The following is a 137,190-nucleotide window of genomic DNA, read 5'->3' on the forward strand; positions in this document are numbered from 1 at the left end:
GCCCCAAATGCCCCCCCCCCCCCCTGGATCCGCCAGTGGTGTCAGGGGCCTACCATTTAAAAAAATATATATTTTAAAAAATACGTATCAGGCTGTGACGAAAATAAGTCCTAAATCCGATGAGAAAACAGATTTGCGGGTACCCTAGGTTTGTCTCCGTAGCCCCCTCCCGCGCCCAAGCCCTGGATCCGCCAGCGGTGCCCCCCCATCCCAATTACCTTCCGCCGCCACTGGAGCGCTAGGCAAACAGCACGATATAGGTATTGTTTCGGACATAGGCGAATAATTTTACTTCGTGATTTATATGATGCATATTTTCTGAGACACATTCATTAGGAATAGGATGACAAGCGTAAATTATACATACCGTAACCTTTAACCATAGCACTTGTGGGGAGGGGAGGGGGAAGGGGTCGGATAAAACCCCATGGTTTTCCGCAAATTACTCGCGCAAAAAGCGGCCGATCGCGCCGAAACTTTCGGTACCCTCGAGATCATCAATTTTACATCTAACCTAAAAATTTCATGACTCTGACCCAACTGACCTTTGACCTGTGGCATATTTCTCGAGACCATGTTTGGCCGGAATCGCGATTCGGCGTATGCCAGCTCACATTATCCGCGGTTTCCAGTCTTTTTGTGGTTTTAAACGTTCAAATATGTGAAATGATGTTGGTGCCATGCATAATGGTGGGTGTCAAGGTCACGTGAAGGTCAAGTCAAGGTCATTGACCTTTTGATGACCTTGGTTCACTTTTTCGAGTTTTACTTGTTTCTAGGGTAGTCTTTGGTGCTGATTTCGATTTTAGCAGCCATTTGAATATTTACGAAGTAGTTCTAGTGCCTTCGTTCCATGTACGAAGCTATCAGTAGTAGGTGACACTTCTATGGATGGCCGGCAGGACGCCTACTAATTGATCTAACCTGACCTGACCCGACCTGGCCTAAATGCATAACGACATCGTCTGTGATCAAAACTAACATGACATTCGTGATCAGCACCCCAAAATACCCCGTAACACCCTAACTTTGCGAAGTTTCAAGAGGTCTCGATTTCCCAACTTTAGTTAGGTCATTAAACTGACTTGGAAAGTCAGCTTATGACCTTGGACTTTGAAATTAGATATATTCGGCCTAATGTCGTCATAGGCAGCACGCTTGACTTTTCCGCGAAGCTCTAGCTTGATCAGGGGCCAAACGGCTGAGCGGGGGGTCCAATTGAACCCCCTATATTGTTGATTATGCACATTTACAGGTAAAATTCTCACCAGGACACACCAGCCACATCTGTGCACAATCTGGCTACAATTCTACCTATGGTTTGCCCCCTACGAATAATACGTGCTAGATCGGAAAAATCCCCACTGTGCGATGCGGGGCGTTGAGAAGGGCACTCGTGTGAAGTGGCACGCATTATGCTGCCCTGTACTATGCATTATGCCGCCTATGCGAAATTAATAATATGTGGGTAGGTAGGTATATGAAAGAGAAATGCGGTTTAAAAATTTTACACTTATGTCCCATATGGAAGCAGGAATCCTTCATAATGATCATGAATGAAGGAAATCGTAGTTGACGTTCAAGGCCTTCACTTACACGTACGACCTAAACATAGCGGTGATTATGCGAATACGTGATACAATTTTAATTTCTATTCACAGCAGTGGGTCATGATTAGCATCAAACTCAAGGCAGCTTGTACAAAACATTTTAGCATCTCCATAGTGGCGGACCGGCGGCCGACCACTGCGCATTCTCCCCCACTATTGATTTTTCACGCGCTGGCCCGACTGCGACGATCAGCGACAAATACGATCCGAAAGCTCTGAAGTGCTGCTGTGTTCTGTTTCAAGCATTGTTTGATTGTATCTTGTATCTGTTTATATCAGTATATTAAGTAATTAAGTTGTTTTGCTGATTATTCTTGGTTTGTTGTCAGTATCGTTTGGGAATCTGCAGTCCTCTGCCGTTTTCTTCGTTCATACCGATCGTCTAGCTTCAACCGGGCCACGTACTCACGTAAGCTACCTATCTATCGCCTGAGTTTCTGCTTCTTTTTGCTTTTATTATTATTTCCTATGTTTATCAGTGCCTCAATATGACACAGCCTGCAAATGATGCTTCAAAACCAGCACGCTCGACCAATAACGGGTAAAGAAAATGTGCCATCTTCCTAGCATGATCATTGATCCTACCCACCTTTCTCGTTTTTAGAACGGCGACAACAATTTTATGAAAAAGGCCATACAAGTTCGAGTGGGCTAATCGGGCTAGCTACCAGCGGGCTAATCATATGTAGTAGCTTCAGGCTCATGATTTTCAACGAGTTACTTATGAGCGAAGTATGAGTAGTTAATGATAAATAACAGCGTGTATACCTAATGTTTCGGGACAGCGAAAAATGGGGTCGCTGCGTGAAGCTGAAAATAATGCAATTAAAAAAATCAGTGGCATGGCTGGGGCCCTTGCAGCGAAATAATAAAATCCTTTATTTCGGGGTGGCGCTTGATATTGTTTAGGTAGGTAATTCGCGAGATAAGTAAGCATTTAGTGCCATTTTGACGATGTATCGGTTTTGTGACCTTGTGACCTGAACTGGGTTCACTTGAACTCAAACATCATAGGATAGGTGTTAAATAAATGCCCCAAGTTATGTTTGAAATTGGTGGCTCTATTGCCTCTATGTGCCATGGATCACACGCTGTTAACGAAAAACTCTGTGATTGCGATGCCGCTAAATTAGTCAAATTTTACCCTAACCTTGTACCGTTTTTTTTTTTTTACCTGGTGACCTGACCTGGAGAGACTGAGACCGGAAATTTTCAGGGACGGCGTGAAAAGGATGCTTGGCAGCGCTACGCCCACGCCGTTTTTAAGCTATTTGCAAAAAAAAAAAACTTAGGGGGTGCTGCATCAACCCCCCTGGCCTGGCGAGGGTTAATCCTCGCTCGCCGGCACAGGCCATTTTACGTCCTTCGACGGCACAGGGGAGGGGGTGGTACGACGCCCCCTCGCGTTTGGCCCCTGATCGAGCTAGAGCTTCGCGGAAAAAACGAGCGTGTTGCTGCCCGTCACGAGAGGAAGTCGATGATACCCAATTTGAAGGTCCTAGGTCATCGGTTGACCTTGCAGGTCAGGTCAATCACCCAAAAGTCGGGAAAATCGGGACCTATTAGAAAGTTGCAAAGCGTGGTTGCTATGTTTTTTTTTTTCGGGGTGCTGATCACGAATATTGTGTTAATTTTGATCACATTCACAGATGATGTCTTTAAGGATTTAGACCAGGTCGGGTCAGGTCGGGTCAGAGCAGTTCAGGTCAACCAGTAGGGGTCTTGACGGGTATTCGTAGTAGGTACGTACGTGTCAACCGCCTCTGACAGCTTCGCAACATATTACGAAGGCACCAAAACTATTTCGTAAATGTTCAAATGGTTGCTAAATTCCAATTCGGCTACAAAACCTGGCCAAGATATTTTAAAACTCGAAAAAGTGATCCGAGGTCATCAGAGGTCAATGACCTTGAGGCTTGAACTGACCTTCAATGGCCTCCTGTAAGGATTTTTATTGGGGGGGGGGGACAGAGGCTCAAGGTGCCAAACTAGGGCACCCCTAAATCCTATTTTCTTATCGGATCTATAAGGTCACTTATTTTTCATCACAGCCCTGATACGGTGAATATTTTCTTTTTTAATGGAAAAAAGGAGAAGTGATAGGGCTTCCAACCCAACTGGCGGATCAAGGGGGAGGGGGTATTTGGCCAATTATTCCCCGCAGCGCCCGCAATGGATGAAAATTTGCGGTATTTCAAGGTAAACGAAAAGCTCTACTAGGAAAAGTTGTTAGTATTACATTTTTGCTGACACCGAGTGTCTTCCCAAAACCTTTTAAAGTCACTTTGACTGAGTTTCGGACAGAGAAGCTACTGATTCCGCCGCACATATTAGCCGTTTTCAGACGGCCATCTGGTACACATTTGGCGCACATCTGGTGCAGATTAGGTGCAGATTTGGTCAAATTAGGTTCAGTGTGTCTCTTAGTAGCTATCAGCTAGGGTTGCACTATTTGCTTATATGCCTGCTTTGTCATATCATCAGAGAGTATCATCGATTAAAACACTGAAATAAATTCATAAAATACAGATACCTATTTGCTGTAAAAGAGATTAGGTGCAGACTTGGTCAAATTAGCCGTTTTCACGACGGCCATCTGGTACACATTTGACACATTTAAAAGAAATTAGGTGCAGATTTGGTCAAATCAGGTGCATTCGCCGGATAGACCGTCGTGAAAACGACTATAGGTGCACTCACCGGATAGCCCGTCGTGAAAACGGCTATTATATATAAGCCTCGTCTGTCGTCATACTGAATAGGTACAGATATGAGATACCCCAGAATTTGACCTTTGACCTAATATTGACCCGACAGCTGACCCCAATGCTAAAACCCTATGAATGATTTGGGAAGGTCTTGTCATCAGAATTTCATTTGCAGGTGGTAAGGATCCATGCCTACGGTTTATGACCTGCAAGTTTCAGACAAATATATTTAACCGCTTGGCCTACAGCACGTCGCAGACGTGTAAGAAGTAAGAACTCCTTGTATGTCTATTGCACGTGCAGCGTGCACCCCATATTTATACATGCCCTCTCAGTCTCACTGACTCTCAACATTCCTTACTGAGCACACCTCCGCTACCTAGAGATATAGTGGGCGCAATCTAGTGATCTACTTAAAAAGTCGCTAAATTGCATCTGGCATCATGGGGAGCAGAGGCCTTCGTCCATGCCAACACAGATAAAATTATTTGAAAAGTTAAAAAGCATTAGGATACATGATTGTCATGACAACTACCTGACAGGCTTTCCTTGCCTTGTTATACTTGTGCAACGTTCCAGTAACGGTAACGCTGGCTTGCACTTTTTCTTGCCGCCGGTGGGATTAGAACCCGCGATCTCAGTCTTCTCACAGAGCTCAAGACTAATTGTCACGCACGATCTTCCCGCTCCGCAAATCATTGTTCTTACATCGATAGAAACCTCTGCATCGACAGTGTGTGTGTGACGTGATACTACTGCCTGCCGTAAGCACCACTACCAGAATAAACATAACCTTGAAACTTGGTGCCAATGAGAAGATGTAAGACAGCGCCACCATAGGCGGCGGAACGGGGAGGACACCGGGGCACCATGCCCCCCTTTGACTTTGTCATTTTTACATAAGCCCTATGGGCGTTGCATGGGACCAAAAGGCAGTGACCCCCCCCCCCTTACTTGAAGGTGTTGCGCCGCTACTGAGCGCTACCGGACACCGGTACGGGCGGTACCGGATACCCAACGTTCCGCCGGTTCGGCATTATCTTGCTAAAATTTGCCACACAATGCAATTTATGTCGTGCAACTGCAGACCACTATAGGGCATTGCACCCATTCGGCACCAAGCTCGGCACTCACCGGAACGGAACTGATTTTGCAGTTGCAGGACATGCTTGAAAATGCAAGCGAAATTATTCAGCATTATTTGAGAAATAAAATGACATTCCTACTTTGCTAAATAATTGTAACAAATTTTTTAAAACTTTTCTAATATGTAATGACATTTTACAACATCGTAAAAGAAAATGCTCTTGATATTGTTATATTCTGCTCTTCGAGTACATAATTGCTTGGGTATCAAAAAAATCTGTTTGCATGGGCAGTACGGCCACGGGAACCGTCGTCAGATTGGTCGTCACGCAAGTCGTCACGTTGACGTTAGTAACGAGATTGTAGGTAAATATTTGTTGCTTGATTTGTGTTGTGGGCATTGCAGGTGGGTATTTGTGTTTTGCAGTGAATTTATACTGACTATGATGGAAAGTACAAATAAGAAACGAAGTGTGAGTGTATTGTATAGTTTTGCACTGTTCCATGCTCGGTGTTTTTGTTTTAGCATTTTGAATTCTAATGGAATGGGGAATTCGAATAAGAATTAGGAACGAAGAATGTTCACCTATGAGCATGTATGTGCTTTAAAGGGTAACATTAGATTTGAGTTGAGATAGCCAAAATGGGGTCCCTGGCTCACAATTACCGGTTTCGGCACTTACAACATCGAGAAATGCCTTAAATCGGAAATATTGAATTTCAAAATTGCAGCGTTTTGATTCAGAGGGGCTGATGCTTTTGAATACCCCTCTGAATGTGTGACGTCAGCGGAGATCTAACGATTTTTAAATATTTTACTATAACGTTTGGTAGCACGCGGTGGTATAGGCTGCTTTGCGCGCAACAAATGCCGCACTTTCAAATAAAGTCGCAAGGAACAGCGGATATCCCAAAAAGTACATAAACAAAAGTAAAAGTCTAATATCTTGAAACCGGTGAATATTTTTCGATAAAATTTGGTAGATCTTCGTTTTCGCTCTTTCTAAACCTAGCGGCACCACTTTCATGCCAATTCATTAACTTTTTTGAAGGTGGGAGGGTCCCTTTAATGGAAGTAACTCACGTGCGGTTGGAAATGTAGGTACGTACCTATTTCATTTTCCATCGCGGAAAGACGATGTCTTGTGTAGCCGTGTCCGGCGACCCCATTACGGGGATTCCCCGGGTTGAGTCGATCCCATGTTTTATTCGGGTATCGTCCGCGGGTGCATTCACGCCTGCTAGCACCTCGTACGAACAGCTACCACCAGCCCGGCGCGATGGAGAGGGGACCAGCGATATGAAACTGGCGATTGCCAAGCGCCGCCGCTTCCATCGCCTCAGTTCAGTTCCTGACAGCCACCCGCCATGGCTGTGCTTTCTACCCATAGCCTTGTGTGCACCGTTCCACCGATCGAGCGGGGTCTGACCGTCGTGAGTCGTGAGTGTTGACCCCGCCCTGTCTGTCCTGCACCCGTCCTGTGTCAGTGTGGCGTCACGGCTGCCCTGAGCATGTCACTGAGCTGTTGCACCGCTACCCCGCAGATCCAGCCGCCTCTCTCCTGTCCTTCTCGCACCTCCGTCCGCCGGTCGTGAAGATGTCTGGCAGATTCGGCAGGCCGTCGCCGTGTAAGACCCCGTTCACCCTGGTCTCGGCGAGAACTCCTTACGCGCCTTGTCCGCACTTCGGCTCCAGAGGTAGGTGGATCCTGCCTGCATCATTGCTAACTGGGGGTGCATCCAAGGGTGAATCCCCGGCGGCTCTACATTTAGCGCCGCAATAAGTGGGTGAGCGGCCTGTCAGCGCATCCGTCACATTCGGTATTCACGGGCGACGTGACGTCAGAGGCGGACGCGCCTCACATTAAAGGGACCCTCCCACCTTAACATTAGTTTTGAGTTGAGATAGCCAAATTGGTGGCCATGGCCTGAAAATACCGGTTTGGGCATTCACAACATCGAAAAATGCTTTAATTCGGAGATATGGAATTTCAAACTTGCAGTTTTCGGATTCTAAGGGGCTAATGCATTGGTATGCCCCCTTAGAATTTGTGACGTCAGCGGAGATCTAACGATTTTTAAATCTTTTACTAAAACGTTTGGCAGCACGCGGTGGTATATGCTGCTTTGCGCGCAAAAAATGCCGCACTTTCAAATAAAGTCGCTAGGAACAGCGGAGATCCCAAAAGTAAACACAAGTAAAAGTCTAATATCTTGAAAACCGGTGAATATTTTTCGATGAAATTTGGTAGATATTCATTTTTGCTCTTTCTGAACCGAGTGACATCACTTTCATGCCAATTCATTAACTTTTTTGAAGGTGGGAGGGTCCCTTTAACCCGCTCCCCTGTCCCGGAGAGGCTGTCGGAAGCACGCGACTGCAGCCGACTGCCGCGACTTCGCTCCAACCCAATTGCGGCAAAACTTCTTACAACTTGGTGCTTTCCATAACCGCGCAACACTGGAAAAAGAACGTCAGAAAAAAAGCGTGGATAGCGTACCGAGCAGTCGGTTCGGGCGGTGGTTGTCATGGTGACGGCCGCTGATTGGCCGGGCCCGCCGGCTGCGCGCGCCGCCGGCGGGTCAGCTGCGCGCCGCCGCCAGGCAGGAGCCCGTCCCGCCCGCTCCGCCGGCCGTCCGCCGCCCCTCAGTCCTGTTGAAACGCCGCCAGTCGCCGGGCGTGCTCTCGCGCACGGGTGTTCAGTTCCAGTTTTATTCGGTTTTACTGGTCGCTTTTACCTGAGTTTTCGTCTCAGTTGCGAGGTAAGCATCTTGATGCTCCTGCCGACCAACGCCGTGCGGGTCTGAGTGTTTATTTCTGGTTGGTTCTGTATCATACCATTCCATGGATCGAGTTCAACAAGAGGAGGCGGAGCATGCCAGCCTCTCGTATGCCAGCCTGACAGGCAGGTGCCCTCTGGTATTTCTCGGCGGCGCGGTTCGACCGCTGGGTGACGGGACGGGCGGGCCGCGGGTCGCGGGCGGGGTGGATAGTGGGATGAGTGGCCCATATGGCGGGGCGGGTGCATAGTGGGACAAATGTGACGTTTTTGGCTAGGGGTAGGTTATAATTAATTAATGGTATTATAATGAATCGTTCATGTTTTCCGGGACAGATGACGCAGGATTTGGGTCACCAGTTGTTTTGAGAACATATTGCCCAAAATATGTTTAGATTAAAGATTTGTCTGAACTGCTAGGGTACCGTTGAGTATTAGCACATTGAAGGGACTGTTTGCCTACAACGATGTCCATTGTGCTTGTCCGTCTCGCACATGTATTGTATTGACATTGATGTTGATGCCCCGGCACTCCTGGCCCTCCCAGCCCGCATTTTCCGAACGCACAATCGCCGAGCCTGTGTCTCTATGTGTGCGCTTGTGGTTTCATTTCCAATTAGTGTGAAGTGAACAGAGTTTGAGAGTGCCCGTGTGGGCTGGTGTGTGTCAAATGTGTCCATTAGGGCGGGTCGATGAAAAAAGTTTTCAAGTGAAGAGCGATTTTCCTACGGGCTGATCCATAAAACGGTTAAAACATATTTTTTGCGAATTTTTGAAAAGGAACTGGGCGCGCCGTCCACGGTTTTTCGAGACCACTTTTGCTAATTTTTCTCGTTGTTTGCAAAATTTAGTAGGAAAAAATCGAGAAAGATACTATATTTACCACTTTCCTAGTTCTACATGCTTACCCCCACCTCTTCACAAAGTTTGGAAACCCCAGTGGCAGAATCGTGCTCAGAATAGCGATTAGCATCGGCGATCTGAGCGCAACGAAACCAGCGCCATCTATTGAGCGAGTTTGGCATAACATTGGTTTTGACGGCTTTCCGACCGTTAAAAGCTGACGCAGCCGCTGCCAGGGTATATTGCCGCTGCCGCGTCGGGTATATGGTGTTCTTTGGTGTTCCTAAGTGTCTGGTGTTCCTTATTTGACACTAGGTGAGTTGTACCCATTCGATCCATATACTAAGTTGCTCCGGAAGCTATGTGATTTCGCCAAGAAAACAGCGAGATGCTTAACTTTGATATATGTTTATCAGTTAAATTAAGTTTTGCAGACAGATAAAATCAGTCCAAACCGTATGATCATTTTTGAATGCAATGTAGCCAGCCACCTTACCGTCCTAGGACAGAAAATCACACTTCGATAATTGATTCAAACGCCGGCATGAGAGCGCTGCATTGCGTCCTGATGGCACACATGATGTAACTGAGACGTGCTCTCTTAATAACAACAGCGTATGCTGCCTAAGTTAGGAGCCGGACGGCTCGCTCCACTGCCTGAGTAGTGAGTATGGGTATGCACCGGATCGAAATTAATTTGCTAAGCAGCGGGTCGAAGGTCACCCTCGTCCCTCTTCCAGCGAGATTGCTATTGGTGACTCTGTAACGCGTTTTTTGGACCGATCTATGAGCTGCATGTAGTGCATGACTTGTTTATTGCAAAATGCTGATAGAATCGCATATCTTTGTCTCCTGCCTCATTCACTTCTTATACTTTTTTGCCGTAAGTGTCTCGAGTCTTTTTATCACCATTCCTTAGTTCAGCAAGCATCGCAGCGTATGCACTGTTTGCTGGCTGTCTGTATCGGCTAGTGGCAGTCCAAAAAAGTTTCCTATAGTGAGCCCGGTACTTATTCCTGTCGATCACTGGGCAAATGACACAGACCGATGAGCTGAGAGGTCTCGCAATAGCGGGATGCTTTGGAGTAATCCGTCTCTGCAATGTTTACTCCGTAATTTCGGACCACATTGGGACATAGTGAACTACATTGAACTCGGTGATAGTTCGAAGCTGGTCAATATATGTTGTATGATGGGCGATCGCGACGGAATACGTAACTTGCAAGCTGCCAACGTAAGCCATTTTACCAAATTCAAGGGCTCAAGCTTACTTACTGACAGCTACCTCAGGATTTGTCAAGAGGTGAAGTCTGCTTCCGGGCTGTTCAGAAGTGTTCTCTGATCTGGACTGCATGGCGTTGCCCGAAACGGCACGAACGGTTCCTGCTCGATGCACAGGCACTCTTAGTAAATGGTCCACTGATCGGCGCGGCTTTAGTCCAGTGGCTTTTCCACAAGTCTTGTAAACTTGTTTAATAATTTGGCCCTTGTCTGATTTTGGTGTAAAATAGAATAAGCACTGACTACCGGCTCATTTACTGAAGCAATATGCTCGTCCAGCAGGCTCGTCCTAGCCGATGATCCAGCACGGCTATCCTATTTATCATGATAAACGACGCATCCTTATGCACGTAAAATGCAGAAGGGCATTTCCTTTGTAATCACTTGCCTATCCGAGAACAGAATGTGAAGTGTCACCGAGGACCACCACGCGGCATTAGTTCCGTTTCGACATGGAGGCTCCTTTCCACTAACTGCAACAATGTCACATGATTGGGATCACAAATTGCGCCGGCGACCGCTTAGCAGCTACTACTGCGGTTATTATGAGGTCAGTTTCCCTCAAAGCTCGATGCTCCACTGCTTGTTGCGGTGGCCCAGCCCCAATAGGTCATCAAAATGGGATCTGATGGTCCGATGAGAACGCGCGACTCGGGCAGTGATATGATACGCGGATCGCCGATCAGCAGGATACCTCGCAACTCATCCTCAGTCTGCTGTCAGATGAAGCCGGGCTAACTTAGTACTTATTCTGCAATTGAGCTGCTACTGTTCAATTCTAACACTAGGTTTGCATTAAAAAAGGTTAAATTTACATGCAAGAAATCGAAGCCAAAACTGAAAATAATGCTGCTGAAGTCTCAGCGCAGAATTAAATGACTAATAGGTCCAGCGGACACTATCGCACTTGGCGATTAATGGCTGTGCTAAAGTCAGGTGAACCCCTAATATGTAAATTTCATGGCTAATTTAATTGCAATTGACAGCTTTCACGCTATATACGCTCCTGTGCCTCACGTTTTTTCATCAGCGTCCTAAGATCGCATCAGCAGAATGCATACTGTCTCGACCGACGCAAGGTTAACAGTCCTCTCAAGAGATGGCGCTGCGATCGAGTTGCGGAAAACCGATACAGAGAGCATGGCACCATGGCCACAGTTAGAGAGATACAGCCAACAGACTTACAGAATAGGTTGAGGAATAGCTGAAGTTTCAAGGTATATATTTGAAAATAATTAATTACATGATATTTGTGCTCAAAACTCGCGTGCAGTGAAAATGTAGCGAAAAACCCGGTCGATTAATTGGCTGCGGCGACCCGCAACCTCAACCAAAAAAATTGAAAAAATTCACACAGTCTTCTTGTGACATGCTCCGTAGGAATTTCGGTCTTCATTTTGTGTCCTCGAAAAAAAAGTTATCGGATGACCCGCCCTAGTGTCCATGTTTGGTTTTGAAGGTGTGAATGTCAAATTGTCATTGGTGTTTTTTCATGCCACAGTCAGCCTTCTAAAGGCCTGGGAGTGGGCACACTATGCTTTTTCTGTGTGCGTTTTTTTGCGAGTTTGCGTGATTTGCGTAATATCGTTCTAGAAAGAAACGACATAACGTTTTTGTTATGTTTTTTCATATAAACTTTTAATTAATATAAAAGTTTTATTAACTTTTAAGTAAGTGTTAAAGAAGTTATATAAGTTATAACTTTTTTCTAGAACGATATTACACAAATCACGCAAACTCGCAAAACACGCACGCAGAAAACGCATAGTGTAGCCAGGCCTTAAAAGTTCCCAGTGAAGAGGGGCGGTGTGGCCGTTCTGAGCTGTCTGCAGGCTGCGCTGCCGTCTGGCGGTGTCTTTGTAGTGTGTTCCGTCTGACCCACTGTATGTGTTTCCGTTGTCGTTATCCACACGTGTTTTCTGGCTCGTTACCTCGGTGAGCTGTACCGTACTGACACCCCATGCTGTCCAGTATCCATGTTGATGGTTTTTGTCCACCCAAAGCACTTGTGTTGATGAGGGCTACATTTGAATCAGGAATGTTTAAATGAGACTGAATTTGAGCTGGTAACAATGCAGAATCGTTTCAGTTTCTTTGAGCAGTGTAAAACTTGCTGATGGCGAAATGCTTTTGGTTTGATGCTGAAAATTGATCTGAAGTGCTGAGTGGCAATACCGCCGCTTGAAAAGAGTTTTCGCTTGGAAAGGTTTTTGGTTACCTCACTTGGCTGATTACACATTGGCCCAGTTGCTTACATGGATAGCTCGCCATTCTAGTTTAGCTCACTGGAACCATCTATCCGGGTGTATTTTTACAGAAAATGGCACGATTGATCTCTGGCGAGCTAGTCTGAATGTGCACGCCTCTGACTAATGAAATCCATCCTTGCGGCGATGTGCGCTGCAGCGGTATAGAGCCGCGATTGACTATCTGTAAAAGCGTGCCGCCGAAGGAACTCTTTCACGTGCGCTACTCGATGTGCGGAGGTCGGGTTCATGCGGCCAGAATCCGGACCAAAATAGACTGCTCATCAGAGACGTGTTGCGGTTCAGTTACGATGGTTTCCTGGACGTACTCCGGTTTGTTGTCAATGGTTGCCATGGCAGCGAGCCAGCTAGAGTAAATATAGGATAGCAAAGCACCTATGATGTCACAGAGACTGTTGTCATTGAGCCTGCCTCAAAGCCGAGCTAGCATCTGAAAAATCTTCATGGTTCTGGCACGAACAGAAGCACTCCTATTCGAGATCACCCTTCGTTTTGCATGGATGCACCCTTGCTTGCATGGCGCGTTCTCACTGTTATGCGCCCATTCAAAGAACTGCGGTCGGTGGTGGCGTTAATTACCAGTACCTGGGTCATTTACTTTCAGCAATATTCCAGTCACCAGACGGCGACATACAGCAGCTGGCGCCGCCTGGCTCCCATTGGCCAGTTGTATGGGTCGCGTGCCCGCGCGCCGTTGGGTAATGACGTTTTGTGTCGGTGTCCGGTAATGGCGAGTGGTCGATGACGATTATGTTTGTTCGGCCGGACGCAATTACCGCGCGCTGCCCCAGAGTCTGCGTCGGGCATTATTCGATGGCGCACGGTGCGTGCCCTGTGCCTTATTGTCGGTCCTGTTTGGATGGATGATTGCTAGGGAGTTCTCAGAAGAAGAAAAACACCGAGGACAGAAGGCAATTGTTTGGTAGAGGAGATGCAATTAGCCTGAGGCAGTTGTCCTAGTTCTCAGGACTTTATTGTGATAGGTCTTGCGTGCAGTAAGTAGATTCTGATGCTGCTGTATCGCATACATGATATTCTCATGTAATAGGCATATGCTATGAAACTTTGTGCATTAGCATAAGCAATAAGCGTACCTAGCTAGTAGGTACTATCTTTAACTACATACCTACATGCGCGGCTTTTGCGAAATTTCTCCAAGTTTGGGTCGCTCCATTCATCCTTGAGTTTTCTTTGCACCTATCCCTTGAACTTTTCTAATTGGAGAAGTGATGTTAATCCCCGATTGGCTTGTGTTCTAGTCTGACTATGCTAGCCTGACTATGCTATATGCTGCACTATGCTGTCTGCTCCTCTGACCGAGCCCAGCCGCCGTCCTGGCTCCGGTCCCCTCCCTGGTCTCGTCTGTACAGGTGCCGGAGCGTCGGCGACGGCAGGCGGAAACAAAAGATACAAAGGCGGCTCACTGGCGGCGGCGGCGGCGGCTGGCGCGTCGCCAGAGGAGCCAGCCGCGCGGCGAACACTTGAGCCGCCGACGGTCCCCGCCGGCTGCCAGCGCGGCCGCCGCCGACACCGACTCACGGCGCGGCGGCGCTCTGCGGAGCTCACCGCCGCCGCGGCGGGCCGAGCTCCGGTCCCGGCCGACCGGGCGGCGCCGCGGGCCGACTCCGGGTCACGCCAAGAGCAGCGGATCAGTCAGCTGCGTTCGGCGCAGCTGATTGATGCGTGACGTGCTGCGGTTAACTGCCGACGGGTCGGCGCCCGCGGCGGGAGACGACCGGCTTCCGGTGACCTTTGGAGAGCCGAGCGGCGGTAACCACTCTGCGGCCGGTGTCGGCGCTCTCGGCCGGGTATTTCTGTCGACGCTGAGTAGCGCTGACTGAGCGCCTCCGCCAGCCTTCCGGCGACGGGAGCCGGCGGGAACGACACACGGTACCCCCAGCTGGCTCTGTCCGAACCCCACAGATGGCGGCGACACGGCGGCGCTGCACTTTACCCCCATCATGTGCGGCCGCCATGAGTGCGATTCCCCGGGGCCGGGCGGGACAATGCCGCCGGCGCCGGGTCGATGTGCCCGCGGCGCAGCTGGTGCGCTCTCGAACACACAAAGACGGCGGCGGCGGCCGGCCCGAGCGCACCGAGCGCCGGGCGGCGGCGGAGGCTCTGTCACGCGCCGGCCTGTTAGCTAATTGCATCGGACAATCACGGCGGTGCTGGCGATGGCCGGCGGCCGGTTCGGGCGCCGACCGGTCGATCGGACGGCGCCCCATCGATCGACTTCGACGCCGGTGGGTGGGGGCTCGGTCGGGTTGGGTTGGAGGGGGCTAGCAGCGGCGAGGGTGGTGGAAAGTGACAGCGCGGAACCCCGCCCGACCCACAGCCACCGTACGCCGCGAGCGCTCCGATTCGGCGCGGACGTATCGGGTGTCTGCCCTGTTCCGGTCGGCGCTGGCGTAGGAATATCCGCCTGTCGCGGCCGCCGGTCGGTCGGTGGCGGGGGCTTCTCTGTTCGTCCGGTGTCTGGTTCGCCGGCCCGGGTCGGTCGGTCACGGCAGCATCACGGTCGGAGCCGGCCGCTGTGTTCGTGTTGACGTTGGCCACCGCCGTCCGACGCGGCGGAGATGGGAGCGCCGGGGATCGAGGGCTGCTGGTTCACCGGACCGGGTGGAATCACGGCAGAGCTGACGGGCGTGTCGTTAAATCCACCGCCGGCGTCCCAGCGGCAGTGGCGTCCCACCTGCCTCTGCCGGCTGGTGGAGGGGAGGGGACGGCGCGTGCCACCCCTCCCCTCCCTCCCCTCCAAATTGGCACGCGCCCGGCGTCGGACCGGTCGGTGGACCCCTCTGATGAATGATCGCTCCATGTGCGGTGTTCGTGAGTGGCGGCGGGGCTGACTGTGCCGTCACCGAGGGGAGCTGACAGACGCCGGCCGATCGTCTGACAGGCAGCCGGCTGTCAATGACAGCTGTCGGCGCCACTTGCTGCCGGCTGACAGATCTGGGCACCTGCGCCAGCGGCGGGTCGTCGGTGTTTTGTCAGCGGCGCAGCAGCGTTTTTGTGACGGCGGCTGCTGCCGAACGGCCTGTGCCGTTTCGTTCTAGCTAGATAAGTAGGCACTCAGCGTTGCATGCTAGCCAGTAATTGGAATCGTTGAGGACGATTTCCGGCTGAAGATGGTTTCATCTGTTCTTGTAATGGTGCAGAAGGGATTCTGTCTTTGTTCCCGTATATTGGATTACGGCCCCGCTGGGATCAGACCACCGCTGTTGGAACTGGTCGCGGACCAGTGTAGGCACCTGCCCGGTCTCTGGCCGCCGTCTCGCCTCTGCCATTCACAGCGCCGCTCTGTACGGCGTGCTCGTGCAGGGCCCCGCCCCGTCCGCGGCAGACCACGCCTGGATAATGGGAGCTCGGCCGCCGCCGATGACGTCACGCTCGGCCATCAGCCCGTCCACCGCCTGCGTCATGGACCCACTCCGGGAGACCGGATCGGCGGGGAGAATCGATTGCCGGGGCGCCGCCGGCGGCAGAGCCACGTGGCGCCCACCGGCGACCGTTCGGGAGGACTAACCAGATGACCGGCCCGGGTCAGGTCCGGGAGGAAGAGGACGGCGAGGGCGGGCCGCCGCCGACCACTACCTGTCGCTGCAGAAGTGCTGCCTTTACGGCCGGCCGTGCGCCGCGCCGCGCCGGGCCGGCTCCGCCCCTCCGTGCCGGCCGGCCGGTCGTCAGGCGGCCGGTCACCATCGCCGGAGCGGGGGCGGAGCACTGTGTGCCGACCTGAATGGGTTACGGCCCGGACCTCCACCTAACGACGCCGTCCACATTGGACCACAGCGGTCCGCCGCTGAATAGGCTCTCTTTGGCCGCCGCCCACGGCAGCAGAGCCTCCTCTCGGCCATTGTGGCCGCACGCGAACGGCGGCTGACGGCCCAGGACGGGCTCCGAGACGCAGATGTGGTGCGGCCATTTTCTGCGGCGTGTCGGCGCGGAACTGCGTCGCTCTTACCGGGGATTTGTGGGGATTCCTTGTGAGGCAATCTCATAAGACTGGAATGGCCGGCCGGCCGGTGTCGGGTGCGCGGCGACGGCGCTGAAATGAAGGCACGACATGGCGTGCGCGGCGGAGATGTTCGTCTGGGGATTAATCTAGCCTTGTCTGAACGTGTTCGAACTAGGGCGGACGTGTAGGAGCTTGACTGTGGCTGTGCCCCTCTGTGGGCTGTGTCGTCCTCTGTGATCTGTAAGGTCGTCTGCGAGCTGTGTGATCCTGTGTGTCTCTGAATATCCTGTGTTCGGTGGCTCCCTCCGCTGGCTCGGCGGCAGTGTGAGTTGACTCAGAGTGACAGCTGTGGGTGGCGCCGTGTCGAGCGCGGCGGCCGTGTGGGCGTCGACCGACGTGTCCTTCCATCCGTCCGTCTGTCTGTCTGTCTGTCTGTCTGTCTGTCTGTCTGTCTGTCTGTCTGTCGGCGTGTCGCAGGTGTTGGATGATGTCTCACACACCTGTCCTGTCGGCCTCTGCCGCCCCCTGTCCCCTCCCCCGTCCCCATCCCTCTCCCGGCCGACCGCTCCCCGCTACTGACGAGTCGCCGGCCACCGTCCCCCGCTCCACCCTCAGACTCAGTCACATCCATGATGAACGGCGTCGAACTAGACGGTCTGACGAGCAACGGCGGCGTGCACGCCGCCTCTGGGGCCGACTCGAAGCCGGTCTCTGGCGGCTCGCCGGGTCAGCAGCAGTGCCACACAGAGGAGTCCAAGACGAACCTCATCGTCAACTACCTGCCGCAGACCATGTCACAGGAGGAGATCCGCAGTCTCTTCAGCAGCGTCGGCGACGTCGAGAGCTGCAAACTCATCCGCGATAAGGTCACAGGTGAGATCTCGGGGAGGGAGTGGGGGTGGCTGGAGTCGACCGGGGCCCGGCCCGGCGCCGAATGCGATTTGTTAGTGGGTGTAATCGGATAGATGAGGGGATATCGGACGGACATTCGGTTGTTTCTCTCCGCTAGCTCGCCCGTCGTCGCCTGTCGGTCGGCTGATTTGTTTGGTTGTTTGGTTGTTAGTTGAGATGGAGTTTGTTTGTAGTAACAAAGTTTGCAGGGAGATATCATTATGTGATACATCATGACTGATTGCTTTCTGAATGAATATCAGTTACGTTGCGAAATGGATATTGATAGCGTTGGGAAACGAGTTGAACTCTGTGAAATTCCGACGGGTGATTCACGAACAATGACGGGTGTATTTCCCAGCGGATTATAGATCACCAACTGCATTTCACAATAAGTCGGTATGTTGTCTAAAATAAGACCAATGGACCTGGCATTCCTTGCACTGTTCGATCGGCCCACTGACAGTGGGTTCTGAACGCCCCGTTATCAAACCGTCGGCCGCGGGGGCCACTGGAGGAACCCTGATGGCCGGACTCACCCACTCATCTTTGATGTGAGACCGGGCGCACCATTGGCAGGAGGCGTAGGGCGGGCTGGCCAACCGTGACGTCCGATCGATGCTGTTTTCCCTCGTCCGGAGTCTGTTTTCACCGGTCAGAACCAAAACAGACCCGGCCAACCTATAATCACAGCTCCTGTTTTGGTTCGTTGATCCTTAAAAACGCACTCTGAATTCGCACTGGCCGTTACAAGATATTCTCATTTGCGAACTACTGTTTAAGGCCGTCCTGTGCTGTTTACGTTTGAATATGAAAATCAAATGAAACCTGCGCGGCTAAATATATGGAAAGTAACTGCAGCTGCAATATTATGAAAAGCAGTCGAACTGTGATGCAAGTTCTCCGGAAAGTCCTCGAGTGGTAGGGCGGGCGCAGCCGAGATTGTCTGCCGAAATAGTTTGACTGTCTGCCCAGCTCTGTCTGCATCGGTGAGACCGCGTCAATTTTGCTCATTTCTGAAGATTACCTCACTGCAAGACGGCTGGCAACTATAGTTCGTTTTTTTCTAAGTTCGACCCTCACTGTAAACATCTTTTTTAACAAAGCACGAGAATTGCTAGCTGAATTACTTAAAAAAACTGGTTAGCGCACATTGTACTAGAGATACGAATAATATTTTCCAAATAAGTTTTAACACCGATAATTATATACCCTTCTGTTAAACGCCGTACGATTTATTGACTAGTTCAATTATAATTTCTGATAAGTCGTCTTTCCCTGTGGGGTTGTATATATAGGCAAATACGAGCTAGGAGTCTGGGAAATAAGAGCCAGGGCCCGTATTCACGTCGACATCTTACGATCAGTTTTCATCGTACGATCGATTTGGTATTCATGTTGACCATCTTAACTTTTTATCGTACGATCAGTCTGGATATTTAGGATACTTCTAATTCACGTTGACAATCTTAAGATAATTTGGTATTCATGTCAAAAGTCCTAGGATTTATCCTACGACCCAACTTAAGATGTCGTAGCAGTTCCGAAGATTTGATTTTTAGCAGCATATTCCGGGACGACATAGAAAATGGATCCTCCGTCAAATGATACAGCAAACGAAATAGATTTAAACAGTGAGCTATTCTTAACATTATAAAAGTACCACAGATTTAGTATGCTTCAAAGTTATTATGGATATTATTTTACCATTAGGTATTATGGAAACTATATTATTATATTACAAATCATCATATGGAGAATAAATCGATAAAACATGCATTTTAACCCTCGCCGGCACAGGGGGGAGGTTGATGCAACCCCCCTAAGGTTTTTCGCGGTTAACTCGCGTAAAAAGCGGCGGATCGCGACGAAACTTTCAGTACCCCCGCATTGATCAATTTTACACCTACCCTGAAAATTTCATGACCCTGACCCAAATGACCTTTGACCTGTGACTTCTTTTCCGAGACCATGTTTGGCCAGAACCGCGATTCGGCGTATGTCGGCTCGCATTAGCCGCGCGTTTGCAAGCTTTTCGTGGTTTCAAACGTTCAAACATGTGATTTGATGTTGCTCCCATGCATTAGGGTGGGTGTTAAGGTCACCTGAAGGTCAGGTCAGGTCATTGACCTTTGGTGACCTCGGCTCACTTGTTCGAGTTTTGCATATCTCTAGGCTAGTTTTTGGAGCTGAATTCGAATTTAGCAGCCATGTGAAGTGTGAACATATACGAAGTAGTTTTGGTGCCTTCGTAATATGTTACGAAGCTGTCAGAGGCGGATGACAGGTACTACTAATACCCGTCACGACCCCTACCGGTTGACCTGACCTGACCCGACCTGGTCTAAATGCTTAAAGACATCATCTGTGATCAAAACTAACAAGACATTCGTGATCAGCACCCTGAAAACCCTCATAGCAGCCACACTTTACGACGTTCTAACAGGTCCCGATTTTCCCGACTTTTGGGTCATTGACATGACCTGCAAGGTCAACCAATGACCTAGGACCTTAAAATTGGGTATCATCGGCTTCCTCTCGTCACGGGCAACACGCTCGTTTTTTCCGCGAAGCTCTAGCTCGATCAGGGGCGAAACGGCAAAGGGGGTGGTCCAACGGACCCCTCTTATACGTTCGCGGCTGGCAAAACTTAATACGGGCGAGAATTAACATTAGTTTTGAGTTGAGATAGCCAAAATGGGGTCCCTGGCCTGCACTTACCGGTCGGGGCACTCACAACATCGAGAAAAGTTTTAACTCAGAGATATTTAATTTCAAAGTTGCAGCACTTTGGATTCAAGGGCGGATCCAGGGGGGCCATATGGCCCCCCTTTGGCTCTGAAAGGGGGCCAACATATCTTTTGGCCCCCCTTTCATCTGTGCTGTTTCTCACAGCCGGCTATTTTTCAGAATTATTTTCACCATTTTCACTCGGCACCCTCCTAAGCGATTCCTAAAGGTGTACCAAATTTAAGCGCAATCGGCCCAGCCGTTCTCGAGATCCGGAAGCGGCCTCTTGCGCGTTCGCACGTGCGAAGTGCGAACAGGGTCACAATGGACTTTTGCTCGACAACCCCCTGAGCGATTCCTAAAGGCGTACCAAATTTAAGCGCAATCGGCCTAGCCGTCCTCGAGATCCGGAAGCGGCCTGCTGCGCGCGCGCACGTGCAACCGGAGTCGCAAATGACATTTGCTCGGCACCCTCTTAAGCGGTTCCTAAAGGTGTACCAAATTTGGGCGCAATCGGCCTCGCCGTTCTCTATATATGGAAGCGGCCTCCTGCACGTGTGCACGTGCAAAGGGGTCCCAAACGACTTTTGCCCGGCACGCTACTAAGCGGTCCCTACCGATGTGCCAATTTTGAGCGCAATTGGTCCAGCCGTTCCCGAGATCTAGGAGCGACCACTGCACGTGCGCACGTGCAGTAGTACCCCTAACGTGACACATAGAAATGCATTGCCCGATGAGTGCCTACCCACATGCTAAGTTTCAGCGCAATGGGCACGATAATTACATAGTTATTGTAATTGCTACAAACATGACATCTCCTTATTATGCACGTGGCACGTGCAGCCATGGTCACCCACATGCATCGAGAAAAGTCGTGTCCTTGGCAGAATGGATGAATATACCCTACAAACATATTTCCTAGTAAATCGATCCTGTGCTTACTCAGACATAATCCTCTCAAAAACGTAAATTCAGCAGAACGACTTTGGGTTCTGAGTTGACACCCTTGGCTTTGCAAGAGCCACATGACACGGCGATCACCCAGGTGCATCAAGAGTAGTCAATTACGAGGTAGGAGGGATGGGGCTACCAAACAAAAAAGACCGCGGTTCAGTCGGCCCAGCGGTGGCCGAGATAAAAGCTTCTCAAAAGCGTTATAGGCTGTACGCTTATAGGCTTATAAGCCTATAGTTTGTATATATAGTTTGTCTATAGTTTGCCTATAGTAATGTACGCTATATAAGCGTTGTAGGCTGTTCCGAGCTGTACCGCTCATACTGATATTTTCCCATTACATTGAAAACTCTTTTTCGCGCTCGCTCGCAAGAACAAAAAAATCATAAACAACAATTTCAATACCTAAATATACAATTCATAAGCATAGGTGACGTCTTACGACAGCTCAGTGAGTAGTCGTATCTTCCCAATACCTTCATCATTAAGATCTTACGATCATCTTAAGATTCGACGTAAGATGTCCCGACGTGAATCGCACTTACGATCGATCGTACGACAAATGTCTACGAACAAAATTTTGATCGTAAGATAAATCTTAACTGTTTGCGATGCCAACGTGAATACCAAATTATCGTACGACAAAGAGCGATCGTAAGATAAATCTTACGAAAAATTCCGACGTGAATACGGGCCCAGGAAGAAATACTTTTGAATAAATTAATCGTCTGTGAAATCAATGTGCGTCAGTCAGTTTTCTCAGTAATTCAGCTAGCAATTCTCGTGCTGTGTTCAAAGAGACGATTTGAGTGAGGGTCGAACTTAAGAAAAACGAACTATAGTGTGAAGTGGTGGGCTCCTCTAAGTTTGAATGACAGCCCACTCACATGCTGATATCCCGCGCTGATTCATCGCCGGGAAAGTAGTTTCATTTGATTCGGCGATCTTTGGACGACGTTCCTGGCAGGCTGGCCGGGTTTCTCACTTTCGAGCTCGTCTCTTATCAGCGGCCGCTGCAGGGGATCATACGAACCCGATCGATTCAGTTACCCGGGCATCAGCTAGGGTCGGTCGGAACTGTGAACCTTCCGGGCCCGCTATCTGCTGGTGTGATGAGCTGTATGCTAATTACCGGCCAACTTTGGGCTGGTAACCGGATTACCTCGTCAGGTGTCGGCCGGCCGGGCGAAGTTGGCCCGCGCCGCCGACCCGCTCGGCGCCGGGCGTGGGCCGCTGCTTTGGCTAGCAGCTTGCACCGCCACAGGACGAGCTGTGGCAGCTCTGAGTATCGCGCCTCCGCCGGCACCACCGCGCGATGACGGTCGGGCGTTCGATGACGGTCTACCGGTGCTTCGATGACGCTCCGGTGACTGGGCCGATGACGCGCTGGCTCGGTCGCGGGGCGTGCCGCCGCGGCTGCCGACCGAGCGGCGCGCGGCGCTGATGGCATTCTCCCCGTGCCGCGAGAGGCACCCGCTATACCGTCACGTGCAATTGAGTTTGGCATGCGGAGACGGCGGGGTATGGCCGTCAGTTATCGTCCGATGCATGCGCTTCAGATGCCGGCTGGCGGGGAGGACGGGCGCTCTGTGTGGTCGTGCCCGGCGCCCTCTGCGCCCCCAGCGCGCTCGGCGCCCGCTCGAGGAGCTGGCGCGCGCCGTAGCGCCCCGTCGTTTGGCGGCCACAGCTTCTTGCACGGACGCTCCGCCGCCGCGGTCGACATAGCCCGTGTGCAGGCGACGTGGCGCCGCCATATTTTTAGCTGGGCGGGCGCGGTCTCTGTGTCTGTGTGCCGAGTTTGGAGACGATACCGGGCAGGCGGTGCTGGTCCGGGCGCCAGGCTGACGGTGACCGGGTGCCGTCTGAGCCCGCCCGCCGGACATGGGACAAATGGAGCTGTCGGACAGCGGCCGACAGAGGCGACGGACCGAGACCGAGCGACATGTTTCACTCTGTACCGACCCTGGCAGGGACAGACAGGCAGACGGGCGGCTGTGGTCGCTGGTGCCGCCCCCGCCGCCTCCGCCGCCCCCGTCTCTCTGTCTGTCTGTCTGTCTGGGATGAGATGAGACGAGAGCGTCCCATCACTCCCCTGAGATGGAACGTCGCTCCCGACGGAATGGCTCCGCGCCGTCCGACGGCCGACAGTCGCCGACGGCGGCGGCGGACGATGGGCCTGTTGCCTTTCGGCGAAGTCGGCCTGTGTCGGGAACGTTCGCCGTGTGTGTGCGGAATGGCTATCATGAAGCGGATTTGCACCGGTCGAAGAACGGCGCGGTGTCCGACGCTGCGCAGTGACTGACCGGTGACGTTTCGGGACCTGCCGTGACGTGACACGACTCCGTGTGACGGTGTGGGCGGCGTCACGTAGCCGTCCGCGCCCCGTTGGCCGGGTGAAGTTGAGCCACGCGCGCCACCGGCTACCGGCGGCTGGCTGTCGAGCCGTATTGCATGAACCCAATTTACTGCCTCCGCTAGCCGGCGTTATTGGACCATGCAGCCAATGGCTTGATAGATGGCCATGGAGAGTGGTTTGGTTATCGCAGAAAACAGCAGCGCAGCGGCGCCGCGGACCCATGCAGCTACAAGATCCCGGACTTTCCTGGCTGGAGAGTCGATTTATCGCCCGATTGCGAAGCACATTGATGGTGCATTGCTGAGGAGCTGGTCGGGAGCCGAGCTGCGAGGGCGTGGTATGGTGTATCGCCTAGTTGTGCCGTCTACAAGATGGCGACATTTCTACTGGGTTGGTTTCTATAGCTGTCGGGCTCTGCTGTCAGCTTTTGAAAGTCTCCGGCACGGCACGAGTCTGAACCATAGCAGACCGGGAATTCAATTGAAGACGCGGCATAGGTGCGTCATCGGTGACCTTTGATATGGGGAGGGTGGAAGGGTTCTAACAGGACAAGCCAGCTGCGAATTTGACTTCCCAACCGACTCGATACTGTTGAAATGTTTTAAAGGTCGGTCAGCAAGAACTGTTGTTGAATGGACTCTGAGACGTGGCGTGCTGGTTTTACTTGACATTTAAAAACACAGACGTTAATCAGATTAAGCTCACATGTCTAGACGCATTCAGCCATGCCATTAACATGTGCTGTATTGCAAAATTATCACCGCAGTTTTAGGCGCTGGCGACTCCGCTGCTCCTGGCTAGCTAATGCCGTGAAGTTGCCGGTAAGAGACACAACACTGGCTGGAGACAGGCGCCGTCTCCAGGGGCCCTGGGTGTATGCCCATCCCCCGACCGCCTCCCGTACCGCCGCCGCCTCCGCCGCCGCCCTGTTTACGGCCGGTGGCCCTGCCAAAATAGCTACAGCTAGCTGTGTGTTTAGCGGCTGCCCCGGCCCGGGTCGGCTCAGCCGGTAGAGGCCCGCCGGCTGTCACCGCCGCTCTCAGCCCGCATCGTCCCGTGGTGTCTTCCGTGCGGCACTGGCGCGCAGGGAGAGATGGGGGCGGCTCGGGCAGAGACCGAACTCAGAGGGAGACTCTGGGCCTAGTTGGTGAGGGTTGTAAACGTGTGAAATAGCGGCATTAGACCCGCAGGGAGGAAGGGAGGCGGTGCTGGCCCTCGGGCGGCAGGCTGACCAAAGAACCCCTCCATTGACTGCCCTGGCGTATTGACTGGTGTATTGACTGGTGTGAGAGTGAGAGAGGTTGACTGGTGTGAGTGAATTGACTGTTACCGCACGGAGTCATTATGCCGGCCGGCCAGTGCGGGGTTCCTCGGCTAATGGTGTGGCCGCGTGGCGCTGGTCGGACGTCATCCACCCTGAGATGGTATCGCTGTCGGCTGGCCGGCCTCGGGCGGCGATGACGGTCAGCTAAACGGCGGCAGGTGACGCGATGACGGATGGCCTACGGACGTGGCCTGGTGTCGGTGACGGTTCGAGCTGTCACACACGCCGTGCGTCACCTCACGCAGCTGGGTCGGCATGAGGTGTGAGAGACACGACAGACCGAGGCGTGGTGCCGTGGCCGTCCGTCCGTGCTCCTGGCACCGACCGCCGAGCCGCCAGCCGCCGACAATTACTGCCTCTGAAAGCCGTCCGCGCGGCTGCGGTAACGACCGCCGGCTGTGCGGCGCTCTGGGACGCTCTGTGTCCGAGCGGCTATTTCGGGTGGCCGGTGGGTCACTCTGAGTGACGGCGGCGGCGCGTCGTCCCTTCACAGTCCGGTGACGGCAGCGTCGACAGGACGCCGCCGCTGGTGGCGGAGCGCGCCAGCCGGCGAGGATGTGTGCCAAGCTCTCTGCCCCAGACTCCGGCGCCGCGGCCGCCCGTGTGTTTGGAACTGGCGGACGCTCAGACGCAGCGGAACGATACACACGGGGAGCTGAAACCAGCCGACTGCGCCGCGGGTCGCTCCTGGAATGTTTCAGCGCCGTCTGGGAGGAAATTCCACCGAACTGGTGCCAACTTCTGCGTCGGAAGACGAAGTAATGTTGTTTTGTTTTGGACACCATCTCTGCAGACAACAAACAGGTCTCGGCGGCGGCCCTGGCGCCGGCGCTACACAGTTTGTCTGATGAAGTTTCCGTGTCGGTCGGACGTTGAGCGATGTGGTCGTGGAGGGTTGGTCGGTGGGCCTGCCGCCTCTGGGCCGGCCGAGATGACGTGTGCCCCGGTCACGGCCGGTGGTGGTAGACAGTGGACGCTGACCAGACGCTCCGGGCACAGCGCTGGGCACCCGCCGTCACATCAGATTAACCACCGACCGCAGCCGTCTGGGACGTCGCCGCTGCCTGCGCCGTCGGCCCACTCCCAACATGGACCATATGCCGGTATATGGCACACTGGCCCAGCCGGCGGCCTGGTCCGAGACACCCCGCTCCAGCTCCAGTCAGTAGTCAGTGGCCGGACCCCCGGCTGCGTGACCCGCCCCGTCCTCCGTGTTTCTTTTGGAGCCGCCCGCCGGCCGATGATGAATGCCCAGTTAACACGTGGTGGAGTTACGGCTGCATTCATCAGCGCTGATGGTGGACGGCCCGTGGTTTAATCATTCCGGCGAGCACCCCTGTCACATGAGTCATTATGAGACTCGACCGGGCTGATTATATAGCCACTGTCAAAATTGGCGTGGGAGATAAACGACATATTTAAACACGTGTCGTAAATAGCGTATCAACGACAAATTTAGCGGTTATGTCCGTTCAAAAGGCGTAGAAGAGTTATAGGCACACTAATGAGAAGTAGGTTGTTATTTAGTTGTGTTAAAAATACAATGTTTAAATATCTACTCTAGGTTGCGGGCGCTGATGTAAGGGCCCATTACTGAAAGTCAGCCTTCGGTTGAACTGATGCTTATGTAACCGGAGTATGGGTGATTGTTATGCTTCAGGATTTCCCTGGGAGACATGATAAATAGCATTGCTGCCAAGCCGACATTCTAATGCTCATCCTGCCAGATATTCTGCCATCGCTCACTTGTTCCTTTAGCCTGGTTCGTCTGCTCTTCCTTGAGTGCATTCACTTGGCTCATTGAACACAGTGCATCATTTGTTCTTAAGTGTGTTTGCAAACTTATGAGCCCCGTGTATTAGCGCCTTGCACCCTCGGTCCGAGTCTGACCCCACCCTCCTCTCCGTGTGCCGCAGGTCAGAGTCTCGGCTACGGCTTTGTCAACTACCACAAGATCGAGGACGCCGAGAAGGCCATCAACACACTGAACGGACTGCGGCTACAGAACAAAACAATCAAGGTAAACAGATGGCGGAGGCCTGAATAGAGCGGGAGGGAAACGACCGCCCTGAATCGGGCCCGGAGTGGGATACATTGTGAGGTGGAAATGAATGCAACAGTTTGTGCCGCCTTTCCAGTTTCATTTCTCCGAGCGGCAGCTTTTAAATCTCCCCGGATTTTCCCGCCGCTGCTTTTTGGGATAACTCCGCGGGGAATTTTGCCTCTAGCGCTGCAGAAATTAATGGCTGAAAGCTGTTTTTAAGATGTGTCGCAGAAAGTTGGCGCTCTTGACGCTGAAAGGCGCCGGGAGACGGATGGAGCGGGCTTTTTACCGCGGAGCGCTGCGCAGCTCGGCTGATGGTGCGTCTGCCGCTCTGAGTCGGTCGGCCGCAGAGTGGTGGCGGGGTGGCGAGGCTGTTGTTTTATTCATGGCGGCGTCCTCAGCGCGGTGCGGTGGCGGCGGGTCCGTTGTGTCGCGTCGGCAGCGGCGGCGGCGGCAGCTCGATCGGGCGTGGCCGCCGCGGTCGATAGGCCGGCGGGGGCCTCTGGTGACGCCACGAGGCGCGCGCCGGGTGGCAGGCCAGCGCTGGGCGCCGCCGGCCTCCGCGAACAGCCCGGAGCGGCACTCTGTCGCCCAAGGAACCGTCGTTCTGTATCGTAAACAGTCTGAGGCGCCGCTCTGGGCACCTCCCTCTATATTCCAAATAGACGGCCGCCCTCCGTTAGCACTGGGCAGCCCGTATTTATCTGTGTGCCTCAAATGTCTTCGTTCAAACGCTCTGGACTTGGCAACTCGGGGGACATTGCACCATATGGGGCCCAACCGCTGTTGCGATGGCGTGGCCGTTCCTCCAGGTTTCGTGATAAGACCGGACAGAGGGCAGGAGAATGGTGTCGGCGTGTGCTGGGTGTCAGGAAGATGAGGTGTACGACCACTGGACCCGTTGAACCACCCATGATGCCCCTCAGCTCTGCCGCAGCTGTTAACCATGCACCGGAAAGAATGGACCGTACAGCCACGAGTCTGATCAGTCTATGAGCTGCCGTCGGGTGGTCTTTGCGTCCCACGATTCGTCCCGGGCGCGCAGATGGTCGCACCGGTACTCTGCGAAGTCTGCATACACAAACTGCGCCCCATTGGAGGGCAGATAGGCGCTGATGTGCAGTGAGGTGTTTGTGCTGGATTATTCACGCTGCGTTTGCTCGGTGCGGCGGTGAACCGCCAGCTGCTGCTCAGCTGATGTGGCCTCACCCGGCCGGCCGGCCCACCTGTCCGTGCCAGCTGCCGCCGCCGCCGCCGCCCCCGCCGCCGCCCCCGGCCGGCGGCGGTCTCGGTGCACCTGGCCGGCCGCCCGCCCGCCGCTCCGGTGACCCTTGTATCCGTTAGTGGAGCGCCCCCGCTCGGGAGAGGCTAATGACCCGACCGGATGGAGATATAAGGGGAGGGGGGCGGGACTCGGTCAGTCCACAACCCAGCTTCGAGGGCTCGGAAACGATTATCCTGGCTAATGACTGCTATTTTCCGAACCCGCTGTCGGTGTACATTTATTACCTATGTTTGCTAGAATTTTATTTTGTTTTGTTTATAACTACCTGATCGATAAGCTCGGTAAATGTGAGTGGCTGGCTGGAATTGAGCTAAAGCTAACGTATGATGTAGCGGACATAAAATGATTGCTCTGAGACTATCCTGAGATATGATTATTTTGACGATAGCCGATGGGAGAGAGCCGTTCGTGATGCTTTCTTTTAAACATCAACTGCGCACTACTTTTCATGCCGTCATCGGTCAGCAGGAGCGAACACTCCCTCGCTGCAAAGTTTGTCGAAAAGGCCAACTTCAGATCAGGATTACCCAGCCCAAGCTTAAGTCCCTCTGTAGTTATGAATATAAAAGCTCAAGTTTCCGGGCAATGGCTGTACTTTCCAACTTCGACGCTCGCACTGGCTATCAGTAGCGTAGTTTTATTGGCGCCCATGACTGGACGATGCTCTACCGGGACTTACTCTGACGACGCAATGGCCTGGCTTGGCAGTGTCTGCGCGGGCTTCGGCCTGCTGCGGTCCGCGACGAACAAGACTACCGTAGCCGCGGCAGCAGCGCCTTCGGTTAATGTGTGACAGAGGACGGAGCTGGAGTGAGCGGTAGAGGGACGACTTGACCTGTCCGTAGAATTCCTCTCTCAGTCCGTCTCAGTCGGAATATCGTGCGACTGTTGACGATCGGTGCCGATCACCTAACCTTGCCTTCCAGCCGGGGTTCTCGTGTGTTGAGCCAGTCGGCAGTGAGCTGCCGTGTTTCGGGGTACTTGGGACTATAACGGCGCCATCGTGTGGCCCATTGTCGGCCGGGGTGACCCACCCGTTCGACCGAGCGACCCGTCAGCACCGTATGGCCCTAACCCGGCTGGTATTGACCTGTCGGCCGGCGCCTCCGCGTGTTATTTCAGTCCTGGCTGCCCGGCCCTGTCCTGTCGCTGCCGCTGCAATGCCCCGCCACTGCAATGGTCTGCCTCAATCCGAATTATAAACAGATTCCTTGTCATAATCCCTGTCCTGTTTTGCCAAAACGTTCTATTCTTTCTTTTCCTGCTCTGCTCTGCTCTGTCCTGCCCTAACTTCCCCCGTCCTGCCCCGTTCTGTTCTGCCGCATTCTGCTCTGCTCTCCTCTGTTCTGCGGCGCTCTGTCCGATCAGACTCCGGCCCCGGGGACCCGGCAGTATCCCGTCTGGTGCGCCGGACAGCGCGCCGCCGATACGGGCCCAAATTGGCCTCCGACTCTGATCACACCGACAGCCGCGGCACAGTTGGTTTATTTATTTCACGACCGGTGGCTTGTTTTGATAGATAATTTATATCGCCAACGGATCGGCAACGGAATTCATGCCGCTGCCATGTTGATCCCAAGAACTACTTTAGTTGCCTATGAAAATATTGTTTCCAGCTTGCTGATAACATCTTACGGTTTCCAGTGCTATATTGGGGAATGACTTTGCTTTGCGATTGATATTTTCGGTCAGGGCTAAATTTGGCCAACTTTTATGGAAATGTCTTTATCGAGCGCAGCGCACAAGAACTGCCGGTTCGCGTGATAACGCTTCGATTAGACTATCGCTGGGGGACTATGAACTTCACCGAAATCGGTCATGGTCCCAGGCTGTGGCGGGGAAGGGAAGGGGAGAGCGCCGCCAGCCTCCCCGGGGGGCGGCGGGCGCCAGGGGTGGCTCCCCTGCCGCCGGTCCAGCTGTCCCGCCGCCATTGTCCCTCGCTCAGCTGATCAGCGCGTCGCCGGCGGCTTTGTCGTGCACGCGTGTCCGGGCCTTTGTTAATTGCCGTGCGGCGCGGCCGGCGCGTGCGGCGCGACTCCGCTCGGCCGCTCCGGATCGATACGCGGCGCGCCGGCCGCCGACCGCCGGTTATCATAGCGCGGTCCAAACAAGCGCCAACGGCCGGCCCACTGCAGCTGCCCCCGGTGAGCGCGATTAAATAGTCTGCGCCGGCCGGCCGGCCGTTCGAATCAACACTGGCCGGGGCGCAGTCACGCGCGGCCGGCCAACAGCTGCTCTGTGCCGTGCGCCGCCCTTGTGCGTGATGAGGACCGGCGGCGCAGTGAAAGCTGATTGCGTGGGGAGCAGGAGGGCGGTGGATGGCGAGAGCTTGGGGAAACTGGAGACCCGAGTGGTTGGGAATGCGGGATGGGCAGCGGGCGTCAATGTGGCAAATGACAAGGATGATTGCTGAGGCAGCTGTCGTTACAATATTTACCTTTCGCGGCTTGAGTTGATGGCCCGTCTCGTATTGATCTCGTGTGAACGGACCTTTATTGCAATGTTGATCGCTAGCCGGCTGGTCTCGTCCCATCCTTTCGCGCCTCTTGAATAGGTCGTTCAACACGTCAGTACTCCCATTTACGACATTAGAAGGCTGTTTGGTTCCCATCGATGTGGCTCTTGTGAATGATCCAGGCATCGACCGGCAGTCGTTCGTCCCGACATCGCCTCTTTATCGCACGTCTACCGAGTTGTCTGGGCTGTGGCACCTGATCGCTCTGTTACATTATCGATATCCTCACCTCAGGTCGCCGGTTGTTCCCCTTCTGTCGTCGGCAACTCGGCAGCGCTCACCAGCCGTCAGTGTCATGAGCCACACTCGGCAGTGTGTTTGTCTATCTGTGGGTGACACACACCGTCGGCCGCTTTGGCGGTGTCAGCCGGCCATTTGACACGTCCGTCAGGCCGTCCCGTCTGTCAGCCGGCCGTCAGTCCGTCAGCCGGCGGCAGCTGTCAGCACAGCGGGGTGGTGCTGATCGGAGGTCATTAGCCGTCAGCGGCAGCTGGCGCGTGCCGGGCGGCGACCGCTCCCGGCCCGGCTCTCACCTGCCTCCCCCTGCCACGGGCCGAGCCGGGCCGGGGGCGCATCAAACATCCTGTTCCGGCCGCCGCTCCGCCGCCGGTTCCGGCGCGTCTGATCTCTCACTCGCCCTGCCCTGCGGTCCGCCCGTCCGGCTCGGGAGAGAGCAGGGAGGGAGGCGGCGGGGAGCGGGCCGCATCCCGGCTTCATCGCCGCGCTGTCCGGCGAGTGATGGCCGGCGGCGCGGCACGGACTCGGGAGACGGCCGTCGGCAGATGAGATGGGCGCCGGCCAAACAGCGCTGGTGACGAGTGGCGCCGGCGGCGCGCCTATCTGCCCCGGCCGGCGCAGTAAATTGCCGCCGCCGCCGCTGCCAGACTTTCCAGAGAGACGACGGCCGGCAGCGCTCGTAATTACCGACATTATTCTTGGCGTGTTAGCGGTACCGGGACCGGCGGCGGCCGCTGGCAGCGCGTCCCGGCCGACCGCGCGTGTAATGCTCTGAAGGCACATGGCGCTGCCGTCTCGGCCAACCGGTCCGGGCAGCGCACAAAGAAAACAACCCGGCCCCAGTCGGCGGCAAGGAACGCCAGTAATCCGCCGCCAAAGTAACCTGTCCGCGCGCTGTAAAATCTCTGTTATCTTAGGCTCTGTTTAGTTTGGTTGAAAGTTGGTAACTACTCATGTTTCGAGATCGATTTGATAGCTAAAATATGGTTTGCAAGTCCGGCTCATTTATATTTATAAACAAGCTTCATGTAGATTCACTGAGCAACATCGCGTGATGTATGAATTCGTTTAGGCATGCCTGATGCACATTCAATGACAGGAGACAAATAAAGTCAATATTTCGCCGGCAGCAGCATCCCGACAGCCTGATAAATCGGACGTTACAGTCTGCTTTGTTTCTCGTCAGCCTCCGGACGTTATTTAGCGCCGCGGAGGAGCGCTGTCTGACGGTCCCTGGGCCGGGCGGGGCCGCCTCACATGCCGGGGATGGCGCGGACACCGGACAGCCTTCACCGGGTGTTTGACAGCGGCTCGGGCCCGCCAGCGGCCTGCGTGCCGCCGCTGATCGACAGCCGATGTTTCGTCGAGTGTCGGCGGCGCGGGCCGGCTGGCCGGCGGCCATCTGTGCGAACCGCCGCGCCGCTGACCCCTCTGGCCTTGACCCGCCGCCAGGGGCGGGCCCAGGGAGGCCGGCCGGGGCGGTATGGCGGCGCGCCCGGCCCGCAGGCGCCCGTCGCCGCGCCGTCTCGCATCATTTGTCAGCGGTCGGGCCGGGCCGACGACCGACGCAGCTTGTTGGAGCGCGGCGCGGGGCGTTCCTTTTTACCGGGCGGTGTGGCGCCGGACGGCGGCGGCGGGCGGTGGTCGGTGGATGTCATCGATCGACGCGCTGACGTCAGCCACTCTCGCCCCGACCAGGCGTGGCCCGATGCGCCCGCAGGGAGCCAGAAGCCTTTGAAGGGCCGCCCCGAGCCGCCGGCGCGGCGAACAAAGCCGTGCTGTAGGTACGCGTCAGCACGGATTGACGGCAGATGACCGGCCCGCGGGGCAGACGGACGGACGGTGGGGACAGAGAGGCAGAGACACTGCTGCAACAGATGAGCGGACCGGCCGGCGCCACTGCCGGGCGGGGCACCGGCGATAGAGAGGCACAATGCACTCTCCGCTCGCTAGAAATAATGAGACTGTTCCCATGGCTCTCTGCTGGATTAGGCGATGCATGATTTTCCTCCTCCGACTCTCTTTGAAATGAACAGTCTTGAAATATCCACTGACTGGCGTCAGGGAGCCCAGACGCCTTCTGAAACCTTCTGAGGGAACTTAATGCTGTAAGCGGTTTCGTTCCGGTGTTCATTCGTGCCGCAACTTGTTCTTGCAGCGTGCCTTTGCAACTCTTGTAATATTCTTACAAGACCAGTATAACGCCTTTTGGGGCGACTAACGGAGCGAGCGAGAGGGTGGGCCTTGCACGTGCGAAATTGCGAGGGGGTACCTCCAACTGACTTGTGCACGGCACCCTACTAACTGGTCTCTAGCGATGTGCCAAATTTGGGCACAATCGGCCCAGCCGTTCTCGAGATCTGGAAGCGGCACCCTGCACGTGCGCACGTGCAAAATGGGTCCCAACTGACTTTTGCACGGCACCCTACTAACCGGTCCCTAGCCATGTACCAAATTTGAGCGCCATCAGTCCAGCCGTTCTCGAGATCTGGAATCGACCCCTGCACGTGCGCACGTGCAGCAGCACCCCAACTCCGACACATGGATATGTATTGCCTAGTGGGTGCCTACCTGCATGCCAACTTTCAGCGCAATCGGCCAAGTAGTTACCGAGATATTGCAACAATTACAAAAGTGACACCTCTTTGTTTTGCACGTGGCACGTGCATAAGGGGTCACCCACATGCATCGGGAATAGTCCAATACTTGGTAGAAGGAATGAAGCTACCCTACAAAAATTACCGCATGTAAATCGGTCAAGTGGTTGCTGAGATATAAGCGTCGCAGAAGCGTGACCACGGCCGGCCGGCCGGCCGGCCGCTCATACTCAGAAATTTCCGTTATTCTACGTAAGACTCCGCTCGCTTCGCTCGCTCCGTAATTACCTCATCAAGGGCATTGTCTACCGTATGCAGCAGTTGCACTCTTCAACTGATTCAACTGATTCTCTTCGTGTGGAGGGTTTGAGGACAGCCTCCTTTACGGCGGCACGAGTAAAGACAGCGAGGTCCAGACAGGCGGTGTGGCGTAGTGGCCGACTCGTTCATTAGTGTGTGGGTGCGCTGTGCTGTCGCTATGATACCTCTGAGGTCTGATCGGTCTGCTGGCGCAGCTCTCGGGCGCGGCTCGCTCGACGAGAGCCGCCGGCCGGCGGGAAGGGCGCGCCGTCGTCGGCGGCCCTTGGGTCGGGGTCGATGCGGCGGGGGCGGCCTGGCTCGGCTCGGCTCGGCCGCCGGATCAATAGCGGGCCGCCTATTGATCGCCGGCCGCCGGCGCCGGCGGGGTTGGAAGGGGACGCCGGCTCTCCAGGGCGGCTGATCAATACGGGCGGCAGGGCGCCCGTCGGCCGGCGGCCGGCCGGTGCCCTCAGAGAGCCCCGGCCGGTGACTCTCCTCTGGTACCGGCCCGACAGACGTCTCTGGAGCAGCGCAGGTCACCGGCCCTGTGTGAACGGCACCCGCGCCGCGCCCCCGTGCCGCCGCCGCCCAACTGACCAGACCAGACTGCTATTCTCGGCCGCGGCGCCATTCAAAGACATATGCTCGGCGGCGCCGGTGCTCGCTCAGAAATGTAGATCCTGATGGCCGCGCCGCCGCCGGGATTACGATAAGGCCGGTGTGGTTTGAGTTTCCCGGCGCGGTCGGTCCGCCCGCTCAGAGCCGTTATCGGCTAACCGGCATTGACTGGTCGGCCGGCCGTCCATCTATCGGCCGGTCGGCCGGCCGTGACGTCGGCTGTGACGCGCCGATATTGCCGCCGGCGCGCCATAATTGGCACCACGCGGTGGCGCGCGGCAATATGGCGTCCCAGATAGAGTGGCCCGCCGCCCCCGCCCCCGCCCCCGCCCGAACGATATTCGTTCGGGTGAACGGATCGTGTCCCTCGGCGGCGGACGGCTGGCTGGGGTGATACGGCTCCGCCCCGCCTTCGTACGAGATGGAAAGGAGCTCGGCGGAGGCAGTGTGCGTGCTGGGGTGTAGTGTGTGGCCGTGTGTGCCTACGGCTGCACGTCTTGAGAGCCTGCTGTAGTCTGGCAGACGACGTTATGTGATGAGGCTCGGCAGAGTAGCTGGCCAGAGGGAGTGGAGCGGGAGACAGAGCGAGAGTCAATACACCCGACTGCAGTGTACACGACACACGCCGGATAGGTGACGTGGAGCACGACGGCAAACAGACGGCTCAGAGCGGGGAGCGTCGTGGGTGGGTCATCAGAGAAGACCCTTCCCTCCCCGGACACGGCTGTTCATTATCCAGGAACGCTGAGACTGGAATGATATTGCGATCCAGCGGATTTCCGATTCTATGCAGGAGCCCGCAGAAATGCCGACTACCGCGGAAAATTTAATTTGGGGATCAAAGAAGTGCTTCGCGTTCTGAATGAGAGATTGGGATGCTTAACTAGCATAGTAACGGGGCTGTACACACAGGATTCGAAATTAACTTTGATGGAGTCATAATGACGACTTCTAAGTTGTGGGCTGTTTGCATTGGGCGGTGTAAGGCTCGTTTGGACCCATGGTGCGGAATGTTTGTCATTTTAACTACGCTCCGTACCTGTGCGACTTAGTAGTGTTTATTTTAGATTATGTTACTCTGGCATTGTTGCTTCCCTTGCGTTAGCTCTCTCAAACGCTCGCCCGCACTGTAGGGGAGAGTGGGGTAAGGTGCCCAGGGTGGGAAAGACGCCCCACCCCCTCTAGCGGCGAAACAAAGAATCGAACCTGGAAATTAATGTTCTTAGCGTAAGGCGGAAGTCTGCCTTGTTAACTGCACAAAAATTTGCGAAGCTCAGTTGGGCAACGGCTGGCTGGTGATTGCATGTTTTTTATTTGCTGCTTTCAAAAAATATTTTGGTGTCAAAACATTGTAAATATCAAAGAAGGTAGATAATTTTTGAGTCCCTTGCTATAGTCGTGATATATTAACATGCGGTACTGTGTCCCGAATAGTTTGTTTCAGGGTGAAGTTTTATGGCTAACAAATTGTACTGATTTAATGTTGCTTCGGTACCTTGGGGTAAGATGCCCCCTGTCCTGATGGGGAAAGACGCCCCCCTAAATCCTTAGGCTGTCCTTCAAGCAGCCCGTCAATTCATTTATTACATACTTGTGATAGATACAAAAGCCGATCTGGGACTATTGAGAGTCCAGTACGGTCGGGTGCTCCCCATGCCAGTCTCTCGGCACACACAGCGACTTTTTGGGCGGCATCTGACTCTGAGAGCCCTCACGACGGCCTCTGTGGGCCCCATTATTGGCTCACAGGCCCCTCACGACATCCTTTGAGGGCTCCCACGTTGGCTCCACGGGCCGTGCTGGCATCTGAGGTCCCCACGATGGGCTCGAGGGCCCTCAAGCATCATGAAGACCTATAAGGGCCCCACAGTGGTCTCCGAACGCCACCACGGAGGCTTGTTTGGCCGCGCTGGACTATGATGGCCCTAACGATGACCTCTGAAGCCCCTTACGACTACTTTTGAGGGCCCTTACGATGACGTTTGGTGTCTACTGCAGTCTCGAAGGGACTACTGATTCGTTCAGGCGATTCACGTGCCCATTTATGCCACTTAAAGTGCAGGGGGCATCTTCCCCAACGCCAGGGGGCGTCTTTCCCACCCTGTGGGGTAAGATGCCCCCTTTCACTTCTTCAGGAAAATGCTTAATAGCAAAAAAAGTCATCATATTTCAGGCACAAAAGTGTGATATTTTTGGAGAAAAATGATGTCGGCTTCCGTTGTAACTCCAAGTTTTTGCTTTCCGATCATCATTTTCGAATAATATATGACATAGTAAAACCCTGGGCATCTTTCCCCACTCTCCCCTATCTCTGTTCATCTCCCTCTTCTCCGTTTCCTCCGTTGCCTACCTGTGCCTATGCTCTGTTGATGTGCCTGCGTTGCCACTTCCTCCGTCTACCGACAGGTATCGTACGCACGGCCCAGCTCGGAGGCTATCAAGGGCGCCAACCTGTACGTCAGCGGCCTGCCCAAGTCGATGACCCAGCAGGACCTGGAGTGCATGTTCGCCCCCTACGGCAGCATCATCACCTCGCGCATTCTCTGTGACAACATGACTGGTGAGTGGGGACCGGCAGGATGCTCTGGGGTGGTGAGGGGTTACCTCAGATGGCCACGGTGCGACTAACTGCTGCGGTCAATGGGGGTTATGTGTGCGGCAGTGTACTGCCGGCTCCGCCCGCTCGGCTGTGAGTAGTTTAGACTTTGTTTGAGGCAACCGCTCCACTGCACAGCGTTTGTGTTCAACTATTCATTGAGCGGCTCGTTGTCCGGCCGGCGGTCTGCCCTGTTTGTCTGGTCCGGCGCGCGTCTGCCGGGGCTCGGAGACGCGGCGGGTCGGGCCGGCGATGGAACGCCGCAGTGGTCATCTCTCTGTTAGACCCGGTGGGAAATCAACACGGTATCGCCGGCTATCGTGGCGCGATGGCGCCGACTATTGGTGCATTTAGCGGCCGGCCCCTGGTAACTGAGGCGCCGGCGATCCCGTCTCTCTGTCCGTCTGTCTCTCTGTATCTCTGTCCCTCTGTCCGTCTGTCTACTCTGTCTGTCTGTCTGTCTGTACGACTGTTGCTGCTACCGCCCGAGGGCGGTTTGGGTCGATGGGCCCGGAGAGATAGAGACGGGCTGCGGCTGAGTGTACTGTCAGGGACGGCACTGATAACTCGGCGGACTGTCTTACTGGGTAGGCTAACCACTTATTTTGCCGGCCTTGTGACTACTCCAACCCCTAAAAATGAGCCGGAAGCGAGACCCCACAAGGTACTGGTGGTACAAGCTGATAGGTGACTCCTGGTCGAGCCATTCAGACTGCGGGCTCTAGACTCTGGGTTTCTAATGAGACAGACCATACCCAGTGCCTGCTGTGCCCTTAGTCGGCGGCGCTTGTGTCCGTCTGCCGGGCCTGCTGATGAGTGTTTGATGCTATGCTCCACGTCGGAGATAGCCGGCACTCTTGAGAAACCAGCGGGGGCGGTCGTTTGCTCCCTCCCCTCTCGTCCCCCTCACACACACACACACACACGGACTGAGGCGTCCTGACGGGAGTCTCATGGCGCGTGATGACGCGTGATGACGCCCGGTGGCGTCTGATTGTGTTGTGATGACCGCAGAGGGTAATGACCCGTGGGTGTTTTGTAGGTCCGGGGGCAGGTCCGCAGTTGTCATAGTCTGTCGCCAGGGAAACCATGTTGTTTGACCGAGCTGGGATTTTGTCAAATCGATAAACAGGTCCCGAGGGCTGTTTTAGAGAACCGCTTAGGCTCCGTGTGATCTGCCGTCAAAAGCGGTTTAGGAGTGAGGCGCGCTTTGATGTAGTGGAGGCTAAATGTTTCGCGGTGGATTCTCCAGGCGGATCAAACGGCGCGTCGCTCGGCTCGGCCGCGGCTCTGGGGACGGTACTGACTGCGCCGCGGTGTCTATAGGGTTGATGTTGCCGACACCAGGACGGCGGTAGCTGCTGCTGTGCTCCTGTTGTGTTGATGCCGTGTGACAGAGTGCTGTGACGTGTCCCTGCTGACGGTGACCCACCGACACGGCAGGCCTCTCCAAGGGCGTCGGCTTTATCCGGTTTGACCAGCGCGTCGAGGCCGAGCGGGCCATCAACAAGCTGAACGGCACAGTGCCCGAGGGCAGCACCGAGCCAATCACCGTCAAGTTCGCCAACAACCCGAGCAACAACGCCAAGGGTCTGCCGCCGCTGGCGGCGTACCTGCCGCTGGCGCGCCGGATGGCCGGGCCGATCCACCATCCGGCCGGCCGATTCAGGTACAACATCCCCGTGACGGGCTCCAGGTACTAACCGCGGCGCCGCCCGGCCCGCACCGCCGCCGCAACTCTGGCTGTCTGGCTGTCGCACACTCGAGCTTTGTAGTGCGTCATAGATCCGAGCTTGTTTACCCGCCCCGCCCTGCCGGCTGCATGTTCGGCGCTTCTCCCATTTGCATGCTGATTGCTGACGTGTCCACTGTCCATCTACCCCTCCGACTTTCCGCTTTTGTAGCCTACTCTCCTTTTTCATTCAGCTTTGCGTTAGCGTGCTTTGGCCAGTGCTACTCGTGAACACGTCAGCCTCTATGCCCATTTTGCTTGCTTTCACTGCCTACGATCCTCGCTGCTTGCCTAGGCTGTCCTTCAGATGCGATCTCTGACAGTCTGGCTGGATGGGTTATCTGCGCTCTGTGCCGCTACTCGGTGTGTTTGGCCGTATTTCGGCGGCCGCTCCCCGTTTGCCGTGTCTCTGGCCAGTTTATGGCCGAGCGCGGGCCGCCTGCCAGCCGCCCTCTGCTCTGTGACCTGTCGGCGCCCCCCCCCCCCCTTCCATCTCCCCCTGCACGGCGCACGGCACACACTTCCGCAGCAGACGAGTGCAGGGCTATTTTGGTGGCGGTTTGGCGTGCGTGCGGGAGCTGCTATGAGCCCTGTGAACTAGTGCGAGCTGTAGAACCGCTTGTCGAGCTTGCTCAAATTGCAAAAGCTTGCATTCCAGCTTCAGAGTGTGCTGCATGTTTATTTAAACCATCTAGCTTTGCAATGTTGTGTAATGTTGTTTTTTGGTCGTTGACTCGAGATTGATTTGCAATTTTTCACGTGAGTTGTTGAGTCGTTGACGTGTACTCTAATGCAGCTTAAACTGACAGTTTAGCTGGGGAGCCGGGGGAGTGTACCGCCGCTGAGACTAACCCGCGGCCGAGGTGCCAGCGGCGCCGGCCCGCCGCCCGGCCGGCCCTGTCTGACCGGCGCGTCGCCTTCTCTCTGTTTTGTGTAGCGCACCACCCGCCGCAATCATAGATCCCGTCGTGGCCCCACTGTCCTGCTGGAAGCTGGGTCCCAAAGCCGACATGTAAGCATGCTGTCACCGGGCGGCGGCGGCGACCGGACAGACGGATGGTCCGCCACCTCCGCCGCCGCCGCCGCCGCCCACCACACACTCTCTCAGTCTGTCTCTTTCTCGCGCGCGCATCACCGTTATTGCTCGACGCTGGCGGCGCGCCCGGCGGCGGCGACGGCGCCGGGCGCGACGCCGCCATTGTCTAGCCGTTCATTTGCCATGAGTAGTCATTTTTATTCTATCCGTTTTGATGATTATATTGAAGAGCTCTGACGTGTCGCTTGTACTTCATATCGTTATATTGTCAGTTGACGGCTTGTTCGTTTTTGTTTCACGCATCATTAGTCAGGCTTTTTGTTCTCGTTTATCGTTTTCTGCACGCTTTACTTAGAGAACTCATTTCTGGACATCACCTGATGTATTTTTCTCTTACTTGTTTTAGTCCTGGCAAAGTTCTGCCCATGGCTGTATCGAAGGGCGTTTTTAGGTCAGTATACATCTCATCTATTTTTTGTCTCTCACACATCTCTGTTTTGACATGCTTTCTGTACGTAGTTTGATGTGTTGCTTTCGCTCTAACCGATCTGTTTGCTTCTAACTGGCTTTTCGCCCTGCTCGGTGGTTGGCGTGCTGTCCGCGCTACCTGCCCCGTTCTGTTGCCAGTCTGTGTATGTTTGTGTGCGTGTGTGTGGCCGGCTTTTGAATGCGGCGTGCTTGCCCTGTAATATTTTCTCGCCGCCGCATGTCGTAGTAGTCCGCTGCACCGGGACCCGGCCCACCCCGTCCCGCCCTCCCCGGTCCTCTCTAACCCGTCTAACCGCCCGGTGCCCCGGTACTCACCCCCATCCCCGGACCTCCGCGGCGCGTCTCTAACCGGGGGCCGGCCGGCGCGGGCCGCCCCGCCCCGGCCTGTCCCTCCGTGTGGCCTGTGTGCGTGTGTGCGTGCTGGTGCGTGTGTGCGTGACAGTGTGGCCGCGGCTCGTCTGTAGGTGTGAGTGCGCGCGCAGTCGGGTGGTGCGGGCCGCTGACGGCCGGCCGGCGCGCGCGCCTGTTGCAGGTACTCGCCGATGGCCGGCGACCTGCTGGCCAACTCGCTGCTGCCCGGCACGGCCATGACCGGCTCCGGCTGGTGTCTGTTCGTCTACAACCTGGCGCCCGAGACCGAGGAGAGCATCCTCTGGCAGCTGTTCGGGCCGTTCGGCGCCGTCCAGAACGTCAAGGTCATCCGCGACCTGCAGACCAACAAGTGCAAGGGCTTCGGGTTCGTCACCATGTCCAGCTACGAGGACGCCCTGGTGGCCATCCAGAGCCTGAATGGCTATGCGCTCGGCAACCGCGTGCTGCAGGTGTCGTTCAAGAGCAACAACAAGCACAAGTCGTAAGAGGCGAGCTTCAGCACGGGCTGGGCACGGCGACACGCGCGTCCCGGCAGCTAGACAGCGAGGGAACACGGGAGGGTGCTGAAAGACAGAGACTGGAGAGATAGAGAGCGATAGGGGGACGAGGCGGGAGCGCCAGACGAAACGGCGATGCTAGTCATGACCGAACCACACCCACACACACACATACATGCAGGCGCGCATGGTGGCAACGTATCGGCGCCGGGCGCGCCCAGAGTTTGATATATTTCTAATAGTCATGAAAATGATCTCACAGTGTCGCGGGGTTGTGGTGCCGACTGGGCGGCGCCGGGACGGCCGGCGACGACGGCACGATAGGCAGCGAGAGAGAGATAGGGAACCCTAGGCGCGCGGCGCGAGAGGCGGAGGCGGCGCAATACCACGTCTAGTCATGTCTCACTCAGTGTGGCGGCGGGGGCCGACCGGCCGCCCGCCGCCGCCCCCGCCCCCGCCCGACTGTTGCCTATTTATTTATGGTATTTATTGCGGGAGAAATCGCGCCCCGGCGCGTACATATTTACAGAGTCTAGACCAGTGTTTCCAGCAGCTTGGTTTCGTTGCGTTTCACAGTTTCAGTTGGTGTGCGCGGAGGCCCGCCGTCTGCATTGGTTCTTCATTTTGTCTTTAGTTCGTCACTTCTAGAGGTTAGTTTGAGTTTATTAGGTATAGGCTAACTGTGCTTTTTGGATTTCTAGGCCGTGTAGCCTTCTAACACTAATTTTCTTGGTTTTGAAAGCCAACATGAATATTATTTTTGTTCATTCGTTCATTTGTTTGAAGTAGTGTTTCTCTGTTAGTAATGCTGATGAAATAAAAGTTACTTTGGCTTTTTATGATTTCTTTTCTCTTTGCTTTTTAGCTGAGTTGACGTGTGTGTCGAGCGAGCATGCCGCGCCACTACCACTGCTCCCCGTGTGTACGCGTCCCGTGAGCCGGCCGGACCGGCCGCAGGGGGAGGGGGAGGGAGGGAGGCGCCCCCGGCACTCTCACACCCCCACCCCATCCCCCCCTCACCGGTCTCCGGCAGAGCGAGGGAGAGCGACACGCGCGCGCCAGCCAACTTCCATGGAGGCAGAAGCACACACTATTTTTATACTGACCGGTAGACATATGAAGAAATGGCATTCCGGAGCGGTCGCGGCCTCGGCCCGCCGCTCGTCCCCTCCCGTCTTAAACTGCAGCCGTGAGCGGCCGACGCCGCGCCCCGCGCCCGTTCCGCCCCACTGGCACACAGACACCCACCGGCAGAGAGCGCCCCCGCCGCCGGCACACATCCCACCCACTCCAGATGCAATACAGAGAGAGAAGGGCCCGCGCGACCCGGCCGGACCGGATCGGCGAGCCCGGCCGGCCGGCCGGCGGCGGCCTGTTAGGGCGGCGCTACGACGCGCAGCCAACCCGTGATCACCGCAAATGTTGTATCTTTTTATATAACACCTGTTAAAATTCAGAGTCTATCAGTCCCAGGGCGTGTTGTGCAGACAGGGGACAAATCGCTCGCGCGCGGGCACGTGGGGTACCGACCCGGGCTAAACGGCCAATCTTGATCAACGAACAGTCATTGTTACATTTGAGCATTCCTTTTTGTGAGATGTCCGTAGTTTCTATAAGCGTTTTCTAAGGTGTGTGTGCGTGTGAACGTCCCATTTCTGTTCGGTGTAGTAGCGTTAAGCCGAGGCACAAATCCATCTACTTATTTTGCTTGATAGAGCCTCTCCCCGTAATTACATATATGCAAGGTGGAGCCGCGCAGTGCGCACTGCGATTTGCCGCGGCGATTTTCTACATGGGCACTGCGCGTGCCGCGTTGTGGTCAGCTGTTCTGCGAATGCAATCAATCCTCCTAGCTTTAGCGGTCGCCTTTTGTGTACAGACTTCTCTCTAGCTTCACTGTCAGCGTTTCTGTGTCGTTTATGTGTTGTACCCGCGGCCAGCGGGGTCGGCGGCGCTAGCCAATCAGCGGCCGTCGTCAGCGCGCGGTCAGCCAATCAGCGGCCGCGCCGCCGCCGCCGCCGCTCTAGTCGTGTTCGGTTCCGGGGCGGTGCGCAGCCGCGTTAACATCGTCTCCTTTTCTTGTCTCCACCTATCTCGTATCTCTATCTATATCGATATAAGTGTATCGGTGGTTTAGTGGCGCGTTCCGACGCCGGTGTTGGTCGGCGTGCCATTTTGACATTCCAATTATTAGAGTATCTCGGGGCAGAGGCCGGCGCCGGCGACGCCACAACGCGGGCAATAATGCGATATTGAGATCTGCCACTCGGAAACCTGCGAATACTCGGGGCTGCTGGCCGGCCGGGGCTGGCTGGCGCTGAGCGCCGCCGTCCCGGCCGGTCGGCCGGCCCACGGCCCGCCGCAGCGTCGGCTCGCCGCGCGAACACGTCTGGGTTGGAGCTGCCGGCCGGCGCGGTGCGGCCGACCCTCCTCTGGGAGCGGGCCGGCCGGGCCGCGCCGACGGACCGCCATCGTTGTCCTGTTTTAGCATATACACTAGAGATTGTCATTGGTTTAGCTGTAGGTAGACGACGCCCGGGCCCTAAGCCCCCGGTCTCAGACAGGTACAGACGGCTCCGTACTTAAGTTATCTGCTTAAGTATTAGCTGTGAGGTCGCGCGTCACGTTGCTTGAGGTAGGTTACTTTACGGTAGGTGGGCCCGCCCCGCGCGCGGCGCCCCGGTAGTTAATTTATATCCACTAATTTATTGTCTCCTCCCGGGTGGCGCGGGCCGGGGGTCGGCGACGGCGCGGCGCGCCCCCGGCCCCCGCCAGCCGTCGATATCGTCTGTGTTCCAGAATATCTACCTGTGTTGCCGTGCGGTGGTTTATTGTAGCTCCTTAATCAGGACTCAGTACATATTCGCACTACGAGATTCAGCACTCTGGCTGCCTCCCACCTCCCATGTTGCCGAAATTTACAGTCCGCAAGCAGATGCTGCAGTCCGGTCAAACAAAAACGACTAGCAATGGAGGTTTCCTAACAGTAGTTTGGTTGTAACTACGGCATTTGTACTTTTCCAATGTTGAGGACTTATACAATAAACTATTATGATATGCCGCTGTTTGAAGAGGCCCGTTACACCGCCTCGCTGCCAGAGAGATCGTCGCTGCCCGAGAGGGGAGGGAGGGGGTCTGGGAACACCTGTACCGTCAGGGTGACGGGCCACAGGTGTTACGACAGGCGTGTCATTCCGTCATCTGTGCTCGGCGAGCCGACTGCCGGGGCGTCTGACTGCCGACGGAGGACGGTGCGAACTGCGACTGGGAGAACACTGTACAGAGCGGGGTGGGCAGACCGGCCTCAGGAAGACACGAAATAGAGCGGCTGTTGGCGGTAGATGGCTCCTATCATAGGAGCCATCTACCGCCAAGTCCTATCAGAGGATGGGGTTCAGTGAAACAATGAACATTGGGGTTAAGTTTAAAGATGAATATCAAGGGGCCAGGATAGTGATAATTTTATACGCTTCTTTCATAATTACAATTTACAAACACATTGCACAAATGCATGCAGAAAACGTTCGGATAGTGAAGTGTGAAATAACAACACTACCGTTTCATTTATATCACCCTAGATGGCATTAGGGGTTAGCGCCTGAATACACGCTGTGCCGCAATGCTTCGAGGCTCGTAAATGGGAATCGTAAACGCGGTTAACTCAATAACACAATTTACACAATTAAGTCGGAAACAAAGAAACCCAATTTATGTCGGTAAGTGCGTAAAATAGTTAATATAAAAGAAGCCAACGATATATTTACGAATGGTCAATTTTATTCATATTATAACGTAATCCAATTGGTAACCAAAATTCAATGAGAGGAAACTGTTGCGAGAAGAATGGTCATTAAACGACTTTTAGATGTTCATCGAGGGTAAGTTATCTACATTATGTTATATATTTTGTCATCTACTTTAGGAACTCCCTAGCTTTATGAGCACCTCGATTTGTGAAAAAATAAAACTGAAATATAGGTACCTACCTAACCATATGTATTTTATCCATATCCGAAACGTTTGAAATATTCACTTAAAAAAACGTTACATTTCTTTAAGGCTATACATCCATTTCAGACGACAGACCAACCTACTCAAAATGTAAACCAGTGCTGCGACTCGAGCCTGGCTCTGCACCATTGGTGCCCCATCAATAATGGAAGAGCTCGCCCTCTGTTGTTCTCTCGCGAAATCCCATCGGTGCAATATCACAGGGATAGTACATGCCATCGTTCTTTTGAATAGGTACCTACGTATTTACAATACAACAGCAATAGGCAAAATAAATTGTGCTTTATACAATTACGACCGATGTTACATTCGTGTTTATTTTATTTTATTTTTGTTTTTTACGAAAATTAACGTCCTGGGATAGACGTTTGATTGACTGACTGGCCTCCTCTCGCATAGTTTCGCAGTTCGGTTTTATTTATGACGGAAAGTTCCGGCTATAAGTTACATATCCCGTCGAACTGACTAGGCCATTGGGTACGACAGATGTAGACGGATGGTGCTCTGAAACAGACGACGCTCGGCTCCATCCATTGGAGATTGCCTAACGCGGATGTTCAGCAAAACACCTACACGTTAGTTGCTCAATAGACGGCTGGATGAAAGGCATGAAATCAAATGGGAGTTGCCGTACTATCCATTACATTTAGGATAGTAGTACAAAGTGGAAGATTGTGGGGGGGTATCCCCCAGATCTCCCCGGGGTCGGGCGGTGAATGCCGGGGGTTAATCACCGCCCGGCCGGGCCAGGTGGGCTGCATAATTTTAATAATGTTTTTAGTCATGTTGATGTTATGTTTTTTTTTAAATTAAGGGTATACTATGTATGATGTGTACGTGTGTACATGTGTGTAGTGTGTGGTGTGGTGCAACGTGTGCACAATTCCGCTACGGACACACAGCTATGTAATGTTGAAATAAAAATATAAAAAAAGTGGAAGATTGTGAAATCCAAATGAGCTATGAAGTGTAAATGCTGTCGAGAAATAAGTTGATTCATCGAAGATCAAACGCATGTCCTCAAAGGAATTCCAATTCAGTGATATTTCGAAAGGAGCAAAGCCGAATGTTAGTCCGTCAACTGCCCTAATGCATTCGTGGAATCTGAATGGCTATTTATCCGTCTTACATTTTATTGATTTCCCTAGATGTCCCGAAAGGTGGGTGGTCCAGCTCCGACATATAGCTAGTTCCAGTGGATGACTCGGATATAACGCAAAGTCCCAGTCTGTGAATCAGATCTAACCCGGAGTCTCAGTGGGTAGTGACTCAAGTCATAACGCGTGAACATGACGTGAGCGGTGCAAAACGGACTCTGATGAAGATTCGTATGAGCCGCAGATAGATAAGGGACGGGTGGACAGTTTAGCTCATGAGGGGTCCTTGGATGCATGTTATTAGAAAGAGCTAAAAAGCCACATTATTACATGGCTCCCGTGTTAATTTGGCATGAGATATTCTTTACTATTGCCCGGCATCAGGTTACTGACCTTTCAGTGTCAGGTTACTGACCTTTCTGAAGGTGAGAAGCGGTTGCCATGTCAACGGTCAATAGTAAGTTGCTCGCGCAGTGGTGTTTGAACAAAAATTCAAATGTCGTAATTTTATCGTCGTGTTCTCAGACTGTTCAGTTTGATTTCGTGATTGGCTAGTCAAGTCATCTAGAACTGGGCCGTCATTTGAACATGTCCGTTCAAATGCCCCGATTTAATTTGTTGGAGCCGCATGAATTGGATGAGCTATTTTCATCGCGCAGGGCTCAGGGCACTAAAAAGGTGATTAAATCAGCAGAAAACGTCTTCATTGAGTTCTTACAAGTAAAAGGCATATCTGTTGAAAGCTGCATGCACAGCAACGATGTCCTGGACAACGCTGTGAAGGAGTTCTTCATTAGGGGAAGGTGGGGTAAGACGGCCCAGCGGGGCAAGACCAGGGGCGGATCCAGGAAAACTCCAAGGGGAGGGTCATGAATCGAAGTGGTGCCCCTACCTATACCCAAAATTAAAAACTCAACGGATTTCGTCCACTTTATTTTGGTGGTGCCCCCATTTTCAGTTTTTTTTCTTTTTATTTTTTATTTTTAGTCAGTATCTTAACTCTAAGCCACAACCACATTTACCAATTGTAAGCAAGTATATATGAATGTGCTATGTGTATATATGTTGTGGACGCTGAGTAGTGAGTACTTACCAGGAACGTTATCAGGTAAGCAAATCGTCAGTCCGACGAACTTGACCCTGGCGTCTAAAGGGTCTGTCCTTGACACTTCAGGCTTGTCAGAGGCACCAAAGTCCTTCCAGGGACACCACAAACCTGTCAGGGGCACCTACGGCCTTGTAGGGGCGCCACAGGCCCGCCAGGGGCACCACAGGCCTGCCAGGAAGCAGGGGCACCACAGGTCTAGTAAGTATACACGACAGGCCTGTCAGGGGCACAACGGGCCTGTTGGCCCCATGAGCACCCCTAGGGGCAGGGGCACCACAGTCCTTCCAGGGGCACCGCAGGCCTGTGAGGGGCACCAGCGGCTTAGCAGGGGCACCAGTCAACACAGGCCTGCCAGGAGCACCACAGACCTGCCAGGGGCACCAGAGGCCTGCCAGGAGCACCACCGACCTCGAAGGGGTAACTTGGGCCTGTCAGGGTCCAGGGGCACCACGGGCCTGTCGAGAGGCACTTCAGGGTTTTCAGGGGCACCATAGTCCTCTCCGGGCGCAGGGGTGCAGGGGCACCAGAGGCCTGCCAGGGGCACTGCAGGCCTAGCAAGGGCACCACTGGTCTATCAGGGGCACCACGAGCCTGTCATAGCCAGGCATCTCAGGCTTGTCAAGGCCCAGGGGCACCACAGGTCTGTGAGGGGCACCAGCGACCTAGCAGGGGCACCAGTCAACACAGGTCTGCCAGGGACACCACCGGCCTCGCAGAGGCACCTTGGGCCTGTCAGGGACACCACGGGCCTGCCGAGGGGCACTTCAGACTTTTCAGGGGCACCAGTCCTCTCCGGGCGCTGGGGTACCAGCGGCCTAGCAAGGGCACCAGAGGCCTGCCAGGGGCACCACAGGCCTAACAAGGGCACCACGGGCCTGTCAGGGGCACCTCAGGCTTGTCAGGGCCCAGGGACACCACAGTCCTTCCAGGGGCATTACAAGCCTGTCAGGGGCACCAGAGGCCTAGCAAGGGCACCACAGGCCTGCCATGGACACCACAGGCCTGCCAGGGGCACCACCGGCCTTGCAGGGGCGCCTCAGGCCTGTCAGGGGCACCACGTGCCTGCCGGGAACACTTCAGGCTTGTCAGGGGCGTTACAGTCCTGTCAGGGCCCAGGGGCACCAGGCCCGTGGTGTCCCTTCTAGGCCGGTGGTGCCCCTGGCGGTCCTGTGGTGCCCCTGTCAGGACTGTGATACCCCTGATAGGCCGGTGGTGCCCCTGGCAGGTCTTTGGGCCCCCGGGCCTCAAGGGGGGGGCCATGACCCATGTGACCCCCCCCCCCTTGGATCCGCCCCTGGGCAAGACGGACCACCAGCCCTCCCGGCTGAACCGCTGCTGGTAGGGGAGAGTGGGGCAAAGCGGCCACCCGGGGCAAAGCGGCCACCCATCGTTTTAGCCCTTCATAGCTGGCGTCAGTTCCAATTTATGATTTCCAATTATACTTCTCTTCACGGTCGTTCGAATGAGCCAGACCGGGGTTTCAGGCCCATCACCATTGTTCTGTGAAACACGAAAAAGCATTTCTTGCCAGGTTACCAACTATGTTTACAGTTTTTAAATGTTATGTTATTCCATAACTGTTTGGAATTTTTATAAGCGTTCTTGTCCATGCATTGCATGGTTATCGTACATGTATTCTACCAATTTTAATGTTTTTTACCCCACTAATAGCTAAGCTGGAATATTTTTGTCTCGGACGGTATGCGTGGGGCAAAGTGGCCGGGGCAAAGTGGCCACCCCCCAATTGGCCATAAGCTGCTTCCATCTGGATAAAAAACATTATTTGTATTCAAATGTGTCGTCATGTATTCATCTGGGCCACTTTTCAGTTGCATGAGTTACCAAATAATGCAATTAAATGTATATTTTCATGAAAATCCTTTCTTTGTTTACCTACAGGTGGAAGATGATAAAGTAAACATCCATCCTCGCTTAACCTTGTCACCATCAAATACCCTAGTCGTACACAAGGCGACTATTCTGTTTCTCATATCGTGACTTGAGAAGACACCGGTGGCCGCTTTGCCCCAGGGTATGGGGCAAAGTGGCCAATATGCATAGGTTTAAAGTTATGTCAATATCTTTCATATGTGAACGCCTTTGGAAATAAAACGCAGTTGAAATAAAAGGCAACTTAATAGGGATCACATTGGTATAGAAAGAATCTTTCCAAGTTTAAAAATCAAGCGTTGGCATCGTGAGAAGCGTTAGGGTGGCCGCTTTGCCCCACTCTCCCCTATCTACTGCTTTATGCACTCACTATGTTTGTTTCCCTTCGTAACAATGGCCACCTTGAGCTCATGCTGCTAGGATGCATAGCTTTTGAGTTATTGAGAAAAATGTTGTTTTTCGTCAAACCGATGTAATATAAGAGGTCTACGGGTGATTCAATTACGGCACCTTTCTTGCATGATTAGTTTCTATTTTGCACTTTACTGTGAAGAACAAAGTTATAAACTTAGTTATAGTCACACTTTAGGAAAGGCAAGGTTTTGCAATGTTGGGCTATTTGACATATACGTCATGATAATGGCAGAATTTAGATTTGGGGCAAGACGGACCACTGTGGTCCATCTTACCCTGGTGGTCCATTGTACACTGCATATGGAAAGTTCTTTTCCAAAACATTGGCACAAGTTTAAGTAAGCTAATTTTTCAGGAAGGAGTCTTTGTTGCATGTGAGCCATGCATGCAAGTGCTCAGTTAGCATGCATTCATGCCAAACGATAATCAACACACATGTTCCCAGCTTTTAGCTGCACTTCCATCATGCATGAGTAAAGAATAAAGGCTCATTTTGTTATTTTACCATTCTGGTTACTTTTTCTTACAAGAGTACAGAGCAGAAGTGTAACACACATGAACGGATAGCAGGCACTGCTGCAGGTGGTCCGTCTTACCCCACGTTTTTTCTTGTCTGAGTTTTTGACATGTCCCTCTTTAAGAGCATCCACCACCTAGATGTCTTTAATTTGAAATTTAGTCTTTACACATATCAACAGAGGAAGGATTGAGCATTCCGAAGACTACAAATAATATGAATTACGAGAGCAGTGTAGCAAGATATGCGGCCTCAAACCTTAGCTGGTCCGTCTTACCCCACCTTCCCCTACTGTAAAACGCAAGGACGGCGAACGCTACAAATCGAAGAGTCTCCACACTCTCAAGTACGGCGTGAAACAGAAAACAGAAACAGAAAACAGAAAACAACTAAGTGTGTGCCGTAGACATGTGACGTGGCTATGATTGTATATCCAATACATTCAATTGTACCATGATATTTGTGTTTGGATATTTTTTATTACGGGATGAATGAGTAGGTACTAAGTAAAGATTCCGAGAGTTGGCCATGTAATAAAACGAATACTGCATGGGGGAGCGGGCAATAGCAAAAATATTGCCCTCTGTAACGTCACTGTCGCCCGAGGGTGAAGACCGAAACAAGTGCTATTGCCCGAGGCGAAGCCGAGGGCAATAGCACTTGTGGAGGTCTTCACCCTCGGGCGACAGTGACGTCACATCGGGCAATATTTTTTGCTATTGCCCGCTCCTCCATGCAGTATTCGTATGTTGTGTACCTCAACGGAAACAGTACACAGTGAGGTGAGTGATACTGACTAGTGGTGTCAATCGGAACTTGAATCTTCGGAATTCCGATTTTGTCCAATGTCCAATTCGGAATTCGGTTGGACAATGGCAGCAGGCTTTGGACAACTTTGGACAATCGCTTGCTACACCTCAACATTTTTAAAAAGTAGTCATGTTTAACATTGATTGGCTATTAGAAAGCTCAGCTTTCGATATGATTAACACTTTTGAGCTTGTAACGGTACATGAAAAGCAAATTAAATAACAGTGTTGAGTGTAAACTATTGCGTAGGTGTCGGACATCTTTGGACAAATGGCTGGCTTGGACATTTTTGGACGGACAATCGACGCAAGCATTGGACATTGGACGGACTTTGGACATACGTTTTCTGAGATTGACACCACTAATACTGACCCCTCAATAGTGACTTACAATCAATCGAGTTCCGTTTAATTACAGACCCGACACGTTTAAAGTGTTAAACATCCGACAAACAAAAGCTGGCAGCACCGCCTTCAATTGACGTCTGACGTTTCAAACTCGAGAAAATTGTCTCCAGGGACGCTTTCCTTCCGGGACGTTCGCTCGGTTACCGGCCGGCACCAAGCCGGTCGAGCTGTCTAACCGTCGGGAAAACGTGACGGGCGACGCTGTTTTGGCGATTGCCTGCCGTCCCGAGCAGCGTCCAGGGACCGGCCGCCGCCGTGAGCCGAAGGTTCTGTGTCATCCACCCCTCCCCCTCTCCCCATGGTCCGCCGGTGGGCCCGTGAACACAGCGCCTCCATGGAAACGAGTTCACAGCGGCGGCCAGCTGCGACGTTAGGAGCAAATACATCACGGAAAGCTTATTAACTTCCGCCCATATATTCGCCGCTAACGACTCGCCGACTATAGCTGGCGCCCCGTTAGGGCAGATCCCAGGGAGCTTGCCGTCTTAGCTGAGGCCTCTTGCACCAAACTACCTACCTAGGTAATTTCAGCTTTTACCTAGATTCTCTTGCACCAAACTACCTACCAAAAAACGCTACCGTGAAAATTTACCTAGAAATTCTACCGAGTGGCAAAGAACTTACCAATTGTTAAAATCCGACCGGCTGTTTTCCTCTTGCACCGAAAGCCGGAAAGAAGTACTCGCGGAGGAATTTTTGACGATTTGACGGTAAACGCGGGCTTCCAAAATAACTAGCAAAACCTTAGGTAAAATGATTCAATTAGTAACAATAGGCACAATACATATTAATCCACGGGTACTTTTATGTAAATTAGGCATTACAAAATGTTTAGACAATGAGAAATCAATATTTTTATGAGTGAATAATAATATAATTGACTAAATGCTCCATGGGTTCACAGAGGTGCTTCTCCGTACCAAGGCGATAAACCTCCGTAGCAGAACAGCCAGGTTGAAGACTCACTCGTTGCCATGGAAACTAAGCTTATTTGTTCAAGTAATTTAATATCAAAATAACTTCTATCGGTATTTACGTAAATAAAAAATGATTTCATAATACCAAAATGTATATTAATAAAAACAATATCCATTTAATTGTTTTCTTAAGTTACTATTTGTTTGCGCCCACAAATAATTCGTCGCCAAACAGCCAATCAAAACAAATCCTAAAAACCCGAGCTGTCAAATTTACCTAGGTAGGTAGGTAGGATGGTGCAAGAGAAGCTACCGCCGTAGGTAGTTTTACTAGGTAGGTATTTTGCCGATTCTACCTAGCTAGGTATTTTGGTGCAAGAGGCCTCTGCTCGGAATGGCGCCGGCCCGTCCGACCGAACATATTAATGTGGGATTTCAGGCGACTGTGATGGGATTATGCAAACTAATGACGTTTTACTGAGTTGGCCGACTGTTTTCGGTTTCCACTCAGCGTTATCGGCGGCCGCCGCCGCCCGTTCGCCGAATAGCCGTAAAGACCAGCGAGTCCCCAGCTACGCGGTGCGGCGTAGAGGTCTCCCTGGCCGGGTAGACTGTGCCGCAGTGCCGTTGTGTAATGCGGCACAGCATCAGCGGCTCTCGCCAGGCGGCGCCAGGCGCTAGTCGAGGGGCAGTGTCGGACCAAACTATTTTGATACCAGTAGTGCTGAGAAGATATCCTCTTTCTGGACAGGCTGATCAAGAGGATCATGCGTATATGGTGAGGTCAGGAAAAGCAATCCATAATGGGATCCATTAGTACGTAAATCGAAGGCAATCCCAATAACGTATCAAATAAATGAAACTTTCACCAGAGAACATCTCTTGGATTAGCTGCACGAGCCGATCAGAGTGGCACAAAAACAGATGGACGACAACATTGAGCCTAGAGATAAGTCCAAAATAACCAAATATACAAGGCAAATATATACATTTATTGATTAGCCCAATATATTCAGGTCCTCTCTTCGTCTCAAATGACGAGCATAAACTTCCAAACGAACGAGCATCGGTACTTTTAAAATCTTAGTTTTAGTTTATTTTTTTGTAATTTTATCTTAATACTTCCCTAAAAATCATTTACCTATTTTTCACGAGAAGTCTGTGGCACAAAGCATCGGCATGAACGACCAGAATCGCTCAACCATCGGAACAAAGGTAAGGGATCTATGCTTGTTGCAGTTGGACAGCGAAGCGCTATACCACACAAGCTTACGTAACAATATAGGGTCTCATCGATTTGCCTGACGACAAACCAGTCCACACTGTAAAGGCAGCTAAAGCTAGCAGCGTATTTATGGACATTTGATCGACAGATAACATATGCGGTAGCTTGCTTCTGAGCGTATGTGAGCATGAAGCCCAAAGTTTGGAGCGAGTGAGTTGGGAAGTTGGAAAGTGCTGCGTGCTTCTCCTTCATAACAAGATAATAGCATAATCATGCTATTTTCGTCACCTCTGAGATTAAACTCTTACTTTACCACTGGCTGCAGGCGGATGACCCCACCGCGGTGTAGGTTAGTGTGGTCAGTGACCATACGTGGAGGGTTGCGCCGAGCTAAGAGTGCCCGAGCTCTCCCAATTCCTCGCCGGCTTGACTTTAGAGCCGCGACAGACGGCGGAAGCCAAGGTCACCGCAAGGGTGGCGGCGGATTTGCTACGCCCGGGCACCCCCAGCTCGGCACAAAGTTCCACCTATGTCTTTGACTCTCCCCGGTGCATTATATGCTCTGTGACCCTCCTCGGTGTCTGCTCCCAGCTGCCGACGGCTGTGGAGGGACGACCCTCCGTGACCGCGGCCCGGCCGGCGGTCAGCGGCGCCGCCCTCCGTCAGCAGCTCCATGAGCGACTACAGACACCGTTCACCGTCACCGTGCTCCCGACCCGCACCCGGCGCCGGGGAGGGACCACCCCCTCCGTCAGCGTCCCACCGCCGTCCCACCGACCCGACCGGCTGGCCCAGCGACCCCCGGCCGGACTCAAACCGGGCAGACGACCGCGCACACGAGGCCGGTGTCGGAGACGGAGGGTAAACCAGACCAGCAGCAGGACTGGATCACCAGCCAGAGCGGCTGCAGGCACCAACCGCAGCAGAAAGGGATTTGATGGAGCCGATCGTCGGAAACCGCGATCGCTGATGTATTCCAGGCACATACAGGGCGTGAATACCCGAGCGAGAGCGACCGTCAGAAATGATGTGCGATTCATACGTGATCGGGTTATTTCCCCGAGCCGGGGTACTTCTGGCGGCGATATATCCGTGGAATCCAGCACCATCGATACGGCGGCTGCCGCCGCTCGTGATGTCGCCCATTCAGCCGACGGCACGGGCAGAGCCGCCGCCATTTCGGCCAACAATGGCCGTATCGGGACGCGGGCGGCGGCCAACAATGCGGGCGCCGACTCGCGTCGGCAGCCGTCGCTCGTCGCCGCCGTCGCAGCGCCCAGTTGCCAGCCGCCAGTCGACTCGGCGAAAGGTCAGGATGGCCAGTGGAGTAGGGCGCTGCCGGAGTCGGTGGCTGTCGGAGGTGTTCAGATGGTGTGTGTCGGAACTCAGACAGAGGTGGAGGATGCCTCCGGGAGGGACGGTCAGATGTGCGCCGTCTGTCGGCAGAACCAGGAGCGGGAGGCGGTCTAATGTCGTAGACGGGACGCGCTCCCTCCGGCGCCACCGCCGGGCTGACCCATGAGTCACCCACCGGCCAGGGACTGCAGCCCGATAACTGCGCCACTTTACGAGATAGACATGTGGACTCTAGAACCACATGCATCAGCACATCTGACATCCAGCCTTCGACTAAAGCATGATGACACACTGCGGTCAACGTTGGCCTATATTTCACGTGATCAGCGCAGTTTGGCAAATGATGTGATGGCTGGCGAATGATTTTGAAGGCCGCCACCGCATCGCTGCCATGAGTTGCAGTCTTCGTAGTCGACATCATCACCTCAGTTTGAATGGAGAGCAGCCTACTTCCTATGTGCAAATAGACGGCTAATGTTCAACAGAAAACCATCGTTACAGCACTGTTCAAATGTCAGACTGAATTCCAACCGTTTCAGTTGACTGAAAATTCCCCAGCACTCGGCCGTAATTACATTTCCCGCAGTTATGAAGCTCGTTAGGAAGACCGAGCATGCGCCGCTCGCATATTTCCTCCACTTGCCCGGTTCAATCAGCTGGCAATGATCAGGTCGCAACGAACCGGACGCGGCTGCCGTTGGGCGGAAATTGAGCAAATGTAGGTGAAGTGTGATCCATTCAGAGAGTAATGAATGCAGGTGTTAGCTCATGCCCGGTACGCTCCACTTCCTGGATAGGCTGCAGGGGTGTTGACGTCACGGCATGGTGCGAGTCGCGCATCCGGTTGTCAATAAATTGGAAACAGACGGCAGATACGACAGCGCATGGGCGTGGGACGAATGTGGGTTCGCTCAGCACAGCATGAAGGAAAGTGAAACAACGTTACGATCGTTACGATGCTTGCTCGTTTCGGCTTGTGTGGACATCGCTGAGAGTGGACATATTCTATTCAGGCGAATCAGTGAGATAACGACTTAGTTAAGAATTACCTAAATAGGTATTCCAGCTTGCTCCTAATCAAAACAAACTAGAAGACGTTCACCTAGCTCTGTAATAAGCTCGACTGACAAGCTCGACATGCTTATCTCCTTTATTTAGGCGTTGTGCGAACACTAAAACGAAATATGGGATCATAGATTTTCCTTAAATGCTAATTTCAGCTACCTCACGCCACTTGAAGCTCATATAGGGTTTCTCAAGCACGAGTCTTCGTCTCGCATCGCAATGACCAAAAACGGGTTTCATATTCATAGCGGCATCAACAAGGGACGCCGCAATGCAAACACCACTTTCCCGGGCTTGTTTGTCGACGCATTCTTTGATGTACGCCAGACTTAGCGCCATAATAGAGTTTTCTCAATTAGGCCCACCTGCAATATTTTTCGTCGAGTCAGCCGGCCGTCTTTCGCGGCGCCGCCGCACACGGCAGATCTGATGGAGCTGTTTACCGCACGTCAAAATGAAACACAGCCGGCTGCTTTTATCCATCTCGGTGCTGCGGAGGATGTCATTAAAGGGACCCTCCCACCTTAACATTAGTTTTGAGTTGAGATAGCCAAGTTTGCGGCCAGGCTCAGAAACCACCATTTATCCTGGTCGCAACCCCCGCAGCTTTATGGTGTTCAAGAAATTTCTTCCCTTTACTTGCAGGGTGGGACCAGCGTGGTCCCTATCTCTTAACCATTACGGGAATCTGATGACGTCATCAGGCTTTCGAACGTCCGTTAAATGTTTGACTAAAACGTTTTGTAGCACGCGGTGGTATATGCTGCTTTGCGCGCAACAAATGCCGCACTTTCAAATAAAGTCGCTAGGAACAGCGGAAATCCCAAAAAGTAAACAAAAGTAAAAGGCTAATATCTTGAAAACCGGTGAATATTTTTCGATGAAATTTGGTAGATATTCGTTTTTGCTCTTTCTGAACCGAGCGACATCACTTTCATGCCAATTCATTAACTTTTTTGAAGGTGGGAGGGTCCCTTTAAGCCGCCCGCGGGCCACGGGGCGAGGCAGGAGCTCGCACGCACCACCACTACCAGCGGAGTAGCGGCCGTATGTCGCTGCCGGCGCCAGACCCAGCCACTACCTAACCCTGTTATTGACGCTGGCTGCAGCCGGCTGAGCACTGCCATTCGCCGTATCTTGTGACGACTAACCCGTTTGTTTACCTATTTCACAAATAGCATTTGCAGAGCAGGTAGGTATAGGTATGGTATGCCGTATGGTTTCGTCCAGCCTGCAACAGCGGCTCTTGCCGTACATAAGATCCATACCAACTTTAGGCAGGCCTATTGTAAGCCGATTCGGTAACGCAGCCCGGTCATGTCACCCCCCCCCCCCCTATTTCAGACTCGCTGAATAGAATAGTAACGTCACAGTAACGTGACCGGTGGCATGGATAGTTAGAGGCAAGGCAGTATACCGTTAGAGGACCATGTGACATCGGCTATTACATGGATGAATTATCCTAAGTAGAAAATTGTACTTCATTCATGTTCTGCTAAGCGATAGCTGTCCCTTTCCTGTCCACGCCCTTCCTTACCGTCTTTGTCCGATACGGTCGTGAGCACAGTGGTGAGGAAGCAGTAAATTATTGAGGTCCCTGGTCCACAAAATACAAATTATTGATAATTTTAGCTTGGGACTTGGAAGACTTGCATGCATAGGGAAAACCAATGGTGAAATGCATGGATTTCTGCATATCTAATGAAATTCTTTCTAAACAATACAAATTATCGCAAAACATCGGGTAATTACGGAGCATGACCCAAAAAACGATTTGGTCTGCTTTTTAACCCTCGCCGGCACAGGCCATTTTGAGTCCTTCGACGGCACAAGGGGGGGGGGGGGTTGGTACGACCCCCCCTCGCGTTTGGCCCCTGACCGAGCTAGAGCTTCGCGGAAAAAAAGAGCATGTTGCCCGTCACGAGAGGAAGCCAATGATACCCAATTTTAAGGTCCTAGGTCATCGGGTGACCTTCCAGGTCAGGTCAATGACCCAAAAACCGGGAAAATCGGGACCTGTTAGAAAGTCGTAAAGTGTGGCTGCTATGTGGTTTTCCGGGGTGCTGATCACGAATATCGTGTTAGTTTTGATCAGAGATGATGTCTTTAAGCATTTAGACCAGGTCGGGTCAGGTCAGGTCAGGTCAACTGGTAGGGGTTGTGACGGGTATTCGTAATACGTGTCAACCGCCTCGGACAGCTTCGTAACATGTTACGAAGGCACCAAAACTACTTCGTAAATGTTCAAATGGTTGCTAAATTCGAATTCAGCTCCAAAAACTAGCCTAGAAACATGTAAAACTCGAAAAAGTGAACCGAGGTCACCCGAGGTCACCAAAGGTCAATGACCTGACCTGACCTTCAGGTGACCTTGACACCCACCCTAATGCATGGGAGCAACATCAAATCACATGTTTGAACGTTTGAAACCACGAAAAGCTTGCAAACGCGCGGCTAATGCGAGCCGACATGCGCCGAACCGCGATTTCGGCCAAACATGGTCACAGAAAAGAGGTCACAGGTCAAAGGTCATTTGGGTCAGGGTCACGAAATTTTCAGGGTAGGTGTAAAATTGATCAATGCGAGGGTACTGAAAGTTTCGTCGCGATCGGCCGCTTTTTACGCGAGTTATTCGTGAAAAACCTTAGGGGGGGTTGCATCAACCCCCCCCCCCCCCCTATGCCGGCGAGGGTTAAGGTATTTATAGTCACCGTGGGTTAAGGCACCCTTCTTGAGTTCGTGACATTTTAGGGGTACACCGGGGCCCTGTTTCACCGGTGATAGCAGCACGCTGCTTTTACACGTGTCAAATTGGGTTTCCATGGAAACATCAACAGGCCCATTGCTCCAACACTACCACAAGTGTGACGTCAGCTCGCGCACAGGGTGGTAGCAGCGTCCCGTGAAACACCGCCCTACGAAACCTAAATATCACGTGATATTTGTAACTTTGATTAGCAAATTTTACGACACTTTCCTTTTGTTAAATATTTTTGAATGCCTAAAACTCTAAAAAAGTTGTTTTTATGAACTACAAAAGCATATACTTTTCAAAATAGAAACTTTTTAAATTCAAAAGAAAAATGTCATGTGAAAACCTGAAAACTCTAGCCATCCTAATATATATCGTCTTGGCCATGGCCAAGAGAAGCAATTCAAATTGTTTTGCTTGGAAATCAATCCAAAACTAAAATAAGAAAAGTAGCTCCAATAGACGGCGCAAATAGCTCAACAAATCACAAAAAATAGCAAATAATAGAAGCCAATTTAAGGTGAAGGTTGAGGCATAATTGAGCTGTTTTTTTATCATACCATACTGATACCTTATCAATTTAATTTATCATGCCTATACCTTTTGTCTCAAATTGTACTTCACTAGGTAGTACTTTCAGGTTTCAGTATTGATATTTTCAGCGTATATTTAGTGAACTTTTTTGTATATACTTTATTGTTTTCCTCAATACTTAAGCTTTGTTTTAGATATTACAGTGACAAGTTCTTTTAAATATGCTTTCGCCCCAAAAATTATAACCGTGCCTTATAGATTGGTCTGTCTGACTCCCCACCCCTCATTTATCTGTCTGGTCTTATGAAGCTCTGTGGAGATACCTATTTCTATCTCAATTACCGGTGGGCAAAGAACGTGCTGCTGGCTTGAGACATCAACATAGGTATTCCGTATTACAAAAGTTTATGTTTGCATTCCTAAGTAGGCAATAGGTATACCACCTACCTACTTTGACTTTGACTTGCTTTATTGGTCTGTAACAGTAAATGTATTTTTATCTTTAATAACATATTGCTATTGCTTATTGGTAAGATAACTTGCAAAATAGTGTCACCCTGTTGGTTGGCTGCCTTCTTACTCGTAATTGTCATTTCTTTAATTACAGCTATGATTTCTGTGAGGCACAGGGCTAGTCAACTTCTAAGAACATCACTGCTGGGTAGCTCACAGAAAATGGTGAGTGAGCTTCATTAAGCTGAATATATGACATTTCAACCACACTAACACCTATATTTTCCTTGGCAAATCAGTTTTAGTTTCTTAGTTAGTTTTACTTAATCAATGTCAAGCTTTTTAGGCACTTGTAGTTGCTGCCTTTGATAAAAAGGCATCAATTGCTAGTGCCTAGAAAAGGGTTTTGGTGCTAGGTGAGTGCTGAATAATGCTTAATGAGGTAATGCTTTAATAACTGCACAATTACATGTTTATTTGGCATTGAACATCAGAAGTCAGTGCATAATCAGGTCTGCTTCAGATGCATTTCCATTTCTAAATAGATTGGACTTAATGGGTACTAGTGCTGGAAATAGGCACAGACTGACCAAACTGGTAAGCTGCCTGCTTAGATGCACTTCTGTTGTGTCTGTCTGTGCTGTCCTTTGTAGATTTAATTTTGTGTGTCTCCCCTCCAGGCCCTGTCAAGCTCTGCCCAACTGAGCTCAGACCAGGATGGGTCTGCCATGCCCCAGGCCCGGCACTTCCCAGCGCTGAAGACTCCCATGCTGCCACCAGACACCTTCAAGGGCAAGGTTAGTGATTCTCACATGGGAAGGTGGCTGAGGAATGCATCACAAATGACACTGACACAGGCAATACAATACAAGCTTACAGTATGGTCTGTGGTGAAAACTGCACTGAAGGTATAGAAGCCTGGCTGCTGTACGGTGGCTGGCTGGCTGCTGTAGGGTGGCTGGCTGGCTGCTGCAGGGTGGCTGGCTGGCTGCTGTAGGGTGCAGCCAGAGCTAGGAGTGCACAATGACAACCCAGCCAGCACAAGCCTGGCTGCTACTTGTCTCCTTGTGTAGCTTCTCTTGGGTTTGATACTGTCTGTTACCTGCCCACTGGCTGCATACCATTAGGGAAATGGAGTGAATACTCAAGTCGCCAACCACAAGAAATCACGATACATGTGCACTGCTTTCACGTAGGCAGTTGAGTGTCTCCGCTCAATTCAGTCACTCGTAGACGTCACATGTATGATCCCGCCGGCGCCAACCACTGTGCTCCATTTCCCACTACCACATTGTCACTCAGGCCCCCATTGTAACCCTCCAGCGCCCCCTACCTACCCATGGGTGTCGGCTAGAGGACACGATAGGCGGCGGCGGCTACTGAATCTCGTGTATCACTAGCAGTGGTTGGCGACTTCGGGGCAGGTGCAGCGCCTGTCTCGGTGGCCGTAACTTCTGGCGTGACTTCTCATTCGCCGTGGTCCTTTGTCGTGACCTCTCGTGCTCCGTGACCTCTTGAGTGATCTCTCATTCGCGGTAACCTATCCGTGCTCCCTGACCTCTGAAGTGACTCGTTCGTGCCCCGACAGGTGGCGTTTGTGTCTGGTGGCGGTACCGGCCTCGGGAAGAGTATGACCACGATGCTGAGCCAGCTGGGCGCAAGCGTCTGTATCATGAGTCGGTGAGTAACGGGTCTGAGGAGTCGGGTAACGAGTCATGAGTCGGTATGTGAGAGTCTGAATTCTGAGTAATAGCATCAGCATCTTGACACCCACCTCGTACAGCCCACCGCTAAAGTAATGTAGGGTTTTACCAATCTCAACGGTTGGCTTTGACTGGCGATTGTTTAATGTGGAGTGATCGAAAAGAAGATGTCAATAGCTAAAGTTGCAGCTGCAAGGGTGACGATACATATAAGCTACATTCAAAGTTTCATTGTAGTCTGGTTAATCGTTCCTAAGCTTCAGCAGCAGAACATACCCATGACTGAAACCCCACATTACTTCTGCTGTGGACTGTACCTCTCTTCTCCTTTCCCGTCAGCGGTCAGAAGGTACTCTTCCCATTGAATGACCCTCCCCTTTCTCCCTGATAGCCATCAGAATCAGATATAACCCCTCCACCCGTCTCTGACCCTCCCTTCCAGCCGTCAGATAGTGCCCCTCCCCTCCTCTGACCAGCCCCTCTGTCGTCTGACTGACTGACCCCCTCCCCTCCAGCCGTCAGCGGTCAGATAGTGCCCCCTCCCTCCTCTGACCTCTCCTCCGTCGTCTGACCCCTTCCCACCGGGCTCAGCCGTCAGAAAGTTCTGGACGACACGGCGGCGGAGGTGAGCGCGCTCACCGGTAACCGAGTGCTCCCCGTGTCAGCCGACGTGCGGGATCCGGCCGCCGTCACAGCCGCCGTGGACGCCTGCGCCGATCAGCTGGGGCTGCCCGACATTCTCATCAACAACGCCGCCGGGAACTTCATATCGCCAACAGAACGGTGGGGGACGGGGAGGGGCAGCGTAGAGGGACGGGAGGGAGCGCTGGAAGGGCCAGGGTTTTACTGAAGGAAAGCGAATGTGACATCTTGTCTGTCTCATGGGTGAGGTCAAAGTTGAAATCCGTAGTGTGATTTGTGTCCTCGGAGCTCATGTATTATGTTTGCTTGAACTTTAACTGTTTGCTGATCAACATTTAACACATCACAAAAAGCAACCACTTAGCTTTCACATATCAACGCTAATTCTTCAGTCTGTGGTAACTAACTAGTAAGAAAACGTTGCTTCCCGCGCAGCTTTCATGTTTCATATTTCACAAATCACGCAGCATTCCATGTTACTGTAATTATACTCATCCCTCGCTCAACGACCTGACCTCTCTGGCCTTCACCCCTGACGGGCTCTCGGCCAACGACCTGACCTCTAACCCTCCGCCCCCTGACGGCTGACAGCCTCTCGGCCAACGCCTGGCGGACCATCGTCGACATCGTGCTGAACGGCACCGCCTTCCTGACGATGGACGTGGGGAAGCGCTGGATCGCCGCTGGACGCGGCGGCGTCATGCTGAACATCACCACCACCTACACCCGCACGGGATCCGGCTTCGTGGCGCCCAGCTGCTCGGCAAAGGCCGGCGTCGAGGCGCTCACACAGTGGGTACTGGGTGGGGATTGCATTGGGGGCTGGTTGGTGATGGATAGCTTGCTGCGTGATCTTGTTGAATTCGTGTCAAACTATGCGTTCTCCTCTTTTTCTAAGAGAAGTCTAGGCAATTTGTCCATACGAGTAAAACAATTCATTGTCATAGTTTCACGTTATATGGCGCACGTGATATCACAGGAGGATGTTATTTGCCTTTGTAACAGATGAGATCCCGGTGTCGATATGGTCGTATCGTTTCATGTGTCCCAATTGCTACACTGCAAAAACCGCCTGTAATAGATGTTAGGTACTTTTCCATAATGTTCATCACTGTGAGCCGTCACTATCCTGTAGTAGTGGGGCGGATAAGCCACCACCCTTTCACAATGCACTGCTCTGTGTAACTGAACCTTCCCTGACAGAACCCTGGCAGCTGAGTGGGGACGATACGGTATCAGGATCAACTGTATCGCGCCGGGCCCGATCGAGACCGAGGGCGCCTTCTCCCGGCTGGACCCGAGCGGACAGTGAGTGAGGCGGGCTGGGCATCCGCTACCTGTAGACACAGGGCGCGGAGAGTCCACACGGGTGTTTAGAAGAACATCCCCTTCAGTTGGCCAGACGGGTTTATAATATATCAACGGTAGGTTGGTTAGATGATCTGTGGCATTGAACGCATCCGTGTTTTTGCTGTTTGCATGTGGATGCAGGATTTTGCGATGCATGGCTTTACCGGTCTTGCTCACGGTGTACCGATTTACAGATAGCCATGCACCCGTTCCTAGAGGTCGAGTTCCATTGTCGTTTTTACACGGTGTTGTGCAAATTATGGGCTTACCAGTTACCACCACACCCGCGTCCGAATTTCCCACTAATCCTATATGAACTCACCGCCCCATCTCTCCTAAACCCCTCCTTTCCCCATCCAGCCGGTCTCGAGTCATTGCCGCTGCTCCAGGCACCTCCTCGGTCCGTCATCTCCATCCTCGGGATACTCCATGAACGGGCAACTGTATCCCACGCGGGTAACTCCACCCCAGTGACCGTTAGGGGGCTGGGTGACCTGTCCACTGGATGGGCTCAGCTCGGCGACTCACCAGGGTGCTCTCTCAGACCAATATCTCCCCTTAATTCCTATCATTCTTTGGGCTATGAAATGATCTCGTTAGAACGAAAGGGCCTAATCCAATAAAAAAGCAAACCCAATTGCTGGACGGTATGAAGGTCATCCCGGCGGGCCGGAGGGGCTGTCTGTGTTACTGTCCTCACTCCTCTCCCTCTGACTGTCGCTCTGGCCTCTCCCTCTCCGCCGCAGGTTCCGTAAGGTCGGTATGAAGGCGATCCCGGCGGGCCGGATGGCCTGTCTGTGTTACTGTCCCTCTCTTTACACCCCACACTTACTGTCCCGTTTTGTCGCAGGTTCCGTAAGGTCGGTATGAAGGCGATCCCGGCGGGCCGGTTCGGCGAGCCCGAGGAGCTTACCAACCTGGCCACCTTTCTGGTCAGCGACTACTCCAACTGGATCAGCGGGGAGGTAAGAAGGGAGGAAGAGAGATGAGAAGGGTGGAGAGGAGGTGAGAAGGGTGGACGGGAGATGAGAAGGGTGGGTAGGAGGGCAGAGGAAGGGTGGGTAGTCGCGCCTGGCGACCATGCTAGCTGGCACTCTGCCGTTGTGCTTCAACCGCGCAATCACGTGCTGTATTAGCCGTCCTTGGCTCTATGTCAATTCTCGGCAGTAATATGTGAACACCCAACAACCCTGTGTGCTTCTAATTTCTATCATGACTTAACTATTTGCGTCTGACGATGTTCTGGTAGAGTATGACACGGACTTTGTTTCGGGATCACTTGACCCTTGTATTCACTTCCGGCGCTATGACCCCGCTCAACCCGTTACCCAGACCCCGTCGGCCAGTGTTCTGGCCTTCCCAATGCCCAGATCAGAATCGGGCTCAGCACCGGCACCATACTTGGCCAAAAAAAAAAATAATAAAAAAATAACACCTCGCATAAGCCGAGCCCCACCCCCAGACGCGATAATAGCTCGAAATCTACCCCAATCCCGCACTGACAACCCCTCCCTCCGCTGTGCGTTTTCAGAGCGTGGCCATTGACGGCGGCGGACTGCCGTTCCGCGGCGGAGAGTTCAACCAACTGGTGCGCGTGACACCCGAACAGTGGGACATGATGGAGCAGATGATCCGCGCCACCAACAAAAAGTCCAAACTGTGAGACCGGCAGCTCCGCCGGGGGTCGGATCGCGGCAGGTCAGCTCAGTGTTCCCCTGTGGCAAATGTTGCTGTGTGGCCGTAATAACAGCCAGGGAGGCGGAAATGTCTGCAGTCAGCGCTGGCAGACATAGACAGCGCGAGCAAGAGGGAACTACGACAGGAATAACAATGCAATTATGTGGTGAGTGGTGTGATGTGGAGGTTTATCACGCGGTTTGGTGTGGATCGACGACGTATATTAGGGGTCTTAGGGGAGTGAGAGTGGAGAATGCTGAGATGCAAATGAAGATATTGAGTGATACAACAATGTGCTAATCGTGGTGCTCCTATTTGACGAATACCCGTGCGTTTTGGTACTGCGCAGGTCGCGTATTACATTGAATAAAACGTTTATACCTGCGTACTTGGGAAGCGCGACACTATCATCGGCCGGCAAGTTCCGTGCTGTTTTGATCAACACATACAGTCTGTGAATAGTGTCACCAAATAATACATCGACCATGAACTACCCGGCGTTTCTTCGCTCCAGAGTCAACGACACTATTTGGGCTCTGCGCACAACGAGTTGTATCGCAGCTTAGCAAGATTCATCCTGATTTAATTCCGGGTTCAAATCTCCCCAAAGCTCAATTCTTCCCCCGGTTCAGAGTTTTAAAAGGCTGGAATCCCCACCAGTGGAGGTGACCACATGAACCCAGGTAACACCTTGGGTAACACAGATCCGCCGACTTTCTACCAACAGTCGCTGCACCACCATCAAACACAACTCTACAAGGTTACAACATGTCTTGGCTGAACAATTCGAACACTGACGCATCTCACAGACACCTACACAAACACGCATACAAAACAGCACAGCACTGAGGCCGACCGTACAAAACACCGCGACAACAGATACACAGGAGCTGCTCTGTCGGTCAGCCCGTCTCACAAGCTCGGCGCGGAGCGAAACAGTGGCACTAAGAACGGGCGGGCGTCACTGAGAAATACGAGTGAGGGCCTCACGTGCCTCAAGACCCCCGCTGGGAGATGCATGTTGAGTGACGTGTATGTACTAAAGAACAAAACATGAGATACTGACCTGGGATTCAGAGTTACAACTGTGCGATGGCGAGCGGGTATAGCTAGCTACCACGGCGGCGCATCGTCTCACCAAGAAACGTCGATTCGATCGGGTCAGCGGTAAGACGACTTATACCTCTGGGTACAGAGACAGGATATTTACAGACACACTTCCACACCGACCAACTCCGAGTCTCAGCGAACTTGTGGCCACAGCGAAACCACAGCTGCGAGGCCCGGTGGCCCGACACTACAATGTGATATCCAACGCTCCCTCCGCCATCCCATGTCCAAACGTCCATACAAAACTCTTGAGTTATTGCCTCAGCAAAGGTGATAAAGCGTCTAATGCAAAAAGGTCGTCAAAGCGTACTGCCGTGGAAAAGGCACATCTTTAATAGCGCAAAACGTAGCAAACTTTGCATACTAAATCGCAACAACGGAACGAATGCAGTAACAAAGCGATGGGCCCGAAAACTGTGCTGAAACGAACAGTATTTGCGAGCCTCATATGGCAGGTGCACTTAAGTCTGAGCTCCGATAGTCAACTCCGCGGCCTGTGCGCTTCGACCCTGTGCACTGGATCTGAACAGGCAACAATACGCTCCCACACGGATGTCCACAGCCACTCACTAAACTCATTGGTAGAGCGAGTGAGAACTCACTTGGCTTGTCTGCTGACTCACTGTCGCAGTGAGAACGCCTCTCCCAGATGGAAGAACGCCACGGGCCGCGGGCTGGGCCCCATCTTGGTGATACCCTGCACGCTGACCACTGGCAGGCCGAGCTGGCCGCGGTTCTCGCCCAGTTTGGAGACCGGTAGGAAGCCGCACACACCCAGCGCGTCCAGCCGCGCCGCGTTCGCCACACTGAGGTCAAACACAGGCACCACCAGCTGAGCGGGCGCGCCGGGCCGCGCGCCGGCCGCCCCGCCGCCGCGCCGCCTCTGGTTCAGCGGCGGCCGCACAGGCGACGGGTGACGCGGCCGCGGCTGGGGCCCCGGCGGCGGCGGCGGCAGCTTGTGGCCCTGCGACACGTGAGCGGTGGCCTCGTGCTGGTTGCGCGCCGCCGCTGAGGTGTACTGGCGTCGACAGTAGCGGCAGAGGAACGAGCCGGGCGGCGAGGGCACGGCGAACTGGCCCCTGCCGACGCCGGCCGCACCGGCGGCGGTCGGGCTGACGCCGCGGCCCGTGCCCACGGCCGCGTACTGACCGACGCCCTGAGGAGCGACCATCCGCGGCCGTTTGGCCGGCGGTGCCATGGGTGCGCGGGGCGCGCCGGCCGGCTGCGGCTGCCGCGGCCGCGGCGCCTGCCACTGTCCTCCGCCGTGTACCGTGTTCAGGTGATGCTGCAGCTCGGCCGCCGTGGTCGGCCAGAAGGAGCAGATGCGGCAGGGCAGCGGTCGGCCGTGATAGACTGCCGCGTGCTGCTGCGCGGCGGCCGCGTCTGGCAGCGGCACTCCGCACTGCTGGCACACGGCTGAGGTTCCGGCCGCCGGCGGCAGCGGCTGACCCGTCCCCGCTGTCGGCGGAGCGGGCGGCTTGGGTCCGAAGCTGGCCGGCCGCGGCGCCTCCGGGCTGACGGCCGCCGGGTGCGCGGCCAGCGGTGTGACCATGGCGGCGGCCGGCGGACGCGAGGCCTCGATCGGGATCAGGTGCGGCAGCAGGGTGGACGGCGACCGCACGGAGCCGCCTTCCGGCTGACCGGGGCTGACGGACGGCACGGCTCCGGCGGCGCCATTCCGCCGGATTACTGACGTCGGTGCGCCGCCTCCCTCCGGCTGCGTCCCCGCGGCAGCCGAGGCCGGCGGCGGGGCCCAGCGGCCGTCGGTAGTCGCCTGTGCCGGCGGGCGGCCGAGCATTGGAGAGCCAGGCTGTGGCGCTGGCGGCCGCTCGGAGCCCGGAGCCGCCTGGGAAGACGGCAGGGGAGAGGACTGAACGACCGGCTGCGCGACAGGAGGCGGGTGGGTCGGGGGAATACAACTGCCGGGCTGTGGAACAGAATGTGGGTGGGGCGGCGGGTGGGGAGAGGACTGAGGAACAGAGGACTGCGGGTGAGACACAGGACTGGCTAGCTGCGGGGCAGGAGACTGCGGATGGGGCGACGGATGGCTGGAGTACTGCGGGCCAGGGGATGGCGGTAAATGAGAGGCTTGGCCAGCGGGCTGCGAGGCGGGGACAGGCGAGTGAGACGGGTGCTGACCGGACTGGTTGAAGGACTGGGCAGCAGTAGACACCGGCTGAGGCTGAGGATGAGGATGAGGAGGTTGAACAAGTGGTTGACCGTACCCAGGCTGCGCACCGGGATTATACTGGGAGCTCGTGGAAGCAGCGAATGACGTCTGGGTGGGATAAGGACCGACCGAGGATGAAGGGGTGTTCTGCGCGGTGTGTGAAAAGGCCGGGGGCTGACTGGGTGGCGGATGCGTGTACTGGTGTGAGGAGGTGGTCTGGGGCGCAGTGGAGAAGGCTGGGTAGGCTGACACAGGGGGCGCGACACTGGTCTGAAAACTCTGCTGAGAGTGGGGAGCCGCCCCCGCACTCCCTTGGGCACTGTAAGGAGGAAACGTCTGGGCGTTTCCCTGAACAGTGTGAGTGGGGTATGACGGTACGTTTCCTTGGGCACTCTGCGTAGGGTTCGCCCAGAAGTTTCCTTGGAGGTTTTGCGGAGGATACGCCGGTGTGTTTCCCCGGAAGTTGTTGGGAGAGGACGGAGGCGCGTTGCCCTGCCTGCTGTAAGGAGGGCAGGCTGGTGCGTTACTCTGCCCCCTCTGGGCAGGATAAGGGACGGTGCTGGCGGGGCCGCCCGCTGGGTGAGGGTACACAGCGCCCGGCTGACCCCCTCTAGGACTGCGCGGTGGGGCAGCCGTCCCGCCGGTCACCTGGGCTCGATGTGGGCTCTGCGGTGGCGGCGCTGGGCTGCCTGACGTCCCCGGCTGCCCGCCAGGCTGGGCGGCGACCTGCTGCGCCCCGCTCCAGCACTCCGGCGCTGCGACCAGCGGCGGCTGCTGGGTCCTCTTCCTAGGCGTCCTCGCGCCGCGGCCCCTGCCGGCGGCGCCCTGTCCCCGGGCGGCGCCCCGTCCTCTGCCGCTCTGTCCTCTGCCCCGACCGCCGCCGGCCGGAGTCTCGGCTCCGGTCGGACCCCCGCCGACCTCCACCTGTACCGCGCCGTCTCCGGTCGTCTGACCACCGACCGGGTCACCGTCCGTCACCGCACCGTCCGTCAGCGGCACACCCCCTCCCTCCGCGGCGCCCCGACCCTTCCCGCGGCCCCTCCCGCGACCCCGGCCCCGGCCGCGCCCGCCACTGCGCTCTCTCTTCCTCTCGGGGTCAGCGGGCGGCCGATCCGCGCGCGGCGTGGCTGACCGCGCGCTGCGCTTGCGACTCCGTTTGGGCTTTGGCCATGGCTCGTCGTCGTCGTCGTCGTCGTTGTCGCCACTGAGCGCGTCCGTCCAGAGATCGGCGGCCGCGTGCTGCCAGGCGCTCCACTCCTCGGGAGCGCCGGCGGCGACGCCGTCCAGATCGGCCGACGACGGGTGCACCACCTGGCGGGAGGGATCAGAAACAGCGGCGTCAGGGAGGGCAACTGCGGCGGGAACTACAGTAACTAACTACTGTAGTTGGAGCGTTGATGATTAGCGCGATGTAGGCCAAACAACAAAGTCGAGAAATAGATCACGGCATTTAACGGCGATTATAAATGCGCAATGCGCACTGTCGTGATATAAGGTAAACCTACAGGCTACAGCGCAATGCAATATCTCGAAATGACCACCTGCTAATGCAATGACCAACAGAGCCTCAAGATTCTCTTACGGGCCACCAGGGCGGCTCTGGCGGCGGCGCAGCATTGCGAGCATGTGCATGTGCAATGTGCATGTAAATATCGAATCGTAACGGACTTCAGGTTGAGCAATAAATGCAAAATTAGGGTGACCTTTGGGCAGAACGATTAATGATCAACACGTCGACAAACAATTCATTGCGCTGGTGGGGTGGACACTTCACGTCGAAGTCATAATAACACATTTCGATTATAAACCAATACAATACTTACACCTTTTCTGTCAGGCAGCCACGGCATTCAAGAAAGTTGAAATGATTAGTACGAACACACAGTAACACTATCCACGCTGTCAACCCCCCCCCCCCCCCCCCTCCTCTCCCAAGGCCGAATCAAGCATAAGTCTGGGGAGCACGCCACAGTCCAGGCTCCGCATCGGATAGGGACGGCTTTTATGTACCACCTAAACTTTGCAGGCGCGACTTCTCGCCATTGCAGGGGAGTAGATAACGCTGGGAGTAGATAACACACAGAGGAGGAAACACACAGTGCGCATACAAAGCTGACCATTCCGTAAGCTATCTGACCCGCTCTTCCTGCCCCTCCTACCTCATCTCCATTTCCTATCCAACCTGCCACTGGTCTCACTCTCTTCCTGCCAGCTCACCTGTCCCTCTCTTTCCCTCCACTCCCCCCCCCCCTCTCCGCTCTCTCACCTGGAACTGAGCCGCCGGCTCTGAGCTGTTCCTCCTCAGTGTCAGCCGCAGGCCGGCCGGCGGCGCCGACGCCAGGGGCTCCAGCACCACCACCGGCGACGGACGCGTCAGCACGTGGTGGTACAGGTGGTGCGTGTGGAAGTACGAGAAGCTCGGGAAGCTGTCGATGCCACACAGCACACAGCGCAGCCGCCGGTCCACCTGAGAGACGGAGAGAGAGAGGCGTCAGGCGGCGGTGATGATACTGAAATGATGATGCCGGTTCTCCCGTGGAGCAGTTGTGGGACGGCTATAGGACGGTCCGAGATGGACATGACAGGTGCACTGAACTGAGTAAGCGCAGCTCTTCCTAACAGCCAGAGCGTGGTACTGGATGTGACGCCGGTACTGCACCCACAGCGGTGACGAGAGAATAGTGGCGGCGGCGAGAGGACAGCGGCGGCGCCGGATGCCGGGAGAGCAGCAGTGCGCATGTGACACGCCGTACTTTCTTTCGAACCGAGTTTCATGTAACACGCTGCCCTATCTCCGAGCCGTGTGGGCCGATCGATTCCAATCGATGCGCTTCGCTGCTCCCTATAAAAGCAGCATCGACGCGGACGCGGGGACACTACGCATTCGTTCACTCACGCTGGAGGACTGTCAGTCATTCGCGGTGTGTGATCGTTCGATGTGAGAATCGCCGTCGATACCGGGCTGACTGGTCGGCTTCTTGACCCCCCTGCGACCGACAACTATCATGTAAGTCCGGCAGCGCGTCGCCGGTCATTCGGCGGCATTAGATTCTCCAGCCTATCGAATGCTTTATTTTTGGCCCACTAACATAAAATCTGAATCTGTCAATTGATTCAAATATCTCGGTAAATGGTCACTTACTCGTGGAGTTCAGACTTCTGCATCATTTTTGTGTGCGTACTGTTAACGTCGTCATAAAGAGTTGTGCAAATCTCGTACCACTATAACGCCTTCGCTTGCTCTGAAGTTAGTTTATGTCTGTGTGCATTCACGTGTGTATGACGCGGATAGTGCATGTCAAATATGTCGTGCTCCCACTGCCACCCCTACTCCCTCCTCCTGAAATTAGCACGTAACATACAATATAACCCACTGACGAAACTAGACTATGATGGCGAATGAGGGGCTAAAACGAAAGGGAGATGATCGAAGCGATGGGTTGACGAGGTCGGGTAGATGAGTAGAGTAGAACGGGTTTCAGAAATTGTGGTCTATAATTGGGTAGCAAGGCTAACAAATGATATATCTCGGTCAAATATCAAGGGGAGTGGGTCGATTTGAGCGTTGAGGATCTGGGGGTTGGCCTCTTATTACTTGCTATTTACCTGCAGTCATTAGCTCATACTAACGCTTGGATGACGTCAACTGACAATACCAGATAATTTCAGTAATCAACATCTTGTTTAAAAAAAAAAAAAATCTTCAGAGCTCAGCATGCCATTTGACGGTAGTTTTCCTGTATGCATTCGCAATTATCCGGATAGCTGTTACTTGCTAGTAGGTCTCAGTTCGCTTATTCATCAATTGCAGCTCAAGGAGGTTCAAAATGAAACACCTTCCCAGATTGAAGTAATGATTGAGCGTTCGATGTTTCTGTTTTGTTTTTCGTAGATGACTCGTTAACGGATTAACGTATATTGTCGAGTAATTTAGGGTTCTAAAAATCTGCAACAAGTAGTTCAATGGATTGTGTACAATTATAATTCACTGAGCCAAATCGAAACCGGTATACCATGGTGGCAATAAAATCGTTCAAGTAACCGGCCCTACCGATTTACTGATTTTCCGCGGTTCGAACTAAACATGTTTCGCCACATTCCCTCCTACATTGACGAGAGCCATATTTCATTTTGTACTAGCATACTTTACAATAGCGTGGTACTCAGAAACTTTGCAGTAAGTTCATTATTGATGAATAAAAAAATCAAAGGCTGATTTTAACAGAACTGAAGTAAATAACGAAAAGTAATGAAAACTTGAGTTACAGACCGTAATTACTAACAATCGTGATTACAATCCACGAAACCTCTCAACATGTTACAAACAAGTTACGACAACCTTATAAATTACTAACTATTTCACCAAGAAAACCTTGCAAATTGACAACGAACCCAGAACGCTCTATTATACGAAGTTTCGGAAGTTTAAGCAAACATGTCAAATAATTTCCGCCATAAACTGAAAATCCCCCCTGGTACTACTTTTTCGTAGTTACAATCGTGTGAACGGGCAGCGATGTAAAACAATGAACAATTCTGGCTTAATTATTTATTACTATCATTTAAACTCCTACGTTTCCAACAAAGCAAATTACGCAATGCTGTTAGTCAATTACGCCCTACACACGCATTCAATGTTTTGCGGCTGAACGTTTTGCATTCTATTTCATATAATACGGCATGGTTAAGTGCGGAGTACGTTGATTTCCAACTTTACTATATTTCTCGGTAAAGGCACGTTTTCTAGATGAAACCCAGGCATAGAAAAACGCATGATTAGGAACGGATATAGTGTCTAGTTTTATTACTGGTTAGCTTTCCCTCAAAACGTAATCGCGATGCCCGCTTTAATTTTGTGATGAATTATACCTTCGGTGCAGTGACTCTCAGCAGTGAAATTGATGCCAATGGGGCATTAGGTAGATGTCAATTTATTCTATTGTCAATTTGTTCAGTTGTTCTGGTTGAAGAACCCTCTTATTGTCATTCAGTGTGACTGGTAGATTTGGTTAACTACGTCAATATAACTTTGCCTAATTCAGTAAAACTCCAGACGCGCCGTTCACCCAATTAGTCGCAGCCGCTTAGTTTCGGGGACGCCGTATCATTATCATTTAGTAATGTCCTATACTTGCTTAAGGACTATTCACCTAATTGACATTCAGTGCGTCTGGCACATTTGGTAAACTACGTCAATATCACTCCGCCAAACTCAACAGAATTCCAGGCGCGCCGGTTCGCCTATTTAGCGTCAGCCATTTGGTAGGGGACGCCGCATCGTTATAATTTATGCAAATTGTTAGTGCAGCAGATAACCGAACGATTTTGGGACCAAGTCAATAAGATAAACAATCATTGTCAGTTGGCTCCATTCCTCTATTCAGCGACTAATTTACGGGACAACAATTGTAGTGGTTAAGAGAGACGTAGGTAACGGCCTGGCGTTACACCAGCCGCCCTTACCAGGAAAATAGTTCAGTCGTTACCATTATATCGAATGGGGTAGATTATTACTACTAATTGCCATTATTGGCATCATGCCCCGCACCAGTGAAAGCTGCGACGAGTCCACTTCTAGGACACATGCAATAGTGTATGACGCCTATTTACTGTAAAGTTCTACAGCACCAGCCCAGATCTCCCGACTGCTCTGTGAGCGCTGGGTTTACTGCCCCCATAAATGAGACAGCGACGGCTGGCCATGCGTGGCCGTAATTACCTCTCCATGGAAGCGAGCTGAAGCGTGTTGGTACGGTATACACAATCGACTGGATTACACTTTTCCAATTGTCGGGGAATGAGAAATAAGATATGGGTCTCTCTGTTGGGGTCAGAGCAGCGCATTTGTACCTAAGGCAGTGTTGGTCGTTGCATGAGATATCAGCTGCATGTCTCCACCCATTTCCGAATGTCTGGGGTCATGCCATTGGCTGGCTGAAGGTCAGATCCAGTTTTGGGCCCGTACCGTCGTAATACGGCGGCGAGACGGGCAGGCGTCGTTGTTCGATTCCCTGCGCCGCCCCTGGTGAGAAGCGGCGGCGCAGTGTGCGTGTCTGATTCGCTCGCCCAGATGAGGGGTGATGCTTTACGTTGACGCCGTTGTTTGATATCCGGGTGAATTTCGTGGTGGTTATTCCGGGCGATTCCCGAGGTGTTAGAGATGTTCCGGGCGTACTCCCGAGGTGGTAAGATATTCCGGGCGATTCCCGAGGTGTTACAGATGTTCCGGGCGTACTCCCGAGGTGGTAAGATATTCCGGGTGATTCCCGAGGTGTTAAAGATGTTCCGGGCGTACTCCCGAGGTGGTAAGATATTCCGGGCGATTCCCGAGGTGTTACAGGTGTTCCGGGCGTACTCCCGAGGTGGTAAGATATTCCGGGCGATTCCCGAGGTGTTACAGATGTTCCGGGCGTACTCCCGAGGTGGCAAGATATTCCGGGCGATTCCCGAGGTATTGAAGATGTTCCGGGCGTACTCCCGAGGTGGTTAGAGTTCCGTGACCCGCAATAGGTCACGACAAAGTGGTATCGCATGTAACGGGGCTGTATGGTGGTGCCATGATTAGCCGCATGGAGGGGGCTACTAATTTCTGGGATCCACTTCCGAAGTATGGTTGCTGTGTGAATGTGGTTATTACTAGCTCATCACGGAAGCTCCTAATTGCCTTCAGAGTAGGCCCACTCTGTAGTCAATTTTGGGCTATAGGCTGCTTCCAGGATGACCTGGATAATGAACGAGAGGTGCATGAATGTAATAATGTCAGTTGCGGAAGCCCAGAGATAATGATGCTAGCTGCCCATCCCGACCATTAAACACTTGCCAAAAAGTCAGTTAGCGTGTCCTCCGATCAACTCCTCTCCCTGTTTGGCTGTGAAAGGCCGTCAACACCCGGGTTTATCTTCGCCTCCAGCTCTGTGCGAGCCACCGCTTCGTCAAACCCGGGTGGACGACGAGGGTCGTTTGGGAACAAAGGACAGGACGGTGATGATGGGGATGGTGGGTGGGCAAACACTCCGCGCACCCCTTGTACACCGCGGCTCGGCTCACACTGCGCGTGTTATCGGCCGACCACGGCGGGGCCGCCGCGGTTCTGTTTGTTCTTCTCCACCCTTCTCGTTATCGCCCCCCCCCCTCCCCCTCCCCCTTCCCTGGACCCCACTGGCTCGGTGTCGCGTCGTGTCACGTCGGCCCGCTAATCACGATTCAACGTCCCGTTAATGCTTGATTAGCGTGTCCTCCGATCAACTCCTCTCCCTGTTTGGCTGTGAAAGGCCGTCAACACCCGGGTTTATCTTCGCCTCCAGCTCTGTGCGAGCCACCGCCAAACACCCCAAAGGAACCAAGGGTATGTGTATTCATACTAGATTATGCGCGCGTGTCCCGTTCACAGGGTTCACAGGCGGTACCTGTCAGCACGTGGGTTCCACGGCTCGGGTCCTGTAGGTACTCCGCCACACACGATGGGGGCCGGACCGGACACTGGGCCGCCTGTGGCCGCAGCCGCCGGAAACCGCGCCAAGTCGTGCCGACTGAGCGCGTCGGCCGCGCCGTTCTCTTTCGTTGCCACGTACTCGACGGATACAGCGAACTCATGGAACGCCGTCCAGAACAGGGGCTGACGCAGCAGCGCTATAATCAGTGGCGACCCCGACCATCCCCTCCCCCAGACCCCCACCACCCCCATGTTATCGGACCGGATCAGCACGCGGTGCCCGCCCCATCTCTCTCCCCACACCAAACATGCCACCATGACGGGGATGAGCTCCAGCCACGTCATGGATGGCGCGGCGTCACACTGCCGCTCGCGGGGCCACTCCATCATCCACCATTCGTCTCCGTGCCACGCCCCCATCCCCCGACGTGAGCTGTCCGTGTTCATCACAATACAGTGGTCGTACTCGCCCGGTGGCGGGGGGGGGGGGGGAATGCCGTACCACATCGGCAAAAAGTGGCCCACCACCGTAAAACCGCCCGTACATCGGCCGTGATCCGCACCCGGCGGTTCGGTCCGCTAACAGAGTGCGCCGCATCTAGCAGGCGTCTAGTGAACGCCCTCCCCGGCGGGACGTACTTGCTGGCGTGCACGAGGCGTCCCACCACCGACAGCAGTTCCCGCTGTGTGCATTTCTGTCGCCCGAGCAGTGTCTTTAGTAACTCCTGGGTGCCCACTAGCTTGGCGTCTGGCAACGCTAGGGTGTCTAGGGTGTTTCTGTGTCTATCACAACCCGAGAAGCTCCATCCGTGTTGATGGCGGGGCGCGTTTCCGCTCGGCCAGCGGCACGCCCACTTCCGCACAAATGTCTCGCAGTCTCACATACGCTACGTCGGCACTGTCCGATACTCCGCGCCCTACCCCGAAGAAGTCATCTAAATAATTGCGTATATACACGTCCGATGTCTGATCCTGGAACACATAGGCGCAAGCATGTGGCAAAATCATTGAAAACCCATGGACTGCTTCTAGCCTCAATGGCAGACAAACCTGGTAGTATAGTAAACCGTCCCAACAGAACCCCAGTAGCGCCCACTGGCCGGGCCGGACAGGTATAAGTTTGAATGCATTTTTAACATCGGTCTTGAACAGCAAGGTCCCGGCGCCTCCAGCTAGGAGAATCGACCGCACGGCCTCGTCGAATGATGTGTACGTCACACGAAACTCGTCTGGGTCTAACCCGGCGTTGACCCCGACATCTCTCGACTGTGATAGATCTAAAATGAGCCGCACTTCGCCATTAGGTTTATCGCGCGCACTCAACGGGTTCACTATCATGTTCGGCAGCGGTGCAGAGCATGGAACGGTCCCCGTGTCGTACCGTCCGCGACCTCTCGCCGAATGGCTGCCGTCACCCCAGCACGGCGCCGTTCGGCGGACTGATTGTTTTTCGCGAAACGGCCCCGCGCCGCACCGCGGTATCCAATGTCAGCCCCGTGCCGGAACCGCCCAACGACAGTTTCTCTGGCATCGACCATTGTCCACAGCCTGTCGCTTGGCTTCCACCCTTCTGCACTGTCGACGGCGTAGGATCATGCACGAGTCTAATTATGAATACGCCCCCGAAGTCACGCCTAGGATCGCAGTACCACAGCCTGCCGTGCCGGGCTATCTGCTGTTTGCACTTGCCTGACCGGCCCGTCGCGCCGGCGCCGCGGTGTGCGTTATGAGTCACTCGAGGTCGTCTTTCCGCGCGTCCGCCCGCTCGGCCGCACGTTCCCTTATCCATGTCGCCGCACCCCCCCCCCCCTTCTCTCTCTCTCTCTCTCTCTCTCTCTCTCTCTCTCTCTCTCTCTCTCTCTCTCTCTCTCTCTCTCTCTCTCTCTCTCTCTCTCTCTCTCTCTCTCTCTCTCTCTCTCTCTCTCTCTCTTCCTCTCCCTCCTCTCTCTCTCTCTTCCGCCCTCCAACCTCTCTCTCTCTCTCTCTCTCTCTCTCTCTCTCTCTCTCTCTCTCTCTCTCCTCTCCTCTCCTCTCCTCTCCTCTTTCCTCCCCTCCCCTCCTCTCCGTCCGTCCCAGGCCATTGTCCCTCCCTTGTTCGTCGGTTTGTCGGCGGTGTAGCTTTTATCACCGCGACGGCCGCCCAGGCCGTAAGCAAATAGCACCACTGGGTCCACAGATTCCCCTCATGTCCGGCTTTCGCGTTTGACGCGAGCACTAGTCAGCGAGTTTGCCGCGCTGCGTTTCTGCTGGGCTATACGCGTTGAACTTGGCATGTCTGGCAGGCGCCGCTATTGCGCCAGGTATATATCGATACCATACCGAGGCCGCGATGACATGCACACGCACCGACCAGTTGGCGACATGTTGACCCTGTTAATGTCATCTAGACCGCCTTGCCGACGCCGGGTCTAAGCCAACAGAAATGTGACGCCCACACCACGTGGTCAGAGTATAACCGGATCCAGTCATTCCAGCCGGTGGTCCAACCTACATACACTAACCGTCGCGTTCACTGCCTTGCTGGGGGAGAGCCGGCGCCGGCCGAGACGAGACGAGACGAGTCGGCCGTTTGGGGTGACGTCCTTGAGGCTCGCTTTGGCGGAGCTTAATGACGTCCCATTGGCGACCGAACTGGTCTGATGACCTGGGCATTCCAGCCCAATCAGGAGCCGGACGGCAGGGGGAGGGGGGGGGGGGTCCAACTGACCCCTTCCCCACACGCTAGACGCAACAGAACGCCGCACACGGACGAGGGATATGATAGGTGTACGGATCAGGCTCATTCGAAAGCCCGACCCATCAGTATCACAAGCGGCGGCCGCCGCCGCGACGGGACAGTGACGACCTGCAGTTGTGCAGTTACATTCCGACTTAGCGTTGGAAACGGTCTAACATGAGCCTTCTTGCTGATACGTGCCCTGTGGAAAGACCGCAGTCGACACAGCCAGCCGGGAACCACCGCGGCACGTCAGCGTGACACTCACCATATCAATCCGCCTAGCGCTCAAAGCCAGCCGAAATCGGGGCGCCCGGGGCACCCGGCTAGCCGACATACAATGCATCTCTGCACGGCTGCGTGACACTGACTGGGACGGTCTATTCTGCGCACACACCCAGTCTGGAATCCATCACTGCACCGCAGAGTGACACTGACTATTTCGATCTACCCGATGCACATGTCCAGCCAAGTGTATCTCCCTCCCCCCCCCCCCACCCCCACCCTCCGTTATGACCGGCCCCTCCCCAGAACCCAGCCGCCGCTGGAGACCGCTCCCAACGCCCCATCTCCCCTCCCTGGGCCTCGGCACGGCCGACCTGTTTGTCTTAGCGCGCAGCTGCGTGCCCTCAAACTCTCCCTCTCTGCTCTCCCACCCTCCGCTATCGTCCCGACCGGTCGTAAGCTCCAATATTTGCTCAGCCGCGACAACACCTCGCTGACGGCGCCTCGTCTTTATCACCTCGGCGTATGCCGTCTAGTGGTGTTAGTTGCAGAAAATGTATGGCCAATGTCCGTCCAATTCCAATGCTTACGCCGATTTCCGTCCAAAATGTTTAAGCTAGCCATTTGTCCAAAGATGTCCGAAACCTACGCAATAGTTTACACTTAACACTGTTATCTTTTTTTATGTATTTTTAGCAGCTTTAATGTGTTAATCATCTCAAAGGCTGATCTTTCTATTCGCCAATCAGTGTTAACCACGATTGCTTTATAGAAATGCTGAGGTGTAGCAATGATTGTCCAAAGTTGCCCAAACCTGCGTCATTGTCCAACCGAATTCCGGATTGGACATTGGACAAAATCGGAAATCCACAGATTCAAGCTACGATTGACACCACTAAATTGCCGTCTCACCCAATGCCGCCGCGCCCCGATGGAGGCCATTAGATACCCGCCCCTCTCCTATACGTGCCCGCCTGTTCTGGATCAGTTCGCACCATTACCTGCCGGGTAGAACTCGCGAGTTACGTCACGTGTCAGGTCATACCCGTCGTCGGGCCAGATATGGCTCGACGGGGACCACAGTTGCCAGGTCCTCCTGTGCACACGGCATGTACTGATCAGGTCTCACCCGTCGGCCGTGGCCATGACACGACGGGGACCACAGTTGCCAGGTCATCCTGTTCACACGGCATGTACGGATCAGGTCACACCCGTCGGCCGTGGCCATGGCCCGACGGGGACCACAGTTGCCAGGTCCTCCTGTGCACACGGCATATACGGATCAGGTCACACCCGTCGGCCGTGGCCATGACACGACGGGGACCACAGAGTGCCAGGTCCTCCTGTGCACACGGCATATACGGATCAGGTCACACCCGTCGGCCGTGGCCATGACACGACGGGGACCACAGTTGCCAGGTCATCCTGTTCACACGGCATGTACGGATCAGGTCACACCCGTCGGCCGTGGCCATGACCCGACGGGGACCACAGTTGCCAGGTCATCCTGTTCACACGGCATGTACGGATCAGGTCACACCCGTCGGCCGTGGCCATGACACGACGGGGACCACAGTTGCCAGGTCCTCCTGTGCACACGGCATATACGGATCAGGTCACACCCGTCGGCCGTGGCCACGGCACGACGGGGACCACAGTGGCCAGGTCATCCTGTTCACACGGCATGTACGGATCAGGTCACACCCGTCGGCCGTGGCCATGACACGACGGGGACCACAGTTGCCAGGTCATCCTGTTCACACGGCATGTACGGATCAGGTCACACCCGTCGGCCGTGGCCATGACACGACGGGGACCACAGTTGCCAGGTCATCCTGTTCACACGGCATGTACGGATCAGGTCACACCCGTCGGCCGTGGCCATGACACGACGGGGACCACATTGCCAGGTCATCCTGTTCACACGGCATGTACGGATCAAGTCACACCCGTCGGCCGTGGCCATGACACGACGGGGACCACAGAGTGCCAGGTCCTCCTGTGCATACGGCATGTACGGATCAGGTCACACCCGTCGGCCGTGGCCATGACACGACGGGGACCACAGTTGCCCGGTCCTCCTGTGCACACGGCATATACGGATCAGGTCACACCCGTCGGCCGTGGCCATGACACGACGGGGACCACAGTTGCCAGGTCATCCTGTTCACACGGCATGTACGGATCAGGTCACACCCGTCGGCCGTGGCCATGACACGACGGGGACCACAGTTGCCAGGTCATCCTGTTCACACGGCATGTACGGATCAGGTCACACCCGTCGGCCGTGGCCATGACACGACGGGGACCACAGTTGCCAGGTCATCCTGTTCACACGGCATGTACGGATCAGGTCACACCCGTCGGCCGTGGCCATGACACGACGGGGACCACAGTTGCCAGGTCATCCTGTTCACACGGCATATACGGATCAGGTCACACCCGTCGGCCGTGGCCATGACACGACGGGGACCACAGTTGCCAGGTCCTCCTGTGCACACGGCATATACGGATCAGGTCACACCCGTCGGCCGTGGCCATGACACGACGGGGACCACAGTTACCAGGTCATCCTGTTCACACGGCATGTACGGATCAGGTCGCACCCGTCGGCCGTGGCCATGACACGACGGGGACCACAGTTGCCAGGTCATCCTGTTCACACGGCATGTACGGATCAGGTCACACCCGTCGGCCGTGGCCATGACACGACGGGGACCACAGTTGCCAGGTCATCCTGTTCACACGGCATGTACGGATCAGGTCACACCCGTCGGCCGTGGCCATGACACGACGGGGACCACAGTTACCAGGTCCTCCTGTGCACACGGCATATACGGATCAGGTCACACCCGTCGGCCGTGGCCATGACACGACGGGGACCACAGATGCTGGCCTCTCTAGGCGCACGGTGTCGTGGTCAGCTAGGTACCCGCCCCTCTCCGTCACGCCCACTACTATAGCGCCCGTCGAACGGTCCCCCCCCCCCCTATCCCGTCTCCTCGTGGCCGTTCTACCTAGATCCTTCCCCCCCCCCGCAGCCTATCGCTGCGCCCACCTGCCATCATGCGTCCGTCTCCTGTCGCTCCGTTGATGTTGTCCTGTTATTCCGTACACCAAACCGAGCACTTATATCGCATTCGTCGCGCGCGCCGCGCGAGAAACACTCCGCGCACCCCTTGTACACCGCGGCTCGGCTCACACTGCGCGTGTTATCGGCCGACCACGGCGGGGCCGCCGCGGTTCTGTTTGTTCTTCTCCACCCTTCTCGTTATCGCCCCCCCCCCTCCCCCTCCCCCTTCCCTGGACCCCACTGGCTCGGTGTCGCGTCGTGTCACGTCGGCCCGCTAATCACGATTCAACGTCCCGTTAATGCTTGAATGAACTACCCTTGATCGATATTGTTTATGACCGCTCTGAGTGGGCCTGTATTGCCCGGGCGTGTCCACCAGTCGCACAGCATCACCAGCTGCTCGTTTATGACGCTGAACAGTGAAATCGATACGCAATCCCAGAGAGAATAGCACGGCTCTCAGTACAGCCGACCGACAGTGTGCAGGTGCCACTGCACTCATCGCTTGGTAACAATCCAAATCGGTAATCGTTTTACAGCCGCGCCGAGCCGCGCGCGCCGCAGGACCGGCGAGGCGTCATTTTATTGTGATTGTTGTCTCGTTCCACCCAGTACAGAATTGACAAGTGTCACCACACGTACTTGACCGATGCAACTTTAGCTCGGAACGAACGAATTAGTAACTTGCCTTTAGCCTGTTCTCTCCGCGCGTCTAACAAAGTCTCATCAGGTCACCAAAGTCGACAAGTTTCGAGAGGAAACCGGTACTTGGACAAGTGTGGCCGTGATCACTCGTCGTGTCCGCTAGCCGTTTTATGGCATGAACGCCGAATCGATAGTTGTCGAAACTAAACAGCCTCCTCTCTCTCTCTCCCTCCCTCCCTCTCTCTCTCTCCCACTCTCTCTCTCTCTCTCTCTGCGCGCGCGCCGCAGGACCGGCGAGGCGTCATTTTATTGTGATTGTTGTCTCGTTCCACCCAGTACAGAATTGACAAGTGTCACCACACGTACTTGACCGATGCAACTTTAGCTCGGAACGAACGAATTAGTAACTTGCCTTTAGCCTGTTCTCTCCGCGCGTCTAACAAAGTCTCATCAGGTCACCAAAGTCGACAAGTTTCGAGAGGAAACCGGTACTTGGACAAGTGTGGCCGTGATCACTCGTCGTGTCCGCTAGCCGTTTTATGGCATGAACGCCGAATCGATAGTTGTCGAAACTAAACAGCCTCCTCTCTCTCTCTCCCTCCCTCCCTCTCTCTCTCTCTCCCACTCTCTCTCTCTCCCTCTCTCTCTCCCTCTCTCTCCCTCTCTCTCTCTCTCTCTCTCTCTCTCTCTCTCTCTCTCTCTCTCTCTCTCTCTCTCTCTCTCTCTCTCACTCACTCACTCACTCTTATTCTCTCTCTTTCACTCTCCCTCTCTCTCCCTCCCTCTGTCTTCACAGTTCCGTAACGTGCTTGTAGTGAAACAGTAAATGGGGCTATTGAGTTTTCCTGGCATTATTGGTGCGCTTTGTTTGGTTTAATTTACCTATGATGCGTAGGCACTGAACGTTTACCGAGATATGAGAGTGCAAATTGACACAATTCAGACTTTAACAAAATTAGTCAGTCACGACAGCTTGTTGCTTTTATGCATTTTGGGCTTTGGGAATCTAAACTGCTTAATGATCTGCCGACAAACTGACGGGCGAGCGTGAGAGGCGTTACGCGGCGGCGATGATGTCGAACAAAGAAAACAGGAAGACTAGTTGAGAGCATCACGACCAGAACCAAAGGAAACAGGAAGGAAACCACGACATGCCAATCAAAATCGGCATCGACAAAACAATCAAATGCGAAACGCCGCGTAACACGCACAGTTCACAGCAATGCCGGCAGTTCGCAGGTGGCGGGAAGTGACGCCCACAGAGGGCAGTTTGCAGCGTGCAGCAGCATCCAGCACTTCCGGGCCGCAGCTGGCTGCACAATATGGTCAGACAACGTTTGGCAAATAAGGGGAAATGAATAGTGCGCATTAGGGTGACACTTATTTTTGAACTTTTGATTTTTCAGGAGCGAAGGCCTGGGTATGGTGTGAAACCATGAAAAAATACCTCCTGTGAATTTTCACATCGATCGAACATATTTAAGAGGTGCCCCAAAGCCATTTTTTTGGAAACGTACACCAAAAATAGATAGCACATTTTTAATTAAATTTTTGATAAAGTACACATGCAATTTGGCTTTAAACGAATCGTTGGGGGTGTAAAACGTCGATAAAAAATTCCCACCCCTCCAACAACCAATGGCAATTTGTTAAAAAGATACACCTGACACGCGCTGTCATGAAGGCACACCACCCTGACCGGCGTGTATTAGCCCCTGACTGGGGGTTTCATGGAAGCCTAAATCCCACTCATTGCTGCTCAGCTAACGTCGAATAGCGCACGTCTGGGAAGCGCCGATATTCCCTGACAAAAAGTCAAAAAGACACACAGACACACAAAAAGGCACACCACGCTGACCTGCGTGTGTTAGACCGTCGATGGGGGTCTCGACAAAAAGTAAAAAAGGCACACCTGGCACACAAAAAAAAGCACACCATGCTGACCTGCGTACATTCGACCCTCGCTGGGGGGTCTCATTATGAACCAAAATCCCAATCACAGGTACTCATCCAGTGTCGACTTGCGGACGTCGGGGAAACGACGTCGATGTTCCTCGACGACCTGGAGAAGGCACTGTCTTTGTTCCTCATCCTTCGTGAGGATGGCGCAGTAGCTCTGAATCAGAGCCACGCCCCGTTCGGCAAAATCGTTGACAACCTTGAGGGACTCGGCTCGGCGGCGGGCGAGCTGGTAGTCCTGGCGTTCCGGCCACTCGGCCGGGTCCACCTCAAAGAATTCCGACGGGCCAAGGGCGTCCACGAGAAACTTGGAGCTTGGCGAAGCGAGGCAGCGTCTTCCTCGTCAGAACAGTCAGGTCAGGCTCCAGTGAAATCCGCTTGGGCGGATCTTCTGCGCCGTCGCGGCCAAAGGCAGCCACGATCAGCCTCTTCTCCTCCAACGTGGTCCTCACGTCGAACAGAGCGAGCGACACCAGCTCCTCGGAGATGTACCAGAGATAACGCCCAAACGCCTTCGATGCTTCCCTTGCGATTGCCTCGTCCTCGTAGGACAAGAGTGAGCGGTAGAAAGATAGGTCCTGGGCCGGAGCACGGGCTGCCAGCGGGGCTTCGTACCACGCCGGTACATACAGCGTCGCGAAGAAGAGGACGAAGCGGGCCAAGCTCTTCTCCACCGCCTTGGTGAGCTTGAACTGTCCGCGGAATAAGAAGATCTTCAATGCGTATATCAGTTTGCCCATCCATCCAGCGCGGTGGTAGGCTCCGGGCTTGGACATCCTGATTCCTCCAGGCGGAACGCCACCCAAGACAACGATCGTCAAGTTGAGGAGTTTTCGATAGTCATCCCGATGCTGCGTACTTTGAAGTTTCTCCTTGCAGAACATAATGACTTCGTCACTGGTGGACGGGATCGGCTCGATTGGCTCGAACATCGCCTGGTCGATGGATTCCCATTCGGCTTTGAAGCGTTATATCGGACCCAGACGACGGTGCGAGACAGGCGCCGAACATTTTGTCGGCCACGATCACAAGAATATGGTGCCGGCAGGCCAGGTGGAGGAGATTCCGCCCGAGAAGCTGTTGGACGTAAGTACAAGCTCCGCCGCGCACGCCGGTGTTGGAAGCGGTAGTGTCGAAAGACATTCCCACAACGCGTTCGGCGACGCCCCAATCCTCCAGGCAGCTGACAACCGCGGTGGCAACATCGTCACCCTTCCCGCTGGGCAAGCGTGGGACTCCCATGAGCTTGTTAACGCCATCCCCAGAAACGAGGATGGGAAGGCGCTCAGATGCCTTTGCTGGTGATATCGTCGACGATCTTTCCGTCCCAATGGACGACGAGGGGTACGCCCGGAGCAAACGTCTTCCGGATCTCCTTCGCCACATCCTCTAAGACGCGCCTCCGGTGTCGTTGGATGGACTCCCGGTTGACTACAAGGTTCTGGGGGATTGGGTTGTACGCCTCAGCAGCAGCGTGGAGGATGTGGACAGCGCTCCGGTTAGATGTTCTTGTTCGATCGAGCGCAGCTGCAATCTGCGGGGTCACCGCCGAGGCTCGAGCTATGCGACGTGTTGGGGGGAGGAAGCAGAAGAGGGCATCAGACGCCATATTGGCTTTGGGGCACCTCTTAAATATGTCCGATTGACCTGAAACTTCACAGGAGGTGTTTTCTCATGGTTTCACACCATGTGCAGGCTTTCGCGCGTTGAAATATTCATTTTGGGATTTCCCCCTACAAATAAGTGTCACCCTAGTGCGCATAGCTTGTCGGTTTCCTGGGTGTAATATAGGCCGTGGGGCCATTCCGAGAGCAGATTTGAACCGAACAGGACCAAGGATACATCACGAGGGGAACCAGCAAACCATGAGCCAATAACGAGCAGACGAACAAATAAAACCATGTGGGAAGGGAGATACCCGCCAGAGTAAGCTCGGTAGTAGGACGAGGACAAACGGCGACCGTAATACTACCACTGTAGAAGTCAAACACGGATCTTGGACACGCTTCCCATCACCAGCGCACACTTCATGAGGTGCCGGCTAAGGTCATTGTCTGTCCGGGGGGATACGTCACGAGTTCGGATGCAACAGCCATTCCTCGGAAGATAAATTTCAGGCCGAATTAGACAAGCGGCGGTTTCGGAACTCTGGACCGCGACATGGCCAGTATGTGAGTGGCAGTTGTTCAGTAGATGGAATGGCGGCGATCACGGCACTCTACGAGTTATTGAGAACCGATAACCACCTTAGGGTAAGGTAGTTTGCGTTCTATCATTATCCAATACTGATAATTGTAGAAAACACAGCACCGCGAGCCGGCTCATACCAACATGGCTTTGCCGTTTGCGTCCGTTTGCCTCAGTGCTGAGTGCTGCCTACAACAGGCACTCTATTTTTAACCGAGGGTCGGCATGCAGTAAGCTGTGAGTAAGCTATATTTTTAGTCTTCTGAACAAACAGACCTATTCTGACACCGTAAAAAGCTAGGTGAAATCCACAAACAATGGGTGTCGTTTGTATGGGCTTGGTATAGGGCCCGAGCCCTACCATTTTTCCAAACAATAGTTCTATGGCGCTGCATGGTGAGAATGGCTTTGATATCCTAAAATAAACCACAAGAGCCTTACCAATAGGTTTCGGAAAGTGACGCCCGTGCCACACACAATACCAAATCGCTCCTAAAAGGCAGCCCAGCATGTATCTCAGCGTTGGCCGCAGCATCCGGCCACGACGCATGCTATCAAAAATCCCAGACAGAGTGACACAAGTCGGAGAGCGATTCTGGTACAATCGGAACGCTATCAGTGCCGGCCCGGCCGGATTTATCCGCTGCAGGGAAGATGTCGAGTGCAGTAGCGGGCAGCGGAGCGCAGATTCCGGCGCCGTAATGGCGGACTATCAGCAGACGCTGCAGAGGACACCATGACTCAGCGACTTGGTATGGCCGCCCATGGTGGTAGTACACTCGGGGGCAGATTGATGTTCCACCATTCCCCACCCATCGGGCTCCCATGGCTCAGCACTGGCTGCTGCCAGTGTTGCCTGCCCTCAGCACTGATCAGCACTGCCTGCCAGTGCCAGTGCTGCCAGTGCTGCCACTGGCAGCAGCCAGTGCTGAGCCATGGGAGCCCGATAGGTAGGGAGTGGTGGAACATCACTCTGCCCCCGAGTGTACCAGCACGTGCTGCATGCTTGACATTTTGCTTTTAGAACTTTCGCTTACACTTACGATGTGCGATAATTTTGAGGTCCCTTTGGCCTGTGTGACTCCGACTTATCGAGAGACGTGGCTCTTTTTAAATTTCCTTACGGAAGAAGCATTGGTTGCCGAAGACAAGTGATGTGAAAATTGGACTCGACAGTGTCCAGTGTCCATTCGGTCGTCAAAAGTGATCGAACAATAAAACGTTGCACTTTGCAGCAAGGCAGCAACAAACTGTTACGGGTCAGAGTTCCAATTAATAAACACAACACTGGTGTATATTTTCATCACCCCAGCAAATCACCCTTGAGGTCGAGCTGGCATGAACTGTGCTAGCTGGAGTAAAAATACCCACTGGAAGCTCCAGTAGTTCGGGTGGAAACGTGTTATGTAAAAAAAAAAATATACAATAGAAGATTAACAAAAACAAATGCTGCCGCTGGATCAGTCCGTCGTCTCTGTGTACAAAAACAAAATGTACATACAACAGTTTCAGAAAGCGTTGTTCGGAGACCTCGTACCTCATCCTCAGTCTCAGACAGCCGCGCTCATGTGACCTCGCTCTCTGTCTTCATGTTACCTTCTCACTCCCTGGCAGCTCAAAACCCCTTGCAAAACCCCACGTTTCCGGTCGGCGCCCTTTCAGCAGGTCGAAGTCCGCCGCCGCAATTATAAATCCTAAAAAGTCCGCCGCCGGTTACGCCCAAAAACGCTCATTGTAAAGCCGTCGATTCATGCAGGAGGGTGAGATTTTTACCACTCGTGGGTCACGTAATTCAACAGGTCGTATTAAATTTTGGGCACGATGCGGCCGGGGGTGCGCCCGTGGCGCGTGCTCATGTGCGCCATAGGGTTAGCATTAGAATCGGCAAAAACAGGCTATTGCTCGGAAACGGTAAGGGCTACGGGGATGAAATTTTCACGCCAAGTCGGACGCGTGGACTCATTTGTCGTATTAAATTTTCGAGGGGGTGGGTTCAGCGGTGTGCACGTGGTGGGACCGCGACCGGTGCCGAGCAAAAGGCACGTGCTTTAGGCCCGCCATCGGCCTCGGCGGTCCGCCGATCGTCTTTCGGGCGTGTTTGTTTAACCGGACGGCGTCTCTCGGACACCTGTTTTTGGTCCTCCCGGACTGGCCCCGGCAGGCTCATCAAAGTGACCCGGCGGGGAGTGGCAGCGGGCGCACCATCTGGTTATGACCAGAGCCGGCACGAGGGAGCACCGCGCCGCCCAGCGGATACTCTCTCGCTGGGGCACGCGGAGAATCTCGTGCCCTCCGTGCGCCGGCCTCCGTTCTAGACTGAGCTCAGGTTAAGACGGAACATTAGGCTCATGTTCATCATCCATCAGAACTGACAGAGCCATCACCAAACGTGCAGTCTCAGCAGTAACTATCACCAGAAAGACAATGCGCCCGCGTCTCAGACACACAGCAGTCAGCATCTAATTATTTTGAGTAATGTTGGAAGGGAAGGCGTTTCTTGCATCCCCGGCAACTGGGAAACAAACCCTTCTTGCATTATGCATATCAACATTGTCGAGGATACCGATAACACCCCCACCAAATATCACGCAGAAGCGTTCACGATGTGATAATGTGCATTAGAATCTTGTGGCCGCCGTGCCACTGCGGCGCCGCCGCCGCCCCGTCCTGGCTCGGGATGAGTTATATGGCATTGTGCGGGGCGGGGCCGGGAGGAGACGGCCGGCGGCACGCGCAGCGCAATTGTAAATTTAAGATATGTCATTTAAGGCACGTAGGCCGCCAAGCTGGCGCCTTCCGTCACCTCGTCGCCGCTGTGCAAGTTCGCACTCGTTTTGGGCGTGTTCTAGACGTTGCGTAACCTGTTGAATAAAAAGCGGGTCACGTGCGACCCCCAGCCAGTCTGGGCCGACACGCGACGGAGACAGCCTGCAATACAGCGGTAATGTGGACCTAAGGAGTTTGCTACATAATGTTTGAGGTTTTGCCATTAATGTGTTTATGATCAATACAATTCAGCTCTGTAGCTAAGTCAGAAACAGTTGTAGAGTAAACCTAACAGCGAAAGTTAAGAATTATCACAAGCATCTGTAAACGTCAAAAACAGCAATCTAAACGTGTGTTGACACAAAAAAGATCGTAGTAGACGGGTCGGCACGTCCAACGATGACACAACGCCGGAATGTGTAGCGTAACGACGTCATTCGGCGGTTATCAAGGATGCCTACAACTGACTTTTGTCGCATCAGGCATGAAGGCGCCACAGGCCCTCGCGACGGCGCGTTGGAGCGGGGAGACGAGGACAGTGGGAGGGGAAAGGGGGAAGGGATGAAAATGGGTCGTAAAGGGGGAGGAAAGTAGCACATGGTGACCGCGGCGGACACAAACAGGGAGGGGCCCCGCCAGTCGGGACAGAGCAAACAGTCACATTACGACAGGTCAGGACTGGCCACCATTAGAGCTGCTCTTTGCGGTCATTCAGGCAACTCGCCCCGAGAAAAGGGGGAGGAGTAGCACAGGAATCCTCCATCAGACACCCAGAGCTTCCGCGACGGTTTAGTTCTGTGGTGGTGGCCCGGAATGTTATTGCTTAGGCTTACTATTACTACTACCAAATTTGATTTTAGCCACAGTAGCAGATGTATTTGCTAGGACAAGGATGTAATGGTAGCTGTGTGACCGGCTAAGGCGCGGCGTGGCCCAGCTGTGTGCCCGGGGGACGCCGTCTAGCCGACGCTGATTTATGTGGGGGTGCGCAGTTACAGTAGTGGCGGCGGCGCCGAGTCGCGCGAGAGGGTGAACAACGTTATCTGAACGATGCGTTAAGTTCCAAAATTATTCATAGCTCGCTTAGACCGATGCAGGCTTTGTCTATCTGCTCGTTGCGGGAATAAAGGGACACATCAAATCACAATCGTCAGACCTATGCTCTTCCGCTGCGCCACGAGTCCACATCATTCAACGGAGAAGCCGAGTAATTAGTTACCAAGTAAATTTCCACAAAAAAAAGAACAGGCGCTCAGCCGTGTGCACTGTGCACGTTTCAGTCCAGGGGGGAGGGGGCGGGCATACGCTTCTTCCTCCCGGCGAAAGACCTTCCAAACCAGCCACTGGCGTTTCTGAGTACTCACCAACATTGCTGCTTCGCCTCTGAACGCAGTGAATCGATCAGAACGACAAATCACCCCGTAGCTCGCGTCTGGACCCTGCCCGATCGTCAGTGATCGTTGCACAAGTGAGCGCTTCTGCCACACACCCCTCCGGCCGCGATCACCGCCAGACTGCCGGCCGGCCGAATCTCCCGACGCAGCGATAACCAGAGACGCTCGCGGCGCGTCCGTCACAGGCGAAGTGCCGCCCGCCCCCCTCCTCTCGCGGCGCGTCCGTCACAAGCGAAGTGCCGCCCGTCCCCCTCCTCTCCCGGCGAGGTGCCGCCCGTCCCCCTCCTCTCCCGACGCTCGCCGTGGGCGGCAGTGTCCGGTGTCGCGTCCGCTGACGTAGGTCCGGTCACAGTGGGCCGCGGAGCGCTCAGCGTTCAGTAGACCACGGCGTATACTCATAATAGAGCCTTGGGCTCACGGTCACAGACTACGGCCATCGGCTAAGCAGCGCCCGGGTCGGAGCGACCCGTCTCGACCGGTAGCAGAGTTGACTGAGTGGAGCAGAATTTTGGGGACTTTGTCAATGTCCAGGGGACTAGGAGCAGCATCGCAATGACTCCCACAACATCTGGGATATGATTCGAATGGATTCAACCAAGTGAAAGTCTGGTCAGCCAGGCACTGTCGGAGCCCTATTCAAATGTGAATTGTCGGTGCATTCCAAGTCCCCTGCGCATCTGCACAATGTATGCCAATATATGCGCATTACGCATTTAGAATGCGCAACGCGCAGGCGAATTACCAATGCAAGTGCGCGAAAAGAATCATGGCTCGTGTTTCACAACCTACAGTTGCGAGACGCGACAGCTTTCAAACGCGTCTCTGCTTCTCCATGCACCCGGCAATGTGAGAAAAATATCCGTTCTCTGGTCGCGGGCGCAAGACCTACAAAATCCTAGCTATAAAACCGGGCATATTCATACCTTGGGCGGCAGCACCATTCTGCCGGGAACCCGCTCCTTCCTGAGACTCATCTCTTCAGAACCATTCTTCACTAACTTCGCGTCACTCTCTCACGAATCCTTATAGCGGAAACGCGCCAACGGAACTCGTCCCACAATTTACACACACGACCAGCCCTGCCGCACGGCTCGGCCACCCGTCCTCACTGAAATAGCGCCCGTGGAAGACTCCCGGTCCGCCCCGCTCCCCGGCGGCCAATAGCGGACGGAATGCCCTGCTGACCTGGCGGGGCGTCAGCCACAACAAAGACCGTCTCAGCTGTCCGCCGAGACCGGTGTTGGGTAGCCGAAAAACTGAGAACAGCTATCGGATAGACAAGGGACAAAGGCACATCAGACGTGACGGTTCTGATGTCGAGCCGAGCATAGCTGTCGTTATGTTATGAGATACAGACCTCAGTCACTGTAGTATCTGACTCACTAGTCTCATTATTCAGGACGGTGCACTGCAATCCACTCAGGGGCGAGTTCAGGGGAGGGACTTTGGGGGTTAAAGCCCCCGGCCGAAAAAAATGCCGCCCTAAGGAGCGATGAATCGGGGCGCCGCAACACTAACAAATCACTGTACCCATGAACTACATCAGAGGAAGAGAAAGAGACAGAGGGTATTGTCTTCAATTTTTACTATGGGCAACCGAATCGTACACTTTTCCGTCCCTATTAGATAGAAAGCATGCCGCCGTTGGCACCTGGCCGAAGAGAATCCTGGACTCCCCCCCCCCCTGATTGCACAGCACAAATCACGATCGGGAGACCAATGTCAGCTGCCCTCTGAAATCTCATTGAACAAGTACTAGTACGGACGGAAGTCACCAGAGGGAGGTCACCAGAGGGAGGCCACCAGAGGGAGGCCACCAGAGGGAGGGAGAACCAGAGGCAGAGGGCAGAGTGTGCCGTGGTACACAAACAATTATAATGTCAGCGATACGCGTGTAAAGTCACTGGCCTTTGTGCCATCTGCGCCAGCCCTCTGGACCAGACCCAGTGACCCAGTGGGCCCCACCCTCCGCAGCTGCTGCACACAGCACGGGCACCGCCGCGTCCGCGTAGTCCCATGCAGCGAGCAAAAAACGTCCCGCTGATCTTTGGCACAGTAAAACGCATTTGTTTGATGAATTTTTCTAGATTGTTGGTTAGATGAACACGACTTTAGTGCACACCGAGCAGCGCTGGTTGCGCTGCATCCAGCAGACCACATGAACACAAGCCCGTGAAAGGCTCAATTTTTTTCGCATCAGCCACACATTTAAGGGGCGAAAAGGTTCGAGTGCTGCAGTTGGTTCCTATAGAACGCTTCAACTAATGGAGAAAAGAAACATATTTAGACCAATGCCGCAGAAGGCACCGAAACCAGAATCTCTTAGGATGCTACTTGGTCACATGGAGGATTTGCATGTTTCAGTACCTACCTAATCAAAACAGGGCAAATGTGGACACTCTTATCGACTCTAGGCAAACACAAAGCCACACTTACCTTGCAAATCCATTCTCCAATCTCCCTAACATACCCACTGCCCCCCCCCCCCCCGGTCTCTCCCAATTCACACTCACCCCATCTGCGGTCTGCTGACGCCGCTTCACCGTAACGTGCTGTTTGCGAATGTGCTCGGCCAGCTGGTGCTTGGTGCGGCACAGAAAGACGCACTTGCGGCAGGAGAAGCGGTGCGTCGCCTCGTGCACCGTCATGTGCTCCTGTAGGGCCTCCTCACTAGGGAATTTCTCGTCGCAGACGCAGCAGGAGGGGCGCAGCTCGAGCTGCAGCTCGGGGACGCCGCTGGTCCCCGGCTCTGCGGCGGCGGCCGCCGGAGCGGGCTGTTCCTGAGAGTTCGGTGCTGGCAGTGGAGGGTCTGCCACGGACTGGCTCTCAGACTTTGGCACCAGAAGTGGAGGGTCTGCTGCAGACTGACTCTCAGACTTCAGTACTGGAAGTGGAGGGTCTGCTGCGGACTGGCTCTCAGACTTCAGTACTGGGAGTGGAGGGTCTGCCACAGACTGGCTTTCAGACTGCAGTACTAGTACTGGAGTGTCTCCTGCAGACTCATCATCAGACTGAGGGGCCAGAGGGTTTGGTGCGGGGAGATCCCCCAGCACAGACTGGTCCTGAGACTGCTGCCCCAGGGACAGTGGGTCTGTTTCGGGCTGGTCCTCATATTCCTGCGCCAGCACAGACTGGTCCTCAGAATCTAGTCCCAGGGACAGCGGGTCTGCCGCAGGCTGGTCCTCATACTCCTGCTCTGACGCAGACAGATTCCCAGACTCCAGGCCCGGTGGTGTGGAGTCTGGATCCAGTGCTGGCGGCTGCAGATCGGCCATAGTCTCACGCAGTGCCGGCGACTCCTCTGGCACAGGGTTCTCCAACAACCCTCCTGCTGCCGGAGGTGGTGATGACATGCTTCCTGAAATGGAGAATTTGTGAGAAATTTGCCCAAGGTAATTGGTGCACCATGCACCTAATAGATACGGCAATGAAACTGATGAGAGCAATTGTCTTGTGGAGTTGTTCTGCTCCAGATAGCTGTTCTAATGTAGTAGGCACTTCAATGGTTGATGAAAAAAAATATAAATCCCAATGCCAATTCAATTTTCACTAGAATAATTATGTTACAGAGAGCGAACTTACTAGAATTGAGAAGCAACTTCTTGGTGCACCCTTGAAGAATCCATCTGAAACAAAATAATGAAAATTAATAACATAATTTAATGACATAAGATATCATTTGATGATGAAAATGTTACACACACCAAAATAGGACACACAAAAAAAGAGCAGGCAGCAAAAAACATTCAATTTATTTTAATTAGCACACAAAAAGCAACTAGCCTAAAATCAACCAAAATTTCAAAAAGTCAAGCAACAACTGTGGCAGAATCATTATAAAGGAGTGGTAGGTAAGAACATAACAACTGATACAGGCTCCTCTTTATTTCATTGATGTGAATCAACCTAAGTTACCATTGAAGCTCCTTTGTGCTCTTCAACAATACAAATATGCATGTTCATGCAAAGAACAATCAAAGGCTACGTTCTAAAAGGCTAGGTTTTTAACATATATATTCTCTGGTAGGTAGCAACAGTGGACCCAATTAGCAATTTGCACTGTTCAGTACGCACTTGCACTAAGACTCTTGACTCCTGATAATCATTGGAAATCTTTTGGACACCTGAAATGGTGGATTTTCCCCACTTACTTTAAACTTATTACAGTGACAGGGAAATGGCTTACTATACGATTAAAAGTCGATCCCCGAACATAACTTTGACTTAGTGCCAGTGGTTTACATAGCCTTGGCCGTTTAAATCAAAATCAAAATAAATATTGATATAGCCTTGGCCTTTTAACTTACCAACCAAGGCCCACGAAATGTGTGTCTGCTATCATTATACGAAATAGAGACAAAAGGAAAACGGAAAAATGTAAAATCGGTAGGTTGAGGTGTTCAACTCCAAATCCGACTCGGAATTTCGGAATTGCTCGGAATAACTCCTCAACGCCCAAAACAGAGAAACACGACACGCGCATTGAGCGAAAACGATCAAGGAATGCATATTTCAATTCTTAGTAAAAAAGTACTTTTTGAAGATGGGCTTATGACGTCATGCAAGAAACTTAAAAAATTTACTTTTTTAGTTCACACAGCGGCCAGCGCTAACACATACCTTTTCGCAATTCGCATGGTACTAGTTTGGTTGACAAAATAGTTTGTTGTCTAAATTTCAGTTCACAATACTCAGGACGCATGTCTCAAGGAAAGATATCTACCAAGAAATAAAGTGACGCTTTATTTTTATGTCTACCTAGTACCTAAACCACAGACACAGTTCACAACATGTATGGAGAAGAGAGATAAAATTATGCATGAGAGAACTTGAGACCTACCATAATTTCAACCAAAGGCCCTGATCCAAGTAATCTTGGTCCTGATCGACCTGATCAAGAACAGCTTATCAGCCCTCTGTTGCCATCTATTGTATTTTCCTGTGAAGAAATGACAAAGCTAGCGACGGTCACATCAATGGTTTCCTTGGGTCGGGACGGGTGCAACCACAGGGTGCAACATTGCAGCAAAGATCACAGTGCGGGTATAACATGTAGTTAGATCATGCCATTGGATGTGGGCATATAGATGTCAATGATTGGAGGCTGGAGCTATTCATTTTAATGATTCGGAGCGACATACATATATGAAACGTTTTCGGCAACCGTTCAAATGCCGCTAAATGCATGTCCCTGAGCAAGTTCGTACTATTTTTGCATGATCCGGGCTACATGTGCGCGGCATACAAGGATCGGTCGATGTATTCTGCGTTGCTATAGTTAGCATGTTATGGCGTTATGCATTTGTGCTTTGTCCTGCATAATTATCGGTATTACCATCGGTTGGGTTAATTTGTTTCTTTATCAGCAGCGGCGTGTTATATTTCAAGCAGCATGTGAAACAAGGCAGCACAACACACGACGTATATTTATGTTTAAAATCGTATAATTCCATGCGACAACTCGTATCATATTAGGAATGCGTGCCTATCAATCAACCAACCATTTCATCGTCGTCATTTACAGTGCAACTGAGTCAGGATTTAATTAGAATCACGGTGAGCGTATCGCATTCATGACGATGGACAACTAACTAAGAATTATCGCCTGGCACTTATCCCGCTTTACGCTATAATAGCGGCCACTCGTCACCCCAGTCAGCTCGGGTCCGGCTGCTCACCCTACCGGCTACAGTGGTCTACCGGCGGCAGTCGGTCGGCCAGTGTTGGAAGTCCAGCGGGTCAGCGGCCGGATACAGTCGACCCCCGCTCTGCGCCACCCTGATCAGCTCCCTCTGCTGCTCCACGGGCAGGTGGAGACATATGAGCCGCCGCAGCTCCGCCGGCGTGCTAGCTACGCCGCTACGCCGCAGCACGGTCAGCACGTCCCCCATTGTTGGAGCGCGGCGCGGTCCGGCCCGTTGTCGGAGCCAGGAGAGGAGCAGCGTCTCGAACTGTGCCACTGCTCGCTCCGCCTGTCTGAGAGCCTCAGTGGTCACACGCAGACCCACGGCGTTACGACGAAACCAGCGCCGCGTTCCAGGCGACCTGGGAGCGCCGGGTCGTGCTCCTTTGGTGTGGGAAGCTGGCTGTCGACGACGCTTTGCAGCCACCGCCGCGGCCGCTGAACGGCGCTGATCGCGGGCGAAGTTGGGAAACATCCGAGCGAAGACCTCTTGTCTGGTCGGACGGCGACCCCTCGCAGGTGAGTTGAGGATTTGAGTCATTGATCGCGTCACAGGCCGGCTCGGGGTCGAGTCGGCCCCCTCGTGACACGAGTCCAACTCGTCTGAGTCATCGATGAGTCCGCTGGTGTGTCGCGGTGGTCGGCGGATCTCGCTGTCAAAAGTCACCGTCAGCCGCCGAGGGCGTGTGAATCTCGGAGAGGGTACAGCCGGCAGTCGGGTATACCTCGATCCGGTGAGCTGTGCTGGTCTGCCAGGATTAGATCGGATGGATCTTACCGATCCTGACCTGGTTGATCTGCCAGACTTTGATCCAGTTGATCTCGTGGGTCCTCTTCTTTTCGATGGCCGGCTTCCGGGAGATCGCGCGGAAGTTGAGGCGGAACGTGTTACGGGAGACATATGTACTGCCTCACGATCAGTGTGCTGTGGATTTCAAAATACGAATTATGTCGATAAAAGTTTCTAGCATTCCTTATCAGCTTGTGGTTGGAATTTGCTTGTGAATCCTGCTATATTTGAGGAAGACTTGTCACCATCGACTAATAGCGATTGTATGCTGGTCAACTGTCTCATATGAAAGGGATATGACTGCGAATCGTAATGAAGTCTTGAATGGAAACAGCTTTCGTACGGTTCAAAAATTTGAAGATATACTGCTGTATTTGTGTGAAAAATACCGCTATATTAGGGTTGGCAATTGGGAAAAAGAGTTTTGTAATGCTGCTCAAAAGAAATTAGATCGTTTATTTCTGTCGTCTCACTAAGCTAAGCACCAACTAAGCACATGGCTTAGCATCAACCTCAGCATAGGCAACGCGGCGTGCTTTTTGTTTCCGTTGCTATGACAACATCGAGACAAATTTGTAAGTAGTCCATCTCCTGCTGCTGCTGACGGGACTGTAATCGCCACGCCCCGCGTGGATTGTCCATGAAGGTAATACAATACAATACAATACAATTCTTTTCAGAAAGGAATAAAAGAATGTCAAGCTTCTTCATAGAGTACAAGAAAACATGTAGAAGAAAACACAATGTTGAAATTGAATTGAATACCAATGATATAGATAGATAGTTAGTGCTTAGACATGACCTGACCGGCTTTGACCTGGCCTTGACCTGAGGCCAACACTCATGGTAGCCCTTTACAAATAAAATGTATAACATTAAACATGGCATTAATACGGGCTAAACACGACCAAAGCAATGGTGTCAATATAGGCACCTGGCACAAGATGTGTAAGATGACCTTATCGTTGCCCCATGCCTAATAATAAACCAAGAAAAGCTTCCACTGTTAAATATTTCAGTACGGTAAATATATCGTTGCCTTTCTGTGCGAATATTTAACTGCCTTGATTGACAGGACCGTTTATTTCTTGTTATACGAAATGAAGCGAGCATTCCGCCAGCTTGCCTATTTCTTTTTCCTTTTGTCTCGGTCCTTCCCTATTCCATATAAGGTCAAAATACACCGTTCACTGCGATGAAAGCAATTAGACGAAATAAAGTATAAAGCACTCAGGCGTTTCCTATTCCATTTATAGGACAACATTTAGGCGCCGTTCACCGAGTGACGAAGGTAATTCAACGAAATTGATAATAAAATCTGAAATTAGATGGTAATTAACTACCCACCCATAAGTTATAACCAAATGATAAAGGGACAGAGTATTACAGGAAACAATAGGAATCACATCCTGTGCAGATTTCGCTTTCCTTTATACTCATTACTCACTCTGCATATGATTGTGTGTCTTCTTGATAACGGGTTTAGCAGTACATCGTACGGGCCAATGCACGTACCGTCTGGAACGCCAGCGTGGTACGATGACACTAACCAGACCCGACCGGCTACAGTGCAGGCCATCACTCGGCGGCTCTCAGTTGACCTCTGGTATAAACAGAGGGACCCACTGCACTGGGGTGACAGAGTTCGTGGTGTCTGCACTGGCAGTTGGATAGAGACTGTGCTGAAGTGAGGAGCTCCAGCACTGTGACGGAGACAGAAGGGAGATCCTTCTTTAGCCCCCGACAGAAGACTGCGTCTGTGTGGTGGTGGTAGTGGTAGTGGCTGCCGCTCGTATCATTTTACTGAGGCCGATGTCGGTGTCTGTTCGACATCCTCTCCTGCTCCTGCTGCTGCTGACGGCTGGAGTCGGAGTGGACCTCTCCTCCCCACCCCTCCAGCCGCTGTCAGAGCTGGAGGTCACCCCCAGCTGCAGCCTGGAGCGGCTGTGTTACACCACCACTGACCTCAAGTCCCGACTGGCGGAGGTGACCGATCGTTTGGACCGACTGCAGCGCAGAATGGACTCCCGGTTAGGAGAGACAGAGCCTATCCCGCCGGACACCGCCACGGTCAGAGACTGCAGTGACCTTCCGGCCGGCTCTGCCAGTGGCGTGCACCTGCTCCGACCTGACCTGGGCCGACCTGTACCCGCCTACTGTGACCTGACCTCGTCCGGCGGAGGGTGGACGCTGCTCCTACGCCGAGCCGACATCCGACCGCGGCGCGACTTTTACCTCGGCTGGCACGAGTACAAGTGGGGTTTCGGGGAGCTGGACGCCGAGTTCTGGTGGGGACTGGAGAACCTGTGGCGGCTCACGTCACTGCTCGACCGGCGCTACGAGCTCAGGGTCGACCTGGAGGACTTTGACGGCGGGAGGCGACACGCGCTGTACCAGGGGTTCCGCATCTCCTCCGAGGAGGACGGGTATCGACTATCGGCGGAGAACTATACCGGAGATGCCGGCGACAGTCTCAGTTATCACGTTGGACAGCGGTTCTCCACAAAGGATAGGGACCACGACAGCCACGGGGTCAAAGAGTGCGCCAACATATTCAAGGGCGGCTGGTGGTATAAGTCGTGTTTTAAATCAAATTTGAACGGGCAGTATCTGTCCGGAGAGACACCCCCGAAGTCGTACGGTGTGGTGTGGGATGAGTGGCTCGGGATCAATTATTCTCTGCAGATGGTCGAAATGAAGATAAGACCGACCAAAAAGTTATGAACTGTTGAAAAATATATCCTTATCAACCTAAATGTGATATCAAGTGCCTATTGTCCCATGCCTCAGATAACTCCGATTTACAAAAAAAGATCTGTGAACTATAGTTTTAGTCAAACATGCTCATGTAATTTGGTGCCGAGCTTTTAGTGGCCAAATGTTAAATGTTACCGTGATCAAGGGTCGGTGATTTACAGAGGCGTCACCGACATAAAATTAGATGATATATCCCGCGCACCGACGGGGGTCTGCGCCAACTTCGCACCGACGGGGGGGGGGGCGGATGACCGCCCCCCCCCTGAGATCTCGAGAACGAAGCAAGATAGCGACAAGCGGTAAACGGCATCGGATACGCACGGCCAAGATCTACAATTTTTACTAAGGTCATTTTCAGGTCAGATCAAAGATGACGTCACAGGGGTCGAAAAAGTCAAAATGGCGGCGCTAGATATGGAGAGAGTTTTTCTCGAATAACTTTCGAATTAGTCAAGATAGGAACAAACTAAGGGCATCATCGTGATCCTCTCGTCAATCCGCATCGAATGATATATATGTTGACCTCGAAAGGTCAAGGTCAAAGTTTGACCTCAGGTCACGTGACCTCGAGGTCATCATGTATATCATTCGATGCGTCTTGACGAGCTGAACACAATGAGACCATCCACGCGTCTGTATCTTGTTCCTGTACGGAGTTATTGGCCAAAAACCTTTGGTGACCTTTGATGACGTCACATGACCTCACAGCTGCCCAACAGCAAAACAGACCTCAAGGTAGTGAAGGTTGATCGTATATGAAGTCATGTATGGTATATGGGGCCATTCCGACCCGTTTTAGTGGTAAAAACAGGGAGTTGATTTTTCCCCCATTGACTTATAATGGGGAGGTCGCGAAATTGACCTGACCTTAGGTCACCGATATCAAAATTCCGAGATATACAAATTGTAGCTACTAATGACCTAATAATATCCTGCGAATTTCAAAGGCCTCCGACATCTACTGTAGCTCTGGCACGGTGACAAAGTTGCAAAAAAGTGACTTGAGGTTGGGTCATTCAAAGTGACCTGGTGACCTGACCTTGAAAGGTAGGAGGTTCAAACTTGCACACCATGTGTAAAATTGATGAGGTTATAGTCATACCAAATTTCGCGGCGCTACGCGCCGCGATTTTCCCGCTATTCGCGAAAAACCTCAGGGGGGCGGATATCCGCCCCCCCCCCCGTCGGTGCGCGGGATATGCTGGGCCTTGTGTGTGCGCTTGACTTCCACAAAAGACAAAAATTGTGTCTGCCATATGAAACATCTTCGTAGGTAAACGAGTCAACTTAAAGACATGTGCAATGTGTACCTATCTACATTGTATTTTGTCGGTAGCAGAGAGCCATCTTTCATTGCAGCATTTCAGAGTGCTCGTTAGAGAATGTGTTTCGTTCAACCATTTTGGCGCAGCCTTAGAATGACACATAGCTTGCTTGCCATTTTAGAGCGACAGTCACCACTGGTCCTGTATTAACTCCAAATATAACTGGGTTTTGCCATGAAGTCACACATTCACGGAAAGCCGCGTGCTTGTTTGCACCTTTTGATATGCTCTGAATTGTGCAAGTGTATTCACGTCCAAATGTTTTGTAACACTAATGCTCGTTAATGCCTGCTGCTGGCATTATTAGAAGTGGACTGTATTTTTCTTACGAGTACCTACTCAAGGTGCACCTGATTGACGTTACAAGATGCGACTGTGTGTAAAATGTTCCAGGCGAATGCCTTGAATGGATGTGGCCCAGTCAGTGATTTATGGACACGTCCGACACCTCCCCAACGCAAGCTATCGCGATGGCGCTAATAGTGTGTGTGGGCTTGGCTTCAAAGGCACAAATCAGGTTAATATCATTAATTTTAAAAGACGCAGTTTTTAAACTGCTTGTAAACTATGCGTCGTAATGCTTAATTATATCGTATCTCTGGACATTTATGAATTGTAAAATTTCCCAATTTTACCGTGTAAAGCATATGGTTAAAGATTCGATCACTAACGTAAGGTACGTTTCGAGCGAATGGCTGGAACAATCCAAGCAAGGGGCAACCCAGGCAAACCTGCATGGCGTGATTCTCAACTTTTGATTTTCTTTTTCATACAATAACGTTCATGGCCTTCCTTGACCTACCTATTCACCGGCTTTGGCGCGATTTTTTTTAGGGTTTCAAGGAAAAGAGGAAATCCTCGGTATCAAGGGTATCCAGGGGATTGCCATGACACGTACGAATTGATAATGTGCTATCGCACTGCTTTCCTTAGCCAAAGATGGTTAGTCAGTCATTGAAATGCACAAGCTCATAGATTTCGTCATGTTTGAAGCACTTTGGCTCAGCCTGCTAAAAATATCGTTTACGGACGCGATGCATTTATAACAAACCATATGATCAATTTAACTACGCTGTATTTCGTCTATGAAAATATGAACCATGCTTCTAATTCTAATTGTGGACGCTTGTCGATAGCTTCATGCTTAAAGCAAATATTTAAAGTCGGATGTAAGACTCATGGCTTGCTTACGACATATATGGATCCATGGCTGAGCTGAATTTTTTGTTCCGAATTAATTCGCCTTGTGCATGCAACGCGATGAGGATCGTGTTTTCGTGCTCTATCGTCCTTTCACCGGTTCGTCGTGCTGCGAGTTTGGTATTGTCTTTGAAATGATGCAGCCTACAGCGGCCTTGACTGAAGCAAGGTATGAGTATGATATCCGTCAACATACATCGAGAACACCCATTCCATGTCCATGTGGCACCCAAAGCACATACGTCATCCAGGCGCGACATATAGACACCGTAAGGGCCAGACATGCACGCTGTCACGCTGTCGCTATAGGGACACGAATTGAAGGTCTCCGACAAAACAACATTATATAAGCACCGTTCTCCAGCCTCAAGGCGACTCAGTCGTTTTTGGTGGTTGATAAATTCCCTGTCGTGACGCTCCTAGTTCCTACTTCCTATCAATATTATTATATGCCGTTTCACATTCCATAATTATAGGAAGATGTCAAATGTGATATATAAATGGTAATTGGTGACCTTTATACCGTAAATCACAAGGCAGGCGACTTTCTTTCCCCATGACAGTTTCGTAAGTTATTTCCCAGCTAAAGCTTGACCAATTCATAAATGAACAAAATTGTACACATAACCAGGGTCAATCGTACACTTTGCCTGGTGAAGAAATGTTAGAAGAATTCATCCCCGTTAAGTACTTAGCGTTATCGCGGTAAGATGCGATAAACATAAGGCAAATATATAGTATACCTATCACTGGGAAGTTGGGAAATTTACTGCAACCACTCGAAACACTTTTGTATGGTTCTGTTTATACTTCTGTTCAACAGCGTGATAGAGCTTGAATCCATATGTTAAAGGCGATTAAATCTCATCGTTACAGTGCTGTTGTACTGGGGGGTGGGGAAGTTGATGAGCTGTTGGCACTGGAATCGTCTATTGTTTCCACAACATCATAAATATGGTGACATACATTGAACTAAGCCATTTTAATATGAATAACGCGTTTAAACGATAAACGAGCATCAATAACACTCGGGTGACAACAATCGTGTTGATTTCTTTACCGATACAGGGAAAACTGGAGAGCGAGGAATAAACGACCCAGCACACACCCGGAAAGATCATGAAGGCAAATGATGTCTGCTCACAATGGCAATGCTCCCTCAATCTGTGTATTCCCTCGTTAATGAATAAAACTGTGTGGCGGATTAGTGTGATGAGTGACGGGGGTCGGTCGGCCGAGCGCCGGCCCCGGCTCTGTTTCCGCCAATGTTCACGGAAGGCAGTGGGCCGAACGGTGAAGCTATATGGCGAGACCGGCCGCTGGAGGGCTTAGTCGCTGCCGGCCGGCGACGGAGGGCAGCATGGCGCCGGGAGGACCGGCCCTCGCGCGACTCGGCGTGCTGACGCTCACTGTCGCCCTCCTGTGCCCCGCTCATGGTGAGAATGGAGCTGTGAGAGGAGGGGAGGGGCGGTGAGAGCCGGAGAGAGGCTGTGAAAGCAGGAGGACCGGTGGTGAGAGCTGTGAGAGGTGTGAGCTCCGCGGTGCGTCCCCGCCGGGATAGTGACGTGCTGTGACGAGCTGAGTGCCGGAATGTGACGTTTTGGTTATGCCTGGTGGTTGACGTTTGGTGATTTCAACCGGTCGTGCTTTCTGATTTATGACGGCCCAGAGCCTTTGCAGTAGATATAAATTATATTTTTTCAGAACGGTTACATTTCCTTGTAAGCAGCAAATGTACAATTTCATCCATCGATAGGTATCTTGGCTCGTTTAGTGAGAGATATATTTTTATCATATATACCTGTTTGGTATAGCATTATAATTGGTCTTATGTAATGTTATTTTTGTTTTACCGATTTATCATTCTCGATTTATCATTCTGTTGTAATAAGACGTCTGGTGTCATGTCATGAAATGTCGTAAAAGGTCATAGACCGTTTTTTTACGACGACTTTTCTTACATGCATAGCTAATCAAACGATGAAAATACTCAGCGTGTGTTTATAACGCCAGCGCGAAATGACTGGATACAACATTATCGTTTCAAGTCAGATTATGGCCTTGGCCATAGATAACACGAATCATGTTATCTATGCCTTGATCAAAATATTTTTTAAATAGTAGAAAATGTAAAAACATGACCTTATTTCCTCGATAATTGCCAAGACTAATGCTGTACAAATATATACTTTATTTGAAAGAATGTAATATTTCGACCACAGGTCTTTTTCAAACAGTTTCAAATTAGAAAAGATACCATTTCCATTTGCCGCATTTCCAACTGCCTTTCAACAAAAATTTATGGTTGAATCGTGCCCACTAGCTCACTCGCACCACTCATGAAATATTTGGCTAGCAAAAATAGCATCACATAGGGCACCTATTTTTCAAAATACATAATTTCAGCCGTACGAGATAAGTAAGTATTAACATACCGACTGACCATAACACAAAACATCCTACAGGCCTTCGCCATTATTTCTCACAATTTCGTCCAAAGTCACCCAGCTGTCTACAAGGCATAACAGATGCAGCATGCCAGCAACTATCATATGCTGTCCAGGCTTTTACACATTTACGTGTCTATCCGTCCAGTATTCACATAACACCGTAACACCAGAATGGAATACAAAGAAAGCAAAGATGGGCATAATTGGCATACTCGCATAACATACCTATAGCGTTCAATGCCATAACATATAGCGTTCGATGCCCATAATCAATAACACATATAGTCCACCCCCCCCCCCCCACACACACACAAACACTATCTAGCTTTGAACGCGTGAACATACGCAGTACCTAGTGCACAGTAAACATATACAGTACACATTTACACATACATCGGCGTTGTTCCTAGCATTGTTTACCTTACAAAATAGGCCAAGACGATACATTACTGTTGAGTTCCGGACGGTTCTTTCTTATCAGCAGCGATTCAGCTATTTTACGGTCTGGATGGTCTTTAGACTTGTACAATATTTTAATTTTGAGCGGAGCAGACGTCCCATCTACGATACTGTCACCGTGTTTCTCCGTAAAGTGATCACCCAACGGAGTGTCAGGGGTCCTGTTGGTCATGTCGCGCACGTGTTCATTGAACCTGAGGCGCAATGGCCGTTTTGTCTCTCCGATATAAACACCTTCCTTGTCATTTCCCCCGCAGATCCCACACCTGATTTCATATACCACATTTTTCTGAGTGCAATCCCCCGTAAACCCCATTCTACATGCGTGGCATCGTTGACCGCCCGGACATTTAGGCTTGCGAAGTGATGTTTTGACTAGCATATTTTTTAGTTTACCCTTGTTCTTCCAAGCTAGCTTGACATTCAAACCTGACCGTTTTACCTTACTTTTGATTTTACACAGGTTCAATGAACACGTGCGCGACATGACCAACAGGACCCCTGACACTCCGTTGGGTGATCACTTTACGGAGAAACACGGTGACAGTATCGTAGATGGGACGTCTGCTCCGCTCAAAATTAAAATATTGTACAAGTCTAAAGACCATCCAGACCGTAAAATAGCTGAATCGCTGCTGATAAGAAAGAACCGTCCGGAACTCAACAGTAATGTATCGTCTTGGCCTATTTTGTAAGGTAAACAATGCTAGGAACAACGCCGATGTATGTGTAAATGTGTACTGTATATGTTTACTGTGCACTAGGTACTGCGTATGTTCACGCGTTCAAAGCTAGATAGTGTTTGTGTGTGTGTGTGGGGGGGGGGGGGTGGACTATATGTGTTATTGATTATGGGCATCGAACGCTATATGTTATGGCATTGAACGCTATAGGTATGTTATGCGAGTATGCCAATTATGCCCATCTTTGCTTTCTTTGTATTCCATTCTGGTGTTACGGTGTTATGTGAATACTGGACGGATAGACACGTAAATGTGTAAAAGCCTGGACAGCATATGATAGTTGCTGGCATGCTGCATCTGTTATGCCTTGTAGACAGCTGGGTGACTTTGGACGAAATTGTGAGAAATAATGGCGAAGGCCTGTAGGATGTTTTGTGTTATGGTCAGTCGGTATGTTAATACTTACTTATCTCGTACGGCTGAAATTATGTATTTTGAAAAATAGGTGCCCTATGTGATGCTATTTTTGCTAGCCAAATATTTCATGAGTGGTGCGAGTGAGCTAGTGGGCACGATTCAACCATAAATTTTTGTTGAAAGGCAGTTGGAAATGCGGCAAATGGAAATGGTATCTTTTCTAATTTGAAACTGTTTGAAAAAGACCTGTGGTCGAAATATTACATTCTTTCAAATAAAGTATATATTTGTACAGCATTAGTCTTGGCAATTATCGAGGAAATAAGGTCATGTTTTTACATTTTCTACTATTTATGAACATGTTCCTCGCACAAGCACTAACCTCATTAAAAAATATTTTTTAAGTTAACTCTCAAAATTTGATGTCAATCGAGTACTCTTGACGAAGGAAAAAAAACATCTAGTAAAATTGGGTGTCGAACAGGCCTTACGCTTCTATCAATTCAGAGGATACATTAACGAAATGCATTAAATTACTTTAGATTTTATTCCTGTCCTATAAGTTCACACTTCGGGAAAAATTAGATAGCAATCACACCCAATCGCTGATTCGCTACAGATGACGCTGCTATGCGAGAAAAAAGAGGTTCAACAGGTTTTATATCATTCTTCCTTTGTCACCCGTCTAACTCCCAGCCTGTCAATTCATTGTACCACCAGTATTGACCTGGAAAATGGAGCTACGTTCATCATTACCGTTACTGATTGGGTTTACGATTTCCTGTACCGAGCAGACGGACCCCAGCGATGCCACGCTGGGAAAGATTTCCAGAGGAAAAATGTCTGCTCGTCAATCAGTTTGTGAACGATATTCACAAATGTGACTTCCTCTATGTGCGGTGTGCACGCTACACGGTTTAGGCGGTCAGAACATTTGTTATAGGTATGTTAGAGATCATATCACAAAGTAAGGTGTCAATAATACGGAAATGCTCAGTAGCTTGGTATCTAAACTCTTTTTCATTGTTTTTATTAAGCTAACATTCTTTAGAGCGCATTCAAACACATACACTATACAGGCATTCTTGACGTTTTGTCTGCTCGTCACATCTGTTTCCAATCAGTATACCAAATAATTTTGAAGGCGTGATGGTATGCAAATGCTAGAAGTAGGGTTTATGGTGCCAGCCATTTTATCAGTCCATCTATTTACCTTCATAAAAAATGAAAACTCACTACAGAATGTTTGCAGGCGTTGTCATTGGAATGACATTGGTCGTGTCATTACATAACTGAGGTACTTCCCAACAGCCTAGTAGCGACGGCATCTGACCGCCAAAAGACCCGTGCACCAGTGGTGAGCGTCCCGTTGGAGTTATTTTGGCGCTCACTTTTCGCCGAAGACGGAGACGGTTCGCAGTCAGTTGCAGGACTACACGCCTAATCGGAGGTCAAATTAATGAAACAAAAGTTGGCTTGGTGGGTTTTGTACGATTATGCGGAAATGTCGAACGTACCACTCTAAATTCCATCGTCTATTCAATATTCTCCGCATGCATTGGCACAGGTCAGTTGATAGATGGAGCTGGTGGGTAATAAGCCCTGACTAAAGTGGATTATGATGCTTTTAGTCAAACATGTGCATGACTTAGACGAAAAAAATATATGTAATAAGGCATGCAATTATGTATTATTCACGAATCACAGCAAACATTCATGGGTGACATCCTCGTTAGCAATGCTTTTTAAGACCTCATGCCACGCCTAAAAATAACACAGAAAAGTAAAAAAGCGGATAACGGGAGTGTGCTTCACTCACGCCTGGCTCATATACATACCATGCAATGACTGACATCAAGCAAAATATTTGATGCGGCATAATGACATCATAAAGGGAGTGTGCGAAGCTATCTATAGACACGTGGGAAAGCAGCTACCCTTATCTGATGCTCCCCGTAGTTTGCCATATCAAACAATGCAGTCGATGTCAGACGCTCGTGCTGGTCACGTGACGATTACATAACAAGTGGTCCGGCCCGCCATAGTTACTCCACGCTGCCATACCCACGGCAATTGGCCACCAACTGCGGCAGTAGCTCGTCGAACGACTGATCGGCGATCGACTCTTCAGTCTCTGACACTTTGTTTCTCTGTTTCAGGGGCGTACCGTAAGTGTGACGACCCCTGCCCAAAGGGGCAGCAATGCTTCCGTCGACCCGTGCTCAACAGCAGCAATTTCTGGACGATGAAACCCGTCTGCGTCGACATCAAGGACAGCAACAGCACCGTGCTGATGAAGCCAGCCAAGCCGACCAAGACGATGAAGTCAGCCTCTCTAACGATGCCTCCGACGGGTGCCAATGGCCTCCAGGGGCTCCTCCCCCTGCCTCCGGGGCACCCAATCACCCATTTTTCGCCGTTGTCTCATCTACTGCAGCCGCTGCCCCAGCTGAGCCAACTGCAGGCGGGTCCGGCTCAGACAGTCCAGTCACAGCCTAGCCAGCCGCAGTCCAGCCAGCCAAAGGCGACCCAGACGCAGCCACCCTCACTCTCAAGCCAGCCTAAGCCAGACCAGCCACAGCTCAGCCAACCACAGCTGGGCCTATCGCAGCTGAGCCAGCCACAGTTGAGCCAAGGACTGCCGCAGCTGCCACAGGGATTTCCTTTTCTGCCACAGGGAGTACCGCAGCTGCCAAAAGGAGTACCGCAGCTGCCACAAGGAGTGCCACAGCTGAGCTCAGGAGTGCCGTTGCTGCCAAAGGGAGTGCCGCAGCTGTCCAAGGGAGTGCCCCAGCTGCCCAAGGGAGCGCCACAGCTGAGCTCGGCAGCGCCACAGCTGAGCTCGGCAGCGCCACAGCTGAGCTCGGGAGTGCCACAGCTGAGCTCGGCAGCGCCACAGCTGAGCTCGGGAGTGCCACAGCTGAGTTCAGGAGTACCACCGCTGAGTCCGCAGCTGCTGCAGCAATTCCCATTCTTCCCTTCGTTCCCGCCTCTTCCCCCGCTTCCCCAGCCGGAGGAAAAGGAGGATAAGTCAGCTCCGGCGCCAGTCCCGCCGGCTCCTCAGCTGCCGGACCCGGCTCAGTTTTCGTTCCCGCACCTGCTGCAGCTCTCCTCGCGGCTCATTAAGCCGGCTCAGCAGGTGGTGGAAGCGGAGCCGCAGCTGAAGAAGATGTCGCCAGACGTAGAGCTGGTGCCAGAGTCGCTGATGTCAGCGGCGAAAAAAGCGAAGCCGGCTGAACCGGCGGAGAGGGCTGTGCCGGAGCTGACGCAGCCGGAGCTGACAGAGCCGGAGCTGGCGAAGCCTGAGCAGGAGACCAAAGAGGCGGCTTCTGAGTCGGAGCAGCCGGACGCTGGCTCGAGCCCGCCCCTCCTCCCGCCGCCCTTCCTCCCTCACCTCTTCCCCTTCCTGCCTCCGCTGGGGTCGCTGCCTCCTCTTCCTCAGCAGTTCCCTCCGCTGCTGCTGCCGCCGCTGCCTCCGCTGCCTCAGCCGGGGCAGGAGCTGCCGGAGTCGCCGGAGAAGCCGCCGCCCGCCCAGCCGGAGCCGCAGCCGCCGCCGCCGCCGCCCGGCCCGCAGCTGCTGCAGCCCGACCAGCCGCTCATCCCTTCGTTCGCTGAGCTGTTCGGTCTGCAGGCCGAGCCGCCCGCCTCGCCGCCGACCCCGGCCCCGGCGGCTGCCACCGAGCAGCCGACCACGACCACCACTCCTCGGCCGCGGCTGGTGCTCTCTGCCGGCGCCCAGGTGCACATCCCGACTGCGCGTCCCCCGGCCACCACCCCGGCGCCCACCCCGGCACCGCCGCCCACCGAGGCGCCCGTGCACGTGGAGCCGCCGCCGAGCTGCGCCGGCATGGAGTGCGGCCCGGGCACAGCGTGTCTTCTAGAGGACGCCGAGCACTGCCCCGACCCGCCGTGTCACCCGGAACCCATCTGCGAGGAGGACCTCTGCAGTCGCGTCAACTGCGGCGAGGGAAAAACCTGCGTGCACCGCGTCAAGGACGGCTCGATCCCCGGCTGTGACAACTTTCCGTTCTGCCGCTACAAGACGCACTGTCCGCCGACGGCGCAGCCCAAGTTCGGCTACTGTCCGTCGCCGGACGCGGTCACAGAGGCGACTCAGGGCGGGTTCACGTGTCAGTTCGACAACCAGTGCGAGTCTGACCTGCTGTGCTGTCCCAGTTCCAACAAGGGAGTCAGTAACTGCGTGCAGCCGGCTCACGCGGGCCGCTGCAGTGACGCGGCCAACGCTTGTCCGGGCGCCACGTGCGCGGTGATCAACGGCACGCAGACGTGTCTGGACAGTCCCGAGTGCTACCCGGGCGCGTACGTGTGTCAGTTCGGGCTGCAGACCTTCTGCACAGACGCCGCCCAGTGGAAGATCACCGGCCTCAAGTGTCCGCCGGTGCACGTGGACCCGCCGTCCCATATGTACGCCACGTCTCACAACAACTACGGCTACTCGCACGGCACGGGCACCGCCAACACCAACAGCAACAGCAACTACTACAACAATAACTATTACAACACCAACTCCAACGGCAACTACAACAGTAACTATTACAACAACAACAACAATTACAACAGCAACTATTACAACAACTACAACCGCAATTATAACGGCTACAACTACAACAATAACTATAACAACTACAACAGCAAATACAACAACTACAACAACTACAACTACAACAATTATAGATCATATGGGAACTATGGCAAGGGTTATGGCAATTATGGTGGCTATAGTAGCTACAACTCGAAACATTATGGTAAATAAACTGACATTTTGTAATGTGTTTTTAGTCAAAGTACTTCAGCTGCGAGCTTTATAGGTCTAATGTAGTTGGCATTTAAGCTCGCACATTCTATTCAAACATACAGTATAACAAACGGTTTTATGAGAGGGACGGGTTTAACAGCAAGGGTACACTGAAAACTTTTTTACCATTTCCTGAAGGGTAAACCCGCCATAGCATGGTAGCTTGACACACAGACGTTTTTTACCACCTTCCAGATGGTAAATTTTACTATTTCATGAAGAGTAAACTCGCCAGGGAGGGGTAACATGACACACAGACGTTTTTTACCATCTTCTGAATGGTAAACTCTTTTGATTTACTCTTGTCTAGAGTGTAACATTTTTTGGGTTACACTCTTTGAAAGGGTAAATCTTAAACGGGACCCTTTTCTAGGGAGTAACGCATCATCTACTCTGTGCTTTACCCTCCTACAGAGAGTATTATCTTCTGGCCTACCCTTTGTCACATGGTAATGTTTACTCTTTCCTTTAGTGTAAACCCCCCAGAGGATGGTAACAGACTCACAGACGCTTGCTTCAGAAGCTTCACGAAGCTTCTGTTAACCGGAGCTCACCAACTAAAAAAACATGCTTCAAGAGCAACAATGTATATTTGGCTTCCGTACAAACAATACGAGGGGCACACCAGCCATGAACATTGTGAGACTCTTCACTTATGCATACGAATTTATACGAAGCGTTCAGCAATGCACAAGCGGTAAATAAACACCACAATACAACTTGAATGCACTTTGAATGTGAATACAAGACATTCAGCGCCCTCATATTGGATAAGGCACAGCGCACAATATTTGAAGAGAGCGACGGCGTTCCTGGGTGGTCGCCCGTCTGCGTGAGATAATGAGACTGGATCACTACAGTGCAAGGCTTTTTCGAAGTCACCAACAAAATGCATAAGCTTGTAGCATCACAACAAAATTAATGTACGAACTCACAACCTAGGCCACGTGGCCGTGCACGGGGTCCTGTTAACCAGGTCAAATTAGCACCACTCAACGGCATGCAATGCTCTAGCACATCGGTACTTACAATAAAATGTCCATGCAGAGGCTCTATAGGCGATGAACAACACACAAGCACAATCACCAACGGCCACGCCGCGCGGCACCGACACTGCTCACGTCCGCTCTCGGAGACCAACGGCCGAAAACTGACAGATGCGCGCGGCCTTCAAACCGCAAACGGCCGATCTCGTTTCTGATTGGCTGAGTGATTCCATTTCAAATATCATCTTCACGAGGGTAAACAAGATCCACGCATGAAACGACTATCTGTACACGAGTCACGATACCCAGAAGGAAAGAGTTTTCGTGATGTTCTGGATCGCGAGAGCAATATTGATATTTACATGGTAATAATACTCTTCGCTGGCGAATAAGTTCGTATTAACCACGTACCGTTACTATGCACATAATGGTAGCAAAGAGTTACCCTTTCAATATACTCTTATCTTGCTGGTTTGATGAAAATGAACCCTCCAGGAGGTAGTAAAAAAGTTTTGAGTGTAAGTTGGAGCCATAGTGTTTCGTGAATACTGTCGCATTGGTGCTTACCCCACACGCATTAGGTGTGATTATCATGCAGAGCTGTGAAGCACGATGCGCCAGCAGTGGTCCATGGTGTGTAGGAGCGACGAAAAGCGTATTGCAATAAGTCATTGCCAAGATACTGAATATACGCTTAACAACGTGAAATGAAGTTTAAACTTGTCTCGCTTTGGTGATATGTTGCGATCAAAAAGGAACATTGCATACAGTTGAGTTTTGCTTACAGTCTTGTGCCAGCCCGAATTATTTATTTAGCATTTATTCATTACAAAACAAGCCATTTAGCTATCTTACGAGAATCTGGTGTATTTATTATATGCGTTATTGTCTCAAATGTGCATACATTTCACACTATTCTATAGCCGTTGCAACAGGCGTCTAACTGTGATAATCCTCCAAATAAACTAATCTTCTAATGAATCATCTTCAACCCTTCATTCAGTCATCGAAAGTCCCTGAACTGTAAGGAAAAGAAGCACCTGACCAGGAAAGAGCAGCGGAAAGATGATTTCCGGCTATAGTTTGAATATGACTTTACCTGCGCCGGGCCGGTCGTTCTCTGACTGGGGTGACCTCGGGTAACGGATGTGCTGGGTACAAAGGCAGACCGGCATCCGATCAGAAACAATACACTGCCAACGGAGTACGACTTAGACCGCACCCGGGTGGAAATCCCACCATCCGCCTCTGGGGGTCAGTTGTGGTGTCCTGGCGTGAGAGGAAAGGCAGGATTTTGAGCGGAGGCACACCGGACGACGAGGGCCGATCGAGGTGCCCGGATTGGCTTGTCGATAGTTGATTGAACGAACTGTTGATTACCCCTCCGAATTTCTATCAATCGGAGATGACGAACAATTAATGTATGCGGCAGAGACCGACCCGGTGGGACTCCACACAGGGGGTCAGCCCACCCTGCCGTTCAAACGGTCACTATCCGGTGAAAGTGAAGTCTACTCAAGACCTTCAGTTATCTGGTGATGGTGACCATCAGCCCAGACTAGGCAAAGACAAAGTGAGCACGGACGTGAGTGGAGTTAGACTAGTCCCCAGAAAAGCCACATCGGATGGCACAGTCACCCCTAACGGTCTTATCATGTTAAATTTTGTTATTGCTAATCATGTGAACAACTAGTATATTTAACTCTTAGTTCTGTGTTATTAGTAATGGACACGAATCATGATCTAACGATCAAACAAGACAACTTTTATCACATTTTAGTTTAATGACTTTATCCGCGTTGATAAAGATTTAAAGTGAAACACTTTTTTTGATAGATTCGTAATAAACAAGTGCATTGACTTAACTTGTTAAATACGAGGATAAGGTTATTAAACTAAAATGTTTTAATATGTTCCTCGTACAAGCACTTAGAAACTTGAAAGACACGTTTTATTTGACCCTGGGTCGAAAAGGAAGGTTGGAACCTCCTGAAGTTTCTTTTTGCGATTGCTCATGATGCATCAGCGAAAGAGAACTAAACTTGGCATGCTGGCTGATGTCATTATGACATCACTTAGGTCATTCGAGCTAATCGGAATTAGGATATTTCCATCAAGACTCCGACAAAATTGAGTTGTCTTGTCGGGAAAGGCACCGCTTAACACAGCATTCAATTAACCGAGCGGTGTTTCAATTACCGAGTTAATTCCAAAATAATTTGAAACGGAAGCAGGGGAAAGTGGGTGTATTGCGCCCTCCTAACCAATTGCGCCCACCAACATTCCCACGGATTCAATGGCATGTTTAGAATTTTGTGTTCGAAAACATTATTTTCACCACTGGATTGTTCATTTTATGGCCCAAACACTCCGATGAAGCCAATCAGCAAGGCTCATTACGCCATCAAAGATGTTATGGCGTTTTCTTAACTTTTTTGCAGTATTTTGAACCGTTGGCTATAAAAATCTACGATATTTGTGTGATTTTCAGAGTGATATTTAGAAAGAAAAACCCCTCTTTCATTGTATATCACTGAAACCGTAAACTTCCTGCAACATCTTTATGATAACTTCTATGCTTTTATTAAAAAGTGCCTCAATTTTAATTGCGCCCATGGCAATTGCGCCAGGGGGCGCAAATAGAATAATGGTGTAGCCATTGTATCACGACAGTATGAATGCATCATTAACTGATTGCAATAAAGAAGGAGTTTAATGTCAGGCAAGGGAGCAGCCCGCTGTCGTTAGTCCGCAAATTATTTCTCTCGTCAAACTTATAATGCAGCTGCCATTTAGGCCACGACTTGTGGTGTAATTGACAAAATACGACATTTTCAACATGGACTCAGGCGTGAGAAGTGACAGCTATGATAAAAAAGTAAAAACTGATGTCACTAAGTTGTCAAAACGATAAAAATTATTAATTTTGAAAGAACTGATTGAAAAGTTAACTGTATAGGCGCATACGTTCACATAGATCTAGTCGGTTACAGTAAACGTTTTCGTTGCACTTTTACAAGCGTACGGACACATGTAAAGTTATCTACCTGGGCAAAAAATCGCGATTTATATCTACATTTATTATTCATCCAGCCTGAATAACATTATAAATGTTTAAGTAAGCCGCAATGACATTAGACTGCCGGGGTGTATGCATTCCGTCTCATTCACTTAGCCATGTTAAAGTATAGGGCGCAATTGGGTTCTAATTGCACCATCCCCCTGGCGCAATTTGCAGCAGTTGTTGGTAAATGCGCCCTTTTGCATGTTTCTGAAAAAGCAGCTGTCAGAAGCAAACGAAACATTCTTAATTGATCGGGAGGCTCTTAAATCGTAGCCAATGAGCTCCTCTTTGAAATGGTTACCAGCAGGGATGCGGAGCCGTAAAAATTTCGGACGGCTCCGGCTCCGCGGCTCCGGCTCCGGAAAAAAACGGCCCCAGCTCCGGCTCCGGCTCCGGGTGAAATGTCATGGCGGCTCCGGCTCCGGCTCCGAGTAAAATGGTCCGGCTCCGGCTCCGACTCCGACTCAGTACATCCCCTATGCGCAGGGATGCGGAGCCGTGGAAATTTCAGACAGCTCCGGCTCCGGCTCTGGCTTCGGAGAAAAAAAAATCGGCTCCGGCTCCGGCTCCGGGAAAAATGTGCCGGCTCCGGCGGCTCCGACTCCAGCTCCGGCTCCGGCTCCGCACCCCTGGTTACCAGTGCATGCTTATATCTCCAGCAGTTTTCTTGCAATTAGCGTTTTTGCTTAAGGTGGCGCAATTCACCCTCCTTCCCCCAAATAGTGATAGACACATTAAAGGGACTATCCCACCTTTAACCCTATTAGTGGCAGGGGGTTTGTTTTTATCCACCCCTCAGGTTTTTCGGGAATATCTCCGAAACCGCTGAAGCTACGATGCTGAAATTTTCTGACTCTTCCTAAAACTAAATTGGGCACATTCCCTGAAAATTTCAAGTTCATAACTTTACCAGGGGCGGCTCCAGAGCACTGGAAATTGGGGGTCCTATTCGTGAAGCGAGTCATTTGGGCGAAGATCACGATGCTGCACCAGTTTTACGAACAGTGAATGAAAGGTATCATGTGATAACATATACAAAGTTATTGTGCATCCTCTTTTGACACGTTTTTGCTATAATAGGCGGATCCAGGCGTCCAAAAAGGGGGGTTATGTTTTACCTCCCAACATAGGTGCCCTGACACCGCCTATGCATGACCAATACAATTGTAGTCGTTCTCTCATAAGAAAATTGTAACATAACAAGACCATTACCACCCTTTTTAGAAACAGTACCAACAAAAACCTTATTTACTATACTTTTTGTGTACCCCCAATCTCAATGATCTGTATCCGCCTATGATTTTTGAAAATGCATATTTTTAGGATGCATGTGAATTCCTGGTTCATTCTCTATCGATCGGCAAAAGTTGCGTTAAGATTGGTTCAGAAACCTGGCCGTGATAAACAGTCTAAAATGTATCTGCAATTTGCCCGTTTTTACCCCCCTCTACCCCCCTATTGACATTTTTTCATTTTTATTTTTTAGAAATGTAGATCACGTTGAGCGAAATCGAATGCCGTTTGAATTTTGAAAATCGGCCCGTTAGATCTCGAGATATCAAGGGGGGGTCGTAAACAGCCCCCCTGCCACTAATATGGGGTAGCCAGGAGCCTGCCACTAATAGGGTTAACATGGGGTTTGAGTTGAGATAGCCAAGTTTGCGGCGAGGTTCAGAAACCACTATCTATCTAGGTTGCAACCCCCGCGGCCTCTTGGTGTTGAAGAAATTCGTTCCCTTCATTTGAAAATGGGCCTTGTACAAGGCCCTATCTTCAACATGGAGCGACCGTTAGTGTGACGTCACCTCGTGTAGTCATTCTGATTTAAATGGGTTTGTTCGTTGAAAAATCGCTTAAAACCTGGTCTGAACTTTGTTGTGGTGCCTACAGAGTAAAAAGAATCAGCTTTATGACAGTAATGTGGCCTGGGGAAGGAGGTAATTTTGGGCTGTGACGTCACATATTTGAAAGTTTGTGTTTGGAATATGGGAAGCCTAAGATGTTTAATGAAAAATAAATGCCAGAACCGTGTTCCTGGTCATCCAATCTATAAAGTCGGGCACAATTTAACTGGTTTTAACAACATTTTAGAAGGTGGGTTAGTCCCTTTAATCACACGTGGTATTGGTAAGTATCTAAAGGTTACCTATATAAAAAAACTTTTTATATAGGTAACGCTTAGATACTTACCAATACCACGTGTGATTAATATGTGAAACTTGTGAAACGTGTTAAACTGTTTATTAAAAAGTAGGTAGGTACCACATTGTCCATTGGGCCCTGTTAGCGGCTTCTAGCGCTGTTGTGCTAGCGGCTCGCAAAGAAACATCAACAAATTCGGACGCTCGGACCATACAATTTGTCAATGCTTTCACGGAAATCGAAAGGGCAATAACGCTAGGCAGCGGCTTAGCAGCGTTCCGCGAGACGAGGCCCAGATCTGACCACTACCAGAGCGACATCTAGGTGGAGCTATGCTTAGGTTTTCGCCCATAGATGGCAGCAGTAATAAGCGCCTGAAGGTATACTGTACCGCACTACTCACGGCTGAGTTTTTATAGTTATGCACCCATCTCATAGATGGCAGCAGAGGTAGGCGCCTGAAGGTATGCTGTACCGCAATGCTCATTGCTTACGTCTGAGACTTCGTAGTTACGCATTCATCCAATAGATGGCAGCAGAGGTAAGCGCCTGAAGTTATGCTGTACCGCAATACAGTACCGGCAGCGACCAGTGCCTTGGATTTTCTGTATCGAATCTATGCTACATAGTATAACTGTTAATTGTATGTAACGCATGGAGCCTGCCTTGCATCATTAAAGTGACCATCCCACCTTAACATGAGTTTTGAGTTGAGATAGCCAAATTGGGGTCCCTGGCCTGCTCTTACCGGGTTGGGCACTCACAACATCGAGAATTGCTTTAATTCGGAGATATTAAATTTCAAACTTGCAGTTTCCAGATTCTAAGGGGCTAATATGGGCTAATGCATTTGATTGCCCTCCTTAGAATTAGTAACGGCAGCGCAGATCTAACGATTTTTAAATCTTATACTAAAACCATCGGTAAAACGTGGTGGTATATACCGCTTCAAGAAAAGCTAAAAGTAAAGGTATTTATCTTTAAAAAAAACAGTGAATACTTTTGGGTGAAATTTGGTAGACATTCATTTTTGATCCTTCTGAACCACGGGACGTCTCTTTTATGCCAATTTATTAACTTTTTGAAGGTGCAAGGGTCCCTTTAAAGCAAACGACGATCATGTATGTATAGGGATATTTAGGTACACTCGGGGGCAGATTGATGTTCCACAACTCTTTATCCACCGGGTTCCTATGGCTCAGCATTGGCAGCAGCCGCCTGGTACCGGTAGACTGTGCCGCTTCACTTACTTGTCAAGCGGCACAGCCTACCCACACCGTATGCCACCGGTCTGGGTCGGTGGCTGGAAGGCGATGTGGGGCGCCTGTGACGTCAGCGCAGCGGTGAGGGCCGAGCCCGGAGGCATGGCTCGGGTCGGCGCGGCGCGGCGGCTGGCGAGGGCTGGGGTGGGAGCTCGGACCATCGCGTGGCTGAGCGAGTGTAGTTAACTTTCGCGTCTCAAGGCGCCAATTATTCTACCTAACAATTGTGCTAAAGCAGTTGTTAAAATGTCCTATCCCCAAGACAGCGCCTATCATCATACTTGCCATGCACATTACGACACTTAAACGTGACATTGCAGCCGATAGAATTTATATCACACGTGCATCGAGTTGCGGAGCTACATTGTTTTTAACAGATATGTATTAAGGCCTTGATAGAGCTCATTGGTGTCTATTATTTCGCACAGCAATCGTCCAGAGACGTGGGAACTGGGGTTTTTGGATAGCGCGGCGTCCCATGTTCCTCTAATGTGTGGTCGCAGCCACCAATAGCAAACCGTTCCATCTAGGAACAAATAAGTCGCGCACCTGGGACGGTTCGAACCGGGTTTCTCCAACCGGTCACCCCACGACGCTAGCGTGTATCCACTGAGCTGCCGAAACCAGCGACCACCTGCCGCGGTCAAACGCGATCAAATGTCACAATACTGTCATTGGCGGTCAGCGGGTGAATGTCATTTTGTTTTGTGCGGACGAGGACCATTCTCGGTAGCTCAGTGGATGAACGCTCGTGTCGTGAATTGGCCGGTGGGAGAAGCCCGGTTCGAACCCCCGAGTGGCCGGCTTTTTGGCTCCTAGTTGGAACGGTTTGCTATTGGAGGCTGCGACCACATATTAGAGCAACAGTAATAATCGCTTTAAATTGGAGCGTTGACTGCGGCACTACTCATAACCCCCAGTTCCCACGTCTCTGGACGATTGCCGTGCGAAACAATAGACACCAATCTGCTCAATCAAGGCCTTAATACTAATATGTTATACAAAATATAGCTCCGCACCTCGATGCACGAGTGACATAAGTTCTATCGGCTGTCCCATTGCCACGCTTAAGTGTGTCGTAATGTGCATTGCAAGTATGATGATAGGCGCTGTCTTGGGGATAGGACATTTTAACAACTGCTTTAGCACAATTGTTAGGTAGAATAATTGGCGCCTTGAGATGCGAAAGTTAACTACACTCGCTCAGCCACGCGATGTCCGTGCTCCCACCCCACCTCACTCCCCAGTCCTCGCCAGCCGCCGCGCCGCGCCGACCCGAGCCATGCCTCCGGGCTCGGCCCTCACCGCTGCGCTGACGTCACAGGCGGCCCACATCGCCTTCCAGCCACCGACCCAGACCGGTGTCATACAGGTGGGTAGGCTGTGCCGCTTGACAAGTAAGTGAAGCGGCACAGTCTACCGGTACCAGGCGGCTGCTGCCAATGCTGAGCCATAGGAACCCGGTGGATAAAGAGTTGTGGAACATCAATCTGCCCCCGAGTGTACCACCATTTACCGGCCAAGGGGGTGCCACTCCTGACCGTTTTCTCGTGATTGCTTGTAACACGCTAGCGAAAGAGAGCTGAACAGTGGCATGCCTATCCGACCTTACGGAAATATGACTAATATGGTAACGACTGACACGAAGAAGCTACAATGACAATGATTGTGGTTCAATACGCAATTGCGGCATTGCTGCCTTAATTGCATTTATACCGGTTTTATATTTATTCAAAAAATGTGATGGATAGTAATACATTTTTAAGTTCACAATGATTTTGATATAATTTGGAAGTAGCTGTTGGCGTGAGGCTAACACCTCTAAACGAACAGCATCGAGCCATCTTCCGCGGTGAGCTGGTGCAAACATCAGGTACCTAAAGTCACCACAAGTCGAGCGGCAACAGCTCTCGAACCGTCTATGGAGTGGTCACTAGGGTCGTGACCAGCACGTTGGCCATTAGCGGCTCAGCCAAAGGCCGGTGTCATCGGCCGTTCTTGTCGCAGGGAAATTTCCTACCGATAAAGTTCCCAGAAGAGAGCTCACCTGTGCGAAGGACGGATAAGCTGCTGTTGCGATGGTGGCTATACGAAACGGTTGGTACAAACTATGGAGTGTCCCATGGAGATATCATTTATCAGCTTATTTGCCAATGGAAGCAACGGATAATTTGCGTAACAGCCACACTTGCCACAGCCAGCTCTGTTTTCAGTATGCATGTTCGTGCGTTGCTTGTATGTATTAAGCGGATCAAAATTATTTAACGCGTTCACAAGATTTCATCATTTAGCTGAGAGCATTTTGTAGCTGAGTTTGGTACTTGGTAGAATAAATGGAGTTTGAATAAACAGATTCGTTCCAAATTTGGCTGAGTACACCTTCAATTACTTGGTCCCAACTGCGATTGAAGTACTTAAAGGTTCAAGTATGCACAGCGCCTCTGCCTCCAACTGCCATCTACACATGGCACTGCTTGACCTTGTTACACCACAATGTTATCATGAAATGTAGAATAGGGTAGGGTGGGGTAATTTGAACATGTGGGGTAATTTGAACATAGTGTGAATAACAGAAAATTACGAAAAATCCATAAGTGACATGACAATAAGACCAATGAGGGAAATTATCGTAACTAAAAGGGCTATCATATGAACGGGGTTTAAAGTTTCAGGGAATGAAGATGTTGACGCACAGTGTAAAAAATCAATTTCGCAAGGAAAAACTCCTAACAGCACGTCATTGCAACTTCATTGCAGCGCAAAATCTTGCATTGCTAGCGCCTAATACGCAACGGCTTTTGTTGTATAATGACCTAATTAGTGCCTTCAATCCAAGAAATTTGCTTTTGAACCCTGTTTTTTTAAATGGCAAAATAACTTTTAGCGTGGGGTAATTTGAACATAGTGTGAGAATTTAAATGAAGACAGGGATAGCTCCGAAAAAACAACGCTCCCAGTTTTTTTTTGCCAATATTTTCGACCCAAGGCAGTAGCAGATAAGCGATGCCAGTTTTAGAAAATTTACGTCTAATATCCGTCAAATGTCCGGCATTTTTGTTGATTTTCTCCGTCCAAAAATGTTAAAGTCAACTATTTGTCCAAATATGTCCGAAAATTATGCAACTATCACCACTTAAAACCGTCATTTATATTGCTCATCATGTAATTTTACCAGCCGAAAAGTGTTCATTATATTGAGAGCTTAACAAGCTTTCCATTCGCCAATCAATGCTATGCACGATTACTTTATAAAAAGCGCTGAAGTGTAGCAAGCCATCGTCCAATGTTGTCCAGTCTGCTACCTTTGTCCAACCAAGTCCGAATTGGACATTGGACAAAATCAGAACTCCAAATGTCCAGGTTTCGATTGGCACCTATGGCACCACCTTAACAGATGTAGTACGGGTAGGAGAGTTTTTATCGAACAAAAATGATAGACGTTCTGTTAATTGAAGAGGGGCGAATTCTGTCAACTGACCGGTGTGCAGCGTGCAGATATTGATACTCTGCAACTGTTATTTTTGCTCTTGTGTTGATTTTTCAAGTGAAGGTATGTTTAGAATTGTTCTGCCTATTTGTTTATGGGTCAAACAACATCAGTGCTGGCGAGACTATCATTTTTATGACAGGTAAAGGCAGTATGTTCAAATTACCCCACGGTGGGGCAATTTGAACACACCGTGACTTGGTGGAGAAGTTAGGCTATGCTATTCAAGGTATGCTCGGCTCGTCCAAAAATGAGGCTTGCATGGTGAAAGCAAGTGACACTTGCGCTACTGAAGCAGTTTTTCTTCATCCAGGGTTGAACTGGAATTTGGTACAACGGAGAAGACGTAAAAATATGTTCAAATTACCCCACACTACCCTAGGGATCGAGAATAAATAACATTTTGATGTTACTAAGGTCAATGTAATTGCATTTTATGAGGTGAAAGTCGAACAATCGAAGGCAATAGCTTAAGCTGGAGGGAAAGGCGGGGAATTCACAAACGACGTAAGCATTTCACATGGCTATGCATTCAAACCCTATGTTTTTGCTCTTTTCTTTACTTCGGGTCCAAATTCCCGGTTCTAGCCTGTTATTTGATTATAGTTTTATTGTGATGCCGGGAAAATCACAGATGAGAGATTTGTGGTGGTTCATTGTTCACTGTTCATATGCTTATTGTTTTCAACCAGTAGGATATGTGCAATGTTTTAGAACACGATGCCGGTGGGATGCCTAAGCCTTAGTGTTTCATGGAGACACAATTTTTTCCCGCGTGCGCCTGATGAGTGTTGGATGATCAACGGTACCTGTTAAGTGGTATTGCTTTATAATTATCTTGCATTTGTATTGCGTTCTTATATAATCATACGCATTCAGTCTCAACTGTGAACTTGTCCACTAAAGTATATCACGAACAAGTTAAAACAGCTTGACTAGCATGCATGACAAGGTCATTATCTTGGAGTGATGCCACTAATTGCTGGTGTACAATGGGTTGTCCCACAAAAATATATTTTAAGGATATCACAAAACCGTCTAAAAGGTAACGAGAAGACATTTTACTCACTGTGATTTTTCTTTATTCTTTGATATAAATGTTAGTAGACACTTATGATTGATTAACCCGCGCATGACTGGGGTATTTTCCATAACGCGAGTCACTGTGGGGGAACTCTCCAGAGTCCCCCTCCTATCTCCGAAACTTCTGGGCTGATCGTCAAAATTCAAACGGCGACTAATAGTCCTGGAAAAACTGTCGAGCGAAACCTATTTTCATTGACCTCAAGGTCACTGATGACGTCACAGCTCAGGTCAAAGTAAAAATTATCGGCGTTTTTGCCTGTTCACAATTTAGGCTCTGGCCACCGGCTGACATGTCTGATCAGGCTCATTTTTGGTTTACGCACTCGTTGATATATGCCTTAGATACCCTGAGGGTACCGAACTTTAACTTCGAATTTTTCAGGTCAAGGCCAGGTCATCCTAGGTCACGAAAATTGTATATCATGTATCGGTCACGTGACGCATGTTTTATGGTCCATTTTGCCCATAGATTTCGAAAATAGTGTCTTCTGTGTTATTTGAGGTCATTTTCAGCTGAATTAACCGGAGGTCAAGTCACTTTTAAGTCAGCAATGGTCAAATTTTGAAAATGAAATTTTTCAACAAAAAAAATGTGTCTATCAGATGCAGTTGGAGCCCCGGAACACGATGGTACCATTTAAATTGTTGTACGATGTCAAAAACGTACTGAAAATGGTTTTGAAAAATATATAATTGTAAAATTCTGACAATAATGCTAATAACTTGCCTATTTTTAAGATAATGGGCTAAAACGTGCTCGAGTAGTTCATCAGTGTGTGTTCTATCACATATATTCCGTTTTTTTTGTGAAAAATCAAACACTTTTTGAAAATTAATTTTTGTGTACTTGTAAAAACATATTTAAAAAAAAAAATCAAAAAAAAAATTCGAGATAGTAGTTTGATAGCTACGTTTATTTGTAGCTCACTGATGCAAAGAAATTGGATCTAGCTTTAAAACTAAGTTCTTGAGGGCGTTTGCCGTAATTCAATATTTTGCATTATATATGCTGTTGTTGAGCTGGGACGGATTCATTTGTTAAAATATTACGTGTTTATGTCTTTTTAAGAATTCTATCCAAGGCTTACGAAGGAAGCTGTAACGCTTCCGAAAGCTCCCAATAAAAACTTAAAGCTTGTGTTTGAACAATATTTTACCAAATATTTTGCATCAAAATCGGCCGACATGACGTCACTCTGACGTCATGTCCGGCCAAACTATGGTAGCTAGAATATTTGAAATTTTAACGCAAGGTGTCAAATTGATGCCGCTGAGGGTATCACAAGTTTCGTGTTGATCCGTCAAACGGTTTAGAAGATATTGCAGAAAAACGGGAGGGGGGCTCTATAGAGCCCCCCTCCCCCCAGTCATGCACGGGTTAAGAAGATAACCAGGTTGCAAAATAATTATGCGTTCGCAATGATTTGTTAAGTCATTTATGGGACATAATGCCGCATTTTTCTTCAATGCAATGCATGGATTAGGACCATAAGACTCACAGTCACATTCATCCTTATTGATATTGCTGATGATCTCTAGAACATCAGCTTGCATTGACTGACGCGGGACGCCACATTTTAATACGCACATGCTCTCGTGAGAACATGCAAATCATACACTTCAATGGAAACGACCACCTGTTTAACCCGCGCCGTGCTGGTGGCCTGAACTTTCCGCCGAGTGCTGGGGGGGGGCGTTTTCACGCCCCCCCGTCTAACTCGGCTCCTGGGCCACGTAGCGACACGCGGTAAGCGGCAATCGAAAGAGCGTCAAAAATAAGGACGAAAACACTTCGGTCATTTTTTGGGTCAGGTCAAAGGTCAGGTCACCAGAGGTCACCAAAGGTAAAATGTTGACTATTTCAACATTTTGGAAACTGCCAACGGCTATCTCGGGAACCGATAGAGCTACAGCGCCGCGGAAAAGCGCATTCGATAGCCCTTTTACAGACCTTTCTGAGTAATGTTCTCAGATTTGACCTCAGGTCAACGGTTTAGCCTCCAGAGGGCAAAAACTCCAAAAATAGCCGTTTTTACGAAAAACGTTTTTTCGTCAATAACTTTTGACTCATAAGCGCCATGACATTACTTTTGCCAGCATCGTGTTCCTCTCGTCGAGACGCGTCGAATGAACTATTCGTTGACCTTGAAAGGTCATTTTGAAAATTTGACCTCAGGTCAAGGTCATGACCTGACCGAAAAGGGTCATGTTGCATATCAGTCGATCCGTATCGTCGAGCTGAACACATCTGACGTGTTTTCACCGCTCTAGCACGTCTCTATCAAAAGTTATAGCCAAAAAACTGCTGGCGACCGTTCATGACCTGAGATGACCTCAGGGGCACACAGAGGGGTCACAGGTGCATTTTTCCTATTCAGTGTGTCATGTTTACCTATGAACCGATGTTTGAGAGCGTTTTGAACGATATTCGTCCAAAAGAGGCGCATTTCAATTTTCTCCCATTGACTTATAATGGAGAGGTCGCAAAATTGACCTGACCTTAGGTCACAGATATCAAAAATCCGAGATATACATTTTATACATACTGTTACTCATATCAATCGCTGAAAGTTTCAAAGTGATCGTTCAGTCGGTGTAGCTATAGCGAGCCTTTGAACTTTTTCTGAGGTAAGGTCACTTGACGTGACCTGGTGACCTGACCTTGAACGGCCTAGGTCTGAAATTTTCACAACATGTGCGGAAATGATGTAGGAACACGTGTACCAAAAACGGCGGCGCTGCGCGCCGCCGTTTTTGAGATATTTGCGAAAAACCTGAGGGGGGGGCGTAAAAACGCCCCCCCCAGCACGGCGCGGGTTAATACGAACTTATTTTCTTTGATTCCGAGACAGGATAGGTCAATGAAGGAGGGATTCATTACATTTTTACCCGATCAAGGAAGAAACTCTTGATTGACTCCGCTAAGCCCAGGGGTGAAAAATTGTATCGTTTTGTCGTTGTCGACGACAACCGAGGAGACGATCTTATGGCGACCACGCGCAGCGCCTGAACTGATTAACTCCTTCCGCTTAGTGCGGTTAGAAGCGCACAATCCATCCGCCTCTGCCCACGCAACCCAATCACCTCTACCCACGCAAACCATTCTCTGTCCCTCCCCATCACATCGACTCGCAGTTCTCGAGTCCGTTACCTCCCGTACGCGGCGGCATCCCAGTGGAAAATTTCCTGGTAGCTACAGACATATTCCAGCTCCTCGTAGCTATTTAGTATATACTGCGTCGTTCGACCATCGTTCGGACGGCCGATCGGTGACCCTCATAAAGACGACCAATGGCATACCAAGTGGTCGCCGTGGTTGTCCGCTGGCAACACGTGTCTGGCAAATCTAGTACATTCCAGGACTCGGCCGGCCCCTGCCCGCACCCTTCAGCGCCGCCCTCGGCCGGCGGCCAGTTAGCGTCCCCTCCAATCCGCCGGGGCTCCTTTTGTGACGTCAAAACCCACCCCGGTGGCGCCTGGGGGTAGGTCCGCGGCGGGACATCTTGAGGGGGACCGTGTCAGTGCCGGTAATGTTTTGATGAGGCCGAGGGGAGGGCACGCCATGACATGCCCACGGGGATATGGTGTCTCGGGACTTCCAAGGTCGAGGAACACGGATCGTCGGACAATTGAGCCTGACGGCTGAGCGCCCTGCGCTATCAAAAAGGAGCGGAATTATAATATATTCGCACGCAGGGTCCGTGGCGTCTGCACGACTGAAGTGTACCAACTTGAGCACGTTTTGTTCAAAGGTGAGTGGAAGTCTGCCAGTGGCACCGTCGAAGGGTCACCGAAAGGGTCAAAAGGGCTATCTATTCTTTTCCGCGGCGCTGTACAGCTCTATATAATTGGTTCCCGAGTTGTGCGCGGGTTTTGAAAAAATATTGAAAGGCAATATATTTCATTTAATGACCTCTGGTGACCTGACCTTTGACTTAGCCTACAAAACGAATGTCATATTTTCGCCCTTATTTTGGACGTTCTTTCGAATGCCGTTTCCTGCTTGTCACTACGTGACCCAGGATCCGAGTTAAAAGGGCGAGGTGTTTGACCCCCCCCCCCCTCCTGAGCAGGACGTGGAAATCAAGGACCCTCAGCGATGTGCGTGAAGTTGGCGTCGGATTCGGATTCGTATTCAGCGTCGAGTACCGAATCACTTGAAAACGTCATATCTGGTCAATTCGGGGACGGGGAGCACGAATATGACATTAATTTTGCCCTAGCAGGTATCCCTTATCCCTTAATCGTCCCTTAAACGACGGGGCGCGCCAAAAGTGCCTCAGGGGCTCTTCCGATCACGAAAATAATGGTCCCAGGCGATTCCCCGGGTCGATATCTAGCCGCACCACCACTAACTTCACACGTGCCTCATATCCCTTATCCCTTAATCGTCCCTTAAATGACGGGGCGCGCCAAAAGTGCCTCAGGGGTTCTTCCGATCGCGAAAATAATGGTCCCAGGCAATTCCCCGGGTCGGTATCTAGCCGCACCACCACTAACTTCACACGTGCCTCACATCCCTCATCCCTTAATCGTCCCTTAAACGACGGGGCGCGCCAAAAGTGCCTCAGGGGTTCTTCTGATCGCGAAAATAATGGTCCCAGGCGATTCCCCGGGTCGATATCTAGCCGCACCACCACTAACTTCACACGTGCCTCATATCCCTCATCCCTTAATCGTCCCTTAAACGACGGGGCGCGCCAAAAGTGCCTCAGGGGTTCTTCCGATCGCGAAAAGAATGGTCCCAGGCGATTCCCCGGGTCGATATCTAGCCGCACCACCACTAACTTCACACGTGCCTCATATCCCTTATCCCTTAATCGTCCCTTAAATGACGGGGCGCGCCAAAAGTGCCTCAGGGGTTCTTCTGATCGCGAAAATAATGGTCCCAGGCGATTCCCCGGGTCGATATCTAGCCGCACCACCACTAACTTCACACGTGCCTCATATCCCTTATCCCTTAATCGTCCCTTAAATGACGGGGCGCGCCAAAAGTAAATGACGGGGCGCGCCAAAAGTGCCTCAGGGGTTCTTCCGATCGCGAAAATAATGGTCCCAGGCGATTCCCCGGGTCGATATCTAGCCGCACCACCACTAACTTCACACGTGCCTCATATCCCTCATCCCTTAATCGTCCCTTAAACGACGGGGCGCGCCAAAAGTGCCTCAGGGGTTCTTCCGATCGCGAAAAGAATGGTCCCAGGCGATTCCCCGGGTCGATATCTAGCCGCACCACCACTAACTTCACACGTGCCTCATATCCCTTATCCCTTAATCGTCCCTTAAATGACGGGGCGCGCCAAAAGTGCCTCAGGGGTTCTTCTGATCGCGAAAATAATGGTCCCAGGCGATTCCCCGGGTCGATATCTAGCCGCACCACCACTAACTTCACACGTGCCTCATATCCCTTATCCCTTAATCGTCCCTTAAATGACGGGGCGCGCCAAAAGTGCCTCAGGGGTTCTTCCGATCGCGAAAAGAATGGTCCCAGGCGATTCCCCGGGTCGATATCTAGCCGCACCACCACTAACTTCACACGTGCCTCATATCCCTTATCCCTTAATCGTCCCTTAAATGACGGGGCGCGCCAAAAGTGCCTCAAGGGTTCTTCCGATCGCGAAAAGAATGGTCCCAGGCGATTCCCCGGGTCGATATCTAGCCGCACCACCACTAACTTCACACGTGCCTCATATCCCTTATCCCTTAATCGTCCCTTAAATGACGGGGCGCGCCAAAAGTGCCTCAGGGGTTCTTCCGATCGCGAAAAGAATGGTCCCAGGCGATTCCCCGGGTCGATATCTAGCCGCACCACCACTAACTTCACACGTGCCTCATATCCCTTATCCCTTAATCGTCCCTTAAATGACGGGGCGCGCCAAAAGTGCCTCAGGGGTTCTTCCGATCGCGAAAAGAATGGTCCCAGGCGATTCCCCGGGTCGATATCTAGCCGCACCACCACTAACTTCACACGTGCCTCATATCCCTTATCCCTTAATCGTCCCTTAAATGACGGGGCGCGCCAAAAGTGCCTCAGGGGCTCTTCCGATCGCGAAAATAATGGTCCCAGGCGATTCCCCGGGTCGATATCTAGCCGCACCACCACTAACTTCACACGTGCCTCATATCCCTTATCCCTTAATCGTCCCTTAAATGACGGGGCGCGCCAAAAGTGCCTCAGGGGCTCTTCCGATCGCGAAAATAATGGTCCCAGGCGATTTCCCGGGTCGATATCTTGCCGCACCACCACTAACTTCACACGTGCCTCATATCCCTTATCCCTTAATCGTCCTTATCCCTTAATCACGTGTGAAGTTAGTGGTGGTGCGGCTAGATATCGACCCGGGGAATCGCCTGGGACCATTATTTTCGCGATCAGAAGAACCCCTGAGACACTTTTGGCGCGCCCCGTCGTTTAAGGGACGATTAAGGGATGAGGGATGTGAGGCACGTGTGAAGTTAGTGGTGGTGCGGCTAGATATCGACCCGGGGAATTGCCTGGGACCATTATTTTCGCGATCGGAAGAACCCCTGAGGCACTTTTGGCGCGCCCCGTCATTTAAGGGACGATTAAGGGATAAGGGATATGAGGCACGTGTGAAGTTAGTGGTGGTGCGGCAAGATATCGACCCGGGGAATCGCCTGGGACCATTATTTTCGCGATCGGAAGAGCCCCTGAGGCACTTTTGGCGCGCCCCGTCATTTAAGGGACGATTAAGGGATAAGGGATATGAGGCACGTGTGAAGTTAGTGGTGGTGCGGCTAGATATCGACCCGGGGAATCGCCTGGGACCATTCTTTTCGCGATCGGAAGAACCCCTGAGGCACTTTTGGCGCGCCCCGTCGTTTAACCCGCGCCCCACTGGGGGGGGGGGGCTATTTATAGCCCCCCCTCCCGTTTTTCTGCAATAACTTCCAAACCGCTTGACGTATCGACGCCAAACTTTCCGTACCTTCGGCTGCATCAATTTGACACCTTGTGTCAAAATTTGAACTTCGTACCTACCATAGGTCGGCCGGAAATGACGTCAGAGTGACGTCATGTTCGGCCGATTTCGACGCAAAACATTGAACCACGGCAATCGCTCCCAAGAGCTCAGTTTTTAAGCTAGATCCAATTTCTTTGCATGAGAGGACTGAGAATAGACTGCGCTATCAAACTGCTATCTCGGATTTTCGAAATTTTGGAAATTTTAAAAATTTTATATAATAAAATTCAAAATTTACATTTTTACATTTTTTCAAACATTTTTTGACTTTTCGAAAAAACCGGAATATATGTGATAGAACGCATTATTATGACTAACTCTAGCAAGTTTCAGCTAAATATCTTCAAAAATGGCCAAGTTATACGCATTATTGCAAAAAATTAACAATTATTCATTTTTCAAATCAATTTTTCAGCATGAATTTGACATCGTAAGCCAATATAAATAGCACCATCGTGTTCCTGAGATCAAACTGCATCCAATAGACACCTTTTTTGTTGAAAAATTTTAACTTCAAAATTTGACCTTTTTTGACCTGAAAGTGACCTGACCTAAGCTAAATTTGACTCAAAATGACCTCGAATGACACAGACGACATCAGATTCGAAATGTTTGGCCTAAATGGACCATAAAACATGTGTCACGTGACCGACGGATGATATAATATTTTCGTGACCTGTGATGACCTGACCTTGACCTGAAAATCAAAGTACAAGTTTGGTACACTCAGAGTATCTAGTGCATCTGTTCACGAGTGTGTGAACCAAAAATAAGCCTGATCTGATGTAGCGTGACGCAAGGATGAATGTGAGCCGTATAAGTGTGAGTCAGCTTCAGCGTCGAGCTGTGAACCGGTGACCCAGCGTTGGTCATAGCCGCCGGCATCTGATGCCGGCAGGGCCGAGTTACACCCTGCAAGTAGCTGGGCCGGGCATGACGTATGGGAGCATGATTGGCTGGTTATGATGTGAGATATATGACGTATGACAGCGCGATTGGTTGGTGATGATGTGAGATGTGTGTCTGCGAGCTGTGGATGTGCCAGGAGGGGGATTGTGAGTTTAGTTGGCTGGAAGGTGTAGAGGAGAGCAGAATAGATCTTCTTCTTGTGCTGGACGGTGACTTTTAAGTCAGTACGACAAGCTATTTCGGCCTTCTCGACTAAGTGTTGTGATTATGTCTGACGTAGAAGAGGGCAGTGGTGCACCGGTAGCTGGTACCAATACCATGGAACCAGAGTTTCCTGCGCCTGCATTCGATCTGCGGGCAATACCGGAGTTCGACGGCAGCGGTGACGTCGTCAGATGGCTGGAGCAGGCGACACAGCTGTGTGCCCTGCGTCGTGTGTCACTGGCCGCTGTCATACCCACACGCCTGAGGGACCAGGCGTACGAGGTGTGGGCCACCCTCTCCTCCACCGAGCAGCGGGATGCTGCAATCGTCCGCCAAAAACTGCATCGTGCATTTGCATTGGGACCCGACGCGGCTATGTATGAGCTGTATCACCGACGTCTACAACCGGGCGAGTCTGTGGATGCCTACCTGGGATCAGTCAAGCGGCTGATATCCCTCATAGGTTCAGTGTCCAACGAAGTGATGACGACGCACTTCCTGCAAGGTCTGCCGCCGGAGGTGCGGCTAACAGTACGTAACAGTGCTGGAGATGAAACTCTCTCCTTGGAGCGAGCCGTCGCCGTCGCTAGGTCAACGTTGGCGATGGCGGCCAGGGAGAGAGCGACTGCATCGGTGGCTGTCGTCCAGCCGCCGCCATCATATGTACAGCAGCAGCGGGGAGCCAGAGGGACGGGTCGCCGTCCACCACTGCGGTGTTGGACCTGTAACCAGGTAGGCCACATCGCCCGGCTCTGCCCAAACGGGCACGGCGACGGCGCTACATCAGCGCCACGGGCTCCGCCGTCGCCAGCTGCCGCAGTGACCCAAGAGCCCCCATCATCGACATCAATGTAAATGGGCGCAAGTGCCGAGCACTCGTCGACACAGGGTGCAGCGAGACAGTGGTGTGGAAGGGCATGGTGTCCTGTTGACGTTGTGCCGCACGGGAGACTGCTGGATAAGCTCGCACTGTATGGGGTAGATACCGAGTGGTTCGGCAACTACCTAAGCGGACACACTCAGCAGGTGCAGATGGCCAGTGGTGACGGTGGATACGTGCGGTCGAGTGTCAAGTCAAACACAATTGGCGTGTTCCAAGGCGGATCGTTAAGTTGTATGTTGTATTCGGTGTTTGCAAACGAAATGTGTCTGTACCTGCCTGACGGTGTCACAATCGTGCAATTTGCAGACGATACTCAACTTCTTGTGAGCGGTAAAAAGCGTGACTTGGCACAGGTCATCCAACGCATGGAGCAGGCGCTAGAGTGTCTCTTCCAGTGGTTCTACGCAAACACTATGAAGCTAAACACCGCTAAGACGCAGGTCCTTGTACTAGGAACCCCCGCTATGCTGCGAGGACTGCCGCCTGTCACACTGACTGCCATGGGTGCTGTTATTCCGGACTCTAGAGTTGTCAAAAATCTCGGAGTGGTCATGGACAATCATCTCAGCTTCAGGTCGCACATCGATTATGTGACAGCTAAGTGTACTGGTGTCCTAATCGGTCTGATGCACGCCAAGCACGTTATACCGAAGGCCTCTCTGCCTGTGGTAGTAGAAGCGCTCGTGAACTCCGTTATCAGATATTGCTTCTCGCTATACGGTACGTGCACCGCTACTCAGATTCATCGTGTGCAGAAACTGCTGAACTTCGGTGCTCGAGTTATTAGCGGCCGTCGTAAATACGACCACATCAGTGACGTTCTGTGCGACTTGGAGTGGTTGAATGCCCCTAACCTTGCTAAGTACCATCGCATCAGTTTGGTGCACAGGGTCACTACGACTGGAAAGCCGGAAGCGATCGCACAAACCATCGGTGACACCCTGCGTCACTCGTACGAGACGCGCAGAGCTGCCGACCACGCGATGCCGAGAATCCGCACGGAAGCCGGTCGCCGGCGGCTCTGTTATAGCGCAGTGCGTGAGTACGACTCTCTGCCGTTTGACGTCACCGGCGCCAGCTCAAAAAGCATCTATTGAAAGAACAGTGTGAGGCGCATGGTTAGCTCAGGTCGAGTGGTTGAGTGCTGCTTTTTATGCCTGGTCTTTTACTTGTGTTGTAAATGTTTGACGTGTGCCAATGAAAAACCATGCACCATGGATTTGTCATGAATATATTATCTGTATCTGTATCTGTATCTGCTGGGAGCGGAGTGACGCCAGCTTGGTCGCTGTCAACGACAGCCCGGTGCTGTGCTGTGGGCGGGCTGTGGTCAGCCTTGGAGTGCGCGGGGCGACAGTGAGTGTGCGGGCGGTCGTCGTACCGGCCCGGTTGCTGGGTGTAGACGTGTTGCTGGGCATGACCGGCATTGACGCCCTGCAGGGCGTGAGTGTAAGTGGAGGATCCGTTCGCTTCGGGAGCGACAACCCAGTTGCGAGCGTCGACACGGCTGCTGTGGTGCAGCGTGAGGCCCCGCCGGAGCGGGAGGTGTGTCGAGCGGTCGACACGGCTGCTGTGGTGCAGCGTGAGGCCCCGCCGGAGCGGGAGGTGTGTCGAGCGGTTGACACGGCTGCTGTGGTGCAGCGTGAGGTCCCGCCGGAGCGGGAGGTGTGTCGAGCGGTCGACACGGCTACTGTGGTGCAGCGTGAGGCCCCGCCGGAGCGGGAGGTGTGTCGTGCGGTCGACACGGCTGCTGTGGTGCAGCGTGAGGTCCCGCCGGAGCGGGAGGTGTGTCGAGCGGTCGACACGGAGCCGGAGCTAAGGATTGACGAGACTGACTTCACGGCTGTGTTCGATGATGTGTGGACAGTCCGTTGGAAATGGGCCGGTGGCGTGGCTCCGCCCCCGCTTGGAAACTCGATAGCTCAGTACGGTGTGCCGAGTTGTGCGCGTGAAAAATTCGATGCAGAGCTGGCGCTGTGGATTAGTGAGGGCTGGCTGCGCGAATACGATGAGACGATGTACGGTCCCGCACAGGGATTGATCCCGTTGATGGTGGTTACTCAGGCAGCGAAGGACAAGGTGCGGCCGGTGTTAGATTATCGGGAACTCAATCAACACCTGACACGTCACACAGCCGACGCTGACGTCTGCGTGGAAGAGCTGCGAAGGTGGCGACGTCACGGACGCCGGGTCGCTGTCCTGGATCTGAAGAAAGCTTTTCTTCAGCTTCGTGTGGACCCGGCCCTGTGGCCGTACCAGACAGTCATCGTGCAAGGGCGGCGGTACTGCCTGACCAGGGTCGGCTTTGGGCTCAGTATCGCGCCTCTGATCATGAAGGCTGTGGTCAGGAAGGTGCTCGCACAGAGCCCCGGGTTGGCAGAGGCAGTGCTGCCTTACGCCGATGATCTGCTGGTCAACGAAGCGGTGGTCTCGGCTGATGAGGTTGCCGAGCACTTCGCTCGATTCGGGCTCACATGCAAGCCGCCGGAGCGGGTCGCGACCGGTGCACGTATGCTGGGCCTTCGTGTCGCCGAGAGCGACGGGCCGGCACTCCAGTGGAGTAGGGACGGGGAGTCACCAACGCAGGCTCCACCCGTGCTAACGCGGCGATCTGTCTTCGCGTGGGCCGGCCAGCTGACATCTCATGTGCCGGTCGCAGGCTGGCTGCGGCCGGCCGCTGCATGGATGAAGCGGACTGCCAACCGCCTCAGCCCGGACTGGGACACTCCGATCGTCAGCGAGGAACTACAACGTGAGGTGGATGAGGTGTCACGGCGGTTTCGAGCATGTGACCCGGCACGCGGCCAGTGGTGTGTGACAGGGACGAGCGTCGTGGTGTGGACCGACGCCAGCTCCATCGCCCGCGGTGTCGTGCTCACTGACCCTGACACGGGCGCCATCATCGAGGACGCGTCCTGGCTGCGTGCCGAATCGGAGAGGGACGTGCACATCAATATCTCAGAACTGGATGCCGCTCTCAACGGTGTCAACCTGGCGGTAGCATGGGGCTTCCGTCGCCTGACGCTCCGGACAGACTCGGTGACGGTGCACCGCTGGCTGAGTGACGCGCTGTCGGGTAAGGCAAGGCTGCGAACCAAGGCGCAGTCCGAAATGCTTATCCGACGGCGCGTGGCTGTTTTCCGTCAGCTCGTCATCGAGTACGAACTGGAGGTCACTATCGAGCTGGTCGCGTCAGCGGTCAACCGTGCTGATGAGGTGACGCGGGTGCCCAACGCCTGGCTGCAGACTGCCGACCAGCCAACCACTGATTCGTCCAAAGCACAACCGGTGGCTGTCGCTGCCATCACAAGTGCCTCAGCGAGTGACATCCGCACCATCCACGAAAACATCGGTCACCAAGGAGTGAGGAGAACGTTGTGGTACGCCCGACGTGAGCTGGGGGTGAGGCGGGTGTCAAAACCAGCTGTGCGAGACGTGGTCAGACGATGCCAGACGTGTGCCTCGATTGACCCGGCGCCGGAGCGCTGGCCCGGTGGGTCACTCGGAACAGAACGCACGTGGGATCGCCTGGCCATGGATGTCACCCACGTGCACGGCCACCCATACCTGACGCTGGTGGACTGCGGGCCGTCGAGGTACGCCATATGGCGACGGCTTCGCCGGGCAGGAGCTCTGGAGATTGTGAGTGAGCTGGAGAACGTGTTTCTAGAGCGTGGAGCCCCGGCGGAAATACTCACGGACAATGCGACAGAGTTCCGTGGCCGGGTCATGTTAGCGTTCGCGGCTCGCTGGGACGTATCCATCCGGTTCCGCGCTGCCTACGAGCCCGGCGGGAACGGCATCGTCGAGCGCCATCATCGTACCATCAAAGTGATGGTGGCCCGGCAGTCCTGCTCCGTTGCTGAAGCAGTCCATCGATACAACGTAACACCGAAGGATGGCAGTGACCCGGCCACAGCTCCAATCAACGGGGTGCTTCGACACCCTGGCCGAGACGTTGACGTGACGCCCCGCAGAACCTCAGACGAGCCTGGTGACGCCCTGCCGCTGAAGAAACCCGGTGTATACCAGGTAGGGGACATGGTGTGGGTTCGGCGGCGGGGCGACCGATGTTTTGTAAAGTCAGACGAGGGTATTGTGACAGGCGTCGTTTCGGCCCAGACAATCGAAGTCGATAATGTCCCACGACATGTGCGAAACCTCCGACATCGGTTGACCGTCCCTGAATGTCCGAGGCCAGGGGCTCTGCGAGCGCCAACGGTGGAGTGGTCTGATGACAGCGAGTGTGATGGCGTGTGTGTGTCGCCAGCTCCGAGTGATGTGACGGAGTCGGACACGCGGCCGCCCAGCGTCGCTCAGTCCCCGGACTCCGATCCACCGACCGGGTCCGATGTGTCCGCAGACGAGAGTGAAACGTTCGTGCCTGCGACGCTGCGGCGTGGTACGCGTGTTCGAAGAGAGCCGGAAAGATATGGCGATGGTGTGCCAGAGGATGTAGTTGATGCGTTGATTGAATGACATGTAACATGTAGAGTAATGTGGTTCTTCAGAACCAGGGGGTGATGTAGCGTGACGCAAGGATGAATGTGAGCCGTATAAGTGTGAGTCAGCTTCAGCGTCGAGCTGTGAACCGGTGACCCAGCGTTGGTCATAGCCGCCGGCATCTGATGCCGGCAGGGCCGAGTTACACCCTGCAAGTAGCTGGGCCGGGCATGACGTATGGGAGCATGATTGGCTGGTTATGATGTGAGATATATGACGTATGACAGCGCGATTGGTTGGTGATGATGTGAGATGTGTGTCTGCGAGCTGTGGATGTGCCAGGAGGGGGATTGTGAGTTTAGTTGGCTGGAAGGTGTAGAGGAGAGCAGAATAGATCTTCTTCTTGTGCTGGACGGTGACTTTTAAGTCAGTACGACATCTGAC

The 137,190-nt window shown here is 52.3% G+C and overlaps 4 protein-coding genes across 26 annotated transcripts; 3 read left to right on the plus strand and 1 right to left on the minus strand.

Moving 5' to 3' along the window:
- Positions 1–1,776: 1,776 nt before the first annotated feature.
- LOC122381535 (ELAV-like protein 1) lies at positions 1,777–41,948 on the plus strand. Of its 18 annotated transcripts, none has more exons than XM_043365812.1 (9): positions 1,777–2,019; positions 6,950–7,102; positions 17,152–17,409; positions 26,708–26,811; positions 36,794–36,947; positions 38,427–38,652; positions 39,653–39,727; positions 40,158–40,202; positions 40,773–41,948. In XM_043365812.1, exons 2-9 carry the CDS (start codon positions 7,003–7,005, stop codon positions 41,095–41,097), a joined length of 1,287 nt encoding a protein of 428 aa, XP_043221747.1. In that variant the 5' UTR covers positions 1,777–2,019; positions 6,950–7,002; the 3' UTR covers positions 41,098–41,948. The 18 variants fall into 18 exon arrangements, with proteins under 18 accessions (XP_043221747.1, XP_043221746.1, XP_043221749.1 ...); XM_043365811.1 differs by having other exon boundaries at positions 1,793–2,019; positions 38,427–38,679; XM_043365814.1 differs by lacking the exon at positions 40,158–40,202 and having other exon boundaries at positions 1,793–2,019; positions 38,427–38,679.
- An 11,234-nt stretch (positions 41,949–53,182) lies between these two features.
- On the plus strand, positions 53,183–65,422 carry LOC122381486 (2,4-dienoyl-CoA reductase [(3E)-enoyl-CoA-producing], mitochondrial-like). Of its 5 annotated transcripts, none has more exons than XM_043365710.1 (9): positions 53,201–53,495; positions 59,820–59,890; positions 60,346–60,462; positions 61,254–61,345; positions 61,960–62,151; positions 62,602–62,802; positions 63,214–63,318; positions 64,211–64,325; positions 64,892–65,422. In XM_043365710.1, exons 2-9 carry the CDS (start codon positions 59,822–59,824, stop codon positions 65,021–65,023), a joined length of 1,023 nt encoding a protein of 340 aa, XP_043221645.1. In that variant the 5' UTR covers positions 53,201–53,495; positions 59,820–59,821; the 3' UTR covers positions 65,024–65,422. The 5 variants fall into 5 exon arrangements, with proteins under 5 accessions (XP_043221647.1, XP_043221645.1, XP_043221646.1 ...); XM_043365711.1 differs by lacking the exon at positions 53,201–53,495 and adding an exon at positions 56,783–56,792; XM_043365709.1 differs by lacking the exon at positions 53,201–53,495 and adding an exon at positions 58,896–59,198.
- A 369-nt stretch (positions 65,423–65,791) lies between these two features.
- LOC122381487 (extensin-like) lies at positions 65,792–95,219 on the minus strand. Of its 2 annotated transcripts, XM_043365714.1 has the most exons (5): positions 95,022–95,219; positions 94,297–94,340; positions 93,228–94,072; positions 70,584–70,784; positions 65,792–69,628 (listed from the first exon to the last, which is right to left on the minus strand). In XM_043365714.1, the coding sequence occupies exons 3-5, from the start codon at positions 94,065–94,067 to the stop codon at positions 66,767–66,769; spliced, it is 3,903 nt and encodes a 1,300-aa protein (XP_043221649.1). In that variant the 5' UTR covers positions 94,068–94,072; positions 94,297–94,340; positions 95,022–95,219; the 3' UTR covers positions 65,792–66,766. The 2 variants fall into 2 exon arrangements, with proteins under 2 accessions (XP_043221649.1, XP_043221650.1); XM_043365715.1 differs by lacking the exons at positions 93,228–94,072; positions 94,297–94,340; positions 95,022–95,219 and adding an exon at positions 90,685–90,787.
- A 3,780-nt stretch (positions 95,220–98,999) lies between these two features.
- LOC122381534 (microfibril-associated glycoprotein 4-like) lies at positions 99,000–99,911 on the plus strand. Its single transcript, XM_043365810.1, has one exon. It carries the CDS (start codon positions 99,000–99,002, stop codon positions 99,909–99,911), a length of 912 nt encoding a protein of 303 aa, XP_043221745.1.
- The last annotated feature ends 37,279 nt before the right edge of the window (positions 99,912–137,190 follow it).

Source organism: Amphibalanus amphitrite, unplaced genomic scaffold (genome assembly GCF_019059575.1).
Source record: "Amphibalanus amphitrite isolate SeventyFive unplaced genomic scaffold, NRLGWU_Aamphi_draft 000121F_arrow, whole genome shotgun sequence".
NCBI lineage: Eukaryota > Metazoa > Arthropoda > Thecostraca > Balanomorpha > Balanidae > Amphibalanus > Amphibalanus amphitrite.

What these genes read in the sequence shown, in the direction of transcription:
- LOC122381535 (XM_043365811.1), top strand. Translation starts at nt 7,003, where the DNA reads ATGTCTGGCAGATTCGGCAGGCCGTCGCCGTGTAAGACCCCGTTCACC. An exon ending in TACAGAACAAAACAATCAAG is followed by an intron (nt 26,812 to 36,793) that starts GTAAACAGATGG and finishes GTCTACCGACAG; the next exon opens with GTATCGTACGCACGGCCCAG. An exon ending in TCTCTGTGACAACATGACTG is followed by an intron (nt 36,948 to 38,426) that starts GTGAGTGGGGAC and finishes CCGACACGGCAG; the next exon opens with GCCTCTCCAAGGGCGTCGGC.
- LOC122381486 (XM_043365710.1), top strand. Translation starts at nt 59,822, where the DNA reads ATGATTTCTGTGAGGCACAGGGCTAGTCAACTTCTAAGAACATCACTG. An exon ending in CAGACACCTTCAAGGGCAAG is followed by an intron (nt 60,463 to 61,253) that starts GTTAGTGATTCT and finishes GTGCCCCGACAG; the next exon opens with GTGGCGTTTGTGTCTGGTGG. An exon ending in CCAACTGGATCAGCGGGGAG is followed by an intron (nt 64,326 to 64,891) that starts GTAAGAAGGGAG and finishes GTGCGTTTTCAG; the next exon opens with AGCGTGGCCATTGACGGCGG.
- LOC122381487 (XM_043365714.1), bottom strand. Translation starts at nt 94,067, where the DNA reads ATGTCATCACCACCTCCGGCAGCAGGAGGGTTGTTGGAGAACCCTGTG. An exon ending in GTCAGCAGACCGCAGATGGG is followed by an intron (nt 70,785 to 93,227) that starts GTGAGTGTGAAT and finishes TCCGTCTCTCAG; the next exon opens with GTGGACCGGCGGCTGCGCTG. An exon ending in AGCCGGCGGCTCAGTTCCAG is followed by an intron (nt 69,629 to 70,583) that starts GTGAGAGAGCGG and finishes CCCTCCCGCCAG; the next exon opens with GTGGTGCACCCGTCGTCGGC.
- LOC122381534 (XM_043365810.1), top strand. Translation starts at nt 99,000, where the DNA reads ATGTCGGTGTCTGTTCGACATCCTCTCCTGCTCCTGCTGCTGCTGACG.